A 144,179-nucleotide genomic window follows, 5' to 3' on the forward strand; every position below is an offset into this window, starting at 1 on the left:
GGAACGTGGCAGTATAAGTTGAAACAGTTTGTTTTTGTAGACACTAGAGGGCAGTAATGTGAAGGTTTTATTCTTCACAGCAGCAGCACAGAACAGACACAAGAACTGAAACCAATACTGTAGTATGAGGTGATAACTACAAGTTTAAAGTGAGGACTTGAGAGTAAAAAAACATACTCAAACATGAAGATAATTCATAAAGTATAAATGGTTTTATAATAGTGTCAAATATTATTCAACCATGACAATAAACGTCCCCTAATCTAAACAAAGAGCTTATATGAACCCAAACAGGATCTTTCCCTGAAACTAACCAAGTCTTGTTGGTGTCTAACCAAACCTGAACTATAGTAGTCTCACATCATAAAACAGATTCATTCTTCACAGACACATGATGTTTCATCAGATCATAAAACACTTCTGTGTCGTTTTAAAGGTCAGTTACAGAATACATATTCTGTCATTTCATTTGGAGGACTTGTTGGCCCCACCTCTGTCTGAATACCACCAGTTTCAGATACAGCGAGTGTTTTTACAGGCAGAAGCACAGCTGTGGTGGTTTATCAGTGTCTCATTTTGTGGCTGACCTCAACATGGAGGAAGTCAGAGCCCTGAGCCCCTTCCAGAGAGCAGCACCATAACGACTGCTTCAGATATGAGGACCACACCTGGATTTAAACTATTCTGAACCCTCCGGTTGCTTCGTCTTTACAAACTAACCCTCTGGAACAACAGGATACAGAATACATTACTAATACTGTGTGTGGAAGAGATTTTATGTGTAATAGAAATGAAAGTACCAAAATTTGATGCAACGTTTAGGGGGTTAAAATCACAGTTCAGGAGTTTTGTATTTTGAGGTTTTGTATTTTCAGTCTAAATACCCCATCAACTTGAATGTGTTTGTGTTAACATGAATGTTTTTTTTGTATTTCTGCAACATCATGACCCAAGAAACTTCTCACTGAATCAGTTCAGAGAAACAATAATCATTTAGAAAAATACATTAAAATAATTATAATAAAATAAGATAATTAGTTAAATATTTAATAAATACCTTATGTTGGCTGACTAAACCTTCATCTTCTTTTTCAACAACAGAATTTCTTAGTTTTGACAAACAGCAAGATCTAATCTTTCTAAAGTACGGCCACAGGGGCTGATGGGAGATGTGAGGAGCTGTTAGAAACCACGTGGTCCTCGTCTGATCTCACAGCTCGTCCTTGTTTGGCCTCAGCTGCATCAGAGCTCCACTTCTCCCCAGGTTCACCAGAGGAAACACCACTGAACAAAATGCTTTTCCTCCCAGCTGCTGCTCTGTGCTGTCTGTGTTCAGGTGAGTGTTTCCAGCCAATCAGGAGCCAACAAACTCCACCTTTAACAAACACTGGCTCACACTCACCTTCATGTACTGTTCTGTTTCTCTACAGCGCTGGCTGCCGTGGCAACACAGCTGATTCAGGATGATTTAACATTGACCAGGAGAGTTGGTGGAAAAGTCTCCTTCAGCTGTCAAGACACTGAGCAGTGTGACGGAACTTATGTAACCTGGTACCAGAAGAGAGAAACATTCACAGTTATTGTTGATATTGACAAGAGTAATGGTAACATAGAGAAGGAGAGATACAATCATCCTCAGAAAGGTGATTTCTCAGCTGTGTATAAGAACAGCTGGGAGTTGCAGATCCAGAGCATTAAACTCGATCATTCAGCCACCTACTACTGCTCCTGTAGAAGGCTGCTCCCCACAGTGAGAAAGTCTCCCTGCAGCCTGAACAAAAACCTCCAGATGAACAGATGTCAAACAGTGTTTGTGACAGGAAGAGATCAGTAAACCACAGCCCAGGTTCACATATTTCACCTCCATCTCAGCCAGAGTTACAAAACTCATTGAACTGAGCTAAAGACTTTTTTTTCTTATCATTACAGAGGCACAATGATAAAAGATCTGATCACATATTCAAGACAACAATTTCTGGTCTCTGTTTCATCAGCCAGCCAACTCAAGCTAACATTAGCTTTGTAGAGATCTTAGGATTTCACAAACTAAATAAATAACACATATAAACACAAAACTACTTTGCTAGCTCAATCGTGTTGTAACTAAGATATCTGCAGATTCAATGTGACATCATGACTTCGCGTAAACATACACGCCACTTTCACATGTTATCTTTACGCATTTTGAACTATCCGCCTGTATGTCTGCCGTATACAGCACATTGCAGCTTGCTGTCATGTGACGTGTCTGAGCACGCCCACCATTTTGGGATCCTACGCTATAGGTTGCCAGGGGCAATAGTTTAACAGTGACACAGACACGGAGCAGGAAAGACGGCTTGAGGAATTAGCATCACGGCGAACGGGTTGGGTTTAGGAAAAGAAGAACAGGGTTGGATTTAGGAAAAGATCAAAGCAACGGTTGACTTTAGGAAACGTGACACGCTGGACACGATCCCCGGTCTCCTGGGTGAAAGTCCTGTGTTTGACCCATCCTTCCCCCGACCAACCTCACTACGTGGATTTTCACCCTTTCATACTATTCGCTATGGCGTAAATTCACACACAATCGCAAGACAATGTAAGTCAATAGAGGCCAAACGGCGTTGATAAACACGCTAAAGAGCAAGAATGCAGCTTGATAACATGCCAATAATGGCATACGAATTTCCGTGTCATACATAAGCCACTTCATGAGATCAGTCTGGCTGATTATACATTTTTAATTGATAGATGTAGTTACCATATGTCCGCGAACTTCAAGCAACAGAATCAATTTCCTGTCACTGTTTAAATTTGTCATCCAGTCAATTGAGCTAACGTTAGCTTTGTAGAGATAGTGCGTTTTCCCAAATTGAATACCACACATATATTAATATAATATAATTAACTCTGTAATTTTAACCATTTGTTAGCACTTTAACTAACAACTCGCTAGCTACTAGCATGATCAATCTAGACTTAACCCCCACCAAAATAGTCTTTTTATCAATACAAAGAAACTTCTCACTGAATCAGTTCAAAAAAACAATAATCATTTAGAAATAATATAAATAAAATAAGATAATTAGTTACATATTTAATAAATACCCTGTGCTGGCTGACTAAACCTTCATCTTCTTTTTCAACAACAAAATTTCTTAGTTTTGACGAACAGCACAATCTAATCTTTCTAAAGTACGGCCACAGGGGCTGATGGGAGATGTGAGGAGCTGTTAGAAACCACGTGGCCCTCGTCTGATCTCACAGCTCGTCCTTGTTTGATCTCAGCTGCATCAGAGCTCCACTTCTCCCCAGGTTCACCAGAGGAAACACCACTGAACTAAATGCTTTTCCTCCCAGCTGCTGCTCTGTGCTGTCTGTGTTCAGGTGAGTGTTTCCAGCCAATCAGGAGCCAACAAACTCCACCTTTAACAAACACTGGCTCACACTCACCTTCATCTACCTGTCTGTTTCTCTACAGCGCTGACTGCCATGGCAATACAGCTGGATCAGGATGATTTAACATTGACCAGGAGAGTTGGTGGAAAAGTCTACTTCAGCTGTCGAGGCACTGAGCAGTGTGACGGAAATTATGTATACTGGTACCAGAATAGAGACACAGAAACATTCACAGTTATTGTTGATATTGACAAAAGTAATGGTAACATAGATAAGAAATACAATCATCATCAGAAAGATGATTTCTCAGCTGTGTATAAAAGCAGCTGGAATTTGCAGATCCAGACCGTTAAACCCGATCATTCAGCCACCTACTACTGCGCCTGCAGGAGGTTGATCCCCACAGTGAGAAATGTTCCCTGCAGCCTGAACAAAAACCTCCAGATGATCAGATGTCAAACAGTGTTTGTGACAGGAAGAGATCAGTAAACCACAGCCCAGGTTCACATATTTCACCTCCAGCTCAGTCAAATACAGACTGATCTCATGAAATGGCATATGTATAACATGCCAATTCTATGCCATTATTGGCGTGTTATCAAGACGCATACTCACTTTTTAGCGTGTTTATCCTCACCGTTTGGCCTCCATGGACTTACATTACCTTGCAATTGTGCGTGAATTTACGCCATAGGGAGTAGTATGAAAGGTTGAAAATCCGCATATGGAGGTTTTTCAGGGTGGAGGATAGGTAAAACACAGGACTTTCACCCAGGAGACCGGGGATTGTGTCACACGTGTCATGTTTCCTAAACTCAACCATCGCTTCCTTCTCGCGATAACACGCCAAGTAGCGATAACATGCCAGGTGGCGTGTATGTTTACGTCCACTGTATACAGCGTAGACATACATGCGGATATCTCAAAATGCGAACAGAAAACACGCCACTTGGCTTAAGAAAGTGGGTGTGTATGTCTACGCAAAGTCATGATGTCATGTTGGTCAGAGTCACAAAACTCACTGAACTGAGCTAAAGACATTTTTTTTCTTAGCATTACAGAGGCACAATGATAAAAGATCTGATCACATATAGAAGACCTACGTCAGCTATTGCAACTACTAGAGGAGACGGACACCCGATACACACTAGTACAATATGCCTGGCATATGCTGTGCTGTTGGCTGTAGTAACAGTTGTAAGCGAAATCCCAGACAACAATTTCATTCCATCCCAAAGGAGAAAGTTTGTCCAAAAACTTCAGGAAATTTAAAACGATTTCTGGTCCCTGTTTCGTCAGCCAGCCAACTCAAGCTAACATTAGCTTTGACATCTTAGGATTTCACAAACTAAATAACTAACACACATTAAACACAAAACTGCTTTGCTAGCTCAATCGTGTTGTAACTAAGATATCTGCAGATTATACTTTTTTAATTGATAGATTTAGTTACCATATGTCCGCGAACTTCAAGCAACAGAATCAATTTCCTGTCGCTGTTTAAATTTGTCATCCAGTCAATTGAGCTAACAATAGCTTTGTAGAGATTGTGGGTTTTCCCAAATTAAATACCACACATATAAACACAAAATTCGCTTTGCTAGCTCTATTTTGGTACAACTAAGATATCTGCTGAAAAATTTTTTTTTTCCATCAACCAATTTATATTTAAATGAATACACATGTATAAAAAATTGTTTTTTGATTTAACTCTGTAATGTTAACCATTTGTTAGCACTTTAACTAACAACTCGCTAGCTACTAGCATGATCAATCTAGACTTAACCACCACCAAAATAACACGGTTGATGTCCTGTTGTTAAATTTTTTTTCTCCTAGTGCAATATCTCGGTGTCGTTCACCTGTCCTGCAACAACTTATTGATAGGCATCTGTACTCTAGAAAGCCTTCAGGCTATCTCTGGTGTACTTTATGGGGATGGAACAAGGAAAAGTATGTTTGGGCAGACGCATTGCAGATTTTAAAGGACAAAATACAGTTGGAGGTAATAAATATGGATCACAACCAATAACTACTGTCTTTTCCAGATGTCCTTTCTGTCTCATTCAGATGCGCTGTTGCCATGACTGTATCTAAAAAATTAGTGGTGTATCTGTGGCCTAGCTCTATTACTATGTCGGACACTAAAATCGTGGCGTGCGTGTCGGAAGTGATGTCTTTGGTACCAATGAATACTTAAATTGGCAACAAACCTTTTCAACCCATAATGTTCATTTTAGCTTTAATATGTCTGACCTTGATTTCTGCAAAAATATTTGAGTGTTAAGCAGCTGAATGTTTACAATATTTATCATGAACAGTAGTTTTGGTTGTTCAGTGTTTGTTTCTGTAAACAGTAACTCTGGTCTCATGTATTACACTGATTTATAAAGTAGGACGATCACAACTCTTTATACTTCAGATAAAAACAAGACTACAGTGCGACATACAAATGTCATGAATCAAAGTAATGGACAATATAAAAATGCGAGCTGATGATGTTACTGGATTAAAACTTATCAAAGTCAGTAGGATTCATCCTCTGAGGAACATGAACGTCTGAACCAACGATCCACAGAGACACTCTGCTAGTGGGTCTAAAAAGGACATAAAAGAAGAGACAGTCATGTTAATATGAACATTAGAGAAACACATCATGGAGCTGGAATATGATACTGGTTAATAATTTGGACTGGTTCACCTCAGCAGACACATTCAACGGCTGACAGGTTTTTGTATCACTCAGTTTCACTGTGAGAGGCAGATGGAGAGTACAGACGGTACTGGATCTTTGGCTCTGGAACTAAACTGATTGTATCAGGTAAGAATAAACATTAATTTCCTTCAGTTGTTTTAATGAACAAGTTGAAAATGTGTTTAATGAGTTTCTGCTGCTTCAGGCTTCACATGTTAGTTTTTTCATCATTAGAAGAGAATTCTTGCAGCCATGCAGCTATTGTTACATAAAAAGGTTCATAGTTCCTGAAAACATGTTTAAATCTCACTGCACAACTCCAGTTATTCTTTATTTCTGCAGGAGATTAATCTGATTCATATAGAAAAAGTTTGATGATAGAAATGTTACAAATAAATAGTTTCAGATGTAAATCTTAATCTAATATATGTCAGTAAATGTATTTTGTAAAGAGTATAACTTTAATTATATTGTTTAGGATAATTAATACAATATTTTTAAAGGTTATTGTATTTTATATGATGGTACATTTGTCTTTTAGTGGAAGATATATTTATACATGAAGAGACAGAGATACTGAATATGATATTACAATAAATATAAATTATGCTACTAATTTATATATTTATATATATGATACATGATGAAATATAACAGCACAAACACATATATATTGATATGTATCTTAAAGCATTTTTATATAAATAGTATTTGATAATTAACATAATCTGAACATTTTATTGTAATTGTGTATTAAAGGTAAATTGTTGTGAAAAAATTATGAAATTACTGATATATTGATTTGTTTCTTAAGCAATTACAGTAAAATATAAGATGGCAAATATATTAAATGTTACATATTTATATATATATATATATATATATATATATATGTATGTATATATATATATTGTAGTAATGCAAATGACAATTGTATTTTATATAAAGTTGAACATTTAGTTTATTATACTATATATATTAACTCAAATATAAAAGAAGGTAAATTATATGATTATTATTAATATTTTTTTTATTATTATTATGTGTTAATTTCCCTTTAAGGGATTAAGATAGGCCTTTTTTATGTAGCAGTTGTTTTTTTTTACATTTCATATATCATAAAGATCATTTAGGCTTCAACGTTAACATTTTTTTGCTGTAAAAACAAATTCTACTTGTCTGAAGTCAATCTTTACTGGCTCCTATGAAAAGTTTTTTATTAGTGGTTATCAGATAACGATAATGACTGTTGAATGTTATATTTGATCTTTATTTAAAATGTATTAACACATCATTGACAGTGTCATAGATGAGTTAAGATGAGTTTGCCCCGGGCCATGTAGCAACCCTCAATATTGGACATTTCATTGTAGTTGTGTATAAACGTTAACAAATGCTGTTAAAAAATATATGACATTTTTTTTAAATTGTGTAGTTTAATATATATTAACATATATATTATATAGATTGTAATAATTAAACATTGCTAAAGTATTGAATGTGAAGGTAAATGTTATTTATTAAAATATAGAAAGTAAATGTCTATTCTATAAAGGAAAATATCACTATATTAAGTAATAATAATTTTGGTAAATTAACTTTGCACATTGACTTGAAGAGTCTCCATATAAGACGTGCTGACATGAGATGATCCGTGTGTTTGATATGAAGGTGAATACAGTATATGTAGTGAACTTTGTGCTGTATTGATGAGTAGTTTAGTGATCAGAGTCCATGTAGTTTCCAGGATCAGACAGAATGCAGTGCTGTAAGCTGCTGTTGACTGTGTGTCTGTGCTGCTTGTTGCTGCTGTCAAACTTCAGATAAGCCGGTAGTGAAGCCCGTGGTGAGCGTGTACCCAGCAACATCCAGAGCCCACCTGGAGGGGAAGAGCGCCCTGCTGTGTCTGGCCTCAGCCATGTTTCCTCCTCTGGTCCAGTTCTCCTGGAAAAGACGAAAGGAGAATGGTCCTCTGGAGGATCTGCCCCCTGCTGAGGGAGAGCAGCTGGAGATCAGAGAGTTGGGACGCACCACCGCCATCTTGCTAATCCATCAGCAAAAGCATAGCAAATATAAATACCGCTGCTACATCCAACATGAGGGGGGACCAGTGGAGGCCCAAACAGAACAAGGTAATGAAGGCTCAGTGACTGTGTTCAGCAGTGATTTAGCTTTGTGTGGAGATGCTGTCAAAGAGAGCAGAGGACTGACTTACTGCAACTCCAGTGTTTTCTCTAGGTTTTTGGAAGACTTAGGTGCACGTATTTGGCTGGGGGTTTAGGGAAAATTAATGATTTTCAATAAAACTAACTATGCAATTTCACACTATTTTGGACAATGATTATTACCATATTTGTTTCTAAAACATTGGAAAAGCTAGAGCAGATAATAAATAAATAAAATTCAAAAAGCTTAAAGACAAAACTTGCTAAACCATCTACAATCATTAGATTTAAGAACAGTCTTTGAGTCAGTTTTTAATCTTACATTCATTTGGCTTAGGTGGTGCCCAAATGCCTTGAATGCAGCACCTTATAGCCTTATAATAAACCCTGAACTCTAAACTATTTACTGCTTTTCTGTTTCAGAGGTTTCTATTCTTCCACCATCACCACCATCTCATCTACCATCAGCTTCTGTCCCGTCTCAGTACCAAGTGAAGTTGTTCTGTCTGATGTACACAGAGCTGATAGTGAAGAGTCTGGTGTACTGCTGTGGACTCTCTCTGCTGATGATCCTCAGAAACAAGGGACCGTCCACCAACTGAACACATGCTGACTGACTGTTTTCTGCTCGCCTTTTCTCGCCATCAAATCTCATCAATTCATCTCATTTATCACTTTGATCAGTATTAACAAATATCAATTATGACATGTTGCATCCTAAACATACTTATACATATATTTTTGATCTATATCATATATGTATATATACATATATTTTTTTTATTTGATACTGATTATTTCTACTTTAAATTGTGACTTGTATATTGATTAGAGAAAGTCAGTGATCATTACGCAAGCAATAATTTATTTAGAAAAATACGTTTCGGTCTTAGACCTTCATCAGGTAAATTCCTGATCTGATCTGAATTCTGATCTGCTACTTTTGATCATATCCTACGCACCTGCCCGACAAAAGAGGTGTGAAAAAAAAGCTTTCCTACATTGACTTGTATATTGGTAGAAAATGAATGTGAATCATCAGCTGGCTGCTGATATTTGATAGTGTATAGTATTTTTTTAGTTCTTGTTTTTTTTTTAATACATTATGCAAAGCTTTGTCAAATTCTTTCATTGTTACGTTCTCAATAAACTGAAGAATCTAAAGTTTCTATGTTTTATAATAACCCTCATTTTTATGAATTTGATTTAAATGATCAGAAACAGAAACGTCATTGGTCGTGTATGTTGACACCTACAAGTGATTTGGAAGATATGAATATAAGCAAACAGCTAAACAAAGATAAAACATATATACACACAGCTGTTATATATAAATCAGTAGTAATATTATCCTTTCCCACACCTTCCCAATATGTGGTATTGTGTTGAAGTATTTTCTGCTTCATTGGATATCGATAGAGAGAAACAGGAAAGGCAGGGTAGAGAGGGGATGACATGCAGCCAAAGGAAGGGAACCCAGGACGCTTGATACATGGTGCTGCACTTTACAAGGAGAGGTACCGGGACGCCCCCATTTGTTGTATCATGTTAACATGATAACATGGACGCTCTAGTTGGGCTTGAAGATGAGATGCAGATGTTTTTTTGAGGGGGCAAAACAACAAGATGACTTTGTGGTTGTTGTTTTGTCGCTCTGATCAATGATAACAGATGTACCGCATGTTTTTGTAAATACTGCGGTCAAGTTAAATACCGTAATGTATCATAATAAACAATAATGATACATTACTACACATTATTATACATAATTTCAACTGTTTTTTTTACTTTAGTAGTAAATTAATAATGATTCATGATTTAAGTCGAAAATATGAGAAAACACTGGCAAATACATACGTCCTTTTCATTTTTGCTGAAAAAGAAAGAAAAATAAATCTGTTTGCTTTATTCTTAAAAATAAGCAGAAATATAAAATTTAAACAGTGGATTTTTATTCTGTTTGTCTTTAGGCCTGCAGCACATGGTTGTTTATGTTTGTTTTTTATTCACTAAATATTTTTGAATATAAGTTATTATATATGAGACATTTTTCTCAAATTTTAAAAAGAGATTAAAGTTGTCAAAGCTGAAAACAAACTCAAGTTCCTGGAATGATTCTTTAACCAGAGTGTGATGGTTGTAACTGTCATTGTGTTGTTAACGTGAGAAAGGCTGCAGAGCAGAAACCCACACAGCCCGTCTGCTGCAGTAAAGGAAGTGGTGATTCGCTGTCAACAGTTTTTTATGATTTCTAATAACCACTGAGAACAGATTCATATCTGCTGCTGCTGGAAACACTCAGGAACTCCTCTTCCTCTCTGCAGCTGTGTGTCTTTTCTCTTGTGGTCTGGAAGCCTTTTTTTCCACTGAGCCCTCTACCCACACACAGTTTAACTGAGCCCAGAGAGCAACAATGATGACCCACCTGGAGGTCACGTCCATGGACTTTATTTATGGGGATTTTAGCCATCAAAGGTGAACTTTACAGTTTACACTTGGATTTGATGAGAGTCCTCATACCAACATGACAAACAACTCCAAAACAACACATTGAGTGTTTTCAGATCTGATGTCTCATTGGTTAATGTCTGCAATGCAAATAAGGCATATTCTTATTAAATATATGTTCATTTGCATACTGTACGTACAGTGTTGTACGAGTCAGACTTGGAATGATATCTGAACAAAGCCCGGTGTAAAAAAACTTCAGGATAAAGATAGGAATGAAAGTGTAAAGTTTGGTTTATGTAAGTTCTACTGAAGTGGAGATTTCTGGCTCAGAGTATTAGAACAAAACCTTTAAAGATAAGGATTTAAAATTGTTGACATGTTGATTACTCTACAGATAAATAAGTGTTAATATTTTAACTAATAGATATGACCATGAAACCTCCCCAGTTGATTACCTACATTAAGACAATTAGTTTTTTTATTACGATTTTTCTGAAATTTTGTGTTTAAATATGCAAAGAAGGCATTATCTAATGTTAACTTTTGCTGGATGTAGTCAAAGTCTACAGGCACAAATACAGAAAGTGTGGTAAAATAAACGTTTTCTTTCTGCTAGTCTTGAAGAAGACATGTTATGGAAGATAAAACGCCCAAAATCCAGTTGTAGCTTCAAAACAGCTCGCTCTGCTGTTTGTTCTTGAGTTCAAATAAAGGTGTTATCAGCGTAGAGCTTTACTCTTTATTATTTTAAGATACTTTAAAAGCCGGTAAAAATGTCTATGGACATTTCCTGTGCCACACCGCATGACCCCAGTGAATGTTAAGGCCTATTTATTTTTTTTAAATGTTATGATTACAAAAACCTGTGTCCCATACACCGCACGACCGTAGGTGTTACCAAGAAAGTCAACAGAACAGATGTGTCCTCGAGAAGACTCCAGCATGGAACACCCACACCTACTGATTTGTGTATAACAACTTTGTGCATATTTATTTCTTATCTTTGGTTTGCTGCTTATATTCATATCTTCCAACTCACTAATGGTCCAATGACGTTGATTCTGATTCTAATTATTTAAATGATATCCATAAAACAAGGATGTTTATAAAACACAGAAAATTGTATTTGTTTATTTACATTAATTAAGAACGTTGCACTGAAAGAATATGACAAAGCTGCCAAACTCTGCATAATGTATTACAGAGAAAAATGAGAACATAAACAATGTTATGATTATTCAAATTTTCTATCATTATACAAGTCACAATTAAAGTAGAAATAAACTAAGGTGTCAAAAAACACTGCATAGAATTTACACCTAGTATAGTCAGTCAGCATGTGTTCAGTTGGTGGACGGTCCCTTGTTTCTGAGGATCATCAGCAGAGAGAGTCCACAGCAGTACACCAGACTCTTCACTATCAGCTGTGTGTACAGCAGACAGAACAACTTCACCCTGCACTGAAACTGGAAGGACACTGACACACACACACACACGCACACACACACACACACACACACACACACACACACACACACACACACACACACACACACACACACACACACACAGAGACAGACACTGTTTCAGTATGTTCTACTATATATATATTTCATAAGAACATCTTCAGATTTTCATCAGTATAACTTGGACGTTTCCAGACGGGACAACCACCTTCACATAAAGACGGGGGTCGGCTACAATTTACATGAAAGTTCAAAGGCCCCTATTAAAAACAAACAAGTCAAATCTCTACCAAGCTTTTCAGTTATGGAGCCAGGACAGTGACTGTAAGTGTTGACATTGAAAACAGAAGCTGAAGTGTAAAAGGTTATTGAAGGAGAGTGAGCAGGTGATCTTACAGTCAGCTTCCTCCAGAGCTAGCTGGTCTGGTGGATCTCTCTCTGGAGGACAGGAGGCTGCTGGAGCTGGAACCTCTGAAACAGAAAAGCAGTGAATTTTGGAGTTGCAGTGACAAATGTCAGTCTTCTACTCTGTTCTCTTTCATAGCATCTCCACATGAAGCTGAATCACTGCTGAATACAATCAACAAGCCTTCATTAGGGTCAGCTCTGTGCGTTGCAAACAACAGTTTGCAAGGCTGTGGTAGAGATGCCAACTTTTTCAAAAAGGTGGTTGAAGGAAGGAATGTGAGAGGCTGTGTTCGCGCTGTCCAACAAGACGAAAACTTTGAAAATATATTTAGCATGGCTGCATGTAAATGGCAATATTACTGGAATATTTTCTTTCATTATTTAGCTATGTAAACAGCTTAGTCGGAATATTGTCTTTGTCGGAATAAGAGATTATACCGGAATATTAAGTGCACGTAAATGTAGTCAGTGCTGAACACAATCAGCAAGCCTTCATTACCTTGTTCTGTGTGGGCCTCCACTCCTCACCACGGGCTTCACTACCGGCTCATCTGAAGTTTGACAACAGCAACAAGCAGCACAGACACACATTCACACAGTCAACAGCAGCTTACAGCACTGCATTCAGTCTGATCCTGGAAACTACATGGACTCTGATCACTAAACTACTCATCAATACAGCACAAAGTTCACTACATATACTGTATTCACCTTCATATCAAACACACGGATCATCTCATGTCAGCACGTCTTATATGGAGACTAAAGACAATTATGGACGCACATTATGGATTAATGTACAAAGTCTATTCACTATAATTATTATTACTAACATAATATAGTGGTGACATTTTCCTTCATTGAATGGACAATTTCTTTCTATATTATAATAAATAACATTTACTTTCACAAGTAATACTTGAGCAATTTAGAGTTATTACAATCTATAACATATTTTAATATATATTGAAACTACACAATTCATAAAAAATTTAATTTTTAACAACAATGTTCACGTTTATACACAACTACAATAAAATGTTCAACTGTAAGTGTTGCCCCATGGCCCGGGGCAAGTAAATTTACATTTTTATTTTAAACGTATGCGGTCAAAAACGGTCTTTGGTGTCCCCAATGTCTCCTCCCAGGCACCGCGGCAATGGTTATGTTTAGGGTTAAGGTTAGGGTTAGCTGCCTGGAAGGCGCCGTTGGAGGCAAAAAACACCATTGAGCGTCAAAAATAGATAGAAATCACTGTCTCTCCGATAAGTTAAGTAATTGTAACGATATATGATTTTTTTAAATAATAGCCTCCACTTTCAGTATGAACTTTAAAGGAACACGCCGACTTATTGGGAATTTAGCCTATTCCCAATTACCCGTAACCCCAAGAGTTAGATAAGTCCATACATACCCTTCTCATCTCCGTGCATGCTGTAACGCTGTCTGACAGCCACAGTGGCAGCAGCCAATCACAGAAAATGCAGGTGAATGGTTCCAACAATCCTACTGCTCCGTATTGTGACAAAAGTGACAAAATAACGCCAACATTTTCCCACGGAGATGAGAAGGGTATATATGGACTTGTCTAACTCTTGGGGTTACGGTGAATAAGCTAAATTCCCAATAAGTCGGCGTGTTCCTTTAACTCATCTATGACACTGTTCATGATGTGTTTATAAATTGTATATAAAGATCAAATATAACAATTCATTTGAGAATTAGTCCATATGTTAATCATCAAATACTATTTATAGTAAAAGTGCACTAAGATACATATATACATGTTTGTGCTGTTAAATATCATCGTGTATCATATATATAAATTATTATGCATAAGGTATATTTATTGTAATCATATTCAGTATCTCTGTCTTCATGTATAAATATATCTTCCACTAAAAGACAAAAGTATAAAAATACAATAACTTTAAAAATATTTTATTAATTATCCTAAACAAAATTATTACAGTTATACTCATTACAAAATACATTTACTGACCTACATTAGATTATGTTTAACATCATATATTTTCTTATTCCTGTTTAACTGAGAGGATCAAATACTATATGTTTCTAACATTTTATCAAACTTTGTGTGTTTGATATTTAAACATGTTTTCAGGAACTATGAACCTTTTTATGTAACAATAGCTGCATGGCTGCAAGAATTCTCTTCTAATGATGAAAAAACTAACATGTGAAGCCTGAAGCAGCAGAAATTCATTAAAACACATTTCAAACTTGATCAATAAAACAACTGAAGGAAATGAATGTTTATTCTTACCTGATACAATCAGTTTAGTTCCAGAGCCAAAGATCCAGTAGATCAATTTGCCTCTCACAGTGAAACTGAGTGATACAAAAACCTGTCAGCTGTTGAATGTGTCTGCTGAGGTGAACCAGTCCAAATTATTAACCAGTATCATATTCCAGCTCCATGATGTGTTTCTCTAATGTTCATATTAACATGACTGTCTCTTCTTTTATGTCCTTTTTAGACCCACTAGCAGAGTGTCTCTGTGGATCGTTGGTTCAGACGTTCATGTTCCTCAGAGGATGAATCCTACTGACTTTGATACGTTTTTATCCAGTAACATCATCAGCTCACATTTTTATATTCTCCATTACTATAAAATTATGTCTGTGTGTTGCAATGTAGTCTTGTTTTTATCTGAAGTAGAAAGAGTTGTGATCCTCCTACTTTTTAAATAATTACTGAACTTAACGTCGGAAATTTAATCATTCATTCAAAGTGATTTCAGTGTTTGGATGAATATATATAGGGTTTGACATTAATATAATTATACTTTGTTTTAAAACCTTCAAACATCTTCAATCCATATTCTGTCACATGTTGTCATTAGACATTTCTATGTTGATTGACAGTTTATAAGACATCTTAAAATCTGTATAAATATTATTAGTAATATATTACTCAATAATAGCATTACTGCGCAACACTGTTTGTGACTCTGGCTGAGATGGAGGTGAAATATGTGAACCTGGGCTGTGGTTTACTGATCTCTTCCTGTCACAAACACTGTTTGACATCTGTTCATCTGGAGGTTTTTGTTCAGGCTGCAGGGAGACTTTCTCACTGTGGGAAGCAAACCTCCCACAGGAGCAGTAGTAGGTGGCTGAATGATTGGGTTTAACCTTCTGGATCTGCAACGCACAGCCGTTCTGTTCATTTACAGCTGAGAAATCATCTTTCTGAGGATGATTGTATCTCTCCTTATCTATGACACCATTCCTCTTGGCAATATCAAGACTATCTGTGAATGTTTCTGTGTCTCTCTTCTGGTACCAGAATACATAACTTTCGTCACACTGCTCAGTGCCTTCACAGCTGAAGGAGACGTCTCCACCAACTCTCCTGGTCAATGTTAAATCATCTTGAATCAGCTGTGTTGCCATGGCAGCCAGCGCTGTAGAGAAACAGACAGGTAGATGAAGGTGAGTGTGAGCCAGTGTTTGTTAAAGGTGGAGTTTGTTGGCTCCTGATTGGCTGGAAACACTCACCTGAACACAGACAGCACAGAGCAGCAGCTGGGAGGAAAAGCATTTAGTTCAGTGGTGTTTCCTCTGGTGAACCTGGGGAGAAGTGGAGCTCTGATGCAGCTGAGGCCAAACAAGGACGAGCTGTGAGATCAGACGAGGGCCACGTGGTTTCTAACAGCTCCTCACATCTCCCATCAGCCCTTGCTGGGGTACTTTTGAAAGATTAGATCGTGTTGTTCGTCAAACTAAGCAATTCTGTTTGTGTTAAATCTTCTGTTATGGAAAAAATAAGCTGAAGGTTTTATGATCATGGTTTTCAGGTATTTTTCTAAATGATTATAGTTTCCCAGACAACACTGGAAATACAAAACTCCTGAACTATGACCTTAACCCGTAAACGTCCCGGCACATTTCTGTAATTTAATTGATATTAGACATAAAAGCTCTTCCAAACACAGCATCACTAATGTATTTTGTATCCTGTTCAGTCTCTTCATTAAAGCTACGTGATGTTTCACTGAGTGAAATATTTGAATGGAACATTTCTACATGACTGCTGGATCATTTTAGACACATTTCACCAACATCCAGCTGAACAGATTTGGTATTTTTGTAAAATTTGGGATCTCCACTAGAATCTAAAATAAATTCCAGAGGGTTAGTTTGTAAAGACGAAGCCACCGGAGGGTTCAGAAGAGTTCAATCCAGGTGTCGTCCTCATATCTGAAGCAGTGGTTCCAGTGCTGCTCTCTGGAAGGAGCTCATGGCTCTGATATATTTGCTGTGTCTGAAACTGGTGGTATTCAGACAGAGGTGGGGGCCAACAAGTCCTCCAAATGAAATGACAGAATATATATTTTGTAACTGACCTTTAAAACGACACAGAAGTGTTTTATGATCTGAGGAAACATCATGTGTCTGTGAAGAATGAATCTGTTTTATGATGTGAGACCACTATAGTTCAGGTTTGGTTAGACACCAACAAGACTTAGTTAGTTTCAGGGAAAGATCCTGTTTGGGTTCAAGTAAGCTTTTTTTTTTAGGTTACGGGGAATTTGTCATCATGGTTGAATAATATTAGACAGTTTTGTAGAATAATTAATACATTATACATAATCTTCATGTTGTTCCAACAGTTTTTTTTACTCTGAAGCCCTCACTTTGAACCTGTAGTTATCACCTCATACTAGGGCTGCACAATATGAGGAAGATGTTAAATTCTGATTATTCTGATTGATGTTTCAAATGCGATATGATTCACGATATTGGAGGGAATTATCCATTTTTTGGATCATCATTCTCATTTTCATTAAAACACAGTCATGTTGTGTGATTTTTGCAAGAATCTGTACCAAACAAAGATGTTTTCCTTTAGTCTGTAGGGTAGGATTTGTAGGCCCAGGACGTCTCTGCATCTCTCAGTTCTTTTAAATCAAAGCTAAAGACCTATCTTTTTGATGTTGCCTTTCTTTAAATAACTGTTCATTTCTTATACTGAAGTTGCATTGTTGACAATATACATAGATTGTCATTGACATAGATTGTCATACAGACAATCTATATAAGCATATAAAGAGAAATTCCTATTTTATATATTTAACTGTTTTAACTGCTCTTTAATGTTTAATTTCTTATACTGCACTGTAACTTTTATTCTCATATTTTATCTGTTTTTAATTTTTTAATCTGTTTTCATGTAAAGCACTTTGAATTGCCCTGTTGCTGAAATGTGCTATACAAATAAAGCTGCCTTGCCTTGCAGCCCCACAATACTTCACTCAGAATGGTTAGACACATATTTTGCCTTTAACAAATATTGCCCCCCCCCCCCGCGATTTGGATATTGCTCTAGTCCATATTGTTGTTGGTGTTGTTGGTGAAATGTGTCTAAAATGATGCTGCAGTCATGTAGAAATTTTCCATTCAAATATTTCACTCAGTGAAACATCACGTAGCTTTAATGAAGAGACTGAACAGGATACAAAATACATTAGTGATGCTGGGTTTGGAAGAGCTTTTATGTCTAATATAAATGAAATTACAGAAATGTGACCGGGACGTTTACAGGTTAAGGTCATAATTCAGGAGTTTTGTATTTCCAGGGTTGTCTGGGAAACTATATTCATTTAGAAAAATACCTTAAAACCATGAACGTAAAACCTTCAGCTTCTTTTTCCATAACAGAAGATTTAACACAAACAGAATTGCTTAGTTTGACTAACAACACAATCTAATCTTTCAAAAGTACCACAGCAAGGGCTGATGGGAGATGTGAAGACCTGTTAGAAACCACGTGGTCCTCGTCTGATCTCATAGCTCGTCCTTGGCCTCAGCTGCATCAGAGCTCCACTTCTCCCCAGGTTCACCAGAGGAAACACCACTGAACAAAATGCTTTTCCTCCCTTCTGCTGCTCTGTGCTGTCTGTGTTCAGGTGAGTGTTTCCAGCCAATCAGGAGCCAACAAACTCCACCTTTAACAAACACTGGCTCACACTCACCTTCATCTACCTGTCTGTTTCTCTACAGCGCTGGCTGCTATGGCAACACAGCTGGATCAGGATGATTTAACATTGACCAGGAGAGTTGGTGGAAAAGTCTCCTTCAGCTGTCGAGGCACTGAGCAGTGTGACAGTAATTATGTATTCTGGTACCAGAAGAGAGACACAGAAACATTCACAAGGATTCTGTATATTAGGAGGGTTACTGGTGTCATAGAGAAAGAGAGATACAATCATCCTCAGAAAGATGATTTCTCAGCTGTGAATAAACAGAATGGCTGTGAGTTGCAGATCCAGAAAGTTAAACTCGATCATTCAGCCACCTACTACTGCTCCTGTTTGAAGTATGATCCCCACAGTGAGAAAGTCTCCCTGCAGCCTGAACAAAAACCTCCAGATGAACAGATGTCAAACAGTGTTTGTGACAGGAAGAGATCAGTAAACCACAGCCCAGGTTCACATATTTCACCTCCATCTCAGCCAGAGTCACAAACAGTGTTGGGCAGTAACACATTACTAAGTAATATTACTGTTATATTATTTCCCCAGTAATGAGTAGTGTAAGGTATTACAATTTCCAAAACAGTAATTATATTACATGTATTAATCCAGTTAGGAAGTAATATAGTAACATAACAAGTACAATAACTAATTAGTTTTAATAAGTAATATGTAAGGTAATACTGTTTTAAGTAGTAATAACTAACAAGTAACTGATTCCACTTCCTGAGTAAGTTGTCTAACACTGGTCACAAACACACTGAACTGAGCTGAAGTTTCTTTTCTTAACAACACAGAGAAACAATAATAAAAGATCTACAACAGAAATTAAAGCTGCAAGCAGCGATGGATGGGCCCTCGTTTCTCTGCGCGTGTCGGGGTTACCAGGGTTGGCCGCTTCTTGCGACCGTGCATTTGCGCGGCACTCAGACACTTCAAATCGTCACCAATGAAAAGGGAACTCCCTGCTGAGTTCAACAATACCTCACACAAGACTCTACGTCATACAGTTCATTAGCTGTGACAGAGTGCGTGGCCAAAGCATAGGGGGCGGGGCAAACCTTTACCAATTAAAAAGAAAGTCTCTGCTGAGTTCAATGATACCTCACATAAGACGCTACCTTAAATGGGTCACCAGTTATGAAAGGGGGCGTGATTTAAGCATAGGGGGGCAGAACAAACCATCACCAATGAATAAGGAACTCTCTGCTGAGTTCAATGATACCTCACACAAGGGTCTACCTTAAACGTTTAAAATGTTATGAAAGGGGGCGTGGCTTAAGCATAGGGGGCCGGCCAAACCTTCATCAATGAAGAAGAACGTCTCTGCTGAGTTCATTGATACCTCACATAAGACTCTACCTTAAACGGGTCAACAGTTATGAAAGGGGCGTGGCTTAAGCATAGGGGGCGGGCCAAACCATCACCAATGAAGAAGGAACTCTGTGCTGAGTTCAATGACACCTCACACAAGACTCTACCTTAAATGGGTCACCAGTTATGAAAGGGGGCGTGGCTTAAGCATAGAGGGCAGGGCAAATCATGACCACTGAAAAAGGACGTCTCTGCTGAGTTCAACGACACCTCACACAAGGGTCTACCTTAAACGGTTCAAATGTTATGAAAGGGGGCGTGGCTTAAGCATAGGGGGCGGGCAAAACCATCACCAACGAAGAAGGAACTCTCGAGCCAATTGGACAATGTACACTCAAGTTACACCCACTTCCTGTTGTGATGGCGAAATGCACAAAATGGCCGCCCCTCCACGGCCACGCCCTATGACGAAAAGTTTTTCTTTTAACAACTTTTCATCTTTAATGTCTTAAGATGGCACAGACCAAATTTGAAGTTGATCAGATGAAATCTCTAGGAGGAGTTTGTTAAAGTACGACGTGGAAATGGCCAAAATTGCACTAATTTCAAACTTTGAAATCAAAATGGCGGACTTCCTGTTGGGTTTAGGGTATGGCTCCAATGACGTTTTTTTGTACATCTTGACATGTTACATATGGTTACCAACGTTTGTGAGTCTACATTAAACGCACTGCAGGGGCTCAGTTTCTTTAACTTTGTAGGGGGCGCTAGCGGGCCATTTTTGTGCGCGTATTCCCGAAACCCTTAAAATACGTAAATTTCCACCAGATGTGATGCAACCGCCAATTTTGGTGAGTTTTTGAATATGTTAAGACCCTCAAAAAGCCAATTCATTTGCAGAAAATAATTCCTTCAATTTCAATAGGGCCTTCCCCGCTGTCGGCGTTCGGGCCCTAAATATTACAAATAATTAAATTAACTAGAAAATGCTTTTCCTGCAGAAAATGTGTGCGAATACTGAATAGCTAAATTGCTAAAGCTAAACTGGATTAATAGCTTAAATCCGTAAGAAGAAAGTAAAATAGTGAGGATAGCTGGAAAGTATGAATGGTTTTAATTAACATCATTAAAATGTTGATTAACACCACTAATGTATAAAAGATGTGGAATATTTAAAGGGTTTTAAAATTGTTGGCTTGAAAGGTTCAACGATGCCAAACGATGTAGAACATTGTGAGGTCTGAATTTATTTTCTAACTGAAATTATGAATGAGTATGTACATGAGTATGTATGTATGTGAGTACTTACAAATACTGTGAGAAACACTGATGAAAATGCAGAAATATGAAGAAATTGTTTGAAAAATCTCAAATGCATTACACTGCACTGTTGAAGAACTTGGAAGTTGAAATGTAAAATTGTCAGTTGGAAGCTGAACTACATTACGTTAATAAGCTAAGAGCTGAAATACATTGATAGAAAACTGGAAGCTAAACTAAACTTCAGTTCAAATACATTGAGTAAAAACGCTGAAAGTATAAATACTTTGTATTATTATCAGACATATCCATTGCATAGAACAAACAAGCATGACCCTAAAGAGCTGAGAGGTGAATATATTGCCTGAAAAGAAGCGGGCTATATACATGGATGAAATCACAAATGACACTATGTGTTTTTGTGTGTGTGTGTGTGTGTGTGTGTGTGTGTGTGTGTGTGTGTGTGTGTGTGTGTGATAAAAGTACCTGACAACATTATTGATCTCAGGATGTCACTTTTTGTCCAAAGACAGCGGTGTGGAGACAGGAACCCCACTCGAGAAAAAGGCCTTCAGGATGTCTGTTGATTCGGAGGAGGCTACAGAAATCATAGGCTCCTGTTATCTAAAGGTTTGTCAGTGCCATGGCTCAATATTTAACAAATTTCGACAATGTGGATGAGGTCGTTATAATTGGATGGCTGCCTGTATTAATTTGAGCCAGAGTAGGCTATCTATGGATAGTAATAATAAAGAAAAGAATAAAAATACTGTGAATGCTGTTGAATCAGCATTCACACAATAATACAAATATATGTATGTACATGTGATAAAAACATAAATAATTCCTTTTTGAAAAGCAGTTCCTGATTACAATCATTTAGACAAAATAGGCAAAATGATGAAAACAAAAAAAGCTTCAACATTTAAAGATTAAAATCCTCTGATTTGACCTGCTGCAGGAATAAAGTCTGTTCCTCCTCACAATGCTGATCTGCTCTTAATGCAAACACTTCCTGCAATAAAAGCTTTGCAGACACATTTCTAACATCACATGTTGGAAATAGGGCTGTAACGATATGCTTTATGAAACCAAAATCACGACAATCAGATCCACGAACCTGTGTCGTGGAGTGAGAAGGCAGAATCGCGACATACCCCTTCCAACTCCCAGAGTTATCCTTCCCGTCCAGATCCAATGCTACCACATCTTTAAATTATTTATCCCCCTTTTGTCGGGTAAATTTAGCTAACTGTAAAGATGGCTAAAATTGAGGCGCGGGGGGGGGGGGTCACCGCTAACGGAGGTGTAACGTTACAAATGGCCGCTGTTCTGACTCGGGTGCCTGGGTCTGTTTCCCGACGGTTCAGTAAACTGCTGTTAGCGTCCTTAGCACTGGAGTTAAGTGGTAACCGGGTTTGGATTGTTGCTGGCTGGCTGCTAGCTGGCTGGGGGCTGACTGTGGATGTGTCCCGGGGACTGTTGTCAGCTCTCATCCCGACTGAAGCCTTGCAGCGCCGGGAGAGTGAGGCAGACAGACAGGGGTGTGCTAGCTGACTAAATTACCATTAGATTAGTCGTCTATACAGTTAACCTTACTGATGAATTTGTGGGTTAGCCCAGAGGTAACCGTGGTCAAAACAATCATACTAAAAATAGCTGAGCATGTTGAACGATGTTGTAATCTTATGTTACCCACCAAGAATTAGCTAACGTTATAGACCAAGCATTAGCATCAGCTACTTGTCAACCAGCACCTTTACAGTAGGCACCAAAGCACTTTTCCTCTTCGGTCCCCCTACAGGTTGGAAGAGGTATTGTCCATTACTGTTACCATTACCATTATTCTTATGTCTCCTTCAAACGTTAATGACGTTAAGGAACAAAAGAATCTTTGGTGTTGGATCAATCGATATTGAAATCAGTCAATATCAATAAATAAGGTCTCTGTTGTATTATGTTGCAAAGTGGCATGTAATCAATGACAAAACAATGCCATTTGGCAAAAAAAAGTTGTATTATGTTTACAAACCCCCCCCCCCCCCCAAAAAACAAAAAGGACATAGAATTAGAGACAGTCATGTTAATATGAACATTAAAGAAACATATCATGGAGCTGGAATATGATACTGGTTAATAATTTGGACACATTCAACAGCTGACAGGTTTTTGTATCACTCAGTTTCACTGTGGGAGGCAGAGGGTACTACTACATCTTTGGCTCTGGAACTAAACTGATTGTATCAGGTAAGAATAAACATTAATTTCCTTCAGTTGTTGTATTGAACAAGTTGAAAATGTGTTTTAATGAGTTTCTGCTGCTTCAGGCTTCACATGTTAATTTTTTCATCATTAGAAGAGAATTCTTGCAGCCATGCAGCTATTGTTACATAAAAAAGTAAATTATATGATTATTATTATTATTATTATTATTATTATTATTATTATTATTATTATTATTATTATTATTATTATTATATGTTAATTTCCCCTTTAGGGAATAAGATAAGTATTTTTGTTATGTAGCAGTTTTTGTTTTTTACATTTCATATATATCATAAAAATCGCTTTTACATTTGACGCTTTTCCCCCCAGTACTACCAACTCATACAATGAGTTTTACACTTATTCTTGGAAGTCATGGACACTAAACCTAATTTTTGAGTTTAAAAAGCAGAAATATGCTATGAAATTGAATAAAACACCCAAAATTAATTGAAAGTAGTGCACTGCTCCTTCGTTTTCCTTAAGAAGAGTGTTACATGGAACCATCCATGTTCATTTTTGGCAATTTGGTTGAAAGAAACCCAAATTTCGGATATAGATATTTTTTGAAAATGGGTCAAATTTGACCCGAAGACAACAGGAGGGTGAACACATCATGGACAGTGTTATGAATGAGTTAAGATGAGTTTTGTTAAACTATCAAATCTAATTGCAATAATAAACCGGAGAGACAGTTGTTTCTATCTGTAATTAGTTGGAGCGCAGACATTTACAAAAAAATAAAAGACTTTTTTGTTGTTGTTGTTATATTAACTTCCCAATGTGGGGTTTTACTTGCCCCGGGCCATGGAGCAACCCTCAGTATTGGACATTTCATTGCAGTTGTGTATAAAAATATATGCCATGTTTTATAAATTGTGTATTTTAATATATATTAACATATATATTATATACATTGTAATAATTAAAAAAATCTAAAGTATTGAATGTGAAGGTAAATGTTATTTATAATATAATATAGAAAGAAATTGCCTATTCTATGAAGGAAAATGTCATCAATATATTAAATAAGTAATAATAATTTTGGTAAATTGACTTTGTACATTGACATGAAGAATTGCCAAATCCATAATTGTCTTTAGTCTCCATATAAGACGTGCTGACATGAGATGATCCGTGTGTTTGATATGAAGGTGAATACAGTATATGTAGTGAACTTTGTGCTGTATTGATGAGTAGTTTAGTGATCAGAGTCCATGTAGTTTCCAGGATCAGACTGAATGCAGTGCTGTAAGCTGCTGTTGACTGTGTGAATGTGTGTCTGTGCTGCTTGTTGCTGCTGTCAAACTTCAGATGAGCCGGTAGTGAAGCCCGTGGTGAGCGTGTACCCAGCAGCATCCAGAGCCCACCTGGAGGGGAAGAGCTCCCTGCTGTGTCTGGCCTCAGCCATGTTTCCTCCTCTGGTCCAGTTGTCCTGGAAAAGACAAAAGGAGAATGGTCCTCTGGAGGATCTGCTCCCTGCTGAGGGAGAGCAGCTGGTGATCAGAAAGTCGGCATGCACCGCCGCCATCTTGCTGATCCATCAGCAAGAGAAAAGGAAATATAAATACCGCTGCTACGTCCGGCACGAGGGGGGACCAGTGGAGGCCGAAACACAACAAGGTAATGAAGGTTTGGTGACTGGGTTCAGCACTGACTACGTTTACGTGCACTTAATATTCCGGTATAATCTCTTATTCCGAAAAAGACTAAGATGTTTACATAGCTAAATAATGAAAGAGAATATTCCAGTAATATTCCTGTTTACATGCAGCCGTGCAAAATCGGATATTTTCAAAGTTTTCGTCTGGCGATGGACTTGTTGGACCGCGCGAACACAGGCTCTCACTTTCCTTCCTTCCTCCATCTCTACCGCTGCCTTGCAAACTATTGCTTTTTGTACACCAATCATCGCAACAGTAGCATTTTTTGGCACGAGCGAAGCATGGGGGGGGCGGCAAGAGCACTTAAAGAAAAAAATACTCGTCGCCGTGAAGCAGTTTTCTATTATCTATAATTTCAACTCTAAACTATTCACTGCTTTTCTGTTTCAGAGGTTTCTACTCTTCCACCATCACCAACATCTCTTCCACCAGCAGCTTCTGTCCCGTCTCAGTACCTCAGTACAGTGGAGGCCCAAACAGTGGAGGCCCAAACAGAACAAGGTAATGAAGGCTTGGTGACTGTGTTCAGCAGTGATTTAGCTTAGAGAGAGAACAGAAGACTGACATTTCTGACTGCAACTCCAAACGTTTCACTTCTTTTCTGTTTCAGAGGTTTCTACTCTTCCACCATCAGCTTCTGTCCCGTCTCAGTACCAAGTGAAGTTGTTCTGTCTGCTGTACACACAGCTGATAGTGAAGAGTCTGGTGTACTGCTGTGGACTCTCTCTGCTGATGATCCTCAGAAACAAGGGACCGTCCACCAACTGAACACATGCTGACTGACTGTTTTCTGCTCACCTTTTCTCACCATCAAATCTCATAAATTCATCTAATTTATCACTTTGATCAGTATTGACAAATATCAATTATGACGTGTTGTAGTTGTCATCCTAAACATACGTATACATAAATATATTTCTGAAGTTACTAAGTGTGAATTGTGTGTAGTGTTATTTTAATACTATTTGATACTGATTATTTCTACTTTAAATGGTGACTTGTATATTGATAGAAAATGAATGTGAATCATCAGCTGTCTGGTAGATATTTTATAGTGTATAGTATTTTTGTGTTCTTCTTTCTCTTTAATACATTATGCAAAGCTTTGTCAAATTCTTTCATTGTTACGTTCTCAATAAACTGAAAAATCTAAAGTTTCTATGTTTTATAATAACCCTCATTTTTATGAATTTGATTTAAATGATCAGAAACAGAAACGTCATTGGCCGTGTATGTTGACACCTACAAGTGATTTGGAAGATATGAATATCAGCAAACAGCTAAACAAAGATAAAACATATATACACACAGCTGTTATATATAAATCAGTAGTCAATATTAATCCTTTCCACACACCTCCAATATTGGATGTGTTGTTGATGTATTCGCTTCCTTGATATGATAGAGAGAACAGGAAAGGCAGGGTAGAAGAGGCGATGACATGTCAGCAAAAGGACGGAAACACGCGAAGCTTGAACATGGTGCCTGCACTTTACAAGGAGAGTACCGGGACGCCCCATTTTGTATCCTGTTAACCTGATACATGGAAGCTCTCGTTGGGCTTGAAATGAGATGCAGAATGCTTTTTTGAGGGTGAAACAACAAAGGAGATGATTCTGTGTCTTTTTTGGTTTTTGTTGCCGATTTGATCAAAACTAGTCTTTCTGTAAAACTGCAGTCACGTTAAATACCGTAGGACTCCTATTATAATCTAGGTATTAGTATAATCATAATGATACATACTACACATCTTAAATGTACATCATTTAAATGTTTTGTGAATTTGGCTTTCGTAGTAAAGAATATGATTCATGTTCTTGAGTCGAAAATATGAGAAAACACTGGCCAAATACATACGTCTTTCTTTTTTGCTGAAAAGAAACATCAATTGCTTTATTGTTAAAAAAATAAGCAGAAAAGGGTTTCTGTATAGGTCAGGGGGTAGGTAGGGCCACAAGAGAGTTACTCCTCGCTTGCACGCCCGGTTAGACTCCAACTGCAGACTTTGTAAGTCATTCGTCCTCTCTCGCCCCTTTTCATCTCTTCAGCTATCTGGCAATGAAAAGCCTAAAAATGCCCCCCAAAAAATAAGCAGAAATATATTTTTTAAACATTGGATTTTTATTTTTATTTTAGTCTATAGGCCTGCAGCAAATGGATGTTTGTTTTTGTATGCACTAAATATTTAAAAACTGGTATTTAACTTTTTGAATATAAGTTATTATATATGAGACATTTTTCTCAAATTTTAAAAAGAGATGAAAGCTGAGAGAGTGAATACTGAGAGCTGAACTCAAACTCAAGTTCCTGGAATGATCCTTTAACCAGAGTGGATGGTTGTAACTGTCATTGTGTTGTTAATGTGAGAAAGGCTGCAGAGCAGAAACCCACACAGCCCGTCTGCTGCAGGAAAGGAAGTGGTGATTCGCTGTCAACAGTTTTTTATGATTTCTAATAACCACTGAGAACAGATTCATATCTGCTGCTGCTGGAAACACTCAGGAACTCCTCTTCCTCTCTGCAGCTGTGTGTCTTTTCTCTTGTGGTCTGGAAGCCTTTTTTCCACTGAGCCCTCTACCCACACACAGTTTAACTGAGCCCAGAGAGCAACAATGATGACCCACCTGGAGGTCACGTCCATGGACTTTATTTATGGGGATTTTAGCCCTCAAAGGTGAACTTTACAGTTTACACTTGGATTTGATGAAAGTCCTCATACAAACATGTCGAACAACTCCAAAACAACTCATTGAGTGTTTTCATATCTGATGTCTCATTGGTTAATGTCTGCAATGCAAATAAGGCATCTTCTTATTAAATAGTTTATTTTCATACTGTACTTACAATGTTGTACAAGTCAGACTCTGAATGATATCTGAACAAAGCCCGGTGTAAAACAAACTTCAGGATACAGATAGGAATGAAAGTGTAAAGTTTGGTTTATGTAAGTTCTACTGAAGTGGAGATTTCTGACTCAGAGTATTAGAACAAAACCTTTAAAGATAAGGATTTAAAAATGTTGACATGTTGATTACTCTACAGATAAATAAGTGTTAATATTTTAACTAATAGATATGACCATGAAACCTCCCCAGTTGATTATCGACATTAAGACAATTAGTTTTTTGTAATAATAGTTTTCTGAAATTTAGTGTTTAAATATGCAAAGAAGACATTATGTAATGTTAACTTTTGCTGGATTTAGGAGAATTCTACGGGCACAAATAAACAGTGTAGTAAAATAAACAATTTCTTTCTGCTAGTCTTGAAGAAGACATGTTACGGAAGATAAAAAGCCCCAAATCCAGTTGTAGCTTCAAAACAGCTCGCCCTGCTGTTTGTTCATGAGTTAAAATAACAGTGTCATCAGCGTAGAGCTTTACTCTATATTTTTTTAAGATAATTTAAAAGCCAGTAAAAATCTCTATGGACATTTCCTGTGCCTCACACACGCACAACCTCAGTGAATGTTAAGGCCTTTTTTTTTTTAAATGTTATGATTACAAAAACCTGTGTCCCATACACCGCACGACCGTAGGTGTTACGAAGAAACTCAACAGAACAGATGTGTCCTCGAGAAGACTCCAGCATGGAACACCCACACCTCCTGATTTGTGTATAACAGCTTTGTGCATATTTATTTGTTATCTTCGGTTTGCTGCTTCTATTCATATTTTCCAACTCACTAATGGGTCCAATAACGTTGATTGTGATTCTGATTATTTAAATGAAATCCATAAAACAAGGATGTTTATAAAACACAGAAACTTTTATTTGTTTATTTACGTTAATTATGAGTGTTACATTGAAAGAATTTGACATAGCTGCCAAACTCTGCATACTATATTAACTTTCACTGAAGTAACATTTTCAATGCAGGACTTTTACTGTAACAGAGTAGTTTTACTGTGTGGTATCAGTGAATGAAACTACTGTTGTTACTGAGTAGAACATTTCCTTCACACTGCTGCCCCCTAGTGTCTGCAACAACAAACTGATTCACACACACGGCCTTTACTGTAAGGGTGAATCTCAAGTCTCTTAGTTGATATCTCCTCGGTCCTCGCTCGAACTGGAAGTTGTTCTGGCTCTCCTTCATGAAGACCGTCTCAAAGTTCTTATTCCTGCTCAGAAGAGTGAAGATGTTGGAACAAGGATGAAGGATGGAGGATGGAGGGTGTAGGATGGATGGTGGAGGAGCGAGGTGTGAGGAGCGAGGAACGAGGATGGAGGATTGAATGGAATTTCATTACTGTTTTTTCTGCTTGGGTTGGAGATGCGATAACATTCTGAGTTTTATTTTATTTTATTAAATGTGTTTAAAATCTGTGAAAAATCAGCAGAACTCTGCGTCTGCAGATTCAGCGTGGCCCTGACGATCACATGTGACAAAGCAAAGATTACTTTCTTTATCAATTAATCTGCTGATTTGGTCTATAAACCATCAGATGAAAAGAGAAAGATGTCTCCATGACTTAAAATATTCTGTTTATTCAGTTTACTGTAAAACAAACTCAAATTTGAGACTTTGTGTTGCATTTGTGCTTGAAAATTACTAAAGCAATCAATTGATTATGAAAATAGTTGCAGATTGATTTTCTATTGATTGACTAGTCAATTAATGGACCAAATATTGCTGCTGCTGCTGTCAGGAATCAAACTTTGACTCTGACTTTGTAAAAACACACAACTGCTTCAAACTAGGTGTCATAGTTGTGTCTTTTCCTGTTTTATTTTATCAATTAATAATATAAACTTTATTTCAGACCCAGGGGGATCCATATCACAATAAAAAGAACACACAGAGTATAACATAAAACACAAAAACTTCCACAAAGTTCAATGTCTGACATACAGACATGTTGGCCAATGGTTCCACAGTCTGGAAGTAAATCTGACAGAACTGCGTACAGGGTTGGCCAAAACAGTCATCAAGTCATTTTCTGACTCCGATACCCTGCAAATAAATCTATACATCAGGTTAGGTAAAACAGCAGAGCAGGTAGGTACCCCGACACTGACCAACATATGGCTTGCACTGGAGCTTCTTGGAGCTCTCAGCAGCAGCCTCATGCTGTCATTATAAGCCACTATGAGTTTTCTAATGCTGCCTTGCTTATAACGACAACACAGGTAGGCAGTATACAAAGGTGTACAATACGCTCTGAACAGTGAGATCTTCACAGATACAGAGCACATGCTAAACTTACGACACAGCATGATCGCTTGAGCATACAGCTTCCGACGCTGCCTATAGATATCCTTATCATCAGACAGGTCATTTGCAATAATATGGCCCAAATATGTAATCTCACTGCACACCCCAAGTGCAGTGTCAGACAAACTGAAGTCAGGGAAGGTTGACTGTCTGTCTTCTCTACTCCTAATAATCATGATCTTACTCTTTTTGACATTGTATTTAATATCAAAATCAGCACCGTACTGTGTGCATATTCTCAGAAGCTGTTGGAGACCAGCACTATATGGGCTAAAAATGACCAAATCATCTGCGTACATAAGGTGATTAATTAGTGAGTCACCAACCCTACAACCTGTACCACATGCATTTAAAGTTAAAGACAAATCATTCATATACACATTAAAAAGAAAAGGAGAGAGAATTCCACCCTGGCGGACACCATTGGTCACTTGGAAGGGAATAGATGTAACATTCACCCATCTCACTCTCATTGTCTGATGCGAGTACCAATAAACCAAGATTCTTATTAAAAAACCAGGGACCCCACTTTTAGACAATTTAAAAAATAATTTCTCATGATTAACACGATCGAATGCTTTAGAAGCATCAATGAAGCACATGAACATTGTGGAATTTTGCCTATTTTATTTTTCTAAAATTTCCTTTAGTGCAAAAATACATAAATCAGTGCCATGCTTTCCTTTAAAACCAAATTGGTTATCGGTAGACAGGACGTACCTTTCAAGTCTACACAACAGAACTGTCTCCAGCACTTAGGACATAACACTGGCCAGAGCTATTGGCCTGTAATTATCTGACCTGTTCAGCTTCCCCACTTTATCTTTAATAACTGGTACTAGCACAACAGAGAGCATAGAATCAGGTAATGCTCCATGAACAAAACAACCTGTGTAGCACATAGCTACTAGAGGGCACAGTTTCTTACTGGCAAGTTTAAGATGTTCAGCTGTAATACTATCCAGACCACAGGCCTTATTATCTCTTAACTTCAATATTGCAATTTTGCAATTCTCAAGTTTTGCAATTATTCATAGTTTTTATTTCTTTCCAGAAGTCATTAACATTATTTTTTGCAGCTTCCATGCCAGTGAATCTGACCTCATAGTGTTTTCATTTCTTTTAATATAACGAAGTGCATATTTAAATCTAGCATTAGTGCATTTCTTATTCTCAAACAAGGGGCCAAGCCTGCTTTTGCCTGACTCTGCCCATTTTTTAAAAGCATTTCGGGCCTCTGCATGGAGCTCCTCTACATGATCTTTCCAACCTGACTTAGCATTGCACACTTTTGTCCTATGTTTAAACAGAGGCCTGCTCGAGATACCGAGAGACTCCACAATAGCCTCATACAGGGAACATAAATCCTTACAGTGTTGTACATTCTTACAGTTCATATCCCAACACAATAAGGCATCTTTTGGGACCTTAATATTACCCAACAGAGCATCACAATGACTGAAATATTCATTAAGATCTTTCTTAGACAATTTGGACCAATTTATTTTCCCTACATCAATGCCGTTATCCACAGGCAACAACACTGGTACATTGCCTGTGTTCAACACCATGAGAAAGGGTATATGGTCCGTAGTAGCCAGATCATAATCAATCTCCATCATATCGATGGAGTCATGGGCATGCACTGTACAAAGGCAGTGGTCCAGCCAGGAAGTAGAGTGCCAGGCCTCGCTGCTATAAGTATAGCTATCATTCGGCAATAGTACCTTACTAGCTAAAATCAATCCACTGTCTGAACAAAACTGCATGAAATGATTACCAAATAAAGAGTAGGCATCAGATACATCAGCATTCATGTCACCAACAACATAGATGCAGGTAGAAGAATTGTCCTGAATAAAAGACATGATAAATGCCAATCTACTGAGGTACTCATCCTCATTTTGTATGCACTCATATGGCGTATAGACATTTAAAATTATTATCTTCCTATCATTACAACACAGCTCAAGCCCAATAGCCCAGTCAACTCCCAATCTTATAACATCAACCAACTGGTCATATTTTTTATTCCACATCGTGGCTAATTGTTGGATTTCCACGGGACAGTTGTTTTAAGGGACCCTTAAACCCTTTTTGTGACCTTCTTTCACAACAACGCTCCACTGTGAGGACTGTTGTGATCGTGGCGATGTTACTGCTACATCCAGGAGCTCCCGTTGTTGAGCAGAGCCCACCAGCCCCTTCACCTCTCCGCGTGAGAGGTGCCCCTCTCGTGTTGCGCCAGCAGACCCAGGGTCGCAGGCCGATGTGCGGTGCGTCTCCACCGCTGTCACACGGCGATCAATGGCAGCAACAATTGCCCCCAAGTTCTCACCCACTTCTGCCTGCATTTCCAATGCCTTCCTCAGGCCAGAGACTTCTTGGCTCAGCTGCTCCACTCGGCTAAGCAGCGCCGAGGCGTCCATATTGCCAAACCCGACAGGTGGCAGTTCATCCAAGTAATGTGAAACAAACCGCGGAATATTTTCACCACACTCATGTAGAACCCTCAGACAGGCCTTGATATTATTCACATCCTTCTGTGGGCCTTTGTGTGCAATACAGCGTAGTGTGGTATCCGGGCATACATCAAACAAAAACCGTTTGGACTCCTCAATCCACTTAGATGAAAAGTTGTTTGTTGCCAACAAAACAATTTCATCATGGCTGAGTGTATTCATTTTAACCACGGTAAAGTTTAACAGTTCATCTTCCACTATCACCTTCCCATTGTCCGTTTTGTAGATTGCTGGTTTTGTACGGGGGCAAGCCGAGCCTCCACCAGCGGCACCCGCCATACACATTCCCTGTGTTCCTGTTTCCTTGTTATTGTTCATGGTTATGTTTTCCCCGTGTTCTTTCTGTGTTCTCTCTTTTGTTTTCCTACTTCCATCCTTGTGTATGTTTTCATGCTTCAGTTTCCTGTTTTACTTCATCATGTCTGTTTCTCCTGTGTCATGTCTTGTTCTACTTCCTGCCTTGTGTGTTTTACCTCCTTTGTGATTGTCTGTCCACCTGTTCATGAGCCCTCATGTCACCTGTACCTCGTTACTACCCTCGTTATCTTGTGTATTTAGTCTCTGTGCTTTCTTTATCTGATCATTGTCATTACGTGTCTTTTCCTGCATCTGTAGTTTTGTTCCTAGTGTTTTTGGATTTTGTTTTTGCCAGTTTTAGACCTGCTTGCTTCAGGACCAGTGGCGGCGCCAGAGATGTTCTTTTGCTGGTGCTTTGGGGTTGCTGGACGTTTCAGTGAGGGTGCTCTGAAATTTTGAGTTTCCCTTGAGACAAATAGCCTAACATTACACACACACTCACGCAGATGCTCACCCACCGCCGGTTTACTAAGCAAGCGAACGAGAGAGATTGATTTAAAGTTGCCGATACTACAGCACCATAGAACTCTGATTAGCCCACCAAACATATTTCAAATACCAGCCAACATGCCAGGTTCACACAATCATTACTGCAGCTCTCATACATTGGCTCAGAAGAGTAATCAGCAGGCCAAATACACCACACATAGCCAAGCACACACATAAAAACACACGCATGTATCCTCACACAGTTTTCACACTTGCACACCTGGTCAAAATAATGTAGTCATATCTGTAGTGACTTAATATATCTAAATAAGCCACTGAGGGCAAACATGGTTTCTGGGCAAAAAAAATAAACCAATGTCCAGTGCGCTGTATAACTTTAGATTCTCTGATCCATTTATTCACATTTCTGTAAAACACATGTTCACTGTAATGCTCTTCTACGAGACAGAGATAAGAGTAAAGTTCTTGCATGGACCCCTATCAGCTGACTCTCCCACTGTGGCCTGGCTGTGTGACCCCCTGGTCTAATGTCATGTACAGCAGGGTGACGTCTGGTCTAATGTCATGTACAGCAGGGTGACGTCTGGTCTAATGTCATGTACAGCAGGGTGACCCCTGGTCTAATGTCATGTACAGCAGGGTGACGTCTGGTCTAATGTCATGTACAGCAGGGTGACGTCTGGTCTAATGTCATGTACAGCAGGGTGACGTCTGGTCTAATGTCATGTACAGCAGGGTGACGTCTGGTCTAATGTCATGTACAGCAGGGTGACGTCTGGTCTAATGTCATGTACAGCAGGGTGACGTCTGGTCTAATGTCATGTACAGCAGGGTGACGTCTGGTCTAATGTCATGTACAGCAGGGTGACGTCTGGTCTAATGTCATGTACAGCAGGGTGACGTCTGGTCTAATGTCATGTACAGCAGGGTGACGTCTGGTCTAATGTCATGTACAGCAGGGTGATGTTAAGCATCTTCAGCAGCAATCACGGCCGTGGTCAGGTCGTCTTTCTCCGGCCGCTTTCCATCGTCCCGGTTGGTGACAAGTTCACCATATCTCTCAGGGTGTTTTCACACATGAAAGTCCGAACCAAGGTCCGGACCAAGGTTCATGTTTTTGTTACATTGTCTACATTTGATCCGGTAAGTTTTGGTTTCACACTGCAGTTATGCAAGCGCACTAAAGATCTATACGTGAGAAAACTACGTCCTGCCGTCATCACATACGTGAGCTGCGTCTCCAGATACTTATAATTGATTGGTTTGTAGACGGGCTTCCTCGTCCTCTCGTATCTTCTCTCTGTGTCAGAGTTTATTCAGCTGACTGCTGCTCTCCCCTACTGCCGCGGCTCTTTTTGTTTTGTTGTGATGTTGAGGAGCAAGACACGGGAACTTTCTTTCTGGAGCATTTATTCAGAGACAAACGGAAACCTACACTGTACATTTACTACCACTTAACAAATAAACTGCTGATGTATTCTCTGCTCTGATAGCCGACAGCTGTCTGCTCTGAACGCATTCACCGTCACTCTCTCATGTAGTCTACACACTAAGCACCGAGCTATTCCTTAAAGGAGCTTCCCCCGTCTTGTAACACAAGGAGAGCCTGCCAGAGCTTCTTGTATTTGGTCCGAAGGTCCGAACCATCCAAAAAATGCTTTCACACTATAAACGAACCGGACCACCTCTTTTTATCGGACCAAAATTTGGTCTTTTGATCCGGACCGTGGTCCGGGGGAGGTTTCACACCTCTAATTTTGGTTCGGATCAAACAAAAAAGTCCGAAAGTCCGGACCAAATGAGGTATGTGTGAAAACGCCCTCAGTCTCATTTACAGATTTTGATGAAGTCTCCACACCTTGACGTTTAGGGAGTAAAAAACTATCCATTGCTAGCATTAGACTCACTCCTCTAATCCTAACCAAATATTGAGCTCTTCTTCTTCTGTGTGAATACGTTACTGCGGAAGTAAGGTCAAAAGTTCAATGTGTGCTGCACCCTTTGGCCCAATACGATCACGGTGTTTTTTTGTCTAAAAATAATTGGATTGTTTTATTAATGTATTTATTTATTTTTCTAATATAAATTATACTATTTACACGTTAACAATTTTTTTATTTATTTATAAATCAACCACAGCAATTTCTTGGGGTTGCTAAGGGGGAACTATGGCAATCCTAGGGGTAGCTACAGCACCCCCTAGCCCCTCCCTGGAGCCGCCTATGTTCAGGACACTTTTTGTTGTCGCTATTTTAATTTAATAAACCTTTAAAACCTTACGCTGCCTCCTCGTCTTAACTCTGCATTTTTGGGTCCAAGCCTGCACAAATCCTGACACTAGGCCTCTTAAACACACTCAGAAATGGAGATACAAGACAAGAACATTTCTGTACTTACAGGTTATCTCTTTAAAATGTTCCCCTAACAGTACAATATTGTTTTTTAAGAGGCCAGAACTGTACCTTTCATCTAATTTAAGGATACAACATGAAAGAGAGAACACATTTGTACCATTTCAACACCAAATATGAAAAATGCACTCAAGCATTTATTTCATATTCTTGATATCAGACGTCAGTTTCCTCAACGATTTCAGTCTTTGTCAGCACTAGTTAGACATCTCGTCTCACTAGTTGAACAACACCTCTCACTATTTACTCTTTATCATCATCTAGTTAACTAGTGAGGCTCAAAATGTCCATTAGCTAACTAACTAACTTTACTATTATACTCACAGACTTTCACTGAAGGAACATTTTCAATGCAGGACTTTTACTGTAACAGTGTATTTGTACATTACTTTTACTGCAGTAAAGGATCAGAATACTTTCTGCAACACTGCATACAAGAAACAACAAAAAGAGACAAGAAAAACACAAATAAAGAAACACAAGACCTGTAGTTTGAAGCAGTGAGTCTCTGCAGCCACCAGAGGACAGCAGTGTCAAAGTAACAACAGGAGGAGACAGAGGTCATCATCATTTTATTGGTTATTAAGAACATGTCATTAAGAACAGGTTCTTATTTACAATGGAGGCCTGACAAGTGGCTAAGCCACTTAGGGAAAGGGAAAGAGGGCTAGAACATGAATACATTAGACATACATACAGTTTAAATGACATAAAATACAATTTGAAATACAACCCAGACAGCAGTAAACACGTATACAGAGAGGAACACACAGGGACATGGGTGAGTATATCAAGGAAAGAACCCCCCAAAAAATAATCTGAAAAACTAAATTACATTACACAACATAACACAGAGGTTAAGAGTTAACATAGGTAGCTCACAAAGACCAACGGATATTTATTACAACAAAATAAAATAAGAAAAGAAAAATATGGCAAATGTATTCAAAATGACATGAGGACAATCTAAAATGTGTTAACATGTCTTCTTTCAGATTAGTGGAAAGAAAACATTTATTTTACTACACTTTGTTTATTTGTGTCTGTAGATTTCTCCTAAATCTACCAAAAGATATTTCTGAAATTTCAGAAAACGTGTAATACAAATATTAATTTTCTAAATAATGTAATCAAATGGGGAAAGTTCATGGTGATATCTATTAGTTACATTTTCTCCCCTTAAGGAGCCTGCACACTGCTCCAACAAACTCCAACAAACTCCAACAGTTGGGTCAGTGTGGGCCGGCCGTCTGTGTTTGTTGGCGTTTGTTGGATGGAGTCGTTAGAGTTTATGTCCAGTCTGGTCTGGTGGAGTTGGAGAAAGTCGGACCAATGTCGCCCATTTTACAACAAACGGCAACATTCAAACAGCTGGAAATGCTGTCTTTAAAATGGGTGTTTTTTCTGGCAATTAGTGGAGTAACCATAGTGAGTAATTCCTCAAAACCTTGAGGTGCAAAACAGGCAAAATTCCCAAAAGCTGGAGTATCTTCTGAGCGAAGTTCTTGACACAAGTTAGGATAGACACCCTGTTTCTCATGTCACAATATCCAAGGTTTACACCACAGTCTCCTCCTGGCTCGTCTTGGTTGCCGTCTCTCCTGTACACGGCTAGCAGCTTTACAGGCCAGGTAGACCAGAACTACTTCAGCCACATTCAACAAGATCTCCATTTCATCCATGTTATATTACACTAAAACTCAAATAAGAAAAGGTAGGACTAGGTGACCAAAGTCAGTCTTGTCTGTTACTGTCTGGGCCGTGTGGACTGGCAGTTGGTTCATGAACATTCTAAAGACTACCAACATTCTAGTTGCCAACAGCGACCAACTTTAGAATGTTGGAGTTTGTTGGTATTTGTTGGAGCAGTGTGCAAGCTCCTTTAAGATGAAATCAACCTGTATGGTTGGTTATGTAAATTATGATTGTGTTTTCAGAAGCTTGAGTTACGGCGGTGCAGCGATAGGTTGTTTGATGTTAACATGTTAACATGGACGCTCTAGTTCTGCTGTTAGAGATGCAGATGTTTTTTTGAGGGGGTGAAACAACAAGATGACTTGTTTGTCTCTGTGGTTTGTGTTCTGTCGCTCTGATCAATGATAACAGATGTACCGCTTATTTTTGGAAAATACTGCGGTCGACTTCTTAAACGTTTATGTGTATGTATAATAATGATGTATTACTACACATTCTTATTCATAATATCCACTGTTTTATGAATCAGAGTTTTAGTTTACAATTATTTATGATTTAAGGGGAAATAACAAAACAATATTTGTACACTTTTATTCCCTTATTTTATTTTGTTTGCTTTATTCTTAAAAATAAACAGAAATATAATTCATGTGATGTTTGTGGTTTTGTATATACTGCACATGGTTGTTTTTTATCCACTAATTTTATTTTTATTTTTGATTTGAGCTGTTTCTTTCTCAGATTAATAACAGATCCAAGCTGAGAGAGTGAATACTGAGAGCTGAACTCAAACTCAAGTTCCTGGAATGATCCTTTAACCAGAGTGGATGGTTGTAACTGTCATTGTGTTGTTAATGTGAGAAAGGCTGCAGAGCAGAAACCCACACAGCCCGTCTGCTGCAGGAAAGGAAGTGGTGATTCGCTGTCAACAGTTTTTTATGATTTCTAATAACCACTGAGAACAGATTCATATCTGCTGCTGCTGGAAACACTCAGGAACTCCTCTTCCTCTCTGCAGCTGTGTGTCTTTTCTCTTGTGGTCTGGAAGCCTTTTTTCCACTGAGCCCTCTACCCACACACAGTTTAACTGAGCCCAGAGAGCAACAATGATGACCCACCTGGAGGTCACGTCCATGGACTTTATTTATGGGGATTTTAGCCATCAAAGGTGAACTTTACAGTTTACACTTGGATTTGATGAAAGTCCTCATACAAACATGACAAACAACTCTGTTATAACTATTTTATTTTTGTTAATGTTACACTGAAAAAAATTGACAAAGCTGCCACACTCTGCATAATGTATTACAGAGAAACACAAGAACAGAAAAAATACTATGAACTATGAAATATCTACCAGACAGCTGATTATTCAAATTATCATTATACAAGTCACAATTAAAAGTAGAAATAAACTAAAGTATCAAAAAACACCACAGAATTTAAACTTAGTAACTGTTAAGATATATATGTATTTATATTGTTCAGATGACAACTACATCTGAACAACATAATTGATATTTGTGAATAGTGATTAAAGTGATAAATGAGATGAATTGATGAGATTTAATGGCGAGAAAAGTTGAGCAGAAAACAGTCAGTCAGCATGTGTTCAGTTGGTGGACGGTCCCTTGTTTCTGAGGATCATCAGCAGAGAGAGTCCACAGCAGTACACCAGACTCTTCACTATCAGCTGTGTGTACAGCAGACAGAACAACTTCACTTGGTACTGAGACGGGACAGAAGCTGGAACCTCTGAAACAGAAAAGAAGTGAAACGTTTGGAGTTGCAGTCAGAAATGTCAGTCTTCTGTTCTCTCTCTAAGATAAATCACTGCTGAACACAGTCACCAAGCCTTCATTACCTTGTTCTGTTTGGGCCTTCACTGTGCCCCCCTCATGCTGGACGTAGCAGCGGTATTTATATGTGCTGCTCTTTTGCTGATTGATCAGCAAGATGGAGGCGGTGCGTCCTGACTCTCTGATCTCCAGCTGCTCTCCCTCATCAGGGAGCAGATCCTCCAGAGGACCATTCTCCTTTCGTCTTTTCCAGGAGAACTGGACCAGAGGAGGAAACATGGCTGAGGCCAGACACAGCAGGGAGCTCTTCCCCTCCAGGTGGGCTCTGGATGCTGCTGGGTACACGCTCACCACGGGCTTCACTACCGGCTCATCTGAAGTTTGACAGCAGCAACAAGCAGCACAGACACACATTCACACAGTCAACAGCAGCTTACAGCACTGCATTCAGTCTGATCCTGGAAACTACATGGACTCTGATCACTAAACTACTCATCAATACAGCACAAAGTTCACTACATATACTGTATTCACCTTCATATCAAACACACGGATCATCTCATGTCAGCACGTCTTATATGGAGACTAAAGACAATTATGGACACACATTATGGATTAATGTACAAAGTCTATTCACTATAATTATTATTACTAACATAATATAGTGATGACATTTTCCTTCATAGAATGGACAATTTCTTTCTATATATAATAAATAACATTTACTTTCACATTTAATACTTGAGCAATATTGAATTATTACAATTTATAAAACATATTTTAATATATATTGAAAATACACAAATCATAAAAAAATGTCATATCATTTTTAACAACAATGTTCACGTTTATACACAACTACAATAAAATGTTCAACAATAAGTGTTGCCCCATGGCCCGGGGCAAGTAGATATAACAACAACAAAAAAGATTTAAACAATTTATATTTTAAATGTATGTGGTCAAAAACAGATAGAAATCACTGTCTCTCTGGTAAGTTAAGTAATTGTTATTAGATTTGATAGTTTTTTTTTTAAATAACAGCCTCCACTTTCAGTATGAACTTTAACTCATCTATGACTCTGTTCATGATGTGTTTATACATTTTATATAAAGATCAAATATAACTATTTATTTGAGTCTTTGTCCTTATTTGATAACCACTAATGAAAAACTATTTGTATAGGAGCCAATAAAGATTGACTTCGAATGAGTAGAAATCATTTTTAGGTCAAAAATTCTTAACATTAAACCATGAATGATTTTTAATCAACAGATTCTCACTCCCATCTCCTAAAATACAGACGCTTGGTCAGGTTCCTTTGGCGTTGTTATTGATGATAAAAGTCTCCTTTAGTGTCAGATCTAAACGTGTTTTATCTAAACGTGCTGGGTCGGGACTATGCGGCCCATTTTTGACCAGTTAGGTTTAGGAAAAGATGGTGGGTGGGCTTACGTTTCCAGGACACGCGGGACAAGAACGGGACGGTTGGGTTTAGGAAACGTGACACGCGGGACACGATCCCCGGTCTCCTGGGTGAAAGTCCTGTGTGGTCTGACCCATCCACCCCCCCAACCAACCTCCCTATGCAGATTTTCAGTCTTTCATACTACTCTCTACCGTAGTCTCTCTTAATGCTAAGTCATATTCAAGCTCCATGTAGCTGCTGCTCTCCCTGGTGCTCTCTACAAACACGCTGAAGGAGCTTTTAGCGTCTCTTCAGACGCTGACAGCCACTGTCCAAACGTCCTTATTTTACGAGTTCGGAGTGAGAACGGGTTGTTTTTATGATATATGCAATATAATAAACGGACTATCTTGATCTCTGATTGTAAATTAACATAATAATTATAAAATGTACCTTCACACAAAGGAACAGTGTTGTAGAATTAACCTACATGTAGTAATAAATTACTTATTTATCTTTTCATAAAATACAATTATCATTTTAATTACTACAATAGGCTACATACAATATATATATTTACCACCTTATATTTTACTGTAATTGCTTAAGAAACAAATCAATATATCAGTAATTTCATAGTTTTTTTTTTTACAATTTTACCTTTTATACACAATTAAAATAAAATGTTCAGATTATATTAATCATCAAATACTATTTATATTAAAAGTACGCTGAGATACAAATAAATATATGTTTGTGTGTTTGTGCTGTTATATATAATCTTATATCATATATATAAATATATAAATTAGTAGCATAAGTTACATTTATTGTAAAATCATATTCAGTATCTCTGTGTCTTCATGTATAAATATATCTTCAACTAAAAGACAAATTTACCATCATGTGAAATACATTAACTTTTAAAAAGGATTAATTAATTATCCTAAACAATATAATTAAAGTTATACTCTTTAACAAATACATTTACTGACATATATTAGATTATGTTTAACATCATATATTATCTTATTGCTGATTAACTGAGAGGATCAAATACTGTATGTTTCTAACATTTCATCAAACTTTTTCTATAAATCAGTTTAATCTCCTGCAGAAATAAAGAATAACTGGAGTTGTGCAGTGAGATTTAAACATGTTTTCAGGAACTATGAACCTTTTTATGTAACAATAGCTGCATGGCTGCAAGAATTCTCTTCTAATGATGAAAAAACTAACATGTGAAGCCTGAAGCAGCAGAAACTCATTAAACACATTTTCAACTTGTTCATTAAAACAACTGAAGGAAATAAATGTTTATTCTTACCTGATACAATCAGTTTAGTTCCAGAGCCAAAGATCAAGTACCATCCACCTCCCACAGTGAAACTGAGTGATACAAAAACCTGTCAGCTGTTGAATGTGTCTGCTGAGGTGAACCAGTCCAAATTATTAACCAGTATCATATTCCAGCTCCATGATGTGTTTCTCTAATGTTCATATTAACATGACTGTCTCTTCTTTTATGTCCTTTTTTTTAATTTAATTTTATTTATTTTTTTTTTGGGGGGGGGGAATTTGTAAACATAATACAACTTTTCTTTTTGCCACATAGCATTGTTTTGTCATTGACATAGTAATACAACAGAGATCTTATTTATTGATATTGACTGATTTCAATATCGATCGATCCAACACCAAAGATTCTTTTGTTCCTTAAAATAATGTTTCCAAAATCGTTTCAGTGGCTCATTAAGTCTTTCGAATGAGACATAAGAATAATGGTAATGGTAACAGTAATGGACAATACCTCTTCCAACCTGTAGGGGGACCGAAGAGGAAAAGTGCTTTGGTGCCTACTGTAAAGGTGCTGGTTGACATGTAGCTAATGCTAATGCTTGGTCTATAACGTTAGCTAATTCTTGGTGGGTAACATAAGATTACAACATTGTTCAACATGCTCAGTTATTTTTAGTATGATTGTTTTGACCACGGTTACCTCTGGGCTAACCCACAAATTCATCAGTAAGGTTAACTGTATAGATAGACGACTAATCTAATGGTAATTTAGTCAGCTAGCACACCCCTGTCTGTCTGCCTCACTCTCCCGGCGCTGCAAGGCTTCAGTCGGGATGAGAGCTGACAACAGCCCCCGGGACACATCCACAGTCAGCCCCCAGCCAGCTAGCAGCCAGCCAGCAACAATCCAAACCCAGTCAGCACTTTACTCCAGTGCTAAGGACGCTAACAGCAGTTCACTGAACCGTCGGGAAACAGACCCAGGCACCCGAGTCAGAACAGCAGCCATTCGTAACGTTACACCTCCGTTAGCGTTACCAGTGACCCCCCACCCGCCTCGATTTTAGCCGTCTTTACAGTTAGCTAAATTTACCTGACAAAAGGGGGATAAGTAATTTAAAGATGTGGTAGCATTGGATCTGGACGGGAAGGATAACTCTGGGAGTTGGAAGGAGTTTGTCGCGATTCTGCCTTCTTACTCTGCGAAACAGGTTCGTGGATCATAACGCACATTGTAATTAAGAGCAGATCAGCATTGTGAGGAGGAACAGACTTTATTCCTGCAGCAGGTCAAATCAGAGGATTTTAATCTTGATGTTGAAGATGGTTTTTGTTTTCGTCAGTTTTTCCAATTTTGTCTAAGTAATATTAGTCTCTTCTCTATAACTTGCTCTCACGCCCACAATTTTAACTTGTCATAGACAGTTTATACATTAAAACGTAGGTATTCTTGTCTTCTTTCAGCTAATGGGTTCACGTAAGCTATAGGATTCATAGTTTTTGAATGAACTGCCTCAAAGTGACAAGATGGTCATAATTTTATTTATCCTCATTCTCTCTTGAGTCAAAACGCAAACAAAGAGTATTTTGAAACTGCGATTTCAGACTTTGTTTTATTTTTAAGGCCTTGTGGTGCTGACGATCAGGTCATTTCACTGATGCCACCTAAACTTTAGGCTGTCTGTCCCTTCTTTTCACAGGTCGCTCTCAGTGTCCGTTAATGGCAGCAGTCTAACAGCAGGTGATACGGTCGTTAGCTGATTACAGAGATCAAAGGGTCTCCGCACACACACACACACACACACACACACACACACACACACACACACACACACACACACACACACACGGGGCTAACCTTAAATAAAAGTTATTATAGATCAACTCTTCAGGCTTTAGACCTCATCTGATGTTTTATCCTCATTCCCACAAAGACACTTTAAGGAAACCTTGACTTCTTTTGAGTACGCTCAAGCTCATTTAAGTCCTTTCTGTGAAACTCCCATTTGAATGTCTTAAATTGCTTAATATATATCTTACATATATTTAAAGGTAACTACCTTTTTTCCACCTGGACCTCATTTCCCCATGCATTGCATCTAATAGACTGATGTGACTAAGAATCTTTGAATTTGGTCCAGTATTGAGCGGGATCGCAATGATGAGCCAGCGCGAACTGAGCTTCAATGTCACCTAATGGGGCAATTGTGCAGTCTTGCTTTTTATGCACTAAAAGTGATTTTTTTTCCTACTGACAGGCTCAGATTGTTACTATAAGAGTCTGACAACATTATCGATCTCAGGACGTTGCTTTTTGTCTGAAGACAGCGGTGTGGAGAGTGGAACGCAACTCGAGAAAAAGGCCTTCAGGATGTCAGATGTTTCGGAGTAGGCTACAGAAATCATAGACTCCTGTTATCTAAAGGTTTGTCAGTGCCATGGCTCAATATTTAAAAGATTTAGACAATGTGGATGAGGTTTTTATAATTGGATGGCCGCCTGTATTCACTTGAGCCAGAGTACAACGTTACGGACGAAGAGAGAGAGAGAGGAGAAGGGTGAAGCAGCGGCTGGAGGGCTGCGGGGCTCGGGATATTGGTAGTGCTCCCGTGGGTGCTGTGCCCCTATATGCCCAAAGAATATGTTTTCAGGAGTGGGACCTGTTGCTGCCAGATATCTGTGGTCTGGATGTGTCCGGTGATTTACCTCGGACACAACGCTGTGTTACCACGTCAGAGGATTTCCCCCTCTAATCTACAGGGCTGTGAACCATGAGCAAATACGAACCGTTGTTTTTATTGGAAATCTTTTAGTTAACACAAAACCACGGATGTATTATAGACTAATGACCGCACGAAACACTGAGCAGCTGCAGCCCCTCTCTCTCCCCTCGTCCACTCTTCATCCGTAGCCTATTCTTCATCCATACATAGCCTACTCTGGCTCAAATTAATACAGGCGGCCATCCAATTATAATGACCTCATCTACATTGTCGAAATCTTTTAAATATTGAGCCATGACACTGACAATCCTTTAGATAACAGGAGTCTATGATTTCTGTAGCCTACTCCGAATCAACAGACCTCCTGAAGGCCTTTTTCTCGAGTGGCGTTCCACTCTCCACACCGCTGTCTTCAGACAAAAAGTGACATCCTGAGATCGACAATGTTGTCAGACATTTTTGTCAGACACACACACACACACACACGTCATTTGTGATTTCATCCATGTTTATAGCCCGATTCTTTTCAGGCAATATATTCACCTCTCAGCTCTTTAGGGTCATGCTTTGTTCTATGCAATGGATATATCTGATAATAGTACAAAGTGTTTATACTTTTAGCCTTTTAGTTAATTTATTTGAACTTCCACTTTTGACAGTATTAAGATTAGCTTCCAGCTTTTCTATCAATGTAATAAGCTAAGAGCTGAACTCTTAGCTTATTAAGGTAATGCAGTTCAGCTTCCAACTGACAATTTTACATTTCAACTTCCAAGTTTTTCAGCAGTGCAGTGTAATGCATTTGAGATTTTTCAAAACAATTTTTTTCATATTTCTGCATTTTCGTCAATGTTTCTCACAGTATTTGTAAGTCTTCCATACGTATTCATAATTACAGTTAGAAAATAAATTCAGACCTCACAATGTTCTACATCTTTTGGCATCATTGAACTTTTCAAGCCAACAATTCAGTTTAGCATCAGCTTTTCAAAAACCTTTAAATATTCCACATCTTTCATACATTAGTGGTGTTATTCAACTTTTTAATGATGTTAATTAAAATCATTCATACTTTTCCATCTATCTTCTCTTCTTCACCTTCTTACGGATTTAAGCTATTAATCCACTTTAGCTTTAGCAATTTAGCTATTCAGCATTCGTACACATTTTCTGCAGGAAATGCATTTTCTAGATAATTTAATTATTTGTATAGTTTTCTGTTTCAGATCTTTTATTCTTGTTTCTCTGTGTTGTTAAGAAAAGAAAGTTCAGCTCAGTTCAGTGTGTTTGTGACCAGTGTTAGACAACTTACTCAGGAAGTGGAATCAGTTACTTGTTAGTTATTACTACTTAAAAAAGTAATATTACTTAGTATTAAAACTAATTAGTTATTGTACTTGTTATATTACTATATTACTTTCTAACAGGATTAATAACTGTAATATAATTACTGTTTTGGAAATTGTAATCCCTTACACTACTCATTACTGGGGAAAGTATCCTAATAATATTACAGTAATAGATTACTTAGTAATGTGTTACTGCCCAACACTGTTTGTGACTCTGGCTGAGATGGAGGTGAAATATGTGAACCTGGGCTGTGGTTTACTGATCTCTTCCTGTCACAAACACTGTTTGACATCTGTTCATCTGGAGGTTTTTGTTCAGGCTGCAGGGAGACTTTCTCACTGTGGGGACCAAACCAACAGGAGCAGTAGTAGGTGGCTGAATGATAGAGTTTAACTTTCTGGATCTGCAACTCACAGCCGTTCTGTTTATTCACAGCAGAGAAATCATATTTCTGAGGATGATTGTAACCTGAATAAACTTCACCATTACCCCTCCTAATATACAGAATCCTTCTGAAAGTTTCTGTGTCTCTCTTCTGGTACCAGAATACATAATCATAATTACTGTCACACTGCTCAGTGCCTCGACAGCTGAATGAGACTTTTCCACCAACTCTCCTGGTCAATGATAAATCCTCCTGAATCAGCTGTGTTGCCATGGCAGCCAGCGCTGTAGAGAAACAGACAGGTAGATGAAGGTGAGTGTGAGCCAGTGTTTGTTAAAGGTGGAGTTTGTTGGCTCCTGATTGGCTGGAAACACTCACCTGAACACAGACAGCACAGAGCAGCAGCTGGGAGGAAAAGCATTTAGTTCAGTGGTGTTTCCTCTGGTGAACCTGGGGAGAAGTGGAGCTCTGATGCAGCTGAGGCCAAACAAGGACGAGCTGTGAGATCAGACGAGGACCACGTGGTTTCTAACTCTGACTTTAACTTTTAACTTCCTCCATGTTGAGGTCAGCCACAAAATGAGAAACTGATAAACCACCACAGCTGTGCTTCTGCCTGTAAAAACACTCGCTGTATCTGAAACTGGTGGTATTCAGACAGAGGTGGGGCCAACAAGTCCTCCAAATGAAATGACAGAATATATATTCTGTAACTGACCTTTAAAACGACACAGAAGTGTTTTATGATCTGATGAAACATCATGTGTCTGTGAAGAATGAATCTGTTTGATGATGTGAGACCACTATAGTTCAGGTTTGGTTAGACACCAACAAGACTTGGTTAGTTTCAGGGAAAGATCCTGTTTGGGTTGAAATAATCTCTTTGTTTAGGTTACGGGGAATTATCGTCATGGTTGAATAATATTTGACACTTTTGTAGAAGAATTAATACATTATACATAATCTTCATGTTGTTCCAAGAGTTTGATTTTACTCTGAAGCCCTCACTGTAGTTATCACCTCATACTACAGTATATATTTCAGTTCTTGTGTCAATAGACCTTTTAGATACCAGCCAAAATTAGCCCCGCCCACAAAATTTGAGGTCGTTTGAGGAAGTTGGGTCTGGACTTGATCCGTTGTGGAGCAACTATGCTCGAACCAGAGCTGTTCGGACCAATCAGATTGTCAGGGCGGTCTTTATACGATGATGGACAGATGATCAACAGTAACGTAATCAACCACGTCACCAAAGAGCGCTTGGGTTGAATTTGTTTACAGCGTGCGTGCAGTTGAGTTCTGTTGACAACTATGCATTGCTCCACATACGTCATATGTCAACATATTCCGTTGCTCTGATTGGTTGTAGGTCTATCCAATTGAGTGCAGAGGCATTTACTTTCCTGGTTTGGTTGAAACACGCCCCATAATCACAGCCCAATGGAGCAGCATCAGACTCTTATTCTGACTAGAATCTGAGTCTGATGACGTCAGACTATCTATTCTGTGCTGCTGCTGTGAAGAATAAAACCTTCACACTGCTGCCCTCTAGTGTCTACAACAACACACTGTTACAACCTGTACTGCTAACGTCACAATACAACCTTCATTAATCATTCCAGTCTCTGGTCTTCCCCCAGATTGAGGAACAGACAAAAGGTTGAGTCTCTGAGAACTTCAGCTTTCTATCAGAGCTAGTAGAAGTACTGCTAATATTTGTGAGAGTAAAGTTTACTGTATTGTATCAGCTGCAGTAGAAATAGTATTTTAATTGAACTAATAGAACAACAACTATACCAGTAATACTTGTCATTGACTGTTGTGTGTTTTTTTATCCACGAGATGTCACTGTTTTTTCTTTGCCAGTAAAACAAGAGGTAAGAGCATCATCATGTCGTCATGGCGACCATCATCATCAGCATCACCTGGATACCCTTGCACTTCTCTGACTAACCACAGGGTGACACTCTTTCTCTTTGGTGGTTACTGTCAGCCCCGGCAGCAAACACAGAAACCCCCCGTGAGATAAAGTTGAGTTTGAAATGTGTCCCACGGCCATGTTGGAAGAGCTTCTTTATTGTTGTGACAGCGATCTAAGAGCATGAAGAGACATGTGATGTCAGACATGTTTGTCTGCTGATACAGCTGCAGTATGTCGTCATTCTTCCAACAGTTCTTCATGGTGACAATGATCAAACTGTTCAGAGTTACAGCATTTAAATAGCACAAACATCCCTTAAAATAATATTAAATGTGTCATAACTGTTCCTTAATCTTCTTAAAGGAACAGACTGACATCTGTCTGCTTTGGTTTGACTTGTTATTCTATTTAAAGGAGTTAAAGGAGAAAACATTGTCTGAAAGCATTAAATAAGCAAAGAAGCTGCTGTTTGTTGGGGGAAATGGTACTTTATAATATGTTTTATTAATTGCTTGTTTGATTTGCATTGAGAGATGGTTTTATGGAAAGTACCCCATGCCAATCTCTAGGTATGGTGAAGGGGATGTGATGATGTGGGGGTATTTTAATTTCATAGGCCAAGGGAACTGTATCAGGATGCATAGTATCCTGGATCCATGAAATAACTGGCCTTTAAAAATAAAATAAAACATAGGGGTGTGTATACTTATGCTAATTTTGTTAATTAAGGCATTAAGATTATTTTTTTTATTCCTCTTTTTAGTCAACTTTAGCATGGGTTCCTAAACTTATGAGCAGCACTGTATACCAAGAATATACTAATAATTCAGGTCAGACTAGAGAAAGACATTTTTATTACACATAATCTTCTCACTGGTTATAACAGACATCACATCACTACAATCTGGCTTCTGTCTGTTTGCTTCCTGTTTGATTTAGAATTGATTTTAAGATTGAACTGATCACTTTTAAAGCTGGTCTGGGTCTGGCTCCAAGCTATACAGCGGAGATGTTGACCCCATAAGAGCCAGTTTCCAGCCTGAGATCCTCAGGTCTCCCTTGTGGTCGCTCCAAAGTCCAGACTTGAATCTAAAGGTGACCTTTGACCTTCAGGACCCCTCCACTTTGGAACGACCTTCCTAAAGGCTGTTTTATGATTCTGCATCAACTCCACGCCGTCGCTACGCCGTCGCTCCTACGGAGTTGAGACCCTTTCGGAGTTCTGCGTCAGGGTTGCTTTGCATCGTGGTGCATTTCACCACCATAATGCTAGGGGCGGTGTCGCCTGTGTCTGTGTCGCTCACCACCGAAATGGTACTCAGAATGGCAAACCCCATAGACTGTCATGCTGAAATATTAATCTTATTTTTTGGGCCTTTTCTTGCTTAGATTTTGTAAAAAGTATCGAGAAATAGACACAGTATTATACATTGACCAAGTTACTGTAACCAGAAAATAAGTCTGAGTTTATTTGCAAACCTTATGTCAGTGAACTAGCATGTTGCTACTCCCCACAGTAGGCTGCTGGAAACACTGACTATCAACACAGAGGACCAGTTGACCAATCACAGTCCTTGCGGTCTGCGTCACCTCGATGCAAAGTTACACATTTTTGGAGGTGCACGTCGCGCTACGGCGAAGGTCTCGAAGGGATGATCGCAGCGACGCAGAGGGGTCTGCGAGGGTACGCCGTCGATTTGATGCAGAAGCATAAATCGCCTTAGGAGACAAAGCTCACAGAATCAGAATCAGTAAAGTCTTTTAAATCCCTTCTTAAAACACAAACTTCACAGACTAACTTTAATGTGATGTTCTCTCCATTTTATATATATATTTTAATATTGCCCTTTGTTTAAATAATTGATTTCATTGCTATAACCTTTTTGTTTGTATTTCTTGTCTTTGTCCAATCCTTCTTATTATTGTTATTATATACAAGACATTTTGACATGTTATTAGTGTGAATAATAAATGTCTGAATTCCATTTATCTGCTTCAGTTTCAGGGTCCTGTATTGTTCCTGTTGGCTGTCTCACCATCATGGTTTACGGGAACACTTGAACACAACAGAGCCATCCTTCATGTTACACTTGTGCTTTTCCTTCTATGACAAATGAAGTCAAAATGTCTGCAGTGAAAAAGGCCTGTTGTCAGACAGCAGCCTTATCTGTCTGCTGCAGGGGCTGATGGGAGATGTGAGGAGCTGTTAGAAACCACGTGGTCCTCGTCTGATCTCACAGCTCGTCCTTGTTTGGCCTCAGCTGCATCAGAGCTCCACTTCTCCCCAGGTTCACCAGAGGAAACACCACTGAACTAAATGCTTTTCCTCCCAGCTGCTGCTCTGTGCTGTCTGTGTTCAGGTGAGTGTTTCCAGCCAATCAGGAGCCAACAAACTCCACCTTTAACAAACACTGGCTCACACTCACCTTCATCTACCTGTCTGTTTCTCTACAGCGCTGGCTGCCATGGCAACACAGCTGATTCAGGATGATTTAACATTGACCAGGAGAGTTGGTGGAAAAGTCTCCTTCAGCTGTCGAGGCACTGAGCAGTGTGACAATAATTATATATACTGGTACCAGAAGAGAGACACAGAAACATTCACAAGGATTCTTGCTATCCATAGACGTGATGGTACTGTTAATTCAGGTTTCAATCATCCTCAGAAAGATGATTTCTCAGCTGTGAATGAACAGAACAGCTGGGAGTTGCAGATCCAGAAAGTTAAACTCGATCATTCAGCCACCTACTACTGCTCCTGTGTGAAGGATGATCCCCACAGTGAGAAAGTCTCCCTGCAGCCTGAACAAAAACCTCCAGATGAACAGATGTCAAACAGTGTTTGTGACAGGAAGAGATCAGTAAACCACAGCCCAGGTTCACATATTTCACCTCCATCTCAGCCAGAGTCACAAACAGTGTTGGGCAGTAACGCATTACTAAGTAATCTATTACTGTTATATTATTAGGATACTTTCCCCAGTAATGAGTAGTGTAAGGGATTACAATTTACAAACAGTAATTATATTACAGTTATTAATGCAGTTAGAAAGTAATATAGTAATATAACAAGTACAATAACTAATTAGTTTGATACTAAGTAATATGTAAGGTAATATTACTTTTTAAGTAGTAATAAGTAACAAGTAACTGATTCCACTTCCTGAGTAAGTTGTCTAACACTGGTCACAAACACACTGAACTGAGCTGAACTTTCTTTTCTTAACAACACAGAGAAACAATAATAAAAGATCTGAAACAGAAAACTATACAAATAATTACATTAATAATACTAATAAATGTATGTACATGTGATAAAAACATGAATAATTCCTTTTTGAAAAGCAGTTCCTGATTACAATCATTTAGACAAAATTGTCAAAATGATGAAACCAAAAACCAGCTTCAACATTTAAAGATTAAATCCTCTGATTTGACCTGCTGCAGGAATAAAGTCTGTTCCTCCTCACAATGCTGATCTGCTCTTAATGCAAACACTTCCTGTGTCTCCTTCACAATAAAAGCTTTGCAGACCCATTTCTAACATCACATGTTGGAACTGATTTCAGCAGATAATCTCACTTTAGTCTTTTCATCCAACCAGAACTTTGATCCAGAACCAGAGACCAGACATGATGTTCATGGTCCCCAGAGGATAAATCCTAATATTTATACACATTTTAAGATGTCTTATAAACTGTTAATCAACAGAGAAATGTCTAATGACAACATGTGACAGAATATAAATTGAAGATGTTTGAAGGTTTTAAAACAAAGTATAATTATATTAATGTCAGACCCTATATATATTCATCCAAACACTGAAATCACTTTGAATGAATGATTAAATTGCAACAAACCTTTTCATCCAATAACGTTAATTTCAGATTTAATATTTTTGACCTTAAGTTCAGCAATTATTTAAAAAGTAGGAGGATCACAACTCTTTCTACTTCAGATAAAAACAGACTATATTACAACACACAGACATTAAACATTATTTTTGACCCATTTTCTGGGTTAAAATAACCCAGAAATTAGTTGGTCCCTTTTTAACCCAGGAGTTGGGTCAAAATAACCTAACTTGGGTTACTATGCCAGTATGCCTTATTTCAGAAAATAAAACTTTGTTTTACATTATATTACACACTTTAAGCACTTTTACATTTTTATTACATTCAATTAAAATCTATATAACAAAAACACACACTTCCCAATGTCAATTTAACATCAATAAGACATCAAACAGATGTCAGAATTACATCACGAAATAGGTCAAAAATGAAAGTCATATTGACGTCAATTTGATGTCCAGATTTTGACCTCTGCTGATGTCATTGTGATGTCATGCTTTGTTGGCATTTGATGTCAATTCAACATTTATTTGATGTCAAGATGTCATGATGTTGATGTCATTTTGATGCTATTTTGATATCATTTAATATCAAGCATCACTCAATTTCAACCTAAATGTACAATGACTGACAACATACACATACATATATGTGCAAATTATTTAATTTATGTCAAACTTACAGACATTAGAACATACATCATGTATCATGTATTGAAGTGGTTTCAAAATGTATCAACGCACAAAATCCCAATTCCTGTAGGGCATGTCTAATGTACATATGTAAGTTGTTTGTTTTTCTCCATAGAAACCATAGAACGTGTTTGTGCATTACTGTATTTGATTAATATCACTATGCATCTTATCAAAATGCTATAAAATGCCCCCCTCCACTCCCTCGTGAATCCGTGCCTGTGTACCTTTTAGTCTGGGTTACACAAGGATGGCAACATCCCAACCCGTCATAAATGGTCCTGAAATGTCGGTGATTCCCGTGTGCCTGAAGACGTTTCCCTCCACACAAGTTAGGTTGACGCACACTGGCGTGTTCACGAGACTTCTCGGGCCTTCTCTGGTGTCTGTTGAGGAAACACAAACACAAAACACAGAGTGAGGTCTGGTGTAACAGACGTAAAATGGACTGAGTCTTTAAAATACATATCTTAGAGTTTTACTTACATTTTGCAGCCTCGCCATAAACTCCCTCTCCTCCTCCATGTCCTGGAGTTCCTCCTCCAGTCCCGAGGTCCCTGACTCCTGGTAGGGGACCGGGGTTTTGTCCTCGGAACTGGAGGAGGACTCAGGCTTGCGGGACCTCTTCCTGGTGGTGGAGGAGGAGGAGGCTTCTGGTGACTCCGGTGATGGCACGGTCTTTGACTGGGCCACGTTCAGGCTGAGGGCGTAGAAGCAGTCAGCTGTGGCCATGTTGTGGCACATACAGGTGGCCACCATCTTCCGCTGCTCGACAGAAGGTTGTTCTTGACCTTAAAACAGTAGAAGAAAAAAAGATTGCTACTGTTAGTTAAGCCAGCAGAGTTTTAATGAAATCCAGCATGAACAGATAAGTGACTGAGGAGAACTTACATGAGCAGACACAGCGGTCCTCAGGTCAGTGAAGTTGGGGGACCTTTTAAGGCCCATCTCCGCCCATGCTACCTGCAGGTGGTGCAAGAAGTTTTAGCATGGGCCCTTCCAAGCCGTGAAGAAAAACCAGCTGGTTCGGTGGCTTGCTGGCCGCCCGCAGCTGCAGCCACCTCTCCAGCCAGCGAAACTCATCAGTCTCCAAGAACATTTGGGCCCCCCCAAATGACTTGTTAGTCTTGTGTTCCCTGATCTGCAATACACAGAAAACGGACAGACTCTTTCAGAGGAAACATTAACAGAAACAACAGACTCACAAGCAGTGATGACAACAGTACACAAGTCGAGATTTTTATCACAAAACCCTCTTTGCCAGGCTTGTGCTCCTCTGCAGCCTCCTCAACCTCACAAACCCGGAGGTTACTGAGTAACCCCGGGCGATGGCCGTAAATGGAGGCTGTGAAGTAAAGTAGCCGTAAAAACGGTACCGCAGCGACGGTGTGGTTCTCCTCCAGGACGTCTGAAAGGAGAGAAGAAAAAGTATTTCAGCACACGGAGGGAAAGATAAACACACACAAACACACACAAGGACACATCACTATGCACGGCAGGCTTCTGTTGGAGATGGACTATTTTGGCTATTTTGGAAAGAGGGATGCACACTTACCCAGCAGCTCTGGGATCCTCAGTGCGGCCCCCTCCTGGCACCGCTTCAGGTCCTCTCAGGATAATATCCTGGCCATCTTGTGGCTTTTCACTGCCACTGGTGCAGGACAACGTTCCTGGTTGTGTCTGTGATGCACTTTGTGACGGGGCGCAGCACGCTCACCACATCCATCGCAGTCAGGTGAGACTGGGCAGGCAAGGTTTCCCCAAAGTATTTGAGGAACTGCTGTATGTTCCTCAGGTAGAAATTTGCCGTTGTGATGGTCTTGCCTACGGACTGGACGTGGGCTGTGTATCTGCAGAAACATAGGCTTTGAGTTAGTCGCTGTTCACATCAGGTGTGTGTCATAACCACTTCACAATAATTCATTTGGAAAGTCACACTTACTTTTGGATGCCATTAATGTTCCTTAAAAACAGCCAACTGAACAATTCAGTCCGTCCCTTTGCCAGGTAAAATATAAAAGATCTGACCCTCGACACATTGGACTGTGCATTTTCCAGCTGCTTGGCAGTGGGGCAGCTGCCCTCGTGGTACCGCTGGTAGTCCTGGAGGTAGTCTTCTGTGAACACACATTTTAAATGATCTGAGTAACATTTAACATTGAGGTAGAACACACATATATTTGTCCTACTTTTCTTTCTTACCAATTGAAGGAGGGAATTTCAGGTTCCTTATTCCAGGGCTACGTCCACTGCCCCGGAAGAGCTTTTTCAGGTTTGTTCCTGACTCTTGCTCCATTTCCTGCTGGTCCAGCAGCATGAACGGAGGCTGCTCCCCAATAAGGTCTAGCTGCTCCTGTGTGTGTTGAGGAGGACGACGATGCTGCTGAGACTGAGGGGTGTGCAGCTGAGGAGGCTGAGGGCTATTTTTCTTCCACAGCATGTCTTCTTTCAGGCTATTACAAAAAAACAGATACACATTTACATGTTTATTTTACCCTGTCTATTTGCCTAAAAGTTAGCATTAGATAAAGCCGTGTTTGCATTTAAACAGAACATTTTCAGAAAAATTATAATACAGCAAAATAATTGTCTTAATGTCAGTAAAAAGGAAGAAGTCTCATGTTGTTAAAATGCATTTCCCTTCACCTGTAATGTATGGAACTTACATAACGTTACACCAAACTTTCCCTGATTTATGTAAAAGGTTATGCCTAAAAACGGCACACAATAAAAAAAAAATTCTTGGCTGTCCAAAATTCCCTCTTTTAAAAACGTGTGTAATCTACTCTATAAATTTGTTCTGTATATTCATCATTAAAAATAAATTTACAGAGATAACTTCCAGGGAGTTGTGTATAAATCAGAGCGTACACCACAGCCCCGGGCGGGAACCAGAGATTTGTCAGCATTGCATTTTTTATTTAAAAGGAACTACATGAAGTACTTAATACATAACTTTTAGTAACGTTACACAAACAATTAAAAACACATGTAACACACATGTACACAATGTAACGTAACGTTAGGCTGAGGACGGTGACAGTTGCCAGTGAAAAAAAGCTTTTGCCGCCCATTTTTACACTTCTAAATTAAAATATCCAATAATAATAATAATGTCCGTACATTTCTAACGGTCGGTGGATTAGCTATCGTTAGTAACGTTTTATTCATGAACATCTCCTTAAACCGAGCTAAATCAATGTTAGCTACGTTTTAGCGTGCTAACATTTGTCATAGCATTAACCATGGATGTATTAAGAGAACGCATTAACCTAGCTAGCTAGCTAGCCAGCCAATGTAGCATACAATGACTCAGATACATCTTAATAAAAAAGAAAACCGATAACTTATCAGATAACGTAAATCTGAATGTGCAAACAGACATAGATAGATAACAAGGATACAGCCTTGAAATCTTCTCCGGGAACCATCACCTTATCGTGGTGGAGAGGTTTGTGTGTCCCTATGAACCTGAGGGCTGTGTTGTCTGGAGCTTTGTGCTCCTGGTAGGGTCTCCCAAGGCAAAGTGGTCTCAGGTGAGGGGCCAGACAAAGAATGGTTCAAAAACCCCATGAAAAAACGAGGTAGAGATGATGTGACCCTGCCCGGAGGAAGCCCGGGGCCCCCGTCTGGAGCCAGGCCCAGATGGAGGGCCCGTCAGCGAGCGCCTGGTGGCCGGGTTTGCCACGGAGCCCGGCCGGGCACAGCCCGAAAAAGCTACGTGGCACCTCTCTCTCCAACCCATGGGCCCACCACCTGTGGGAGGAACCGCTGGGGTCGGGTGCGGCAGTGAATGTCAGGGGCCTCGACGGACCAGACCCGGGCAGCAGACGCTGGCTCTGGGGACGTGGAACGTCACCTCTCTGTGGGGGAAGGAACCGGAACTTGTGCGGGAGGTGGAGCGCTACCAGTTGGATCTGGTGGGGCTTACCTCTACGCACAGTCTCGGTTCTGGAACCATACTCCTGGATAGGGGTTGGACTCTTTTCTTCTCCGGAGTTGCCCAGGGTGTGAGGCGCCGGGCGGGTGTGGGGATACTCACAAGTCCCCGGCTGAGCGCCGCTACGTTGGAGTTTACCCCGGTGGACGAGAGGGTCGCCTCCCTACGCCTGCGGGTTGTGGGGGGGAAAACTCTGACTGTTGTTTGTGCGTATGCACCAAACAAGAGCTCGGAGTATTCGGCCTTCTTGGAGACCTTGAATGGAGTCCTGTATGGGGCTCCAGTAGGGGACTCCATAGTTCTGCTGGGGGACTTCAACGCGCACGTGGGCAATGATGGAGACACATGGAGAGGCGTGATTGGGAGGAACGGCCTCCCTGATCTAAACCAGAGTGGTTGTTTGTTGTTGGACTTCTGTGCTAGTCATGGATTGTCTATAACGAACACCATGTTCGAACATAGGGATGCTCATAAGTGTACTTGGTACCAGAGCACCCTAGGCCAAAGGTCAATGATCGATTTTATAATCGTTTCATCTGATCTGAGGCCGTATGTTTTGGACACTCGGGTGAAGAGAGGGGCAGAGCTGTCAACTGATCACCATCTGGTGGTGAGTTGGGTCAGAGGGTGGGGGAAGACTCTGGACAGACCTGGTAAACCCAAACGGGTAGTGCGGGTGAACTGGGAACGTCTGGAGGAGGCCCCTGTCCGACAGACTTTCAACTCACACCTCCGGCGGAGCTTTTCGTGCATCCCTGTGGAGGCTGGGGGCATTGAACCCGAGTGGACAATGTTCAAAGTTTCCATTGCTGAAGCTGCGGCGGGGAGCTGTGGTCTTAGGGTCTTAGGTGCCTCAAGGGGCGGCAACCCACGAACACCGTGGTGGACACCGGTGGTCAGGGAAGCCGTCCGACTGAAGAAGGAGTCTTTCTGGGATATGTTATCCCAGGGGACTCCGGAGGCAGTTGCAAGGTACCGAAGGGCCCGAAGGGCTGCAGCCTCTGCCGTGAAAGAGGCAAAGCAGCGGATGTGGGAGAAGTTCGGAGAAGACATGGAGAAGGACTTTCGGTCGGCACCAAGGTGCTTCTGGAAAACCGTTCGCCACCTCAGGAGGAGGAAGCGGGGAACCATCCAAGCTGTGTACAGTAAGGATGGGACGCTGCTGACCTCAACTGAGGAGGTAATAGGGCGGTGGAAGGAGCACTTTGAGGAACTCCTAAATCCGACTAATACGCCCTCTATGGTAGAGGCAGAGCTGGAGGATGATGGGGGATTGTCGTCAATTTCCCTGGTGGAAGTTGCTGAGGTAGTTAAACAACTCCACAGTGGCAAAGCCCCAGGGATTGATGAGATCCGTCCAGAAATGCTTAAAGCTCTGGGTGTGGAGGGGTTGTCTTGGTTGACACGCCTCTTCAACATTGCGTGGAAGTCGGGGACGGTGCCTAAGGAGTGGCAGACCGGGGTGGTGGTTCCCCTTTTCAAAAAGGGGGACCAGAGGGTGTGTGCCAATTACAGGGGTATCACACTTCTCAGCCTCCCCGGTAAAGTCTACTCCAAGGTGCTGGAAAGGAGGGTTCGGTCGATAGTCGAACCTCAGGTTGAAGAGGAACAATGCGGATTCCGTCCTGGTCGTGGAACAATGGACCAGATCTTTACTCTCGCAAGGATCCTGGAGGGAGCCTGGGAGTATGCCCAACCGGTCTACATGTGCTTTGTGGATCTGGAGAAGGCGTATGACCGGGTCCCCCGGGAGACACTGTGGGAGGTGCTGCGGGAGTACGGGGTGAGGGGGTCCCTTCTCAGGGCCATCCAATCTCTGTACGACCAAAGCGAGAGCTGTGTCCGGGTTCTCGGCAGTAAGTCGGACTCGTTTCAGGTGAGAGTTGGCCTCCGCCAGGGCTGCGCTTTGTCACCAATCCTGTTTGTAGTATTTATGGACAGGATATCGAGGAGTAGTCGGGGTGGAGAGGGGTTGCAGTTCGGTGAGCTGGGGATCTCATCGCTGCTTTTTGCAGATGATGTGGTCCTGATGGCATCGTCGGCCTGTGACCTTCAGCACTCACTGGATCGGTTCGCAGCCGAGTGTGAAGCAGCTGGGATGAGGATCAGCACCTCTAAATCTGAGGCCATGGTTCTCAGCAGGAAACCGATGGAGTGCCTTCTCCAGGTAGGGAATGAGTCTTTACCCCAAGTGAAGGAGTTCAAGTACCTTGGAGTCTTGTTCGCGAGTGAGGGAACAATGGAGCGGGAGATTGGTCGGAGAATCGGCGCAGCGGGTGCGGTATTACACTCAATTTATCGCACCGTTGTGACGAAAAGAGAGCTGAGCCAGAAGGCAAAGCTCTCAATCTACCGGTCAGTTTTCGTTCCTACCCTCACCTATGGTCATGAAGGCTGGGTCATGACCGAAAGAACGAGATCCAGGGTACAAGCGGCCGAAATGGGTTTCCTCAGGAGGGTGGCTGGCGTCTCCCTTAGAGATAGGGTGAGAAGCTCAGTCATCCGTGAGGAGCTCGGAGTAGAGCCGCTGCTCCTTCGCGTCGAAAGGTGCCAGTTGAGGTGGTTTGGGCATCTGGTAAGGATGCCCCCTGGGCGCCTCCCTAGGGAGGTGTTCCAGGCACGTCCAGCTGGGAGGAGGCCTCGGGGAAGACCCAGGACTAGGTGGAGGGATTATATCTCCAACCTGGCCTGGGAACGCCTCGGGATCCCCCAGTCGGAGCTGGTTAATGTGGCTCGGGAAAGGGAAGTTTGGGGTCCCCTGCTGGAGCTGCTACCCCCGCGACCCGATACCGGATAAGCGGACGAAGATGGAAGATGGATGGACAGCCTTGAAATGTCTCCATTAACGACTCCTTTGAAATAACGTTAATTAAGTTAAATGTCAGTTACTCTTCATAAGCTAGCTAGCTAGCTAAGTTACGGTAGCTAAGTTACGGTAGAGAGTTTATTCTAGAAGCACTGTTTAAACAAGCACATTTTCTGCAACAAACTACCGGTAAAATGAAAATGCTCGCCTCGCCTCCCTGCCCCAGGAACCGAAGTGTAGCTAGTTTAGGAGAAAATAAGCTGCGGGTCCGATGCCAACTCACCGAGACGATGTGTGGCCGTCTGGGTTACGCCAGTTGAAGAGGTGCACTCGTTTTAATTCCTGTGTGAAGATCCAGCGGGCGGGGTGCCAGATAGAGCGCACTCCTCAATGTGTTTCTGTCTCCGCCCGCCATAGTCCTTTGCTGGTATCTATTTGCAACGCATATCGTGTTGGATTTATATTTGATAACGTTACTTGAATAAAACGAACCTAGCTAAATCAACAGGCTATTATTATAAAATCGTTACTGTTTTTAAACTAAGCTAAACTTATACACATATGATATGATCTAATGTAATGATTTTATACGTCTTTTATGTCACGTTTTTTTACTCTTTCCATACCATGTCATGACTCGTGAGTGTGTGTGTGTGTGTGTGTGTGTGTGTGTGTGTACGTGCGTGTGCGTGTGTGTGTATGTGTGCGTGTGTGTGTGTGTGTGTGTGTGTGTGTGTGTGTGTGTGAGAGACTGAGTGTGTGCGTCAATTTAACTGTAATATTCTTGTTTTCATGTTGTTGCTGATATCCATCAGTTTTGTTCATATTGTTACATTTTGTTGACATGATTGTTGCTTTTATATGAATGTTAACCTGATGCTCTATAGTCTCATCCTACTGGACAACTGGATGTAAATGTGTAACATGTTTCCCTGTTTATGTGCTTTAGCAATACTGCATGTCTATATGGTCATGCTAATAAAGCCTCTTTGAATTTGAATTTGACAGAGAGAGATAGAGAGAGAGAGATAGAGAAAGAGAGAGGGAGAGAGGTAGAGAGAGAGAGAGAGAGAGAGAGAGAGAGACAGAGAGAGAGAGACAGAGAGGTAGGAAGAGAGATAAAGGGAGAGAGAGAGAGAGAGAGAGACAGAAAGAGAGACAGAGAGAGAGAGAGAGAGACAGATAGAGGGAGAGAGAGACAGAGAGAGAGAGACAGAGAGAGGGAGAGAGAGAGAAAGACAGAGATTTTGATTTTTGAAACCAGCTTTATTTGCCGCACATTTTCATTCCATTTCAAGGCTCAATAAATTACATCAGCTGTGGTGGTGGGGGAGAGCCCCACCACCACAGCTTCACTCTCCCCCCTGTTCACTCTTGCAGATGAAATCAAACCAAAATCTTTAACAGTATTTTCTAAAACCTCAATGTCTCTTTGTGAGTTTACCAAAACAATCAAATCATCTGCATAAACAGAAAACTTAAAAGACACAGGACACTGAGGGAAACACACACCATTCAAATTATTCCGTAATTTGTGGAGCAGAGGCTCGAAGGACAATGAATATAACATACCAGAGAGAGAGCAGCCCTGCCTCACCCCCCTCTTGATGCTGAAGGGAGCACCCAGCCCGCCATTTATCTTAAGAACACTCGCAATGTCACTGTAGAGAACCTGGATCATGGCTATAAAACCAGGGTTGAACCCAAAAGCAGCCAGAGTCTGCCATAAGTACTGGTGTTCAACCCGGCCAAAAGCCTTCTCCTGGTCTATGGAAATAAGACCAGTTTCAACAGCCAATGAACTAGAGAGGTCCAAAACATCACAAATTAAAGTGACATTGTCACTTATGAGCCTGCCGGGCAAACAGTAAGTCTGGTCATGGGGGATAATGGGCACCATCACCTCCCTCAATCTAAGGGCCAGAGCTTTGGACAGGATTTTATAATCCGTGCACAGCAGAGAGACCGGTCTCCAGTTCTTCAGCTCTTGTAGGTCTCCCTTCTTAGGCAGCAGGGTGATGACGGCCCTCCTGCAGCTCAGAGGAAGTCTTCCATTCTGGAGACTGTCATTTATCACCTCGAGCAGGTCCTGTCCTAAAATGGACCAAAAAGACTTAAAAAAGTCCACAGGAAGGCCATCTATCCCCGGAGCTCTGCCGCTCTGCAAACTACCCATGGCTGTGGTCAGCTCCTGCAGAGTTACCTCTGCTGCCAGCTGGGAGTTATCCTCTATGCTTACCTGAGGGAGACCACTGAAGAAACTGCTGTACACATCTGGATTATCTGACCACTCACTCTTATAAAGGTCTCTGTAAAAACCGGCAGCAAACTTCCTAATCTCAGACGAGTCTGAGACTTCAGAGCCGCTACCCATACGTAAAGAATGAATGATCTTCCTTTGTCCATTTTTCTTCTCCAGCCCAAAGAAAAACTGAGACGGAGCGTCCATCTGTGAGATGTTCATAAACCTCGACCTGACCAGAGCTCCCTGTGCTGAAATGCCCATCAGGTTGGCTATAGCCGACTGTTTAGACTTGAGGGAGACTAAATGCCCTCGATCTCCTGTAGAAGCTGCTAAAGATTGCAATTGTTCTACCTGTCTCTCCAGATCCTTCATTGATCGAGACAACTCTCCAGTGACATTGCGAGTGAACTGCTGGCAAAGTTGTTTAATCTGAACCTTGCCAAAGTCCCACCACTGCTGAATGCAGGTGAAAGCAGGCCTGCTCTCTCTGTGGGAAGACCAAAACAACTTAAAAGCAGATTTAAAAGCCTGGTCATTCAACAGAGCTGTGTTAAAATGCCAATAGGAGCTCTTTAAACAAACATTTTTTATAAAAACAGAGCAGGAGACAAGACAGTGATCAGTAAAACCCACAGGCTGAATAACACACCTCTTAAAGATATTAAAGTGGTGTTTAAAACAATAGAGGCGGTCCAGTCTGGCCAGGGATTAAACATTGTCTCTGGAGTGACTCCAGGTGATCGTTACTCTTATGGCTGGACTGACCAGCGGGAGAACGGGAGTGAAAGTGTCCTGGACAGGGCATGAAATTGGCACCCGCCCACCCGCCAAATGCGGGTAACTTTTGTGATTGGCGGGTGAAACTGTCAATCTACCTGCCACATTGGCGGGTAGCCAATGAGAATTGAGTGATTCAGACTCGTAACTATCGGTAAGCAGGGTACGCGGTTGCTTACGGGCCTGGTCCAATCAGGGGCCCGCATCACTAGAAGACATTGATTGACAGCCGGGGCCCCCTATCGCATTTTCATTACTCACACAATCCCAGCATCCCACGTGCAGCCACTGACCAAGCGGAAGTGAGAACGGGTCAAATTCATTTCCTAGTTTCTGATATGAAGACGAGACGTGTGTGTGACTCGAACATCTCACATTTACCAACAAAACTTACAGCGAAAGACCATGCAAAACATTTCAGACCGTCCTGCCAACATGTAGACATTTTAACATCAATGTACGCTGGAACATTTCTTCACTCTAAAGTCAGCGCTGCTGTTTCAAATTGTCGGCTGCAGCGGGCGGGACTGCTCCGTTTCCCCCGCGACTGACGCGCACACACAATCACACACACAGACACACGCACGCACAGACACACACACAAACGCACACGGTGGATGCAGGAAAAAACGCAGATGAGACGTAAAGGATGACCTAAATTGAGGACAGCTACGTTATTGTAAGTGCAATGATAAGTTAAAGTCCAATAAGTACTTTATCAAACCGTATGAATGTGTGTCCCAGGCCAGGACAGGAAATTAAATAACAATATAAAGATTAACAAGCCACTGACAATGACAGATATGTTCATATTTGATTCATCCAATAAATTATTTTGTGTCTTAAATCCACCAGCCTTTTTCATATTTTACCAACATTTGCAGCATCCTGAGCCTTTTTGGTAAAGTTCCTAGAAAATCTCAGCCCAGAGTAATGAATTAATAGTAATAAGTATTATTCTCCCCAAAACAAGTTTCCTTTTTATTTATTTTTTTATTTTTAAGAACTATACAAAAAACATTCATGTGTTATGGTGCGCATTCACCAGTGTTTGGTTGTTGTTGTGGTGTGCGTAGGCTACTCCTGATTTTGTCAGTCATCTCATCTCTTATATCAGTGGCATAACGAGCCAACACCGGGCTCCTATGCAGGATTATCAAGGCGGGCCCCCATCAATAGGACAGGACAGGATCATAGAGTCACAGCAATTCCTGTTTTTCACCTTTATGATGCAAAAAAAAAGTGGCTGGTAAAAAGGCTGGTGGTCAAAAAAGTTAACTTCATGCCCTGGTCCTGGATCACTACACCGTTCTCCACCACCTCGCTTACTTTAGCGGTACTGTCCAGGAAGATAACGATCGCTCCGTTCATACGGGAAGCAGACTTAATGCTGCTGAGCCCAACCACCTCTCCCACCGCTAAACCTGCCTCCTCCACAGAACATTGTACAACCGGGCTGAGTTTGATCGCATGACGCCGAGTCAGCTTCTCAAACTCAGCCGCAGCGGCTTCCGCCGCTGGCATTGTGCCAAACAAAAGACACGCCGCCAGTTACACCACCACCAACCCACCAAAACTCTAAACACACCACTATTATAATAAATAAAACACATCCACAAGAACAGAGCAGAAAAAAGAGTCCAGATAAAGCTACAAACGCTGCAACAAGTCCAGCACAATCCCACTCAATCCACCGTTCACTCGAGAAGAGAGAGAGAGAAGGGAGAAGACAGAGAGAGGACTAGAGAGAGAGAGAGAGAGAGAGAGACACGGATAAGCAGAGGAGAGAGAGAGAGCTACATAGCGCGAGAGAGAGGAGAAGAAACAGAGAGAGACAGGAGAGAGAGAGACAAGCAGATAGAGACAAGAGGATAGAGAGAGAGAGAGATGAGAGACAGAGAGAGGAGAGAGATAGACAGAGAAGAGATAGCGACAAGAGAGAGAACGGAGAGTTAGAGATAGAGAGAGAGAGAGAGAGAGACAGTAGAGAGAGGAGAGAGATAGACAGAGATAGAGACATAGAGACAGAGATAGATAGATAAGAGAGAGAGAGCGAGCGACCCAGATAGAGACAGACAGAGCGAGAACATACCAAGAGAATACAGAGAGAGAGAGAGAGAGAGATAGAGAGATAAGAAGAGATCTCAGAGATAGAGAGAGAAGAGAGAGAGAGAGAGAGGAGACAGAGAGAAGAGAGAGAGCAGGAGACAGAGAAGGACTAGACAGAGACACCATATAGTCTAGACATAGATAGAGAGAGAGATAGATATAAGGCGATAGTCTATTCTAGATAGATAGAGAGAAGAGACAGACAGATAGAGACGCGACACACAGATATAGAGAAGCAAAAACACAAGATTAGACAAAATCAACAGTTCAAGTAAGAGAGAGAAGAGATAGAAGAGGAGAGAATAGATAGAGAGAGAGAGAGAGAGATAGAGATAGGCGAGCATAGAGAGAGAATAGATAGAGATAGAGACAGAGAGACAGAGATAGTAGACAGATGAACAGTAGGAGAAGACGACATAGAGAGATAGAGAGAGAGAGACGCGAGAGACCAGAGAGACAGAGATAGCCAGACATAGAGAACAACAGAGAGAGACCAGAGAGAGAGAGAGAGCGAATAGACAGATAGAGAGAGCGACAGAGAGAGATAGAGGTAGATAGAGAGAAGAGATAGAGCGAGAGAGAGAGGAGAGGAGATATAGAGAAGAGAGACCGGATAATAGGTAGCGAAGAGAGACAGAGAGCAGACGAGACAGAGAGAGAGAGACTCGATCCGACATAGACGAGAGCGAGAGACGAGATATTAGAGAGTAGAGGATATAGAGAGAGGAATATAGAATAGAGATATAGATAGATATCGACAGAGAGATACATAGACACACATATGATAGTTAGAGAGATGAGAGAGAGAGAGATGACTCGAGAGAATAGAGAGAGAGAGAGTATGAGATCAGATAGTATAGACATACAGAGATAGAAGACGAAAACAGCTGTGATATATAAGATAGATCTAGAGTATATAGACAGAGATGAAGATATATATAGATATACACAAGATAATATAGAGATAGATACATAGAGAAGATACACACATATAGAGATATAGAGCGTGATACCAGAGAAGAGATAGTACATAGATATATAGACAGAAGAGGATAGATACATATAGAGACCGATAGAGCTAAAAAGAGAGAGATAGATAGAGAGAGAGAGATAAAGAGAGAGTATAGAAAGTATATACACGATATATAGAAAAGCGAAGTATAGATAGATAGACATAGAGAGAGAGAATAGAGATGAGAGATAGAGATACAGATAAGAGAGAGAGAAGGAAGATAGAGAACATAGAGATCTAAAAACACGATAGAGAGAGATACAGATAGAGCGATACAGATATATACGAGAGAATAGGCATAGTAGAGACAGGCACCGAGATAGAGGAGATAGGCGAGAGGAGAGAACCAACCATATAACCCATAAACTGGGTTGAAGAAATGACCCAGGAGTTTTTAGTGTGTGAGGTGTTCCTGATGTCTGAGTGAGGGTGGCCCCTCCCCTGGATATAAGAGAGGCTGGGAGACAGAAATCTGTCTCTGACACTGGAGCAGCTGATCACCGTTGGTTTCTCTTCTCTTCTTTTGGGTTTCTTTGCTTTGAGGATGGAGGTCTGGTAGTCTAGTTTTCTCAGCTTTGTTTCTGTTAGTTAGTTACTACTTTTTAGTTTTAGTTTAATAGTTAATTTGTGAATACATCTTAATTTACTTTAACTAATCCTCAGGTTTGGTGTTATTCGATATGTTGACGGTCACATTTAAGTTGTGTTTGTTTGCTGTGGCCGTAACATATTTGGGGGCTCGTCAAACGGTCAGGTGTGTAGATCTCTAGAGTGTGGTTGTGATTTGGTGAATACCTTGGTTGTGGCGTTGTGTGATGAGGCCTTCCTGAAGGGTGTGTTGTCAGTAACTACACTGCAACACACAGACATTATACATTTATAGTAATGGAGAATATAAAAATGTGAGCTGATGATGTTACTGGATAAAAACGTATCAAAGTCAGTAGGATTCATCCTCTGAGGAACATGAACGTCTGAACCAACGATCCACAGAGACACTCTGCTAGTGGGTCTAAAAAGGACATAAAAGAAGAGACAGTCATGTTAATATGAACATTAGAGAAACACATCATGGAGCTGGAATATGATACTGGTTAATAATTTGGACTGGTTCACCTCAGCAGACACATTCAACAGCTGACAGGTTTTTGTATCACTCAGTTTCACTGTGGGAGGTGGATGGTACTTGATCTTTGGCTCTGGAACTAAACTGATTGTATCAGGTAAGAATAAACATTAATTTCCTTCAGTTGTTTTAATGAACAAGTTGAAAATGTGTTTAATGAGTTTCTGCTGCTTCAGGCTTCACATGTTAGTTTTTTCATCATTAGAAGAGAATTCTTGCAGCCATGCAGCTATTGTTACATAAAAAGGTTCATAGTTCCTGAAAACATGTTTAAATCTCACTGCACAACTCCAGTTATTCTTTATTTCTGCAGGAGATTAATCTGATTTATAGAAAAAGTTTGATGAAATGTTAGAAACATACAGTATTTGATCCTCTCAGTTAATCAGCAATAAGATAATATATGATGTTAAACATAATCTAATATATGTCAGTAAATGTAGTTTTTTAAAGCGTATGAATTTAATTATATTGTTTAAGATAATTAATACAATATTTTTAAAGGCAGTTGTATTTTATATGATGGTACATTTGTCTTTTAGTGGAAGATATATTTATACATGAAGACACAGAGATACTGAATATATTACAATAAATATAACTTATGCATAATAATTTATATATTTATATATATGATACAAGATTATATATAATAACACACACGTATGTATTCATATGTATCTCAGCGTACTTTAAATATAAATAGTATTTGATGATTAACATAATCTGAACATTTTATTGTAATTGTGTATAAAAGGTAAAATTGTTGTGAAAAAACTCTGAAATTACTGATTTGATTTGATTTTAAGCAATTAGAGTAAAATATAAGGTGGTAAATCTATATATTGTATGTAGCCTATTGTAGTAATTAAAATGATAATTGTATTTTATGAAAAGGTAAATATGTAATTCATTTTAATATGTAAGTTAACTCTACCACACTTTTCCTTGGTGTGAAGGAACATTTTATAATTATTATATGTTTATTTACAATCATGGATCATTCATCATCATTTATTATATTGCAATTTTTATTTAAATTTGATATATCATAAAAACAACCCGTTCTCACTCCGAACTCGTAAAATAAGGACGTTTGGACAGTGGCTGTCAGCGTCTGAAGAGACGCTAAAAGCTCCTTCAGCGTGTTTGTAGAGAGCACCAGGGAGAGCAGCAGCTACATGGAGCTTGAATATGACTTAGCATTAAGAGAGACTACGGTAGAGAGTAGTATGAAAGACTGAAAATCTGCATAGGGAGGTTGGTTGGGGGGGTGGATGGGTCAGACCACACAGGACTTTCACCCAGGAGACCGGGGATCGTGTCCCGCGTGTCACGTTTCCTAAACCCAACCGTCCCGTTCTTGTCCCGCGTGTCCTGGAAACGTAAGCCCACCCACCATCTTTTCCTAAACCTAACTGGTCAAAAATGGGCCGCATAGTCCCGACCCAGCACGTTTAGATAAAACACGTTTAGATCTGACACTAAAGGAGACTTTTATCATCAATAACAACGCCAAAGGAACCTGACCAAGCGTCTGGATTTTAGGAGATGGGAGTGAGAATCTGTTGAATAAAAATCATTCACGGTTTAATGTTAAGAATTTTTTTGATGTAAAAATGATTTCTACTCGTTCAAAGTCAATCTTTATTGGCTCCTATACAAATAGTTTTTCATTAGTGGTTATCAAATAAGGACAAAGACTCAAATAAATAGTTATATTTGATCTTTATATAAAATGTATAAACACATCATGAACAGAGTCATAGATGAGTTAAAGTTCATACTGAAAGTGGAGGCTGTTATTTAAAATAAAAACTATCAAATCTAATAACAATTACTTAACTTACCAGAGAGACAGTGATTTCTATCTGTTTTTGACCACATACATTTAAAATATAAATTATTGAAATCTTTTTTGTTGTTGTTATATTTACTTGCCCCGGGCCATGGGGCAACACTTATTGTTGAACATTTTATTGTAGTTGTGTATAAATGTGAAGATTGTTGTTAAAAATGACATTTTTTATGAATTGTGAAGTTTCAATATATATTAAAATATGTTATATAAATTGTAATAATTCAAAAATGCTCAAGTATTAAATGTGAAAGTAAATGTTATTTATTATAATATAGAAATACGAAAATGTCATCACTATATTATGTTAGTAATAATAATTATAGTGAATAGACTTTGTACATTAATCCATAATGTGTGTCCATAATTGTCTTTAGTCTCCATATAAGACGTGCTGACATGAGATGATCCGTGTGTTTGATATGAAGGTGAATACAGTATATGTAGTGAACTTTGTGCTGTATTGATGAGTAGTTTAGTGATCAGAGTCCATGTAGTTTCCAGGATCAGACTGAATGCAGTGCTGTAAGCTGCTGTTGACTGTGTGAATGTGTGTCTGTGCTGCTTGTTGCTGCTGTCAAACTTCAGATGAGCCGGTAGTGAAGCCCGTGGTGAGCGTGTACCCAGCAGCATCCAGAGCCCACCTGGAGGGGAAGAGCTCCCTGCTGTGTCTGGCCTCAGCCATGTTTCCTCCTCTGGTCCAGTTGTCCTGGAAAAGACAAAAGGAGAATGGTCCTCTGGAGGATCTGCTCCCTGCTGAGGGAGAGCAGCTGGTGATCAGAAAGTCGGCATGCACCGCCGCCATCTTGCTGATCCATCAGCAAGAGAAAAGGAAATATAAATACCGCTGCTACGTCCGGCACGAGGGGGGACCAGTGGAGGCCGAAACACAACAAGGTAATGAAGGCTTGGTGACTGTGTTCAGCACTGACTACGTTTATGTGCACTTAATATTCTGATATAATCTCTTATTCCGAAAAAGACTAAGATGTTTACATAGCTAAATAATGAAAGAGAATATTCCAGTAATATTCCTGTTTACATGCAGCTGTGCAAAATCGGATATTTTCAAAGTTTTCGTCTGGCGGTGGACTTGTTGGACCGCGCGAACACAGGCTCTCACTTTCCTTCCTTCCTCCATCTCTACCGCTGCCTTGCAAACTATTGCTTTTTGTACACCAATCATCGCAACAGTAGCATTTTTTGGCACGAGCGAAGCATGGGGGGGGCGGCAAGAGCACTTAAAAAAAAATGACTCGTCGCCGTGAAGCAGTTTTCTATTATCTATAATTTCAACTCCAAACTATTTACTGCTTTTCTGTTTCAGAGGTTTCTACTCTTCCACCATCACCAACATCTCTTCCACCAGCAGCTTCTGTCCCGTCTCAGTACCTCAGTACAGTGGAGGCCCAAACAGTGGAGGCCCAAACAGAACAAGGTAATGAAGGCTTGGTGACTGTGTTCAGCAGTGATTTAGCTTAGAGAGAGAACAGAAGACTGACATTTCTGAGTGCAACTCCAAACGTTTGACTTCTTTTCTGTTTCAGAGGTTTCTACTCTTCCACAATCAGCTTCTGTCCCGTCTCAGTACCAAGTGAAGTTGTTCTGTCTGCTGTACACACAGCTGATAGTGAAGAGTCTGGTGTACTGCTGTGGACTCTCTCTGCTGATGATCCTCAGAAACAAGGGACCGTCCACCAACTGAACACATGCTGACTGACTGTTTTCTGCTCGACTTTTCTCACCATCAAATCTCATAAATTCATCTAATTTATCACTTTGATCAGTATTGACAAATATCAATTATGACGTGTTGTAGTTGTCATCCTAAACATACGTATACATAAATATATTTCTGAAGTTACTAAGTGTGAATTGTGTGTAGTGTTATTTTAATACTATTTGATACTGATTATTTCTACTTTAAATGGTGACTTGTATATTGATAGAAAATGAATGTGAATCATCAGCTGTCTGGTAGATATTTTATAGTGTAAAGTATTTTTTTGTTCTTCTTTCTTTTTAATACATTATGCAAAGCTTTGTCAAATTCTTTCATTGTTACGTTCTCAATAAACTGAAAAATCTAAAGTTTCTATGTTTTATAATAACCCTCATTTTTATGAATTTGATTTAAATGATCAGAAACAGAAACGTCATTGGTCGTGTATGTTGACACCTACAAGTGATTTGGAAGATATGAATATGAGCAAACAGCTAAACAAAGATCAAACATATATACACACAGCTGTTATATATAAATCAGTAGTAATATTATCCTTTCCCACACCTTCCCAATATGTGGTATTGTGTTGTTGAAGTATTTTCTGCTTCATTGGATATCGATAGAGAGAAACAGGAAAGGCAGGGTAGAGAGGGGATGACATGCAGCCAAAGGAAGGGAACCCAGGACGCTTGATACATGGTGCTGCACTTTACAAGGAGAGGTACCGGGACGCCCCCATTTGTTGTATCATGTTAACATGATAACATGGACGCTCTAGTTGGGCTTGAAGATGAGATGCAGATGTTTTTTTGAGGGGGTGAAACAACAAGATGACTTCTTTGTCTTTGTGGTTTTTGATTTGTCGCTCTGATCAATAACAGCTTATTTCTGTAAATACTGCAGTCAAGTTAAATACCGTAGAATCATATGTATAATATATGTATTATTATAATCAATAATGATACATTACTACACATTCTTATACTGTACATCATTTTAAATGTTTTGTGAATTTGGCTTTAGTAGTAAACTAATAATGATTCATGATTTAAGTCGAAAATATGAGAAAACACTGGCAAATACATACGTCCTTTTCATTTTTGCTGAAAAAGAAACATCAATTTGCTTTATTCTTAAAAATAAGCAGAAAAGGGCTCCTGTATAGGTCAGTTGGTAGAGCGGGCCCCCATATAGAGGTTTACTCCTCGCTGCAGCGACCCGGGTTAGACTCCAACCTGCAGACCTTTGCTGCATGTCATTCCCCCTCTCTCGCCCCTTTCATTTCTTCAGCTATCCTTCAATAAAAGCCTAAAAATGCCCCCAAAAAATAAGCAGAAATATATATTTTTTAAACATTGGATTTTTATTTTGTTTGTCTATAGGCCTGCAGCACATGGTTGTTTATGTTTGTTTTTTATTCACTAAATATTTAAAAATTGGTATTTAAGTTTTTGAATATAAATTATTATATATGAGACATTTTTCTAAACTTTTAAAAACAGATGAAAGCTGAGAGAGTGAATACTGAGAGCTGAACTCAAACTCAAGTTCCTGGAATGATCCTTTAACCAGAGTGGATGGTTGTAACTGTCATTGTGTTGTTAATGTGAGAAAGGCTGCAGAGCAGAAACCCACACAGCCCGTCTGCTGCAGGAAAGGAAGTGGTGATTCGCTGTCAACAGTTTTTTATGATTTCTAATAACCACTGAGAACAGATTCATATCTGCTGCTGCTGGAAACACTCAGGAACTCCTCTTCCTCTCTGCAGCTGTGTGTCTTTTCTCTTGTGGTCTGGAAGCCTTTTTTCCACTGAGCCCTCTACCCACACACAGTTTAACTGAGCCCAGAGAGCAACAATGATGACCCACCTGGAGGTCACGTCCATGGACTTTATTTATGGGGATTTTAGCCATCAAAGGTGAACTTTACAGTTTACACTTGGATTTGATGAAAGTCCTCATACAAACATGTCGAACAACTCTGTTGTCGACATGGTTGTATGAGGTTGTATGAGGACAACTGATGTCTCATTGGTTGTCTGCAATGCAAATAATAACCTGTGTCCCATACACCGCACGACCGTAGGTGTTATGAAGAAACTCAACAGAACAGATGTGTCCTCGAGAAGACTCCAGCATGGAACACCCACACCTCCTGATTTGTGTATAACAACTTTGTGCATATTTATTTGTTATCTTCGGTTTGCTGCTTCTATTCATATCTTCCAACTCACTAATAGGTCCAATAACGTTGATTGTGATTCTGATTATTTAAATGAAATCAATAAAACAAGGATGTTTATAAAACACAGAAACTTTTATTTGTTTATTTACATTAATTAAGACACTACACTGAAAGAATTTGACATAGCTGCCAAACTCTGCATAGTATATTAACCTTCACTGAAGGAACATTTTCAATGCAGGACTTTTACTGTAACAGAGTATTTGTACTGTGTGATATCAGTGAATGAAACTACTGTTGTTACTGAGTAGAACATTTCCTTCACACTGCTGCCCCCTAGTGTCTGCAACAACAAACTGATTCACACACACAGCCTTTACTGTAAGGGTGAATCTCAAGTCTCTTAGTTGATATCTACTCGCTCCTCGCTGGAACTGGAAGTTGTTCTAGCTCTCCTTCATGAAGGCCGTCTCAAAGTTGTTATTCCTGCCCAGAGGAGCGAAGATGGTGGAACGAGGTTGTAGGATGGAGGGCGGAGGAGCGAGGTGCAGGAGCGAAGATAAAGGAAGGTGGAGCGAGGAGCAAAGAGCGAGGATGGAGGATGGAGGATGGAAGGGAATTTTTTTACTGTTTTTTCTGCTTGGGTTGGAGATGCGATGACATTCTTAGTTTTATTTTATTTTCTTAAATGTGTTTAAAATCTGTGAAAAATTGGCGGAACTCTGCGTCTGCAGATTCAGCGTTGCCCTGACGATCACATGTGACAAAGCAAAGATTACTTTCTTTATCAATTAATCTTCATGACCATAGGTGAGGGTAGGAACGAAAACTGACCGGTAGATCAAGGGATTTGCCTTCTGGCTCAGCTCTCTTTTTGTCACAACGGTGCAATAAATTGAATGTAATACCGCACCTGCTGCGCCGATTCTCCGACCAATCTCCCGCTCCATTGTCCCCTCACTCGCGAACAAGACCCCAAGGTACTTGAACTCCTTCACTTGGGGTAAGGACTCATTCCCTACCTGGAGAAGGCACTCCATCGGTTTCCTGCTGAGAACCATGGCCTCAGATTTAGAGGTGCTGATCCTCATCCCAGCCGCTTCACACTCGGCTGTGAACCGATCCAGTGAGTGCTGAAGGTCACAGGCCGATGATGCCATCAGGACCACATCATCTGCAAAAAGCAGCGATGAGATCCCCAGCCCACTGAACTGCAACCCCTCTCCACCCCGACTACGCCTTGATATCCTGTCCATAAATACTACAAACAGGATTGGTGACAAAGCGCAGCCCTGGCGGAGGCCAACCCTCACCTGAAAGTGAGGTCATGACCGAAAGAACAAGATCCAGGGTACAAGCGGCCGAAATGGGTTTCCTCAGGAGGGTGGCTGCTCCCTTAGAGATAGGGTGAGAAGCTCAGTCAACCGTGAGGAGCTCGGAGTAGAGCCGCTGCTCCTTCGCGTCGAAAGATACCAGTTGAGGTGGTTCGGGCATCTGGTAATGATGCCCCCTGGGCGCCTCCCTAGGGAGGTGTTCCAGGCACGTCCAGCTGGGAGGAGGCCTCGGGGAAGACCCAGGACTAGGTGGAGGGATTATATCTCCAACCTGGCCTGGGAACGCCTCGGGATCCCCCAGTCGGAGCTGGTTAATGTGGCTCGGGAAAAGGAAGTTTGGGGTCCCCTGCTGGAGCTGCTACCCCCGCGACCCGATACTGGAAAAGGGGACGAAGATGGATGGATGGATGGATCAATTCATCTGCTGATTTGGTCTATAAACCATCAGATAAAAAGAGAAAGATGGCTCAATGACTTAAAATATTCAGTTTATTGTAAAACAAACTCAAATTTGAGACTCTGTTTTGCATTTCAATCAGGAGAGACTTCGTTGCAGATATGCAAATATTTATTGTACGCAAACATGATATGACATGTACAGTCTTTGGAGATTAGACTCCATCATTATTAAATGATAATAATCAGGGGGTTAGAAGGCCAAAAGCTGATCCCCCAATGGAGTCTAGACACTGATGGCAGTGTGAGGAACCTGAATGTCGAACCGATGAGCCGATGCCGTCTGGTCGGAGGAGGAACCAGGAGCCGTGAGGGATGAAGGCCGGAGGAGCAAGGGGAGGAGGAGGCTTGTTCTTAGCCTGAAATGACAACTGAACAGCGGAGAGAGAGACAGGTTTAAAACAGCGGTGTTGTGCTGTGATTAGCTTGAGAATTTCAGGGCCTCTTCTGATCAGTTTAGAAGAGAGAGAACATGATTAGTTAGAAGTCTTCCTGTCAGAATTTTCGCTGAGCTCCATTTCAATCAGGAGAGACTTCGTTGCAGATATGCAAATATTTATTGTACGCAAGCATGATATGACATGTACAGTCTTTGGAGATTAGACTCCATCATTATTAAATGATAATAATTAGGGGGTTAGAAGGCCAAAAGCTGATCCCCCAAAACGTGACGAGGACTGTTGAAAGGAACATACTTACCTATTTTGGCCGCAATAAAACTGAATGATTCAGCTTTGAAGTGTATAGTGCTTTGTAGAGAATCAGTGTATGATTCGCTTGTAGTGTGAACAGCTTCAATTAATAAGGCTTGTAGTGTATCAGACTTGTATGATATGCAGTCCCCAAAATAAAAGAGAAATAAATTGCGTAAATAAGAATAAGCCGGTACGAAAGCTAGCCAGCAGATGAAAAGAAAATCCATGTAGCACATATACACATGTATTCACATACGCACCCCGTTTTTTTTTTTTTTATAACCGTGGTCATCGCACGGGTTACACACATACCGTGGTCATAGCACGGGTTACAGCATATACCGTGACTCAGCGCACGGTTTGGCTACACTCGCTCTCGGCCCGACGGCTGGGTTAACTATTCTTACCGTGACTCAGCGCACGGTTTTGGCTACACTCGCTCTCGGCCCGACGGCCGGGTTAACTATTCTTACCGTGACTCAGCGCACGGTTTTGGCTACACTCGCTCTCGGCCCGACGGCCGGGTTAACTATTCTTACCGTGACTCAGCGCACGGTTTGGCTACGCTCGCTCTCGGCCCGACGGCCGGGTTACAAGTTATTATCCTCGGCACAGCGTCCGGGTTAGCCTGATCTTATCCTCGGCACAGCGTCCAGGTTAGCCTGATCTTATCCACGGCACAGCGTCCGGGTACACCTATATATACACTTTTTTTTTTTTTTATAAATCACTGCACAGTGATAGGGTTGCTGATGAAAATACATGTAGATATAAGCCAGCGTGTAATTGCACAGATAGACTCAAATGTGAGAGTATTCAGAGATCAACACACCACCACCAGTTATATGCATGCTTACCGGGATTATGCCTGAGAGATCTCTGGGTTGCCAGGATGTCGCTGACATAGGATGAATGTAAGAGGAGTAAGCAGAGGAAGACCATCTGCCGAGTTGTTGCAGAGACGTACATGAAATGCCTTGATTTGCTGCCGTAGTAGCGCCCCTATATGAATGAATGACCCGAATAAACTGAGGTAAAATTACGAATAACTAAATGATGGTCAAACCGAAATATAGCCGGAAAACCTCTAGTATGAGCCTAGGCAATGAGTAGTTAATCTTAGATTAAAAGCAATGAAAAGAGCAGGGTCTGTGCAACTTAGAAGGTAGTGTCGTAAGGAGTACAACTTGATTGAGGTCAAATGTCATGTGTTAGCTGCGCACAAGGTCAGTGATAACGTCACTTATGCACTGCATAAATGAAGAGTTACAATAAAAAGGTATTTTACAACTTGCTGCTAAAATTCGATCAATGCATGAGATGATAACGACCGCCTTTTGCCCAGTAAGATGGACTATCACCACCATACTTAGGATAGGTATTCCCCCAAAACTAACTCAGCAAAGAAAACGAGTGCCACGCAAGTATAATTAATATAGTGCCTTAGTAATACCCAGATACCAACTGACGCTAGCATGGTTAAGACAGAGAAGCCATCCGCGCGAAGACAATTATGCAAAGCAAGTGAATACCAACCACAAACAAAATTTGTGTCGACATGCCCAAAAGTAATCTTTAATGAGTGACAAAAAGTGTCTGGGAAGATACAACATACTCACCTCAGCGGGCATTGCAGAATCTATGTAAAAGTAAAAAACATCAGACATAGGATACCACAAGAAGGATCCATGAATAAGAGGTTGTGATGACCATAATGCTGATAGAAGGGCACGCGACCTATATGCACCATGCTGAGATTGGCGCGCCCATTAGTAAGACACGCACTTTAATGATGCAAGACCAACCGCCGAGGTCAGCCATGACCGAAGTAAATATGCGTAGTGATTAGGAACCTGGGCTGCCACTGGTTCCAACACATCTACCGGGATCAGACAGAATCTGATTTGAAGGACTTGCACCAATATATTACCAACATAGGAACTTAGTGAAAATGACAACACATCTTAGTAATAGATTTAATAAAACGTAAAACTCAATGAGGCCCCTACAGATAAAAGATAAAATAAAAGGAAATAAAAGGAAATAGCTGATGCGAGCAATGCAGCTTGATAAATATATCTTCATGAATACATATGAATATTGTGCTGAGAATACTACATTGAAAGACCATGTGCAAATACCATGAATGTGCGCCACCCACCGTGAGTGAGCATAATGCACAAAACCATAGTAAGCAGGCAACAACGACTATGAGTAAATTAATTTACCAATGCAGAATAATACCTATGCATTCTGCAGACGTCACCATGACTACTGACAAATATCACGACAGCGTCGAAGACAGCCTTTAACAACGTGTCATTCCTTATCGAGAAAAGAAACTTACCCCTGTCCGAGAATTAGAACAGTACTATAGCCCAGAAACGTCATGAAGATGGACAAAAACACTACGTACCTCCTATGCCCATTTGATGCTACAAGCCTCACCCGATGTAGCAATCCAGAGACATGTTTGATGTCAATTGACACGAGAAACTTACATCTGAAGCGTTGAAGACTTAATAATACATTTTACCTGCAGAAACACGACAATGTACAGAATAAATGCTCCATGCCTTGAATCTCACTGTTTGCTCCAACAGACGTTTATTGTAAACAGGCTACCGTTTAGTTGTTAAGATAAATACTATGTTAACTAGCATTTAGACAACAACATTAACCCCTTCCTACATTATCTCCCAGTATAAGACCCAAACACCGTCTCACGAGACTGAAATGACTGAGATTACTCATGCACAGCCACCAGAAGAGAGCAACCTCGAACAGGCCGCTCATACCACGACCATGTAGCCAAACTCAGATTGCAGCTGCGCCCAGCTCAAAGATACCTCGCTGTCACCTTCCAGAGCTAAATATATCCATGTCCAGAGCAACGTCTGTTGTAAAGCCGAACCACCGTAAATGCGCATGTAAATACGCACGTGAATTTAAAACGTCAACTGAAATGAGCATGCCAAAAAGGATGTCGGAGAAGATAAAAACAGCCTACCTAATGAGCCCACAGAGAAAAGACGTGCCTGCCTAAGAGCACAATTAACCTTGATGCGTGAATAGAGAAAACGATGTCCCCTGCTGACTCTATCATATATTTTACGGGAATTAACCCCAAAGAAGCAGGAATCTACAGCTGAGACCAGAGTTTAGACGGCGCCCGGACTCCGGGCCACCGCACCCTGAGCCGCATACTGTGTGAGGCAAACATGAATGAACAAAATATGCCCGATGAGATACTTAACTTCGAACGGTTGGATGATCCAGCTGAGTTGAACATGCCGGTTCTTCTGCGTGATGACACCGACCGAAGTACGTTCAACGCCGGCAGCGAGAGTCGGCGGCCGAGGAAAGCTGTGCAGGTCAGGCGAGCCGTGCGGCGAGTCAGGTACTACGAATGAGGCAAAATCCCCAGGACTGCATTCAAGTGAAAGTAACTTCTGGAGTGAATTACGCTGCCAGGCGGCTACCATTTGCACCCGCGGTGCATGCACCAGAGCTGCGAAAACTGCTTGCAGGACGGGGGCGAAAGAGAAACATCTTCTAGTATAGACATCAGCTGCTACCACGAGACACGGCCATGATAAGGTGAGCTTGTTCTTAGCCTGAAATGACAACTGAACAGCGGAGAGAGAGACAGGTTTAAAACAGTGGTGTTGTGCTGTGATTAGCTTGAGAATTTCAGGGCCTCTTCTGATTGGTTAGCTAAAGTGGGCGTCTCTAACATCTGTTCAGTTTAGAAGAGAGAGAACATGATTAGTTAGAAGTCTTCCTGTCAGAATTTTTCGCTGAGCTCCATTTGTGCTTGAAAATTACTAAAGCAATCAATTGGTTATGAAAATAGTTGCAGATTGATTTTCTATTGATTGACTAGTCAATTAATGGACCAAATATTGCTGCTGCTGCTGTCAGGAATCAAACTTTGACTCTGACTTTGTAAAAACACACAACTGCTTCAGACTAGGTGTCATAGTTGTGTTTTTCCTGTTTTATTTTGTTAATTCATTCCCTGTGTTCCTGTTTCCTTGTTATTTGTTCATGGTTATGTTTTCCCCGTGTTCTTTCTGTGTTCTCTCTTTTGTTTTCCTACTTCCATCCTTGTGTATGTTTTCATGCTTCAGTTTCCTGTTTTACTTCATCATGTCTGTTTCTCCTGTGTCATGTCTTGTTCTACTTCCTGCCTTGTGTGTTTTACCATTACGTGTCATTACGTGTGTCTTTTCCTGCGACTGTAGTTTTGTTCCTAGTCTTTTGGGATTTTCTTTTTGCCAGTTTTAGACCTGCTTGCTTAAGGACACCTTTTGCTGTAGCCGTTTTAATTTAATAAACCTTTGAAATCTTACGCTGACTCCTCGTCTTAACTCTCTGCACTTTTGGGTCCAAGCCTGCACAAATCCTGACACTAGGCCTCTAAGGCCCTGTTTACACGATAACGCTCGCGGGTAAAAACGACAAAATATTTTATCAGATGTGCTTTTCGTTTAGACGGCGCCGGCGTTTTTGGGGCTTAAAAACACAAAAAAGTGAAACCACCCTCCAGAGAAAATCTTAAAAACGCTCCACCGTCACATTCCCGTCTAAAGGGTAAAAACGCAGAAGTCTGAAGACAGCGGTATGGAGAGTGAAACGTGAGACGAGAAAAAGGCGTTCAGGTAGTCTGTTGTTAAGGCTGCAGAAATTATAGGCTCCTGTTATCTTTTTCAATGTAATGACTCAATATTTAAATGATTTCGACAATTTGGATAAGGTTGTTATAGTTCGATGACCATATGTAGGCTAGTAATTTGAGCCAGAGTAGGCTACAACGATACGGAGGAAGAGAAAGAGAGAGAGAGGCAGCGGGCAGAGGAGGGTGAAGCAGCAGCTGAAGGGCTGCGGGGGTCGGGATATTGGTAGTGCTCCCGTGGGTGCTGTGCTGTGGCTTATCATGAACGACTGTGTCGATCATCATCAAACAAACATGCAACTCCACCTCCTCGTCTGTCCAGACAAAATTGTCAGTTTTTGTTGTTCACTTCGCCATGTTTTGGCGCTACTAGTGAGAGAAGTAGAAGGAAGGTTCTATGCAGGCGCGTGGACTTGGTGGTGTTGGTGTGCTTCACACTACCACCTAGCCGCCTGATGTGCATACTACATTGATTTTCACAAACTTTTGTGTCACCATACGCACAGAAATGTGAGAAATAAAAAGTGAGAACGCAACGCCACTTTTGCATTTTCTCTTCAGATCGTTTCCGTCTAAACATAACCTTAAACACACTCAAAATTGGAGATACAAGACAAGAACATTTCTGTACTTACAGGTTATCTCTTTAAAATGTTCCCCTAACAGTACAATATTGTTTTTTAAGAGGCCAGAACTGTACCATTTGACTATTTTAAGGGTACAACGTGAACGAAGGAACACATTTGTACCATTAAAAATATGAAAAATGCACTCAAGCATTTATTTCATATTCTTGATATCAGACGTCAGTTTCCTCAACGATTTCAGTCTTTGTCAGCACTAGTTAGACATCTCGTCTCACTAGTTGAACAACACCTCTCACTATTTACTCTTTATCATCATCTAGTTAACTAGTGAGGCTCAAAATGTCCATTAGCTAACTAGCTAACTTTACTATTAAGCTGCTTACACACCAACCAGACGGCCAACCGTCGGCAGAAAAGCCAGTTGGACTGATCAGTCTCCCCGAGTTTGTCAAAAAAGTTCCTCAGAACACACCGAAGAGACGAGACGTAATACGTCTCCATAACAGCAGGCGGGGCATATCTGTATTGTTGCCCAAAAAATGTAAACCGGTAGCTGATTGGACGAACGCGTCACGTGGGTCTGGTTTCTCCAGAAATTCAAAGCCAGACTGTCATGGCGGCTCGTTCAGAATACGATCTCATATTGGACTAAAATAGTTCACCGAAACGTGTTTCTGAAAACATTTTAAGAGAGAAATAGGCCGTGCAGTTGCTGAATCTGTCTTCATTTCAGATCGACAAAGGTCAGTTTAAAAGATTTTCATCAGATTTTGAGAGACTCTAGTCACGCTCATCCCGCTCCCTGTTTCCGGGTTAGCTCTCCACCAATAAGATGGATCATTTGAGTCCGACTGCTGGCAGTGCCCTCCTCGCCGATTATACATGTCAAATCGGCTAAAATGAAGGCCGACGACTCCTCGGCCGGACAACAGCACGGAACACACCGAACACACTCGAGTCACCGACCTCGCCAGACTGTCCAATGGCGGATTATCGGCTCTATGTGTCCGGGCCTTTATACTTACAGACTTTCACTGAAGGAACATTTTCAATGCAGGATTTTTACTGTAACAGTGTATTTTTACATTACTTATACTGCAGTAAAGGATCAGAATACTTTCTGCAACCCTGCATACAAGAAACAACAAAAAGAGACAAGAAAAACACAAAGAAACACAAGACCTGTAGTTTGAAGCAGTGAGTCTCTGCAGCCACCAGAGGACAGCAGTGTCAAAGTAACAACAGGAGGAGACAGAGGTCATCATCATTTTATTGGTTATTAAGAACATGTCATTAAGAACAGGTTCTTATTTACAATGGAGGCCTGACAAGTGGCTAAGCCACTTAGGGAAAGGGAAAGAGGGCTAGAACATGAATACATTAGACATACATACAGTTTAAATGACATAAAATACAATTTTAATACAACCCAGACAGCAGTAAACACGTATACAGAGAGGAACACACAGGGACATGGGTGAGTATATCAAGGAAAGAACCCCCCAAAAAATAATCTGAAAAACTAAATTACATTACACAACATAACACAGAGGTTAAGAGTTAACATAGGTAGCTCACAAAGACGAACGAATATTTATTACAACAAAATAAAATAAGAAAAGAAAAATGTGGCAAATGTACTCAAAATGACATGAGGACAATCTAAAATGTGTTAACATGTCTTCTTTCAGATTAGTGGAAAGAAAACATTTATTTTACTACACTTTGTTTATTTGTGTCTGTAGATTTCTCCTAAATCTACCAAAAGATATTTCTGAAATTTCAGAAAACGTGTAATACAAATATTAATTTTCTAAATAATGTAATGAAATGGGGAGAGTTCATGGTGATATCTATTAGTTACATTTTCTCCCCTTAAGGAGCCTGCACACTGCTCCAACAAACTCCAACAAACTCCAACAGTTGGGTCAGTGTGGGCCGGCCGTCTGTGTTTGTTGGCGTTTGTTGGATGGAGTCGTTAGAGTTTATGTCCAGTCTGGTCTGGTGGAGTTGGAGAAAGTCGGACCAATGTCGCCCATTTTACAACAAACGGCAACATTCAAACAGCTGGAAATGCTGTCTCTAAAATGGGTGTTTTTTCTGGCAATTAGTGAGTAATTCCTCAAAACCTTGAGGTGCAAAACAGGCAAAATTCCCAAAAGCTGGAGTATCTTCTGAGCGAAGTTCTTGACACAAGTTAGGATAGACACCCTGTTTTGCATGTCACAATATCCAAGGTTTACACCACAGTCTCCTCCTGGCTCGTCTTGGTTGCCGTCTCTCCTGTACACGGCTAGCAGCTTTACAGGCCAGGTAGACCAGAACTACTTCAGCCACATTCAACAAGATCTCCATTTCATCCATGTTATATTACACTAAAACTCAAATAAGAAAAGGTAGGACTAGGTGACCAAAGTCAGTCTTGTCTGTTACTGTCTGGGCCGTGTGGACTGGCAGTTGGTTCATGAACATTCTAAAGACTACCAACATTCTAGTTGCCAACAGCGACCAACTTTAGAATGTTGGAGTTTGTTGGTATTTGTTGGAGCAGTGTGCAAGCTCCTTTAAGATGAAATCAACCTGTATGGTTGGTTATGTAAATTATGATTGTGTTTTCAGAAGCTTGAGTTACGGCGGTGCAGCGATAGGTTGTTTGATGTTAACATGTTAACATGGACGCTCTAGTTCTGCTGTTAGAGATGCAGATGTTTTTTTGAGGGGGTGAAACAACAAGATGACTTGTTTGTCTCTGTGGTTTGTGTTCTGTCGCTCTGATCAATGATAACAGATGTACCGCTTATTTTTGGAAAATACTGCGGTCGACTTCTTAAACGTTTATGTGTATGTATAATAATGATGTATTACTACACATTCTTATTCATAATATCCACTGTTTTAGGAATCAGAGTTTTAGTTAACAATTATTTATGATTTAAGGGGAAAATAACAAAAAAACATTTGTACACTTTTATTCCCATTTTAATTTTAGCTTTTTTGTGCTTTATTCTTAAAAATAAACAGAAATATAATTTATGTGATGTTTGTGGTTTTGTATATACTGCACATGGTTGTTTTTTATTCACTAATTTTATTTTTATTTTTGATTTGAGCTGTTTCTTTCTCAGATTAATAACAGATCCAAGCTGAGAGAGTGAATACTGAGAGCTGAACTCAAACTCAAGTTCCTGGAATGATCCTTTAACCAGAGTGGATGGTTGTAACTGTCATTGTGTTGTTAATGTGAGAAAGGCTGCAGAGCAGAAACCCACACAGCCCGTCTGCTGCAGGAAAGGAAGTGGTGATTCGCTGTCAACAGTTTTTTATGATTTCTAATAACCACTGAGAACAGATTCATATCTGCTGCTGCTGGAAACACTCAGGAACTCCTCTTCCTCTCTGCAGCTGTGTGTCTTTTCTCTTGTGGTCTGGAAGCCTTTTTTCCACTGAGCCCTCTACCCACACACAGTTTAACTGAGCCCAGAGAGCAACAATGATGACCCACCTGGAGGTCACGTCCATGGACTTTATTTATGGGGATTTTAGCCATCAAAGGTGAACTTTACAGTTTACACTTGGATTTGATGAAAGTCCTCATACAAACATGACAAACAACTCTGTTATAACTATTTTATTTTTGTGAATGTTACACTGAAAAAAATTGACAAAGTTGCCACACTCTGCATAATGTATTACAGGGAAACACAAGAACAGAAAAAATACTATGAACTATGAAATATCTACCAGACAGCTGATTATTCAAATTATCATCATACAAGTCACAATTAAAAGTAGAAATAAACTAAAGTATCTAAAAACACCACAGAATTTAAAGTTAATAACTGCTAAGATATATATGTATTTATATGGTTAGGATGACAACTACAACACGTCATAATTGATATTTGTGAATAGTGATTAAAGTGATAAATGAGATGAATTGATGAGATTTGATGGCGAGAAAAGTTGAGCAGAAAACAGTCAGTCAGCATGTGTTCAGTTGGTGGACGGTCCCTTGTTTCTGAGGATCATCAGCAGAGAGAGTCCACAGCAGTACACCAGACTCTTCACTATCAGCTGTGTGTACAGCAGACAGAACAACTTCACTTGGTACTGAGACGGGACAGAAGCTGGAACCTCTGAAACAGAAAAGAAGTGAAACGTTTGGAGTTGCAGTCAGAAATGTCAGTCTTCTGTTCTCTCTCTAAGATAAATCACTGCTGAACACAGTCACCAAGCCTTCATTACCTTGTTCTGTGTGGGCCTTCACTGTCCCCCCCTCATGCTGGACGTAGCAGCGGTATTTATATGTGCTGCTCTTTTGCTGATTGATCAGCAAGATGGAGGCGGTGCGTCCTGACTCTCTGATCTCCAGCTGCTCTCCCTCATCAGAGGGCAGATCCTCCAGAGGACCATTCTCCTTTCGTCTTTTCCAGGAGAACTGGACCAGAGGAGGAAACATGGCTGAGGCCAGACACAGCAGGGAGCTCTTCCCCTCCAGGTGGGCTGCTGGGTACACACTCACCACGGGCTTCACTACCGGCTCATCTGAAGTTTGACAGCAGCAACAAGCAGCACAGACACACATTCACACAGTCAACAGCAGCTTACAGCACTGCATTCAGTCTGATCCTGGAAACTACATGGACTCTGATCACTAAACTACTCATCAATACAGCACAAAGTTCACTACATATACTGTATTCACCTTCATATCAAACACACGGATCATCTCATGTCAGCACGTCTTATATGGAGACTAAAGACAATTATGGACACACATTATGGATTAATGTACAAAGTCTATTCACTATAATTATTATTACTAACATAATATAGTGATGACATTTTCCTTCATAGAATGGACAATTTCTTTCTATATTATAATAAATAACATTTACTTTCACATTTAATACTTGAGCAATTTTCAATTATTACAATTTATAAAACATATTTTAATATATATTGAAAATACACAAATCATAAAAAAATGTCATATCATTTTTAACAACAATGTTCACGTTTATACACAACTACAATAAAATGTTCAACAATAAGTGTTGCCCCATGGCCCGGGGCAAGTAAATATAACAACAACAAAAAAGATTTCAATAATTTATATTTTAAATGTATGTGGTCAAAAACAGATAGAAATCACTGTCTCTCTGGTAAGTTAAGTAATTGTTATTAGATTTGATAGTTTTTATTTTAAATAACAGCCTCCACTTTCAGTATGAACTTTAACTCATCTATGACTCTGTTCATGATGTGTTTATACATTTTATATAAAGATCAAATATAACTATTTATTTGAGTCTTTGTCCTTATTTGATAACCACTAATGAAAAACTATTTGTATAGGAGCCAATAAAGATTGACTTTGAACGAGTAGAAATCATTTTTACGTCAAAAAATTCTCAACATTAAACCGTGAATGATTTTTATTCAACAGATTCTCACTCCCATCTCCTAAAATCCAGACGCTTGGTCAGGTTCCTTTGGCGTTGTTATTGATGATAAAAGTCTCCTTTAGTGTCAGATCTAAACGTGTTTTATCTAAACGTGCTGGGTCGGGACTATGCGGCCCATTTTTGACCAGTTAGGTTTAGGAAAAGATGGTGGGTGGGCTTACGTTTCCAGGACACGCGGGACAAGAACGGGACGGTTGGGTTTAGGAAACGTGACACGCGGGACACGATCCCCGGTCTCCTGGGTGAAAGTCCTGTGTGGTCTGACCCATCCACCCCCCCAACCAACCTCCCTATGCAGATTTTCAGTCTTTCATACTACTCTCTACCGTAGTCTCTCTTAATGCTAAGTCATATTCAAGCTCCATGTAGCTGCTGCTCTCCCTGGTGCTCTCTACAAACACGCTGAAGGAGCTTTTAGCGTCTCTTCAGACGCTGACAGCCACTGTCCAAACGTCCTTATTTTACGAGTTCGGAGTGAGAACGGGTTGTTTTTATGATATATCAAATTTAAATTAAAACTGCAATATAATAAACGGACTATCTTGATCTCTGATTGTAAATTAATGTGTAATAATTATAAAATGTACCTTCACACAAAGGAAAAGTGTTGTAGAGTTATTTTACATATTAAAATAAATTACATATTTATCTTACAATTATCATTTTAATTACTACAATAGGCTACATATAACATATATATTTACCACCTTATATTTTACTGTAATTGCTTAAGAAACAAATCAATATATCAGTAATTTCAAAGTTTTTTCACAACAATTTTACCTTTTATATACAATTACAATGAAATGTTTAGGTTATGTTAATCATCAAATACTATTTATATCAAAAATGCGCTAAGATGCATATATACATATGTGTTTGTGCTGTTTTATATCATTGTGTATCATATTTATAGATATATAAATTATGCCTAAGTTATATTTATTGTAATATCATATTCAGTATCTCTGTGTCTTCATGTATAAATATATCTTCCACTAAAAGACAAATGTAAAATCATATAAAATACAATAACTTTTAATAATGATTTATTATACTAAACAATATAATCAAAGTTATACTCTTTACAAAATACATTTACTGACATATATTAGATTATATTTAACATCATGTATTATCTTATTGCTGATTAACTGAGAAGATCAGAAACTATTTATTTGTAACATTTCTATCATCAAACTTTTTGATATAGAATATCAATTGATAATCTTTTTTCTATAAATCAGTTTAATCTCCTGCAGAAATAAAGAATAACTGGAGTTGTGCAGTGAGATTTAAACATGTTTTCAGGAACTATGAACCTTTTTATGTAACAATAGCTGCATGGCTGCAAGAATTCTCTTCTAATGATGAAAAAACTAACATGTGAAGCCTGAAGCAGCAGAAACTCATTAAACACATTTTCAACTTGTTCATTAAAACAACTGAAGGAAATTAATGTTTATTCTTACCTGATACAATCAGTTTAGTTCCAGAGCCAAAGATCAAGTACCATCCGACTCCCACAGTGAAACTGAGTGATACAAAAACCTGTCAGCTGTTGAATGTGTCTGCTGAGGTGAACCAGTCCAAATTATTAACCAGTATCATATTCCAGCTCCATGATGTGTTTCTCTAATGTTCATATTAACATGACTGTCTCTTCTTTTATGTCCTTGGGGTTGTGGAGATTTGTAAACATAACACAACTTCTTTTTTTGCCACATAGCATTGTTTTGTCATTGATTACATGCCACTTTGCAACACAGTAATACAACAGAGACCTTATTTATTGATATTGACTGATTTCAATATCGATCGATCCAACACCAAAGATTCTTTTGTTCCTTAAAATAATGTTTCCAAAATCGTTTCAGTGGTTCATTAACTTTTTCGAAGGAGACATAAGAATAATGGTAATGGTAACAGTAATGGACAATACCTCTTCCAACCTGTAGGGGGACCGAAGAGGAAAAGTGCTTTGGTGCCTACTGTAAAGGTGGCTTGGTTGACAAGTAGCTAATGCTAATGCTTGGTCTATAACGTTAGCTAATTCTTGGTGGGTAACATAAGATTACAACATTGTTCAACATGCTCAGTTATTTTTAGTATGATTGTTTTGACCACGGTTACCTCTGGGCTAACCCACAAATTCATCAGTAAGGTTAACTGTATAGATAGACGACTAATCTAATGGTAATTTAGCCAGCTAGCACACCCCTGTCTGTCTGCCTCACTCTCCCGGCGCTGCAAGGCTTCAGTCGGGATGAGAGCTGACAACAGCCCCCGGGACACATCCACAGTCAGCCCCCAGCCAGCTAGCAGCCAGCCAGCAACAATCCGCCTCGATTTTAGCCGTCTTTACAGTTAGCTAAATTTACCTGACAAAAGGGGGATAAATAATTTAAAGATGTGGTAGCATTGGATCTGGACGGGAAGGATAACTCTGGGAGATTGAAGGAGTTTGTCGCGATTCTGCCTTCTTACTCCGCGAAACAGTTTCGTGGATCATAACGTATATCGTTACAGCCCTAGTTCCAACATGTGATGTTAGAAATGATTTTAATCTTTAAATGTTGAAGCTTGTTTTTGGTTTCATCATTTTGCCAATTTTGTCTAAGTGATTGTAATCAGGAACTGCTTTTCAAATAGGAATTATTCATATTTTTATCACATGTACATACATTTATTTGTATTATTAATTTAATATAATATATATAATATTTTTTTCTAGCTGAAAGTATGCTGAAGTAGTTGAAGACAAAAAAGTACGGAAGAAGAAAAATAATAATAATAATAAAAAAAAGAATAAGCCCACAATTTTTACTTGTCATAGACAATTTATACATTAAACGTAGGTATTCATGTCGTCTTTCAGCTAATGTGTTCAGCTATAGGATGTATAGTTTTTGAATTATCTGCCTCAGAGTGACAAGATGGTCAGTAAATCTCTCATTGACCATCCATCCATCCATCTTCTTCCGCTTATCCGGTAACGGGTCGCGGGGGTAGCAGCTCCAGCAGGGGACCCCAAACTTCCCTTTCCCGAGCCACATTAACCAGCTCCGACTGGGGGATCCCGAGGCGTTCCCAGGCCAGGTTGGAGATATAATCCCTCCACCTAGTCCTGGGTCTTCCCCGAGGCCTCCTCCCAGCTGGACGTGCCTGGAACACCTCCCTAGGGAGGCGCCCAGGGGGCATCCTTACCAGATGCCCGAACCACCTCAACTGGCTCCTTTCGACGCGAAGGAGCAGCGGCTCTACTCCGAGCTCCTCACGGATGACTGAGCTTCTCACCCTATCTCTAAGGGAGACGCCAGCCACCCTCCTGAGGAAACCCATTTCGGCCGCTTGTACCCTGGATCTCGTTCTTTCGGTCATGACCCAGCCTTCATGACCATAGGTGAGGGTAGGAACGAAAACTGACCGGTAGATTGAGAGCTTTGCCTTCTGGCTCATTGACCATAATGTTATTTATCCTCATTCTCTCTTGAGCCAAAACGCAAACAAAGAGTATTTTCAATCTGCGATTTCAGATTTTGTTTTATTTTTATCTACACAAATTATATACCAATATGTTCGCACAGGCCTTGTGGTGCTCACGATGAGGACATTTCACTGATGCCACCTAAACTTTAGGCTGTCTGTCCCTTCTTTTCACAGGTCGCTCTCAGTGTCCGTTAATGGCAGCAGTCTAACAGCAGGTGATACGGTCGTTAGCTGATTACAGAGATCAAAGGGTCTCCGCTGTGTTTACAAACATGGCCACTGATTAGTAAGGATGACTCAGCATTTATACCAGACAGTCAAATTGCAATTACAGACAGTAATGTGAACATTAACAGAACATCACACACACACACACACACACACACACACACACACACACACACACACACACAAACACACACACACACACACACACACACACACACACACACACACACACACACACACACAAACACACACACACACACACACACACACACACACACACACACACACACACACACACAGGGCTAACCCTAAATAAAAGTTGTTATAGATCAACTCTTCAGCCTTTAGACCTCATCTGATGTTTTATCCTCATTCCAAAAAAGACACTTTAAGGAAACCTTGACTTCTTTTGAGTACGCTCAACCTCACTCAGTCCTTTCTGTGAAACTCCCATTTGAACGTTTTAAATTGCTTATATCTTACATATGTTTAAAGGTAACTACCTTTTTTTCCACCTGGACCTCATTTCCCCATGCATTTGCGTCTAATAGACTGATGTGACCAAAAATATTTGAATTTGGTCCAGTATTGAGCGGGATTGCAATTACGAGGAACGCAACTCGAGAAAAAGGCCTTCAGGATGTCAGTTGTTTCGGAGTAGGCTACAGAAATCATAGGCTCCTGTTATCTAAAGGTTTGTCAGTGTCATGGTTCAATATTTAAAAGATTTAGACAATGTGGATGAGGTTTTTATAATTGGATGGCCACCTGTATTCACATGAGCCAGAGTACAACGTTACGGATGAAGAGAGAGAGAGAGGAGAAGGGTGAAGCAGCGGCTGGAGGGCTGCGGGGCTCGGGATATTGGTAGTGCTCCCGTGGGTGCTGTGCCCCTATATTCCCAAAGAATATGTTTTCAGGAGTGGGACCTGTTGCTGCCAGATATCTGTGGTCTGGATGTGTCCGGTGATTTACCTCGGACACAACGCTGTGTTACCACGTCAGAGGATTTCCCCCTCTAATCTACAGGGCTGTGAACCATGAGCAAACCGTTGTTTTTATTGAAAATCTTTTAGTTAACACAAAACCACGGATGTATTATAGACTAATGACCGCACGAAACACTGAGCAGCTGCAGCCCCTCTCTCTCCCCTCGTCCACTCTTCATCCGTAGCCTATTCTTCATCCATACATAGCCTACTCTGGCTCAAATTAATACAGGGGGCCATCCAATTATAACAATTTCATCCACATTGTCAAAATCTTTTAGATATTGAACCATGACACTGACAATCCTTTAGATAACAGGAGCCTATGATTTCTGTAGCCTACTCCGAATCAACAGACCTCCTGAAGGCCTTTTTCTCGAGTGGCGTTCCTGTCTCCACACCGCTGTCTTCAGACAAAAAGTAACGTCCCGATATCGATGATGTTGTCAGACACTTTTGTCAGACACACACACACACACACACACACACACACAGTGTCATTAGTGATGTCATCAATGTATATAGCCCGCTTCTTTTCAGGCAATATATTCATCTCTCAGCTCTTTAGGGTCATGCTTGTTTGTTCTATGCAACATGGATATGTCTGATAATAATACAAAGTATATATACTTACAGCCTTTTTAGTCAATTTATTTGAACGTCCACTGTTGACAGTATTAAAAGATTAGCTGTATTTCAACTCTTAGCTTATTAAGGTAATGCAGTTCAGCTTCCAACTGACAACTTATGTTTCAACTTCCAAGTTTTTCAGGAGTGCAGTGAAATGCATTTGAGATTTTTCAAACAATTTCTTTCATATTTCTGCATTTTCGTCAATGTTTCTCACAGTATTTGTAAGTCTTCCATACTTATTCATGATTTCAGTTAGAAAATAAATTCAGACCTCAAAATGTTCTACATCGTTTGGCATCGTTGAACTTTTAAAGCCAACAATTCAGTTTAGCATCAGCTTTTCAAAAAACCTTTAAATATTCCACATCTTTTATACATTATTTGTTTTTCCACTTTTTTTTTCATGCTAATTAAAATCATTCATACTTTTCCATCTATCCTCACTACTTCACCTTCTTCTTATGGATTTAAGCTATTAATCCAGTTTAGCTTTAGAAATTTAGCTATTCAGCATTCTAGAATTCAGAAATGCATTTTCTAGTTAATTTAATTATTTGTATAGTTTTCTGTTTCAGATCTTTTATTATTGTTTCTCTGTGATGTTAAGAAAAGAAAGTTCAGCTCAGTTCAGTGTGTTTGTGACCAGTGTTAGCGTATCGCTCAGACCTAGTATACTACTGCTCTTCATCACTACTCCATGCTGCACATACTCACCCTCTCATTATGTTACTGAATTTGTGCACTTACATACAATGGTACTGTTACCACACTGCACATAGCTGTACATACTGTCCATATATATATGTTTCTGAATAATATATATATATATATATATATATATATATATATATATATATGAGTATGAGTATGATGATGTCAGACTATCTATTTGTAATGTCTGTAATGTCTAACTGTAATGTCTAACTGTAATGTCTGTAATGTCTAACTGTAATGTCTGTAATGTCTAACTGCAATGTCTGTAATGTCTAACTGTAATGTCTAACTGTAATGTCTGTAATGTCTAACTGTAATGTCTGTAATGTCTAACTGTAATGTCTGTAATGTCTAACTGTAATGTCTGTAATGTCTGTAATGTCTAACTGTAATGTCTAACTGTAATGTCTGTAATGTCCTGTAATGTCTAACTGTAATGCCTGTAATGTCTAACTGTAATGGCTGTAATGTCTAACTGTAATGTCTGTAATGTCTAACTGTAATGTCTGTAATGTCTAACTGTAATGTCTAACTGTAATGCCTGTAATGTCTAACTGTAATGTCTGTAATGTCTAACTGCAATGTCTGTAATGTCTAACTGCAATGTCTGTAATGTCTAACTGTAATGTCTGTAATGTCTAACTGTAATGTCTGTAATGTCTAACTGTAATGTCTGTAATGTCTAACTGTAATGTCTGTAATGTCTAACTGTAATGTCTGTAATGTCTAACTGTAATGTCTGTAATGTCTAACTGTAATGTCTGTAATGTCTAACTGCAATGTCTGTAATGTCTAACTGTAATGTCTGTAATGTCTAACTGTAATGTCTGTAATGTCTAACTGTAATGTCTGTAATGTCTAACTGTAATGTCTGTAATGTCTAACTGTAATGCCTGTAATGTCTAACTGTAATGTCTGTAATGTCTAACTGTAATGTCTGTAATGTCTAACTGTAATGGCTGTAATGTCTAACTGTAATGGCTGTAATGTCTAACTGTAATGTCTAACTGTAATGTCTGTAATGTCTAACTGTAATGTCTGTAATGTCTAACTGTAATGTCTGTAATGTCTAACTGTAATGTCTGTAATGTCTAACTGCAATGTCTGTAATGTCTAACTGTAATGTCTGTAATGTCTAACTGTAATGTCTAACTGTAATGTCTGTAATGTCTAACTGCAATGTCTGTAATGTCTAACTGTAATGTCTGTAATGTCTAACTGTAATGTCTGTAATGTCTAACTGTAATGTCTGTAATGTCTAACTGTAATGTCTAACTGTAATGTCTGTAATGTCTAACTGTAATGTCTGTAATGTCTAACTGTAATGTCTGTAATGTCTAACTGTAATGTCTGTAATGTCTAACTGTAATGTCTGTAATGTCTAACTGTAATGTCTGTAATGTCTAACTGTAATGTCTGTAATGTCTAACTGTAATGTCTGTAATGTCTAACTGTAATGTCTGTAATGTCTAACTGTAATGTCTGTAATGTCTAACTGTAATGTCTGTAATGTCTAACTGTAATGTCTGTAATGTCTAACTGTAATGTCTGTAATGTCTAACTGCAATGTCTGTAATGTCTAACTGTAATGTCTGTAATGTCTAACTGTAATGCCTGTAATGTCTAACTGTAATGTCTGTAATGTCTAACTGCAATGTCTGTAATGTCTAACTGTAATGTCTGTAATGTCTAACTGTAATGTCTGTAATGTCTAACTGTAATGTCTAACTGTAATGCCTGTAATGTCTAACTGTAATGTCTGTAATGTCTAACTGTAATGTCTGTAATGTCTAACTGTAATGTCTGTAATGTCTAACTGCAATGTCTGTAATGTCTGTAATGTCTAACTGTAATGGCTGTAATGTCTAACTGTAACGGCTGTAATGTCTAACTGTCATGTCTAACTGTACTGTCTGTAATGTCTAACTGGAATGTCTGTAATGTATAACTGTAATGTCTGTAATGTCTGTAATGTCTAACAGTAATGTCTGTAATGTCTAACTGTAATGTCTAACTGTAATGTCTGTAATGTCTAACTGCAATGTCTGTAATGTCTAACTGTAATGTCTGTAGTGTCTAACTGTAATGTCTAACTGTAATGTCTGTAATGTCTAACTGCAATTTCTTTAATGTCTAACTGTAATGTCTGTAATGTCTAACTGCAATGTCTGTAATGTCTAACTGTAATGTCTATAATGTCTAACTGTAATTGCTGTAATGTCTAACTGTAATGGCTGTAATGTCTAACTGCAATGTCTGTAAAGTCTAACTGTAATGGCTGTAATGTCTAACTGTAATGTCTGTAATGTCTAACTGTAATGTCTAACTGTAATGCCTGTAATGTCTAACTGTAATGTCTGTAATGTCTAACTGTAATGTCTGTAATGTCTAACTGTAATGCCTGTAATGTCTAACTGTAATGTCTGTAATGTCTAACTGTAATGTCTAACTGTAATGTCTGTAATGTCTAACTGTAATGTCTGTAATGTCTAACTGTAATGTCTGTAATGTCTAACTGCAATGTCTGTAATGTCTAACTGTAATGGCTGTAATGTCTAACTGTAATGCCTGTAATGTCTAACTGTAATGTCTGTAATGTCTAACTGTAATGTCTATGTGTAATGTCTAACTGTAATGTCTGTAATGTCTAACTGCAATGTCTGTAATGTCTAACTGTAATGTCTGTAATGTCTAACTGTAATGTTTAACTGTAATGTCTGTTATGTCTAACTGTAATGTCTAACTGTAATGCCTGTAATGTCTAACTGTAATGCCTGTAATGTCTAACTGTAATGTCTGTAATGTCTAACTGTAATGTCTAACTGTAATGCCTGTAATGTCTAACTGTAATGTCTGTAATGTCTAACTGTAATGTCTGTAATGTCTAACTGTAATGTCTATGTGTAATGTCTAACTGTAATGTCTGTAATGTCTAACAGCAATGTCTGTAATGTCTATGTGTAATGTCTAACTGTAATGTCTGTAATGTCTAACAGCAATGTCTGTAATGTCTAACTGTAATGCCTGTAATGTCTAACTGTAATGCCTGTAATGTCTAACTGTAATGTCTGTAATGTCTAACTGTAATGTCTAACTGTAATGCCTGTAATGTCTAACTGTAATGTCTAACTGTAATGCCTGTAATGTCTAACTGTATTGCCTGTAATGTCTAAATGTAATGTCTGTAATGTCTGTAATGTCTAACTGTAATGTCTAACTGTAATGCCTGTAATGTCTAACTGTAATGTCTAACTGTAACGTATGTGTAATGTCTAACTGTAATGTCTAACTGTAATGCCTGTAATGTCTAACTGTAATGCCTATAATGTCTAACTGTATTGCCTGTAATGTCTAAATGTAATGTCTGTAATGTCTGTAATGTCTAACTGTAATGCCTGTAATGTCTAACTGTAATGTCTGTAATGTCTAACTGTAATGTCTAACTGTAATGTCTAACTGTAATGTCTGTAATGTCTAACTTCAATGTCTGTTATGTCTAACTGCAATGTCTAATGTCTAACTGTACTGTCTGTAATGTCTAACTGCAATGTCTAACTGCAATGTCTAATGTCTAACTGTACTGTCTATAATGTCTAACTGTAATGTCTGTAATGTCTAACAGCAATGTCTGTAATGTCTAACTGTAATGGCTGTAATGTCTAACTGTAATGTCTGCAATGTCTAACTGTAATGTCTATGTGTAATGTCTAACTGTAATGTCTGTCATGTCTAACTGCAATGTCTGTAATGTCTAACTGTAATGTCTGTAATGTCTAACTGCAATGTCTGTAATGTCTAACTGTAATGGCTGTAATGTATAACTGTAATGTCTGTAATGTCTAACTGTAATGGCTGTAATGTCTAACTGCAAGGCCTGTAATGTCTAACTGTAATGTCTGTAATGTCTATGTGTAATGTCTAACTGTAATGTCAGTAATGTCTAACTGTAATGTCTGTGTAATGTCTAACTGTAATGTCTGTAATGTCTGTAATGTCTGTAATGTCTAACTGTAATGTCTAACTGTAATGCCTGTAATGTCTACACTGTAAATCCGAATTCGCTAACTCAACCTAAAAATTTTTTGAAACGGCTTGCACTCAAAACTTTTAATTTAGTACAGTATGGTAACATTAAAGTTTTGAGTACACTAAACATAAAATAAATGTGTCACATGAGTGTTATCTGAAAGGAAATTTATGTCAGTTTAACATAATTTTTTAGTCATGCAACAAAAATAATTAGTGTTTCCTTAACATATAATTCTACGTTATATTAACATAGAATGATCAGGTTGCTTAATGTGTATTTATATGTTTATTAAACACAAAAAGTGATGTGTCATAACTTGTTAATTTTATGTACAAACAACAATTAAGTATTGTAATTTTAAAGTCAAATGAACATAATTAGTTTCATTATTCAGCTATATCCCAATTTGCTCACTCTACTCAAATATTTTTTGGAAACGGCTTGCACACAAAACCTTTAATTTAGTACAGTATGGTAACATTAAGGTTTTGAGTACACTAAACATAAAATAAATGTGTCACATGAGTGTTATCTGAAAGGAAATTTATGTCAGTTTAACATAACTTTTTTTAGTCATGCAACAAAAATAATTAGTGTTTTCTTAACATATAATTCTACGTTATATTAACATATAATTATCAGGTTGCATAATGTGTATTTTTATGTTTATTAAACTCAAAAAGTTATGGCAGAAAAAGGCTATAGCAGAGATAGCATGAGTGCTTGGCTGTGGCCACCCAAGGGCCCCATGCTAAGTAGGGGCCATTCTAAAGCCGCTGATCTTGCATCACTTTACACGAAAGGACCACTAGTGAAGTGACATACTGCAGCTTAATGGCTGAAGGAAGCCTATTACTGCTTGAAGTCTAACTCTGCAATACTCCAGCTCTTATCAAATGTAACAGTCACTTAACTCATGGTTACAAATGTAAATCAGCACAACAATGACAACAGGCAACAAAAATTCTAAGCAGACACGTTTAATAAATGGAATTCATAAAGTTACATTTGTATTTTGAACAAACTGCAAACTTTTCAGCAAATTTTAACAGAACTCTATTTACCGCCTTGCATCATGGGAATTGACCAGCCAATGAACCAATTGCATCTGACTGCAGTACGCAGTACGTTGGGCTAAATGTGGGCGGAGCTAAACATTTGACTTTTGAAAAGTACTTTCCATTTCATTTTGAGAAGAGTGAAATGCCAAATTCACAATGTTTTTAGTGTGTAAATTGAACACTTTTTAGACATTTTGTTCAACGAGAAAGTAACTGCTTGTCAAATGAACATTAAACAACTGAGTAGATATTTTTACACCAATTTGTAAGTTCAAACAACTAATAAAATGTAAACCTAATGCACGAATTCTATGCTGTCCAATGAGCTTAACAATATATGCCATTTTAACACTAAATATTAATGTTGTATCAAATTAAACATTATAACACAAATTTTATGTGTCCCTTCTATTCAAACATTTTAAGTTAGACAAACAAAGAAATGGAAGTTGTTCTCAACCTTTAAATTAAACGTTGCTTTGACTAGTTAAAAATTAATTATATGTACTAAAAAATAATACGTTGGCAAAAACACAAAACATTGTGGCAGTTTCATGTTAAAACAGCACACAATGTTTGTGTTCAGCATAACTCTGGAACTTGTGTTGTAATTATGTGTTTTTGTTGTGTTAAGTGAACACAATATTTTCATTTTGTTGAACATGAAAGTCACCGCTTGTCATATGAACATAAAAACATTGAGTACATATTTTGACAACCTTTTTTTAGGTTTAGTTAACTATAAAAATATATGCTAAGTGCACAGTATATGTGTTGTTAATTGGCCTTGAACTAATTATGTGATGTTGACGTTATACATTTAAGTAGAATGAACTCAAAAGTCAAAAATTGTTGACTTAACATAAAAAAATTATGTCAAACTCACATGGGATGATGTTTTGTGTCAAATGAGCATACATTTTTTTATGTTGTTTTGACAATCCTGAACATTTGTGTGGACATAACATTAAAATTTTGTGTCATCGATGGATTGGGGTTTACAGTGTAACGGTAATGCCTGTAATGTCTAACTNTGTCTAACTGTAATGTCTGTAATGTCTAACTGTAATGTCTGTAATGTCTAACTGTAATGCCTGTAATGTCTAACTGTAATGCCTGTAATGTCTAACTGCAATGTCTGTAATGTCTAACTGTAATGTCTGTAATGTCTAACTGTAATGGCTGTAATGTCTAACTGTAATGTCTGTAATGTCTAACTGTAATGTCTGTAATGTCTAACTGCAATGTCTGTAATGTCTAACTGTAATGGCTGTAATGCCTGTAATGTCTAACTGTAATGTCTGTAATGTCTAACTGTAATGCCTGTAATGTCTAACTGCAATGTCTGTAATGTCTAACTGTAATGTCTGTAATGTCTAACTGCAATGTCTGTAATGTCTAACTGTAATGGCTGTAATGTCTAACTGTAATGTCTGTAATGTCTAACTGCAATGTCTGTAATGTCTAACTGTAATGTCTGTAATGTCTAACTGCAATGTCTGTAATGTCTAACTGTAATGTCTAACTGTAATGTCTGTAATGTCTAACTGCAATGTCTGTAATGTCTAACTGTAATGGCTGTAATGTCTAACTGTAATGTCTGTAATGTCTAACTGTAATGGCTGTAATGTCTAACTGTAATGTCTGTAATGTCTAACTGTAATGTCTGTAATGTCTAACTGCAATGTCTGTAATGTCTAACTGTAATGGCTGTAATGTCTAACTGTAATGCTGTAATGTCTAACTGTAATGGCTGTAATGTCTAACTGTAATGACTGTAATGTCTAACTGTAATGTCTGTAATGTCTAACTGTAATGTCTGTAATGGCTGTAATGTCTAACTGCAATGTCTGTAATGTCTAACTGTAATGTCTGTAATGTCTAACTGTAATGTCTGTAATGTCTAACTGTAATGTCTGTAATGTCTAACTGTAATGTCTGTAATGTCTAACTGTAATGTCTGTAATGTCTAACTGTAATGGCTGTAATGTCTAACTGTAATGTCTGTAATGTCTAACTGCAATGTCTGTAATGTCTAACTGTAATGGCTGTAATGTCTAACTGTAATGTCTGTAATGTCTAACTGTAATGTCTGTAATGTCTAACTGCAATGTCTGTAATGTCTAACTGTAATGGCTGTAATGTCTAACTGTAATGGCTGTAATGTCTAACTGTAATGTCTGTAATGTCTAACTGTAATGTCTGTAATGTCTAACTGTAATGTCTGTAATGGCTGTAATGTCTAACTGTAATGTCTGTAATGTCTAACTGCAATGTCTGTAATGTCTAACTGTAATGTCTGTAATGTCTAACTGCAATGTCTGTAATGTCTAACTGTAATGGCTGTAATGTCTAACTGTAATGCCTGTAATGTCTAACTGTAATGTCTGTAATGTCTAACTGTAATGTCTGTAATGTCTAACTGTAATGTCTGTAATGTCTAACTGTAATGTCTGTAATGTCTAACTGTAATGTCTGTAATGTCTAACTGCAATGTCTGTAATGTCTAACTGTAATGTCTGTAATGTCTAACTGTAATGTCTGTAATGTCTAACTGTAATGTCTGTAATGTCTAACTGTAATGGCTGTAATGTCTAACTGCAATGTCTGTAATGTCTAACTGTAATGTCTGTAATGTCTAACTGCAATGTCTGTAATGTCTAACTGTAATGGCTGTAATGTCTAACTGTAATGTCTGTAATGTCTAACTGCAATGTCTGTAATGTCTAACTGTAATGTCTGTAATGTCTAACTGCAATGTCTGTAATGTCTAACTGTAATGCCTGTAATGTCTAACTGTAATGTCTGTAATGTCTAACTGTAATGTCTGTAATGTCTAACTGTAATGTCTGTAATGTCTAACTGTAATGTCTGTAATGTCTAACTGTAATGGCTGTAATGTCTAACTGTAATGTCTGTAATGTCTAACTGTAATGTCTGTAATGTCTAACTGTAATGTCTAACTGTAATGTCTGTAATGTCTAACTGCAATGTCTGTAATGTCTAACTGTAATGTCTGTAATGTCTAACTGTAATGGCTGTAATGTCTAACTGTAATGTCTGTAATGTCTAACTGTAATGTCTGTAATGTCTAACTGTAATGTCTGTAATGTCTAACTGTAATGTCTGTAATGTCTAACTGTAATGTCTGTAATGTCTAACTGTAATGTCTGTAATGTCTAACTGCAATGTCTGTAATGTCTAACTGCAATGTCTGTAATGTCTAACTGTAATGTCTGTAATGTCTAACTGTAATGGCTGTAATGTCTAACTGTAATGTCTGTAATGTCTAACTGTAATGTCTGTAATGTCTAACTGCAATGTCTGTAATGTCTAACTGTAATGCCTGTAATGTCTAACTGCAATGGCTGTAATGTCTAACTGTAATGTCTGTAATGTCTAACTGTAATGTCTGTAATGTCTAACTGTAATGTCTGTAATGTCTAACTGTAATGTCTGTAATGTCTAACTGTAATGTCTGTAATGTCTAACTGTAATGCCTGTAATGTCTAACTGTAATGGCTGTAATGTCTAACTGTAATGTCTGTAATGTCTAACTGTAATGTCTAACTGTAATGCCTGTAATGTCTAACTGCAATGTCTGTAATGTCTAACTGTAATGTCTAACTGTAATGTCTGTAATGTCTAACTGCAATGTCTGTAATGTCTAACTGTAATGTCTGTAATGTCTAACTGTAATGTCTGTAATGTCTAACTGTAATGTCTAACTGTAATGTCTGTAATGTCTAACTGCAATGTCTGTAATGTCTAACTGTAATGCCTGTAATGTCTAACTGCAATGGCTGTAATGTGTAACTGTAATGTCTGTAATGTCTAACTGTAATGTCTGTAATGTCTAACTGTAATGGCTGTAATGTCTAACTGTAATGTCTGTAATGTCTAACTGTAATGTCTGTAATGTCTAACTGTAATGTCTGTAATGTCTAACTGCAATGTCTGTAATGTCTAACTGTAATGTCTGTAATGTCTAACTGCAATGTCTGTAATGTCTAACTGTAATGTCTGTAATGTCTAACTGCAATGGCTGTAATGTCTAACTGTAATGTCTGTAATGTCTAACTGTAATGTCAAACTGTAATGTCTGTAATGTCTAACTGCAATGTCTGTAATGTCTAACTGTAATGTCTGTAATGTCTAACTGTAATGTCTGTAATGTCTAACTGTAATGTCTGTAATGTCTAACTGTAATGTCTGTAATGTCTAACTGTAATGTCTGTAATGTCTAACTGTAATGCTGTAATGTCTAACTGTAATGTCTGTAATGTCTAACTGTAATGTCTGTAATGTCTAACTGTAATGTCTGTAATGTCTAACTGTAATGTCTGTAATGTCTAACTGCAATGTCTGTAATGTCTAACTGTAATGGCTGTAATGTCTAACTGTAATGTCTGTAATGTCTAACTGTAATGTCTGTAATGTCTAACTGTAATGTCTGTAATGTCTAACTGCAATGTCTGTAATGTCTAACTGTAATGTCTGTAATGTCTAACTGTAATGGCTGTAATGTCTAACTGTAATGTCTGTAATGTCTAACTGTAATGTCTAACTGTAATGTCTGTAATGTCTAACTGTAATGTCTGTAATGTCTAACTGTAATGTCTGTAATGTCTAACTGTAATGTCTGTAATGTCTAACTGCAATGTCTGTAATGTCTAACTGTAATGGCTGTAATGTCTAACTGTAATGTCTGTAATGTCTAACTGTAATGTCTGTAATGTCTAACTGTAATGACTGTAATGTCTAACTGTAATGTCTGTAATGTCTAACTGTAATGTCTGTAATGTCTAACTGTAATGTCTGTAATGTCTAACTGCAATGTCTGTAATGTCTAACTGTAATGGCTGTAATGTCTAACTGCAATGCTGTCTAACTGTAATGTCTGTAATGTCTAACTGTAATGTCTGTAATGTCTAACTGTAATGTCTGTAATGTCTAACTGTAATGTCTGTAATGTCTAACTGTAATGTCTGTAATGTCTAACTGTAATGTCTAACTGTAATGTCTGTAATGTCTAACTGTAATGTCTAACTGTAATGTCTGTAATGTCTAACTGCAATGGCTGTAATGTCTAACTGTAATGTCTGTAATGTCTAACTGCAATGTCTGTAATGTCTAACTGTAATGTCTGTAATGTCTAACTGTAATGTCTGTAATGTCTAACTGTAATGTCTGTAATGTCTAACTGTAATGTCTGTAATGTCTAACTGTAATGCTGTAATGTCTAACTGTAATGTCTGTAATGTCTAACTGTAATGTCTGTAATGTCTAACTGTAATGTCTGTAATGTCTAACTGTAATGTCTGTAATGTCTAACTGTAATGGCTGTAATGTCTAACTGTAATGTCTGTAATGTCTAACTGTAATGTCTGTAATGTCTAACTGTAATGTCTGTAATGTCTAACTGTAATGGCTGTAATGTCTAACTGTAATGTCTGTAATGTCTAACTGTAATGTCTGTAATGTCTAACTGCAATGTCTGTAATGTCTAACTGTAATGGCTGTAATGTCTAACTGCAATGTCTGTAATGTCTAACTGTAATGGCTGTAATGTCTAACTGTAATGTCTGTAATGTCTAACTGTAATGTCTGTAATGTCTAACTGTAATGTCTGTAATGTCTAACTGCAATGTCTGTAATGTCTAACTGTAATGTCTGTAATGTCTAACTGTAATGTCTGTAATGTCTAACTGTAATGTCTGTAATGTCTAACTGTAATGCCTGTAATGTCTAACTGTAATGTCTGTAATGTCTAACTGTAATGTCTGTAATGTCTAACTGTAATGTCTGTAATGTCTAACTGTAATGGCTGTAATGTCTATCTGTAATGTCTGTAATGTCTAACTGTAATGTCTGTTATGTCTAACTGTAATGTCTAACTGTAATGTCTGTAATGTCTAACTGTAATGTCTGTAATGTCTAACTGTAATGCCTGTAATGTCTAACTGTAATGTCTGTAATGTCTAACTGTAATGCTGTAATGTCTAACTGTAATGTCTGTAATGTCTAACTGTAATGTCTGTAATGTCTAACTGCAATGTCTGTAATGTCTAACTGTAATGTCTGTAATGTCTAACTGTAATGTCTAACTGTAATGCCTGTAATGTCTAACTGCAATGTCTGTAATGTCTAACTGTAATGCCTGTAATGTCTAACTGTAATGCCTGTAATGTCTAACTGCAATGTCTGTAATGTCTAACTGTAATGCTGTAATGTCTAACTGCAATGTCTGTAATGTCTAACTGTAATGCTGTAATGTCTAACTGTAATGTCTGTAATGTCTAACTGTAATGTCTGTAATGTCTAACTGTAATGTCTGTAATGTCTAACTGTAATGTCTGTAATGTCTAACTGCAATGTCTGTAATGTCTAACTGTAATGCTGTAATGTCTAACTGTAATGTCTGTAATGTCTAACTGTAATGTCTGTAATGTCTAACTGTAATGTCTGTAATGTCTAACTGTAATGGCTGTAATGTCTAACTGTAATGTCTAACTGTAATGTCTGTAATGTCTAACTGCAATGTCTGTAATGTCTAACTGTAATGTCTAACTGCAATGTCTGTAATGTCTAACTGCAATGTCTGTAATGTCTAACTGCAATGCTGTAATGTCTAACTGTAATGCCTGTAATGTCTAACTGCAATGTCTGTAATGTCCAACTGTAATGGCTGTAATGTCTAACTGTAATGCCTGTAATGTCTAACTGTAATGTCTGTAATGTCTAACTGTAATGTCTGTAATGTCTAACTGTAATGTCTGTAATGTCTAACTGCAATGTCTGTAATGTCTAACTGTAATGCTGTAATGTCTAACTGTAATGCTGTAATGTCTAACTGTAATGTCTGTAATGTCTAACTGCAATGTCTGTAATGTCTAACTGTAATGGCTGTAATGTCTAACTGTAATGTCTGTAATGTCTAACTGTAATGTCTGTAATGTCTAACTGTAATGGCTGTAATGTCTAACTGTAATGTCTGTAATGTCTAACTGTAATGTCTGTAATGTCTAACTGTAATGTCTGTAATGTCTAACTGTAATGGCTGTAATGTCTAACTGTAATGTCTGTAATGTCTAACTGTAATGTCTGTAATGTCTAACTGTAATGTCTAACTGTAATGTCTGTAATGTCTAACTGCAATGTCTGTAATGTCTAACTGTAATGTCTGTAATGTCTAACTGCAATGCTGTAATGTCTAACTGTAATGTCTGTAATGTCTAACTGTAATGTCTGTAATGTCTAACTGTAATGTCTGTAATGTCTAACTGTAATGCTGTAATGTCTAACTGTAATGTCTGTAATGTCTAACTGTAATGGCTGTAATGTCTAACTGTAATGTCTGTAATGTCTAACTGTAATGTCTGTAATGTCTAACTGTAATGTCTGTAATGTCTAACTGCAATGTCTGTAATGTCTAACTGTAATGGCTGTAATGTCTAACTGTAATGTCTGTAATGTCTAACTGCAATGTCTGTAATGTCTAACTGTAATGGCTGTAATGTCTAACTGTAATGTCTGTAATGTCTAACTGTAATGTCTGTAATGTCTAACTGTAATGTCTGTAATGTCTAACTGTAATGTCTGTAATGTCTAACTGTAATGCTGTAATGTCTAACTGCAATGTCTGTAATGTCTAACTGTAATGCCTGTAATGTCTAACTGTAATGTCTGTAATGTCTAACTGCAATGTCTGTAATGTCTAACTGTAATGTCTGTAATGTCTAACTGCAATGTCTGTAATGTCTAACTGTAATGTCTGTAATGTCTAACTGTAATGCCTGTAATGTCTAACTGTAATGTCTGTAATGTCTAACTGTAATGTCTGTAATGTCTAACTGTAATGTCTGTAATGTCTAACTGCAATGTCTGTAATGTCTAACTGTAATGCCTGTAATGTCTAACTGTAATGTCTGTAATGTCTAACTGCAATGTCTGTAATGTCTAACTGTAATGTCTGTAATGTCTAACTGTAATGTCTGTAATGTCTAACTGTAATGTCTGTAATGTCTAACTGCAATGTCTGTAATGTCTAACTGTAATGGCTGTAATGTCTAACTGTAATGTCTGTAATGTCTAACTGTAATGTCTGTAATGTCTAACTGTAATGTCTGTAATGTCTAACTGTAATGTCTGTAATGTCTAACTGCAATGTCTGTAATGTCTAACTGTAATGTCTAACTGTAATGTCTGTAATGTCTAACTGCAATGTCTGTAATGTCTAACTGTAATGTCTGTAATGTCTAACTGTAATGTCTGTAATGTCTAACTGTAATGTCTGTAATGTCTAACTGTAATGTCTGTAATGTCTAACTGTAATGTCTGTAATGTCTAACTGTAATGTCTGTAATGTCTAACTGTAATGTCTGTAATGTCTAACTGTAATGCCTGTAATGTCTAACTGTAATGTCTGTAATGTCTAACTGCAATGTCTGTAATGTCTAACTGTAATGTCTGTAATGTCTAACTGTAATGTCTGTAATGTCTAACTGTAATGTCTGTAATGTCTAACTGTAATGTCTGTAATGTCTAACTGTAATGGCTGTAATGTCTAACTGTAATGCTTGTAATGTCTAACTGTAATGTCTGTAATGTCTAACTGTAATGTCTGTAATGTCTAACTGCAATGTCTGTAATGTCTAACTGTAATGCTGTAATGTCTAACTGTAATGGCTGTAATGTCTAACTGCAATGTCTGTAATGTCTAACTGTAATGTCTGTAATGTCTAACTGTAATGTCTGTAATGTCTAACTGTAATGTCTGTAATGTCTAACTGTAATGTCTGTAATGTCTAACTGTAATTGCTGTAATGTCTAACTGTAATGGCTGTAATGTCTAACTGCAATGTCTGTAATGTCTAACTGTAATGTCTGTAATGTCTAACTGCAATGTCTGTAATGTCTAACTGTAATGTCTGTAATGTCTAACTGTAATGTCTGTAATGTCTAACTGTAATGTCTGTAATGTCTAACTGTAATGCCTGTAATGTCTAACTGTAATGTCTGTAATGTCTAACTGTAATGTCTGTAATGTCTAACTGTAATGTCTGTAATGTCTAACTGTAATGTCTGTAATGTCTAACTGTAATGTCTGTAATGTCTAACTGTAATGTCTGTAATGTCTAACTGTAATGGCTGTAATGTCTAACTGTAATGGCTGTAATGTCTAACTGTAATGTCTGTAATGTCTAACTGTAATGTCTGTAATGTCTAACTGCAATGTCTGTAATGTCTAACTGTAATGCCTGTAATGTCTAACTGTAATGCTGTAATGTCTAACTGTAATGTCTGTAATGTCTAACTGTAATGTCTGTAATGTCTAACTGTAATGTCTGTAATGTCTAACTGTAATGTCTGTAATGTCTAACTGTAATGGCTGTAATGTCTAACTGTAATGTCTGTAATGTCTAACTGTAATGTCTGTAATGTCTAACTGTAATGTCTGTAATGTCTAACTGCAATGTCTGTAATGTCCAACTGTAATGGCTGTAATGTCTAACTGTAATGTCTGTAATGTCTAACTGCAATGTCTGTAATGTCTAACTGTAATGCCTGTAATGTCTATCTGTAATGGCTGTAATGTCTAACTGTAATGGCTGTAATGTCTAACTGCAATGTCTGTAATGTCTAACTGTAATGTCTAACTGTAATGTCTGTAATGTCTAACTGCAATGTCTGTAATGTCTAACTGTAATGTCTGTAATGTCCAACTGTAATGCCTGTAATGTCTAACTGTAATGGCTGTAATGTCTAACTGTAATGTCTAACTGTAATGCCTGTAATGTCTAACTGCAATGTCTGTAATGTCTAACTGTAATGCCTGTAATGTCTAACTGTAATGACTGTAATGTCTATATGTAATGTCTGTAATGTCTAACTGTAATGCCTGTAATGTCTAACTGTAATGTCTGTAATGTCTAACTGCAATGTCTGTAATGTCTAACTGTAATGGCTGTAATGTCTAACTGTAATGTCTGTAATGTCTAACTGTAATGTCTGTAATGTCTAACTGTAATGTCTGTAATGTCTAACTGTAATGTCTGTAATGTCTAACTGTAATGTCTGTAATGTCTAACTGCAATGGCTGTAATGTCTAACTGTAATGTCTAACTGTAATGTCTGTAATGTCTAACTGTAATGGCTGTAATGTCTAACTGTAATGTCTGTAATGTCTAACTGTAATGTCTGTAATGTCTAACTGTAATGTCTGTAATGTCTAACTGCAATGTCTGTAATGTCTAACTGTAATGGCTGTAATGTCTAACTGTAATGGCTGTAATGTCTAACTGTAATGTCTGTAATGTCTAACTGTAATGGCTGTAATGTCTAACTGTAATGGCTGTAATGTCTAACTGTAATGTCTGTAATGTCTAACTGCAATGTCTGTAATGTCTAACTGTAATGTCTAACTGTAATGTCTGTAATGTCTAACTGCAATGTCTGTAATGTCTAACTGTAATGGCTGTAATGTCTAACTGCAATGTCTGTAATGTCTAACTGTAATGGCTGTAATGTCTAACTGTAATGTCTGTAATGTCTAACTGCAATGTCTGTAATGTCTAACTGCAATGTCTGTAATGTCTAACTGTAATGGCTGTAATGTCTAACTGTAATGTCTGTAATGTCTAACTGTAATGGCTGTAATGTCTAACTGTAATGTCTGTAATGTCTAACTGTAATGTCTGTAATGTCTAACTGTAATGTCTGTAATGTCTAACTGTAATGCCTGTAATGTCTAACTGTAATGTCTGTAATGTCTAACTGTAATGTCTGTAATGTCTAACTGTAATGTCTGTAATGTCTAACTGCAATGTCTGTAATGTCTAACTGTAATGGCTGTAATGTCTAACTGTAATGGCTGTAATGTCTAACTGTAATGTCTGTAATGTCTAACTGTAATGTCTGTAATGTCTAACTGTAATGCTGTAATGTCTAACTGTAATGCTGTAATGTCTAACTGTATTGTCTGTAATGTCTAACTGTAATGCCTGTAATGTCTAACTGCAATGTCTGTAATGTCTAACTGTAATGTCTGTAATGTCTAACTGTAATGCCTGTAATGTCTAACTGTAATGTCTGTATGTCTAACTGTAATGTCTAACTGTAATGTCTGTAATGTCTAACTGCAATGTCTGTAATGTCTAACTGTAATGGCTGTAATGTCTAACTGCAATGTCTGTAATGTCTAACTGTAATGGCTGTAATGTCTAACTGTAATGTCTGTAATGTCTAACTGCAATGTCTGTAATGTCTAACTGTAATGTCTGTAATGTCTAACTGTAATGTCTGTAATGTCTAACTGTAATGTCTGTAATGTCTAACTGTAATGTCTGTAATGTCTAACTGTAATGTCTGTAATGTCTAACTGTAATGTCTGTAATGTCTAACTGTAATGTCTGTAATGTCTAACTGCAATGTCTGTAATGTCTAACTGTAATGTCTGTAATGTCTAACTGCAATGTCTGTAATGTCTAACTGTAATTGCTGTAATGTCTAACTGTAATGGCTGTAATGTCTAACTGTAATGCCTGTAATGTCTAACTGCAATGTCTGTAATGTCTAACTGTAATGGCTGTAATGTCTAACTGTAATGGCTGTAATGTCTAACTGTAATGTCTGTAATGTCTAACTGCAATGTCTGTAATGTCTAACTGTAATGTCTAACTGTAATGTCTGTAATGTCTAACTGCAATGTCTGTAATGTCTAACTGTAATGTCTAACTGCAATGTCTGTAATGTCTAACTGTAATGACTGTAATGTCTAACTGTAATGTCTGTAATGTCTAACTGCAATGTCTGTAATGTCTAACTGTAATGGCTGTAATGTCTAACTGCAATGTCTGTAATGTCTAACTGTAATGGCTGTAATGTCTAACTGTAATGTCTGTAATGTCTAACTGTAATGGCTGTAATGTCTATCTGTAATGTCTGTAATGTCTAACTGAATGTCTGTAATGTCTAACTGTAATGCTGTAATGTCTAACTGCAATGTCTGTAATGTCTAACTGAATGTCTGTAATGTCTAACTGTAATGGCTGTAATGTCTAACTGTAATGTCTGTAATGTCTAACTGTAATGTCTGTAATGTCTAACTGTAATGGCTGTAATGTCTAACTGTAATGTCTGTAATGTCTAACTGCAATGTCTGTAATGTCTAACTGCAATGTCTGTAATGTCTAACTGTAATGGCTGTAATGTCTAACTGTAATGTCTGTAATGTCTAACTGTAATGCCTGTAATGTCTAACTGTAATGTCTGTAATGTCTAACTGCAATGTCTGTAATGTCTAACTGTAATGCTGTAATGTCTAACTGTAATGGCTGTAATGTCTAACTGTAATGTCTGTAATGTCTAACTGTAATGTCTGTAATGTCTAACTGTAATGTCTGTAATGTCTAACTGTAATGTCTGTAATGTCTAACTGTAATGGCTGTAATGTCTAACTGTAATGCCTGTAATGTCTAACTGTAATGTCTGTAATGTCTAACTGTAATGTCTATGTTTAATGTCTAACTGTAATGTCTGTAATGTCTAACTGTAATGTCTGTAATGTCTAACTGCAATGTCTGTAATGTAATGTAATGTCTAACTGTAATGTCTAACTGTAATGTCTGTAATGTCTAACTGTAATGTCTGTAATGTCTAACTGTAATGTCTGTAATGTCTAACTGCAATGTCTGTAATGTCTAACTGTAATGTCTAACTGTAATGCCTGTAATGTCTAACTGCAATGTCTGTTATGTCTAACTGTAATGTCTATAATGTCTAACTGCAATGTCTGTTATGTCTAACTGTAATGTCTAACTGTAATGTCTAACTGCAATGTCTGTAATGTCTAACTGTAATGTCTAACTGTAATGTCTGTAATGTCTAACTGTAATGGCTGTAATGTCTAACTGTAATGTCTGTAATGTCTAACTGTAATGTCTGTAATGTCTAACTGTAATGTCTGTAATGCCTGTAATGTCTAACTGTAATGTCTGTAATGTCTAACTGCAATGTCTGTAATGTCTAACTGTAATGGCTGTAATGTCTAACTGTAATGCCTGTAATGTCTAACTGTAATGTCTGTAATGTCTAACTGTAATGTCTGTAATGTCTAACTGCAATGTCTGTAATGTCTAACTGTAATGGCTGTAATGTCTAACTGTAATGTCTGTAATGTCTAACTGTAATGTCTAACTGTAATGCCTGTAATGTCTAACTGTAATGTCTGTAATGTCTAACTGCAATGTCTGTAATGTCTAACTGTAATGGCTGTAATGTCTAACTGTAATGTCTGTAATGTCTAACTGTAATGCCTGTAATGTCTAACTGTAATGTCTGTAATGTCTAACTGTAATGCTGTAATGTCTAACTGTAATGTCTGTAATGTCTAACTGTAATGTCTGTAATGTCTAACTGCAATGTCTGTAATGTCTAACTGTAATGGCTGTAATGTCTAACTGTAATGTCTGTAATGTCTAACTGCAATGTCTGTAATGTCTAACTGTAATGTCTGTAATGTCTAACTGTAATGTCTGTAATGTCTAACTGTAATGTCTGTAATGTCTAACTGTAATGTCTAACTGTAATGCCTGTAATGTCTAACTGCAATGGCTGTAATGTCTAACTGTAATGTCTGTAATGTCTAACTGTAATGGCTGTAATGTCTAACTGTAATGTCTGTAATGTCTAACTGCAATGTCTGTAATGTCTAACTGTAATGCCTGTAATGTCTAACTGCAATGTCTGTAATGTCTAACTGTAATGGCTGTAATGTCTAACTGTAATGGCTGTAATGTCTAACTGTAATGTCTGTAATGTCTAACTGTAATGTCTGTAATGTCTAACTGTAATGTCTGTAATGTCTAACTGCAATGTCTGTAATGTCTAACTGTATTGGCTGTAATGTCTAACTGTAATGCCTGTAATGTCTAACTGTAATGGCTGTAATGTCTAACTGTAATGCCTGTAATGTCTAACTGTAATGTCTGTAATGTCTAACTGTAATGTCTGTAATGTCTAACTGCAATGTCTGTAATGTCTAACTGTAATGGCTGTAATGTCTAACTGTAATGTCTGTAATGTCTAACTGCAATGTCTGTAATGTCTAACTGTAATGCCTGTAATGTCTAACTGTAATGTCTGTAATGTCTAACTGCAATGTCTGTAATGTCTAACTGTAATGTCTGTAATGTCTAACTGTAATGGCTGTAATGTCTAACTGTAATGTCTGTAATGTCTAACTGCAATGTCTGTAATGTCTAACTGTAATGTCTGTAATGTCTAACTGTAATGTCTGTAATGTCTAACTGTAATGGCTGTAATGTCTAACTGTAATGTCTGTAATGTCTAACTGCAATGTCTGTAATGTCTAACTGTAATGTCTGTAATGTCTAACTGTAATGGCTGTAATGTCTAACTGTAATGCCTGTAATGTCTAACTGCAATGTCTGTAATGTCTAACTGTAATGTCTGTAATGTCTAACTGCAATGTCTGTAATGTCTAACTGTAATGTCTGTAATGTCTAACTGCAATGGCTGTAATGTCTAACTGTAATGGCTGTAATGTCTAACTGCAATGTCTGTAATGTCTAACTGCAATGTCTGTAATGTCTAACTGTAATGGCTGTAATGTCTAACTGTAATGGCTGTAATGTCTAACTGTAATGGCTGTAATGTCTAACTGTAATGGCTGTAATGTCTAACTGTAATGTCTGTAATGTCTAACTGTAATGTCTGTAATGTCTAACTGTAATGTCTGTAATGTCTAACTGTAATGTCTGTAATGTCTAACTGTAATGTCTGTAATGTCTAACTGTAATGGCTGTAATGTCTAACTGTAATGTCTGTAATGTCTAACTGCAATGTCTGTAATGTCTAACTGTAATGGCTGTAATGTCTAACTGTAATGCCTGTAATGTCTAACTGCAATGTCTGTAATGTCTAACTGTAATGGCTGTAATGTCTAACTGTAATGGCTGTAATGTCTAACTGTAATGCCTGTAATGTCTAACTGCAATGTCTGTTATGTCTAACTGTAATGTCTAACTGTAATGTCTGTAATGTCTAACTGCAATGTCTGTTATGTCTAACTGTAATGTCTGTAATGTCTAACTGCAATGCCTGTAATGTCTAACTGTAATGTCTGTAATGTCTAACTGTAATGGCTGTAATGTCTAACTGCAATGTCTGTAATGTCTAACTGTAATGGCTGTAATGTCTAACTGCAATGTCTGTAATGTCTAACTGTAATGGCTGTAATGTCTAACTGTAATGTCTGTGATGTCTAACTGCAATGTCTGTAATGCCTGTAATGTCTAACTGTAATGTCTGTAATGTCTAACTGTAATGTCTGTAATGTCTAACTGTAATGTCTGTAATGTCTAACTGCAATGTCTGTAATGTCTAACTGCAATGTCTGTAATGTCTAACTGTAATGGCTGTAATGTCTAACTGTAATGTCTGTAATGTCTAACTGCAATGTCTGTAATGCCTGTAATGTCTAACTGTAATGTCTGTAATGTCTAACTGCAATGTCTGTAATGTCTAACTGCAATGTCTGTAATGTCTAACTGTAATGTCTAACTGTAATGCCTGTAATGTCTAACTGCAATGTCTGTAATGTCTAACTGTAATGTCTGTAATGTCTAACTGTAATGGCTGTAATGTCTAACTGTAATGTCTGTAATGTCTAACTGCAATGTCTGTAATGTCTAACTGTAATGTCTGTAATGTCTAACTGCAATGTCTGTAATGTCTAACTGTAATGCCTGTAATGTCTAACTGTAATGGCTGTAATGTCTAACTGTAATGGCTGTAATGTCTAACTGTAATGTCTGTAATGCCTGTAATGTCTAACTGTAATGTCTGTAATGTCTAACTGCAATGTCTGTAATGTCTAACTGTAATGGCTGTAATGCCTGTAATGTCTAACTGTAATGTCTGTAATGTCTAACTGTAATGGCTGTAATGTCTAACTGTAATGCCTGTAATGTCTAACTGTAATGTCTGTAATGTCTAACTGTAATGGCTGTAATGTCTAACTGCAATGTCTGTAATGTCTAACTGTAATGGCTGTAATGCCTGTAATGTCTAACTGTAATGTCTGTGATGTCTAACTGCAATGTCTGTAATGTCTAACTGTAATGTCTGTAATGTCTAACTGTAATGTCTGTAATGTCTAACTGTAATGTCTGTAATGTCTAACTGTAATGTCTAACTGTAATGCCTGTAATGTCTAACTGCAATGTCTGTAATGTCTAACTGTAATGCCTGTAATGTCTAACTGCAATGTCTGTAATGTCTAACTGTAATGGCTGTATGCCTTTAATGTCTAACTGTAATGTCTGTGATGTCTAACTGCAATGTCTGTAATGCCTGTAATGTCTAACTGTAATGTCTGTAATGTCTAACTGTAATGTCTGTAATGTCTAACTGTAATGTCTGTAATGTCTAACTGTAATGTCTAACTGTAATGCCTGTAATGTCTAACTGCAATGGCTGTAATGTCTAACTGTAATGTCTGTAATGTCTAACTGCAATGTCTGTAATGTCTAACTGCAATGTCTGTAATGTCTAACTGTAATGGCTGTAATGTCTAACTGTAATGCCTGTAATGTCTAACTGCAATGTCTGTAATGTCTAACTGTAATGGCTGTAATGTCTAACTGTAATGTCTGTAATGTCTAACTGTAATGCTGTAATGTCTAACTGAATGTCTGTAATGTCTAACTGTAATGTCTGTAATGTCTAACTGCAATGTCTGTAATGTCTAACTGTAATGTCTGTAATGTCTAACTGTAATGCCTGTAATGTCTAACTGTAATGGCTGTAATGTCTAACTGTAATGTCTGTAATGTCTAACTGCAATGTCTGTAATGTCTAACTGCAATGTCTGTAATGTCTAACTGTAATGGATGCAATGTCTAACTGTAATGCCTGTAATGTCTAACTGTAATGGCTGTAATGTCTAACTGTAATGTCTGTAATGTCTAACTGTAATGTCTGTAATGTCTAACTGTAATGTCTGTAATGTCTAACTGCAATGTCTGTAATGTCTAACTGTAATGGCTGTAATGTCTAACTGTAATGCCTGTAATGTCTAACTGCAATGTCTGTAATGTCTAACTGTAATGGCTGTAATGTCTAACTGTAATGGCTGTAATGTCTAACTGTAATGCCTGTAATGTCTAACTGCAATGTCTGTAATGTCTAACTGTAATGTCTAACTGTAATGCCTGTAATGTCTAACTGCAATGTCTGTAATGTCTAACTGTAATGTCTGTAATGTCTAACTGTAATGTCTAACTGTAATGTCTGTAATGTCTAACTGTAATGGCTGTAATGTCTAACTGCAATGTCTGTAATGTCTAACTGTAATGGCTGTAATGTCTAACTGCAATGTCTGTAATGTCTAACTGTAATGGCTGTAATGTCTAACTGTAATGTCTGTAATGTCTAACTGCAATGTCTGTAATGTCTGTAATGTCTAACTGTAATGTCTGTAATGTCTAACTGCAATGTCTGTAATGTCTAACTGTAATGGCTGTAATGCCTGTAATGTCTAACTGTAATGGCTGTAATGTCTAACTGTAATGTCTGTAATGTCTAACTGTAATGTCTGTAATGTCTAACTGCAATGTCTGTAATGTCTAACTGTAATGGCTGTAATGCCTGTAATGTCTAACTGTAATGTCTGTAATGTCTAACTGTAATGGCTGTAATGTCTAACTGTAATGCCTGTAATGTCTAACTGTAATGTCTGTAATGTCTAACTGTAATGTCTGTAATGTCTAACTGCAATGTCTGTAATGTCTAACTGTAATGGCTGTAATGTCTAACTGTAATGTCTGTAATGTCTAACTGTAATGTCTGTAATGCCTGTAATGTCTAACTGTAATGTCTGTAATGTCTAACTGCAATGTCTGTAATGTCTAACTGTAATGTCTAACTGTAATGCCTGTAATGTCTAACTGCAATGGCTGTAATGTCTAACTGTAATGTCTGTAATGTCTAACTGCAATGTCTGTAATGTCTAACTGTAATGTCTGTAATGTCTAACTGCAATGTCTGTAATGTCTAACTGTAATGGCTGTAATGTCTAACTGTAATGTCTGTAATGTCTAACTGCAATGTCTGTAATGTCTAACTGTAATGGCTGTAATGTCTAACTGTAATGTCTGTAATGTCTAACTGTAATGTCTGTAATGTCTAACTGTAATGTCTAACTGTAATGTCTGTAATGTCTAACTGCAATGTCTGTAATGTCTAACTGTAATGTCTAACTGTAATGCCTGTAATGTCTAACTGCAATGGCTGTAATGTCTAACTGTAATGTCTAGCTGTAATGTCTAACTGTAATGTCTGTAATGTCTAACTGTAATGTCTGTAATGTCTAACTGTAATGTCTAACTGTAATGTCTGTAATGTCTAACTGCAATGTCTGTAATGTCTAACTGTAATGTCTGTAATGTCTAACTGCAATGTCTGTAATGTCTAACTGTAATGGCTGTAATGTCTAACTGTAATGTCTGTAATGTCTAACTGTAATGGCTGTAATGTCTAACTGTAATGTCTGTAATGTCTAACTGTAATGTCTAACTGTAATGCCTGTAATGTCTAACTGCAATGTCTGTAATGTCTAACTGTAATGTCTAACTGTAATGCCTGTAATGTCTAACTGCAATGTCTGTAATGTCTAACTGTAATGTCTGTAATGTCTAACTGTAATGTCTAACTGTAATGTCTGTAATGTCTAACTGTAATGTCTGTAATGTCTAACTGTAATGTCTGTAATGTCTAACTGCAATGTCTGTAATGTCTAACTGTAATGGCTGTAATGTCTAACTGTAATGCCTGTAATGTCTAACTGTAATGTCTGTAATGTCTAACTGTAATGTCTGTAATGTCTAACTGCAATGTCTGTAATGTCTAACTGTAATGGCTGTAATGCCTGTAATGTCTAACTGTAATGTCTGTGATGTCTAACTGCAATGTCTGTAATGTCTGTAATGTCTAACTGTAATGTCTGTAATGTCTAACTGCAATGTCTGTAATGTCTAACTGTAATGTCTGTAATGTCTAACTGTAATGCCTGTAATGTCTAACTGTAATGTCTGTAATGTCTAACTGTAATGTCTGTAATGTCTAACTGTAATGTCTGTAATGTCTAACTGCAATGTCTGTAATGTCTAACTGTAATGTCTGTAATGTCTAACTGTAATGTCTGTAATGTCTAACTGTAATGTCTAACTGTAATGCCTGTAATGTCTAACTGTAATGTCTGTAATGTCTAACTGTAATGTCTAACTGTAATGTCTGTAATGTCTAACTGCAATGTCTGTAATGTCTAACTGTAATGTCTGTAATGTCTAACTGCAATGTCTGTAATGTCTAACTGTAATGTCTGTAATGTCTAACTGTAATGTCTAACTGCAATGTCTGTAATGTCTAACTTCAGAAAAGGCTAACTTTCTAGAGACCATATTTCATATAAATATTTTTACATTACACACTTTGTTACTTCACGCTATTAAACAAGCTCCAATTAAAGATGAGAACTTTTGCCCTTTAAGCTCTATGCTCATAGCTAAGCTTTGAATTCCATGAGTAAAAACAGCCATTTATCTGATCAAACCTACACATTACACATACATTAGAGTACATTACATACCTTCAATATCCAATTGGTATGTGAGACTGTTGGTCCTTGCCTCAGGGTCTATGGTGTCAGGTGTATGACAAAATGTATGTATTCCTTCTCCAGTTTACGCAAACAAATTATCTGGTTGTTTATCTTTCTTAATCAATTCATTTTTCCAAGAAATACTTAGAATGTCACATGTTCCACAGATATTACTTCAGAAAAAAAACATTTCTTAATTATCCATTGTCAGACTCATTTTGAGGTCTGACTGTGGTCAATTGGGTCAATTGACCCTTCGCTAAGCCACGCCTGAAAACCGCCACAGGCCAGTCGTGGCTTAGCAACTGTAACTAGGCGCAGGAGGTCTGTCAAGCTTTCGAGTGAGGGAAACACGCCGAAGCGCTGTGTGTATGCATTGTGCAAATCCGATACCTGGTATCCTAAAAGTTTGGACGGGGTGGTGGAATTTGTTCCCTTCCCGAAACCTAAAACCCAAGGGGAGAAATGCCGGACGTGGATCAAGCAGTGTGGGAGGCCCCATTCACAACAACTAAATGTCGACAAGATTAACAAAAACACCTAGCTAGCTACGTTTGCTCCAAGGCAAGAACACACTAATGTTAGCTAGCTAGCTAACTCAGCACAGCATTGCTTGGAAATAATGATGGTTCTTTGTTCATAATGCATATATTTGAACGTAAAATAAAGGACAATTCCGGCTCATTATACTACTGTTGAAGTGTGGTGATATTTGAGCCTTTTTAGTGGTATAAATAGCGATTTGTTTTTACTTTCCCTGTGCACCGAATACTAGCGTTGTAAGCTAATCAGCGGTCCGTGCTAGCTTCAAGCTACAAACACATTCGATTAGCATGAAAACATGTCCCAGAGAGCGATCGAGTGGGTACACATCTGTTATAAATATTCGTTTTGCGCCTTGTCCTTAAGATGATTAAAGGCAAGACGGAGGCTCACTGACATACTTTTAAAATATATTTCAGCATTTTGTTAATCGCTAAAAAAATAAGCAGGAGAATGTTATCATTGCAAAGTGTTCAGGCTAATGTATTGTGTTTATTCCACAAGACTTATGGATAAGCTGTTTGATTTATAATTTTTAGATTATTTTCAAATTTCACTTACCCTGCTGTGCATAAACATAGCTGTTCCTCAATTTGTGTGTTTCCCATCTGAATGGTCAGCGTATGAGGTGGCTCACATTATGGCATGACCTATAGGCTTTAGCTTCAATTTTGATGAAATTATTCTCTAATCGGTTGCATATTATGTCGTGGATATATCCCTCGAATGCATACTGCAGTCCCTTTTGTCTTGCTCTCTCAGATATTTCACCTGTTCGCCAAAAATGACTAATTATCTCCTTGGGAATGTCTGACACTGGTGCATACATACTGTAATAGATGTGCCAGGCACGAAAGCTTGTCAGGCGTAGCAACAGTAACTAAAGAGGGCGGGGCTTAGCGAAGGTTCAATTAGTTGGTGCCAAGATGACAGCAGCCTTCCAAATACACACTCAAATCCAAGTTATCTCAGCCTCGGCCGGAAAAATTAAAGGTTAGGAAGTAAATCAAGGTTTCTTTTGGTAGCATGGCTGCAGGCTGTGACACCTGAACACTTTTTAAGAGCCGTAGTTTGGAAGCTGCCTTTGGACTGACTCCCTGGGTGAGCAATACATGCTGCTTTCTGTCATGTATTCCACACTCTTTGGCAGACAAATAGTTGGCGCAGCTCAAAAGTCAGTAAGAACTCGGCTAGTTCACATTGATTTGGCCCCTGTTGTTCCCTACACCTGTCCCCTTTGTAGTTGAAATAAGCTGGTCTACACTGGCTGCATTCAGTGTATCTAACAGTGCATCATACTTGCTACTGTATTGTATTGTCGGAAATTTAACCCAAGTTTCCTATTAAACATGCATTTTTTCTATTGTGGGGAGAATTATGTAGAACATTACAGTGACAACCAAATGTACTAGTAGCGCAGAAAACCGTGACTGTGCAGCACCTAAGTGTAAATGTGCTTAAAGAAAATGTTTGACATCTTGGGTAACATTTTTATTTGCTTTCTTGCCACGTGTTAGATGCTGAGATTGATACCACTCTAATACCTGCACACTAAATATGAGGCTACTGCCAGCACTTTTTATTGCTCTGTCCATGGATAATCAAATCCACCTACAATTACCTCCAAAACTCACTAATTAACATGATCTTGTTTGTTTAAGTTGTACAAAACTAGGGTGAAAAGATGAAATGCAGTGGTTTTACGGGAGTTATGTGCCAGAATATTTCCTAAGCTAACCAGCTGCTGGCCTTATATTTAACGATAAGTATAAGAGTGGCATCAATCTTCTCATCTAACTCTCGGCAAGAGAGAAAATAAGCAAATCTCCCAAAATATGTCCTTCATAGCCAAGATGACCAATAACATTTTGACCTTGTTATATCGTTTTCCATATTACAGCCAGGGTTGGGTAGCAACGGATTACATGTTATCTGGATTACGTAATCAGATTACAAAAATCAAGTAACTATAATCAGCCCAGATTACAATAAAAAATGTGTAATCAGATTGCAGTTACATCGTTGAGGATTACCTGATTACATTTTATCATGCAAACAATGCAACTTTTTTATGATAGCCTCACTGTTGTAATTTGACAAGCATGTCATTCGTTTGTCCATTAGATGTCACTATTATCCAATTGCCTGTGTAGTTTCTTGACAAGAAAAAGGTTCAAATCAAAACTCACGATGGAGGAGCCGTCGACGTCAAAAGACAGACCTGTTTCAGTTGGGAAAAATTTACTAGTTGGCAATATCGCCACAACTTCAATTTAAAGACAGTGGAAAATAATAATGTGTATGTTGGGTGCAAGTCGTGAAAACCAAAAGTGCAAGTATTGTCAACGGCGCTAACATCTACTTCAAATCTGAAGAAACACTTGGAGGTAAGTTGAACATTAACTTTAATATTACAGGAACATGCTCGGCATCGTTCAAACATTGCTAGCTATAATAACGTTTTTTAGTTAGTTTACACAGGAATGCTTTAATGAGAGCAAAACGATTTCTTAGATGTAATTAAATAATAAAAATAAAAATAAAATGAGAATTCATTGATCAATTCTGTGGCAGTGTCTTTTACTTAAAGTGCTCATATTATGCTTATTTTCAGGTTCAGTTTGTGAACAGTGTTTTCTGTTGGAGATGGTAAGTACCTTTGGGGTGGACTTTGGGCTTTTTCACTTTGTAAACCTATAACATGCACAAAAAAATATATATATATATAACACAATAAAGGAAAGCCAAAAAGCACAATATGAGCACTTTAAGGTGCATATTAATTGAAGTGATCTAAGAGTAATCCTAAAGTAATCAGATTACGTTACATGTTTTGGGTAATCCAACTGATTACGTTACTGATTACAAAAATTGCCATGTAATTTGTAGTCCGTAATGGATTACACTTCAAAGTAATCTGACCCAACCCTGATTACAGCATACACCAAGTTCACAATAAGTAAAAAAAAAAAAAAAACACTTCCAGTTTTTTACTGCATCCACATCATTTTCACTTCTTGGAATAGCACATTCTAGTGCTTTCAGTGCCTGAAATGGGCCAGTACTCACCAGTACTCAGTACTGGCACTTATGACTTTTGTCCACATGAGTACCCTTTCTTCTAATTGTTATTAACAGTATAAATAATAGGCTTTTATTTATACCAAAATAGGCTATATATCATGACGTATTGGGAAAAACCAAGGATTATCTATGTTCTATCTTAAAGGAACACGCCGACTTATTGGGACTTTAGCTTATTCACCGTAACCCCCAGAGTTAGATAAGTCCATACACACCCTTCTCGTGTCCGTGCGTGTTGTAACTCTGTCTGATGGTTCCACCGGTAGCATAGCCTTGTTTTTTGTACACGCTGTGACTCTACAAATCACAACATGTAAATAGGAACATGTTGGCGTTATTTTGTCACTTATTCGGAGCAGTAGGCTAGTTGGAACCAGTTACCTGCAGGTTCTGTGCTAGGCTAAGCTACCGGTGGAACCGTCAGACAGCCTTACAACACGCACGGACACGAGAAGGGTGTGTATGGACTTATCTAACTCTGGGGGTTAGGGTGAATAAGCTAAAGTCCCAATAAGTCGGCGTGTTCCTTTAATACTAGCACAGACTGATATGAGTTTGTAGCAAGGTGCTGCTGGAAAGGAGCTAGTGTGACTAGAGAAACTATCTTCGGTAAATAAAGGCTAATAGAGGTCAGATCCCCAAATCCCATTTCAGAATCCTCTCATCTACTCGTAAAGAAAGCTCAAATATTGGACATGATTACACTGTAGCCCACTAATCAAGCCATTCTGCTTCATCTCTAATCTTATAAAGCATTGTTGGCTCCTGATTATTATTGAGCCAGACTCATTGTGTCCAGCCACCGAGCAATTGAAAGTCATGCTTAGTATGGTCCATAGGGGAGCTGTAAAACACAACTAAATGATGAGGAGGAGGATTGCCAGCAAATGAGCCTTGATCATTTGAAAGGGAAAAGATGAACGCCACTGCCACACTACACTGTTTCTCTCTCACACCAGCTAAAATATGCAAGATAATACATTATTTCCTGCTTGTACATACACCCAGTCATGTCCTGACACATGAAACCGCACACATGGATTCAGAATCACAGAAACACGCATGTTCCCACTCCTGCTGCTTGACTGTTTTCTGTCCACTCAAGGTTTTTATAGCGCTAATGGCCGCACAAGTGCATCACAGCATCTGTCGCTGTGGTGTCCTGGCGTTAGGCACGTCGTCAATCACAACCAAAGTCGATTGCTAAGTGCTTAAGGGCTCTGGGGGAGATTGTTATGTGCACAAACACTTACACACATACTCTAGATACCTTGGCTGTGTCTATCCACTGAAAACAAACACGCACATTTTTAGCAGATTCATACATTCAAACTGGCACGGCCTGATGCTCCAACATGCAAAGACACACTCAAACACACACACACAAAGACTCCGCTTCTGCCCTTTCTTGCTGTTGTGTATTTCATTACAAGAAATCATAAAGGAGAAGTTGCAAGTGAACAAGTGAAACAAGTCATAGGGGAGAGTTCAACTTTACAGTTGCCACTATGACCATGAGAACATGTTGTGGGATTGCAACATGCACAGGCATTTTTGAAAGTTCCCCTAAAGAAGCTCAAATCCAACACATTGTGTGTATTTCATGGTACACGTCTAGCACTCAGCTTCAAATTGTGAGCCAACACACACAATTTTCATTAATGCTGAAACTTGTTTACACACACTTGACAAAATAAATATATCGCCTTGAACTTTGTCTGCTAATCCACAAACAAAAAAAACACACAAAAATATTAAATAGAAACATGCATACAGGTGCAAAATATCTTATTTACATGCACAAGTGCGTGTGCATCTGTGCTCTTTCTCTCTGTGTCTCTCACACACACACACACACACACACACACACACACACTCACGCAGTTCAATATAACCTGGGGTGTTGCAAGGAAAATGGTCCTAACGTGCAATTCATCACTTCTGTTTCCTGTTTCTTCTCCCCTCAAGCAATACCGACCTTTCCCTATGATTCATATGACTACACACAATCAAACACACACATATAAGCATACAGACGCACACATCCTGCATTTTTATATGCATGTCTTATGTTATGCAATTTGGGGCTTTATGCTTTTGTAAAACTGAGATGTATCCCTCTTTGCAGATATTTTGAGTTGATGGAAACGTCCAACAGCCTCCAGCAGGGACTAGACCCACAAGGATATAGTAGAAATATATAATGGGCTTTAAGGAGCAGAAGTGGGATGACAAATACGTTGGGTTATTGGCAAATGTATTCCAATTCCTTTCCTTGTAATGATGGCCATCTATCACAGCCTTTATTCTATAATTTTTATGCAGATTTGTATTATTATGCTAATGTTAGAGTTACTTATCCCACTGCTGTTCTGCTGACTGGGACTTGCTGGAGCCAGCAGTCAGTGGAAGTTCTCATTAGCGTTCCATGGTTTGCTAATGTAATTGTGCTGCTCCCTCAACAGTGTTTAACAGCACTATTCTAACTTTGAGAAGAAAAGTGCTATCAGGGTAGAGCAAAAGTTGTACACGGTATGAGACTGAAGTCTGATCACTAATGAATTGCACACCATTGCGTGTCTCCAAACACCTTACGTGATGGAGAGCTGTTTATCTACACACAAAACCAAATGGGAAATCACAGTCACGCCAAAATGTTATAGTTGCCTCTTGGTTTTTAACGCATTCTTGTTTCTGTTCAGGCTCTTAAGATTTTTTTTACCAGCTGACTGAGTCCAACAGCTTGTTTCTATCAAAACACATCAATTAAACAGGAGCAATGACGCTATCAGCTAGCAAGTTCGACATGAACTAGTTCAGTCAGCAACCCAGATACACAATGGGGGGAGGCGGAATTGAAACTACGAGAAAGGGAAGTAGAGAGAGAGAGAGAGAGAGAGAGCACGGGGCAGAAATGAGAGAAGGGGGAGAAGATAAAATAGAAAAGGCATTGATGGAGAAAAAGTGATGGAGGCAGAGAAATGGAAGAGACACAATGAATGAATAAAAAGGAGAAATGCTGACAGTCTGTGAGTAGGTGAAATGAGAAAGATGGGAGGAGAGGATTAAGGCAATGAGAAAGACGGATCTACTAATGCAGATACCATGTATTCTCATCTGTGCAGAAAATGTGTCTTGTTTTCTATCATGTTGCGCCTATCCATCCAATTTCCTGCCTCTCATCACTGTCAAAGTAAAACAAATAAAATCTGTAAGGAGGATGGATTACCTACTCTTCTTGTGAAGGATAGAAGAGGAAAACAGAGACTTGGCGCAAAGCTAAGAGTTTCACCTTAGTATAACTTTGTTATACTTTTATATGTGTGTCATTGCATCGACAACAATTTAACTGCCTGTTTTAAATTTTGACACTAAAACAAATCATTTTGTCTTTTACAATTCAATTTGCACCTGATTATGTAATATAATAAGGATAGTGATAAAAGATGTCAGTATTACAGTAAGAGCGTTGATAATGGCTTTACTGTATCAATCAATCAATCAATCTTTATTTGTATAGCACTTTTCATACAAGTCATGTAACACAAAGACAATGTCACCGCCAGCACACACACACACACACACACACACACACACACACACACACACACACTAAGTGCATCACCAAGTGCAATAAGAGCATGAGGTGAGGACACGCTATCATGAACCAGCATAAAACTCCATACAAAATGGCACCATACTGTATGACGGCTCTGATAATTAAGTGAAGCATGGAAATATGTTTGGCTGCAGGCAGAGCTTAACAGTGGTACACATATACTGATTAGCCAGCAAAAGCTAAATTAACTGCAGACAATTAAAGCAGCATTGTGATAATGACTATATTGTGATTATAGTGATTATATAGACTTAATGATCTATTATTAAGTTGCATCAAACTGTGAACAATTAAAAAAATTAAACGTGCACATCTAAATTTCTGGATGCATTGAAATGAAGGCGAAGGGTCTGAGGAACAGGACATCACACCCATACCATGAGCTTTTTTCCACAGCCTGAGCCAGTCAAAGACTACAGTACAACTATCAATGAACTATCATTAGACAGAATAATGACAGGCATGTACCAGTGTGCACCTCAAAGTTCACATATGGAGTACATGTGTTTCAGACCAACATTTAAAGAGTTATCTACATCAGCTCTCGGAGCACACACATACCACTCCAACCACATGAAAACAGCCCAACCCTAATTGATGATATTAAAGGGTTGAAAGAAGGGCGGGACGAGAGTTTGTGTGTGGCTTGTAAGTTGACAAGATAGAGATGTTTGAAGTTTATTTTATATTTTATTTTTTATATATTTTATATTTTTTGCCAATACTTTCTTTGTGCTCAAGTATGTTCATATTGTCTTAGTACATTATTTTTAAATATTTATTTTAACTTACTGAGTGTCACACGTTTTTAATTCGTCCTGACAGCTGTTCCATAGATGTACTCCTTTAACTGAAATACAATAGCATTTTGCATTGGTCCTCACTAAGTATTTTTTGAATATACAAGTTCCCCTTGAGTCATGTTGGCATCCTCTTATTGTAAACAACTTTTGGATACTTTCTGGTAATTAATGTTTTTTTGTTTTGTACATGATTTGTAATGTTTTTAGTTCAACTAATTCTTTGAATTTTAGAGCCTTTACTTCAGTGAAAAAAAGAGTTGGTTGGTTCCCTGTAGGTGGTTTTCTTTACAGTTCGTATGGCTGTTCAACACGCTCAAAAAGTTATTAGTAGTATGATTGTTTTGACCACGGATAAAAGCAGCAGGATTCGGCCGGGTTCGGTAGGATTCAGCCGGGTTCAGTAGGGTTCAGCCGGGTATAGTGTACCATAATAGTGCTTTTTCTACCACAAGGCATCATTTTGTGATTAATTACATGCCACTTTGCAACACGGTAATACAGCAGAAATCTCATTTATTGATACATATCAGTATCGATCCAGCTTAACGTTACTACAATGTGCTGGTTGAGAAGTAGGTTAGGTTTACAGTTCGTATGGCTGTTCATCACGCTCAAAAAGTTATTAGCAGTATGATTGTTTTGACCACGGATAAAAGCAGCAGGGTTCGGCCCGGGTTCGGGATCGTGTTCGGTCGGATTCGGTCGGGTTCGGGATAGGGTTCGGCCGGGTTCGGTATCGGTTTCGGTCGTGTTCGGCCAGGTTCGGCCGGGGTCGGGTTTGGGATCAGTCGGGTTCTGTTGGGTTCGGCCAGGGTCGGGTTCAGGATCGGGTTCGGTAGTGTTCAGCCGGGTTCGGTAGGATTCAGCCGGGTATAGCGTCCAGCCATTAGCCAAATAATGCAGGCCTACTCTAAACACAGACAGTTCAGCGCTCAAGAGTCTGTGGCACGGACATGCAGCTTGCCACTGAAAAAGTGTGCGTGCAATGTGATGTTTATACAGACTGATGATGACGCACTGAAGATGAGTCTCCCCATGAGCAGGTTAAAGGACATGGCACGAGACGCAGAGGAAGTGTGGATGTCAGGATTACCAGAGAAATATGCACAGAGACCTGAAACACCTGAGTTTGAAGGCATGTGTTTGGCTGAGTTTGCTTCAGAGTACAGGACTCTGTATGGACAGCAGGGTTTCCCGCAGCACTTTGCAGCTCGGGCAGCCCGCCTAAGCTGGGGAACCCCACCGCCTTAACTAGGTCGTCACACGGCCGAAATGAGAGAAAGAAAAAGAGACGTGGTCCGTCGCTGTCTGGAGGATAACTAGCCAGTTGATATCGCAGGTGTGTCCGTGAGAACAATCGCCAATTCACCGTCGCGTGTGCATCGGCGTTTGTCAACAAATGTGTGGCAGCTGGGGCATGCCCGGGCAGAGACGGGGTGAGTGGACTTACCGGAGTGTTGACATACGGTGAGCAGAGAACATTTATATATGTTTCTCTGTCCTGTTCTTCACATCAGTGAGGCTTTCTTCTCTTGTTTCAACGAAGTGAATACATGACGAAGTGACTGGAACTATCATCACCTCTCGCGCGTGGATTCTCAACGTCCCGGCTGTTGCCCGGTCTTTGAGACACAGTTGTTGTCCGTTTGTTTTTAATCACTACACGCGGTTCACAACACACGGTTAGTTAGCGTAGTTACACACAGTGAAATGACGTGTCCTGTTTTTATTTCACGCATACTTTCATTTATTTCATTCACACGCATGTGAAGCTATGGGCTGAGCTCTGTTATCTCAGCGCAGTTTGTTTTGGAGAAGAGTTGTCGGGCAAGGTGGAAGAGTGCGTGTCACGGAGGATAATGGGAGCAATGCCAGTAAAAGTGTTATAGCACTTTTTTTGAAAATAGTTTAATGAGCTTAAAATTGTCCATTGCAGCTGTTATTTTGAAAAGCTGGTTATTTATTAATTATTTATTATTATTTAAATGTAATATTTAGTGTAGTGTGTAGTACAGAGTCTGTGTACTGCACTACAGAGATGTATTAATTATATATTAAAATTTGATGAAATATGATGTCAAAGACATTGTTAAGATCATGAAGAAACGCTATGAAGGACATGGCAAACAAATGGAGAAGGCAATGGAAAAGATTCAAGTACAAGGACCAATAATTAATGCATGGAGCTCTTTTGCACCGACAGCGGCGAAGGCCCTATTGAAACTGAAGAAATTCTTCTTTCTTCCGGCAAATGAATCACCTTGTTGAGGGGCTTAACATATTCAACAGCTCACCAAAATTGGCGGTCGCATCAAGTCTGGTAAAAATGTACGTATTTTAAGGGTTTTGGGAATAGACGCACAAAAATGGCTCGCTAGCGCCCCCTACAAAGTTAAAAAAAATTCAGCCCCTGCAGTAAGTTTAATGTAGACTAACGAAACTTGGTACACATATGTATCATGTCAAGATGTACAAAAATGCTCATTGGAGCCATACCCTAAACCCAACAGGAAGTCCGCCATTTTGAAGTGAAAGTTTGAAATTAGTGCGATTTTGGCAAAACTTTTCATCCAACAGTGTGGGCGTGGTGTGGCGGCTATTTTGAGAAATTATCGATGAACGAAGAAGTTGTTGTAACTTCAGTGTACATTGTTCAATTTGGCCGAAATTTCTCACAATTGACAAGGGTCCAGGCCTGAGGACATATACAGGCCAAAATTGACTTTTGGTCATAGCACCCCCCGCTGGCAACAGGAAATCAGCCTTATATGAAAAACATCCAATTTACATGAAACTTATAATGTGTGGTCTATTGAGCCGCCCCCTATAGGGGTATGCCCACTTACACAGGCCACGCCCCCTTTGATAACATTTGATCCGTTTAAGGTAGAGTCTTGTGTGAGGTGTCATTGAACTCAGCAGAGAGTTCCTTCTTCATTGGTGATGGTTTGACCTGCCCCCTATGCTTAAGCCACGCCCCATTTCATAACATTTGAACCGTTTAAGGTAGACCCTTGTGTGAGGTATCATTGAACTCAGCAGAGAGTTCCTTCTTCATTGCTGATGGTTTGGTCCACCCCTTATGCTTACACCATGCCCCCTTTCATAACTGGTGACCCATTTAAGGTAGAGTCTCGTGTGAGATATAATTGAACTCAGCAGAGTTTCTTTTTAATTGGTGATGGTTTGACCCGTCCGCTATACTTTGGCCAAGCCCCCTTTCACAGCTAATGAACTGTATGACGTAGAGTCTTGTGTGAGGTATCATTGAACTCAGCAGGGAGTTCCCTTTTTGCTGGTGATGATTTGCAGTGTCTGAGTGCTGCGCAAATGCACGGTCGCAAGGAGGGGCGTCCAGTAACCTAGACGCGCGCAGAGGCGCGAGGGCCCGTCCAACGCTGCTTGCAGCTTTAATATTGCAATTGTTTTTGAAATCTTGTTCTTAATATAAGTTACACGGGGCTTCCAGTTTAATTTATTGTCTATAATCACAATCTTTCTATTTCAACTGCATTAATTATTAGTTTACTTAATAGATTTGATAAACGATAAAAAATATAATACATTTTGTTTTACTTATATTTAGTGTTAATTTGTTCGAATCAAACCATGTTTTTAGCAATACCAATTAATTTCCCACTGTATCCAAACGTTGTCTCAAATTCTCACCAGGACAAAATGAATTTGTATCATCCACAAATAAAATCAGTTTTAGTTAATTTAGTCATTAATGTTTAACAGAAAAAGTAATGGACCCAACACTGATCCTTGGGGAACCCCAGATGTAATCTGCAGAAATTGTGATTTGCAATGATCTATTTGATGACTTTTCTCCAAATAACTACTTAACCAAGAGTGAGCTACCCCTCTAATTCCATATATTTTCAGTTCCTCTAATAGGATGTCATGGTCAACAGTATCAAATGCTTTTTAAGATCTACAAATACCCAGACTGTGTATTCTTTATTTTCTATTGCAATAGATATTTCCTCTACAAATTATATTAATGCATGTGAGGTTGTTCTATTAGTTCTAAACCCATATTGATTATTGCTTAGTATCTTGTGTTTTGTAACAAAGTCATTTAATCTTCATATAATATATATATATATATATATATATATATAAAATTTGAGAGTGCATTTCTATCTCCAGTTTTATATATAGGTATAACTTTTGAGATTTTCATTTTTTTAGGAAATACACATTTTTGAAGGGAAAAGTTGCATATATGTACCAGGGGTTTCCCAACACACTCAATATCTTTTACCAAAGACATATCCATGTCATTCCAGTCAGTTGACTTCTTACTTTTAAATGATTTAACAATATAATTTTTTTTTCTTCATTTGTTCCTCTTATAAACATAGATTGCTTATTTACGTTACTACATTTTCTTTCCGTACTACTTTTACTACCAGTCCTTACAAGCCCCCTGGCTAAATTGGGACCAACATTGACATTAAATGTGTTAGCAACTTGTTCCTTATCACTTATAGTTACATTCTTTGTCACACAGAAGAGGAATGTGTGTGTGTGTGTGTGTGTGTGTGTGTGTGTGTGTGTGTGTGTGTGTGTGTGTGTGTGTATCCACTAAAGTCAAGGCAGGGGTTAATTACAGTTTTTAACCTGTTTGTTTTTTAACCTTTAGCAAAGCGAGGACTGGGAAGGTAGAAGAGTTATTTTGTCTAGTTCCAGCTTTATAATGTTTCCTTAGTCTATTTCTGTAACTTACTCACTTACTCACTTTGTTGTGGAGAGATAGAAGATTAATACCACGATGACGACTGTACGCTAAACATGAAGCTACAGCCAGAAGACAGCTATCTTAGCTTAGCTTATCTTTCCTTAAAGGTTGAGATGGGAAAACAGCTAGCCTGGCTCTGTCCAAAGGTAACAAAATCATCTTACCAGCACCTCTAAAGCTCACTTATTAACAAGTTATATCTCATTTGTATAATACATACAAACATCTAAGTGTAAAAATGCCAAATTGTGGTTTTACATGTGGTTATTTGCAAAACAATTTCTTTGCCAAGAGCATTGGCTTCCCTGTAATTGCTCATTTTTACACTAAACAGACGTGATATAATGTTTTCATTACAGAGCGTTAGAGGTGGACCTACCTTTGGACAGAGCCAGGCAAGCTGTTTCCACGTTAACAGTCTTTATGCTAAGCTAAGTTAGCTGCTGCTAACGGTCACTTCGTATTTAGCATACAGACATGAGAGTGATTTTGGCAAGAAAGTGCATCCTCAAAAAATGTCAAACTATTCCTTTAACGATTAGGAATATTCAATGGAAAAGAGCTTCTTGAAACTGGATTTGCACTGGGGGAAAGGACAGTTTTCTCAACCCAATGACAGATTTTTCACTTGTCATAAGAAGAGAAAGATTTCAACACCAGTCCTATTTCAAATGTCTTGTTGAGCTGAGCATTTTTGTATTTTTGATCTACTGGAGAGAAAGTCAGCAACCCATTTTTAGTCCCAAAACTTTAGTTTAAGGAGAGCTGGGTTGAAAGACCGGCAGGCTGCACAAGGGTGGGGTGGATCGAATTAGAAAGCTGCCATATGTCGGCCTTGTGATCACAGAGTGTCTTGGTTATACAGCGAGGGAGCGGTCCGAGGATAATGAGCATGTACTGAGAGCAATGACGAAAGCGCACAAGTTAAATGAGTGGGCTGCTGGAGGAGCGGATTCACTCTGATGTAGGTTAAGTTTGCTCTTTCCATGTTCCTGTCTCTTACACCTCTGATTTCTGTCTCTCAAACTCTTCTTTATTATATAGCAGTCTTCCAAAAGAATTACATCTACTCTCACCTTTTCTGCTCTTCTATTACCTTAACTCTCCCTGTGCACTCTCAGACACCTCTCTCATCTTTTGGTCGGCCTTAACTTTTGATCTGTTGCTTTTCCAGTTACTTTGTCTGCATCTCTTCCTCTCTTTTTTGTCTGGTACACGCTGTCTGTACTTGTCATTTTTTCACACCATCTTTCTTTTCTTTTCTCTAAGCTCTCCTTCAAATAATTCAAAACCTGCTCTTCATCTTCCTCAGGTCCCACATGGACTGAACTAGGGTCTGCAGAGAGGGGGAAATCTTTGAAACGACAGTGAGTGAAGCTGCTGCGGTGGCAGCAGACAGACAGGCAGTGTCCTGGCATTAAATTGGAAGGAACGTTTTGGGAGCCACTTGGAAACGCTGCTACATTTGCTCTCAAACAGCCCCCCCACACACACACACACACACAAACCACAAACTGAGTGGTGGTTTAGAGACAGTGTGGGAGTGCATACGCCTCCGTTTCCCAAAATAACTGCCAGATGAGGGGCAGGGAGGCAGGGCGAGGTTGGTACAGGAAGATATAAAAAGATGCTAATTGTATGGCTCCTTCAGACTTAAACACAAACGCACACACTCTCAGTCTGTGTGTCTGTGTATGTATGTGAAAATGATCCTGCTTTTTCGAAAAACTGTATGAGATCACACACACACACACACACACACACACACACACACGTGGATGGTAGTTTATGGCTCTTAAATGCTACAGACATAGTGAATACATGGCTTTACTCACACACACAGATTCAAATTCTATGGTTCTCAAATGACACGCAGATCCAACTAAAACGAGAACTCCCATGTATTATTTCTATAATCCCTCCAAAAATAGAGTTCTAAAGAGGCGAGTCTCAACAGTCATTTTCTAGAGCTGCTCCATCCTTACACCAAAAGCTGACTGTGCGGACTTGGCCTGTTTGTCTGAGCTTAGAAACTCACATTAGTTCTATTTGGATACACTGAATTAGAGGAAGTTGCATCACATCGCCTCGAATCCCGTCACAGTTTCCAATAAAATAGTTTGCTCCTCCTACTCAAGTGTCACTTACTGACTTTGCAAAGTAGACTCATGTTGTTTCTAATCTCACAAGAGGCTCTTATTGCAAGAGAAGGGAGACAGAAGAATGAGGAGTAGAGGAGGAGAGGAGGAATAGAGGCAGCTTCAGATATAAATGGTAGATAATTACATGGTTGACTCTCCTGCGTTGATGTGAGAAAAGTGCAAGAGAGCAAAGTAGAGAGACAAATAGCATAGAGGACACACAGTGCCCCACACACCCTATACAGTATAGGCTACAATAATGATTTTGTACAAACAATAAGGGACAAATGACATGTTTTCCACATAAGCAGCAATCTGTCAAGAGCATTACTTCTGCAAGGCCAGCTTTTAAGGAAATGAGAAACATTTTCTTTCCCATTGACGAAGATTTTGCAATTTGCATGGGCAACCCCGACACAATGAAACATTTTCCACATGATGCAAAATATGTTATTAGACCAATCAGGAACGATTTAACATGAAACTAAACATATGGGATTTTTCCTCTTTTTTTTCCTCAAGAAACCAGACAACCTGTGACAGGAGATGAAGCAGTGCGACCAAAAGAGGAACACAGCTTGGCAAACGACACAAAAGATCAGTTTGCAGTCCTGCCTCTCCACCTGCTGCTCATACAAGGTATGACAACAAACTGATCAGTTTCTAACCCTTCCAATGTCCCAGTTAGAAGGAAAAGAAAAGAACACAAGAAGATTTACCACAGTGTTGATGCCCTTCCTCCTTCTTGCTAGCAGTTTGGTAGATGCTAACACGTCTTACCCCAAATATAAATACATTTAAATGACTTTACAGGATGATTATTTTGTCATGTTCAGTAAGAGACAGTATTATCTATTATATATGTGTGTTTACACTTGCATGCGTACTGGCTCACGCCCCACCCTTTCCTTATCATCCTCAACATCTGTAAAAAGCTAATCTCACATAACTGTTGTGTAACGCGGGTTCTACCCTCCCCCTTTTGATTCACCTTTAACCTCAATTTTTATGCTATCTGCAAATCCTTTTCAGAGAGAAAGGGAGTCTGTGGGAAGAATGACACTCATTTAATATCAGCAGGCAACCAACATGACCCAAGCCCAAACAGGTATTTCCACGAATGTGTCCGTCTGTCAGTATGTATGTATGTATGTATGTATGTAGGCCTATATGTAGGCCTATATGTAGGCTATGTCAATTCATCTATTTTTTTGTCAACTTCTCTTTCCGAGGTCAAGAATGAATAATGAAACTCAACTTTTAAGTTGACACAAACAAGAAGTCTTTAGCTCCATCTGCTGAGTACAATTACAACTTAGAGTACAAGTACAATTTAGAGATACTTGTACTTTACTTAAATATTTCTATTAATGCTACTTTTTACTTCTACTCCATTACATTTATGATGTAAATATTATACTTTTTACACCACTACATTTATTGGACAGCTGAAACTTGCAGATTAAGATTCTTATATGTTAAACAACCCAACAGTATATAGCAGACTAATTAGGCAACATTAGCTTTATCCTAGCCAGCAACATTAAAATGCTGCTTACACATGAATACATCAGTAAAAATATTCCAATAATACAATATGTAATAATGTACCTCTTAAAGGGGCTACTCTGCTGCATAATAAGGATTTTTACTTGTAATGGAGCATTACAACTGTGGTATTACTACTTTTACTTAAGTACAGGATCTGAATCCCACCACTAATAGATATGGAAACAGATGGATATACAAATATCTTGACTTCTGTCCATATTAAAAGCTTCTGCGCCTCTACACTGAATATTAAGGTAAGCCGGTGAGACAAACAAAAGCCCCAGCCCAGTCCTGCTCGCAACAGTGACGTCAGCGCGCAGCGGCGGTGCAGTGACGCTCGGCGATTGGGTAAGCGAAGAGCTAAACTGTATTATACAGTAAAAAAGACAAGACGCCGATAACAAAAACAGCTGCGGCCGCATGAGGCCAACTAGGGATACACTAGCACTTTTCGGGTTCACGCTATAAAGATTTCGGGTAAGGAAACCTATTTATACTGCTTTTCTTTTACATACTTCGTTAGCTAATTTAGCCCCGCAGCAGCTTCCGCCCTCTAGGAAGTTTCTTTTGTCCTCTTCAGTCAACAACAACAAAACAAGCGAGTCAGTGTGTTGGCCGGAGAATAAGGTGTGTTGGCTGGATTTAATAACAGTATGATAACAAGGCGTTTATTATATTAAATATGGGTCCGTGTTGCCAAAACAAGTCGGTTATCTCGCAGATTGTTACACCGTGAATACCTTTGGACTGGCTAATATCACGGACAGCATAGCGTCAGCCTGCTGCTGGGTGTGTTATGTTAGATAGGGGCAGCATCAGCGATACAATGGATGATGCCATTTTATGATTCTTGAATAATTAGCTAATGTGCTATATGACAGTAAAATGATAGCACGATTGTCATATATAGACACTTGCTCGTTATCATATTACAGATACTGTATGTTGAACAAATGTTGTTTTGGTCATTTATTTCATTTGTATGGGCAACATGTCTGTTTCCAATTCTCTCAAACAGGTCAAGTGCAGGGTAACACTAATATTAACCAGCCATTGAAACTAACTGACAATGATTTGTGCACAGCATGCATCTACTTATGGCCATTTCCTTGTCTGCAATATACAGTATTTTGTGCTTTTCCTTATCCCCGTTTACAATTTTTCTTGAATCTTACTTCTCCAGATGTCACGATGGCTGCACACTTCACAATTTCCGACAGCGAGTCAGAGACATCGGAGGAGGTAGAGGAAGGAAAAAATAAGCAACCATCAACTGTGCAAGAGCAGCCGCTTTCTCAACGCCACTTCCCCACACTACCAGAGCTCAGAATTGCAGGTAGGACATCTCAAACATTTTGGGATATTATAGAAGTTGAGCTTTAAAAACTGGAAAAATACCTGAGCAGAAAATTCGGCACGGAGACCACAGAAGATGGCTCAGCATGCTTATGCTTTATCTAAACCTGCCAAAGTATGTTTGAGCATTCCTTACATCAACCTGCTCCAGATTGGACTCAAAGTTTATCTTGCTTTATTACGGCATTTTCTTCCTGTTACTGGGAGCATACATGTTAATCCAAACATGCCCCATCTATCAGCAGCACCGTTTTTATAAGAGATGGGCACACACAGAAATCTGTCAGACAGCTGCTACAACTGCTGCAATGCAGATCCTATTCTTGTACAAAAAAGGGAGAAAAAAAAACATTTGATGTCAGTGCATCAAACTACTCAGTTATCGCTCTTTCCAAGATTACTGTCTGTTCATCCCCCTATTTTGTCCTGCCATTTCTTGGCCTTGTCTCTTAGGCCTCATTTTTCCAGAAATCAATTTTTTCTTTTTCTCACATAGGTTTTACCATGATGAACTTTACGGCATTAAAATGAGATTGCATTGTTAGTTGAAATGTAAGCTAACCTACTTTGCATTTTGAATATCTCTAACTCTATTCAATGCAGTAAAGAGAGAAGTTGGTTTCTTTTTATCCCCCTATTTTATTGTTTTTTTTAAACACGTTCCATTGATAACTAGTGATTAATATTCCACATTCCTTATTGCTCCCTTACCCTGTACATTGATCTAATCCTGCACCTGCGAGGCATTACAAACCCCTCTCACCTTTGTCTCCCTTAGCGACCGGTCGAATCAGGCTGAACTCTGAGTCCCACGCTTCCACTGTCTCCAGAGACGAGGAGCTCCAGGCTAAGGGGGAAGACGAGGCTGGTACGCCCACTGACGGAGCTCCATTCAGGGGACGGTCCAAGTCAGCTCCCCCTGCTTTGTGGGCAGCCAAGAAATATGGCCGGCAGCTCCGAAGGATGAGCGACGAGTTTGACAGCCTGCTAGACAAAGGGGTGAGAATGAGGGTTAGAGGATGGAAGAATGGTTTCAAAGAGGTTTTCCTGGTATAACTGATTAGTTTCTTTTTAACTTAACACTGTGTCTGTATTTTGTGCAGGAAATGAGGAGGGTGAGGAGTGCTGGGACGACCAAACAGATGCACCACTCTAAAAGCTGGTGGAGCTACCTCTTCAGTCACCAGGAGACAGAGGGAGAGACCAACCACCATGACAACCACACACACCGCACTGAATAGGGACTGAGAGAGGAAATAAAGAGTGACACAAGGTTTGAGGAATCACTGGGAATGAGAAGAAGGCAATGGGGAAGCCAAGAGAACAGCTGTGTTGAGAACATGACCTGATCTGAGAAGGGACGGAAGAAAGGTTGGTTTAAACAAAAAGAGAACGATCCAAACACAAAGGCATGGCTAAGTGGATGGCTAGGTGTTCCATCCTAGTCATGTCATTTTTATACGCCATTGGTAACAACATTTCAATTATTTTTTGGTATTTGTGTTGGTTGTGATGTTAACAATATTGCTGGGCAGCCCACTGTGAAATGGTAAAAGTCAGTCAGGCTTGAGAATGGACTGTTGGCTATCTGAACCCCATAGAATGGATGAGATGATAGGCCAAGAGAGGAGAGATGATCTCTTAAAAACACAAAGAAGGATAAGCATATAAGTTGAGCAATGACCACTCAGTTAAAAGATGCTTCAGTTGTCTCTCCCATCAACACTATGCAATATACTGTAGAGGGAGAGATAAATGCACTGAAATCCAAACACCGGACTATTTGAGGCCACCTTGAATGCTGTTAGAATTTCCTTCCTCGTCTTCTTGAAGAAATCCCCGATGTCGATGTACTAATGCTTGTTTTGCTCCAAATGTTTGTGCTTAAACAAAAGCTAATGGAGACCACTGTAATTGTGTGCCAAAATAATCTGCAAGCAACAGAGGCAAGAGTATAAAAGGGAAGGATTTGTTTAAAAGTATTCTCGGGCCTTTATCTAACTTCCACTTCTACTACTACTACTGCTGCTGCAAGCCAGTACCACTTAAACAGCTGTACTTGACTATCATCAACTGCTTTATATCTCAAATGTATCAAAAGAAGAACAATCTTGTACAAGGACAATCTCTGATGATGTAGAAATACTATCTTTTGTAAGACTTCAGGGTTAGATTATATCTGAAGAGAATGACAATAAACATACATATAAAAGCACAAACCAATATGAATCTATCTTTTTAAAGACTTTGATGAGCAAAAAAAAAAAAAAACAACCTTTGGGTCCTTTATGTGTAAATATTTTGTTAATATTTTATCAAATTGCAGGGGTGGGGTAATACGCTATGTGGTTTAGCCAGAATTTTATTTTACAAGTTCCTATTTTACAACGTTACCATGCTATTTAATACGTTTTGCCAACCTAGCAATAGGTAGTGTACAATCCATGGTTGTTGTGATACATGTTATGTGCATATTTAAAGATGTGGGTGGGAATGAATTAACTGCCGTACAAGGAGCCAACACAATAGCTTGGGCCCATTTATTTAGTACCCAGTGCGTATAGAAGATGGATTTAGAGAGTTTAGTCACAGTTAAACACAAGTCGAAGGGATATTTGACATTGTTTAGGAAAATCTGTTTCCAGCCCTGTTAGGTTGATTAAACAGTGAGTTTAAATGTGGGTTGTTCACTTTGGGATGTGAATAAAATGGGATCTTAATCGGTCAAGCCTCAAGTCTAGGAGTGATGATCTGATGCTAGATTTGCTTTTTGTGTATTATATTCAGGCTTTTAAGGACTACTTGGCACACACAATATGACATTTATGGGAGATTTTCTTATCAATGATTATAAAACTAAGGTAAGCACTTCTGCACAGATTGGTAAATATGATTAGGCTATTTGTAACTTGTTTATCAATATGTGATTATTGAAAATGGTAATAATAGGTTTGTTCTACTTGTGTCTTACTCTCTTCCTCTACACTTGTAGGGTTGAGATATGAAGTGCGGGGGGGGGGGGGGGGGTAAGGCATGGAGCTAAGGGGCTGCATTTCTATTGTCTTTACACTCAAACATTTCTCCACCTTTTTCATGGCTTATCATAAACTTGGTTTAGGAGCATTTTTTTAGTCAGAATTATAGACAATCTGAATAACATCAACTTTTTTGAAGATTCATCCAAGTCTACCATATGTTTGGTAACATGCAACCCCTAACTGTGTAAGACCAATTCACTGAAACATGTGGGTGACCCTTTAAATTGAATAAGTATCTGGTATGAAGCTACAGTTAAGACTATGCTGTTACATTTAAGATACTTACTCAAAAAAAAGTGACTCCACTGTTTTAGATCAGATTTCTCAATCACACTAACAGGGGAAACCAGGAGTGTGTAATTGTGCCGTCAAAACAAATTTAGTGTTTTACATTATAATAAGTCACTCCTAGTAGACCTGTACCTGTACTTGACACAATTAGTACAGTTGAATCAGCTGGCAGAGAATATGTACACGGTGTTTAGAGCTTGGGGCCAAATATGAATATGGAATTTTATGAGTACAATAATGTCATGAACTGCCTTGAACATGCTGTAACCTGTGATGTGACACCACATAACCAGTCTTGTCTGTTTACCCAATTACCGCCTTAAACTTTACAATCACCTATTACGCTTAAGAAAAAGCACAATGGTGGTGCGTTTGCTTGTCACAACTGTGAGAAAAATATAATGGCTAACGCTGGAAAAGCCATTTCCGAAAAAGAAAGTCATGTTATGGTTTTGACTTGAAACATTTGTGGCAGTGAACACACCCCAGAGGAAAAAACCTGTCTGGGCAACTGGTGTTTTACAACCATCCGTGATATTACTTGAATCTGGAGATGTGTGTGGAGAAAATGTAATTCTAATATGTCCTTTTTCTGTTGGATTCCTTTTGATTTTTTAAAATGGCTTTTGTAAATTTTTCTCTACAGCTGTGAAACTTCTGGTATATGCTGTGCTGAATAAATACTTTTAAGAGTGGTTTTGAAGAGAGTCTCTTGTGTAATTCTTCAAATTTCTCTAGTATACAAAGGACAATTTGGAAATTTCATATTATGTTCAGTGCAAATGTATGGTAATTCATAGACAATTTAAATGGGAAAACTAAAATACAAAAGCCATAATATTGCATTGTAAAGGTATTAGTAAAGAACAGCATGAGGCAACAAAGTACACTCACCTAAAGGATTATTAGGAACATCATACTAATACCGTGTTTGACTCTATCCTATCAATATGGGCCACCATTTCTAGAGAATGGTTCCAGCACCTTGTTGAATCAATGACACAAATAATTAAGGCAGTTCTGAAGGCAAAAGGGATCCAAGATATTTTCGCCCCCTAGGACTGCCGAATACTGGCTGTTTTTCCTTTTTCAGACCATTCTTTGTAAACCCTAGAAATGGTTGTGCGTGAAAATCCCAGTAACTGAGCAGATTGTGAAATACTCAGACCAGCCCGTCTGGCACCAACAACCATGCCACGCTCAAAGTTGCTTAGATCACCTTTCTTTCCCATTCTGACATTCAGTTTGGAGTTCAGGAGATTGAGTCTTGACCAGGAACACACCCCTAAATGCATTGAAGCAGCTGCCATGTGATTGGTTGATTAGATAATTTCATTAACGTGAAATTTAACAGGTGTTCCTAATAATCCTTTAGGTGAGTGTATATAGAACAGCACAACATTTACCTATAGGTACAGCATGAAAAGGCTGTGTTTCATGGCATATCTGTCACAATAAACAAGAAAACTTATGGGCAAATATTACTTGAACTCTCAGATACCTCAGTACATACATTTACCTAAATCAATACATTCGCCCGGTGAATTTGTAAGGTAACTTTCTAGTGGTGGTTTCCCACCACTGCATCACTGCCAGTCAGAGCAAAATAACAGCAGCATTAAAGAGGCATCATGGAAGACAATGTGTGTTCCACTAGTGGTCTATTAAGCCACTTCTGATGGATCCCGGCAATACTTGTGCCCACAGTCCAAAGCTGACAGTCTGTCCATGTCTGTGTCACTCAGTGTGAAGTCAAAAAGTCTGGAATTGTCCTTTATTCTGTCTGGATTTGAAGATTTGGGGAGCACTGGGACGCCCTGCTGCACAGCCCAGCGCAACAGGACCTGGAGGGGAACAAAAGACCTGCATGTTTTCCAAGTGTTTGTGCTTAAAACATTATTTATTATTGAACACGGGGAAGGTAGTAGTCACAGACTGGCCAAAAAGACCTTGAATCAAGATGCTTTGTATGTGTGTTTACCTGTGCAGGTGTGCGTTCACAGTTCTTTGCCACCTCCATCACCACAGGATCAGTGACCAGCTCTCCTTTCCCTAAGGAGGAGTACGCTTGGAAACACACTCCATACTCCTCACACACACTCCTCAGCTCCGTCTGGCACAGCCTTGGGTGAAACTCTACCTGAATAAACAAATAAAAACACTGTCTGCATTGGCTCTTTCTAAAACTGAGTGCATTTGTGTTCCATCATGTATATTATATGTTATCCATCCTCCTTCACTCTCCTGCTTTCTACCTGTAGCACCGCAGGAGGGACTTTGCAGCTTTGTATCAGTTCTCTCATGTGTGCTGGTGTGTAGTTGGACACTCCTATGGCCTTCAGCTTCCCCTGGACATGCAGCTCCTCCAGTGTGACCCAACTCTGAGCTCGGTTGCCTGGAATCAAATATTAATTAGGACATCATCGTGATTCATCAGTGGTACTCAAGTACAACTACATTGTGGAGGAGGAAGGTGAGAAGACAGCTTGAAAACATTTGATACACCTGGCCAGAGCAGAGAGTTACTTCAAATGCTTTACATTTATTTTTTACTAGGGGTATGAATCTTCACTGGTCTCACGATTCAATTCATCACGATTACCCTGTCAACTATTCGAATAGATATCACGATGCGTCACCTTCTCAATATTATTATATACTGCTACACATGGCTTTCATCGACAAATTCAAGCAGTCGGATATGTATGAACTCCCCTTTTTTATTGTATCTGCTCTTAAAAAAAAAGACACTTCATGAATGTAGTGGAGTCTGAACACAGCAGAGAGCAGACAAAAGGCAAAAATAAAAGAAATCAGCAAGCGGAAAATCAACAAGTTACATCAGTAGGTAATAATCGGTTATGGTCCGTCACCGCATTAATTTCAACGCCCCCATGTTTCCAGTGAAAGTTTAGTACATGAAGGAAAACACTGACTTAATCTCTTTACCTGGGTTGCGTTGGTCAGCCACTACCAGACCCTGTGTGCCAGGCCAGTGGATCAGGTACAGGTCAATGTAACCCAAGTCCAGCTGAGACAGGCTGCGGAGGGCTCCTTCCATGGCTCTCTCCCCCTGATCCTCGGGGCCCAGCTTACTGCAGGGATAAGGGAGGAAGGGATGATTAGAATTGTACTGTGGGCCTTTGAGATTCAAATGTCACTGAGCTTCAGTGCCTCCATTTGGTCTCTTATAAGATACTTAAGTGATAAGGACAGCAAAGCCAGTATAGGCATGCATTTTTATATTTTACTTTGCATCCATATGTGTATTTTCCCACTGTATTCAATATGTAGGTTTATAAAATTGCTGGAACAAAAGATTCTGCCCTTATGTAGTATAATAAATCCCATCATACATCAGGTCACTTATTTACTGACGTGCTGTGCTCTTTTGGGAGGCATATTAGCCTATATCCATCACCTGGTTATGAATACATCCTCTCTGGTTAAGCCATGTTTCGGCAGGAGCTGCTTCAGGGCTCGGCCCAGGTCAGCTTCATTCCGGTAGACGGCTGCACTGTCAAAGGCCCGATAACCAGCAACCAGCGCTGCGTCCACAGCCCGGTAGACATCTTCAGAAGCCACCAACTTGTAGGTCCCCAAACCCAGGAGGGGCATCTGAACCCCCGTATTTAGGAGGACACCAGAGGTAGTGGAGGAGGAGGAAGACATCTGATCTGAGAGGCACTTCTTTTTTTGTACCCCGTTTGGACTTGTTGGTCTACTCAACACTGTAAAAAAGGGATAGAGAGTTGAGTGAGAAATAAATGAGAGATTTTCTTGAGTGGTAAATATAAATATGGTTTTATCATGACTGGTATATTGCACTAGGTTGAGACACTGCTTTCTACAGGTTTTCTATCAGAGATGTGGACTTGAGACTTGGTGGCCGCGACTTGGGTCGACTTGAGTTACCGTTTTGATGACTTGCAAATGACAAAAAAAATAAATGACTTGAGACTCTACTTGGACTTGACTTGACGCATGATGACTCAGATGACTTGTGTGCATTCATAAGTTTAAATGTTGGCTGTACAATATAAAATAATATAATTCAATGTTGTCCCGTTTCTGTCCATCAAGTATGCTATGCTGTGGCAGCAGCGCAAACTGTGAATCATGACTGGACGACAAAGCTCCCCGGTATGTGATTGTCATGATTGGCTGACTGACTGTCAGTCAAACTCCTTGCTATGGCAACACATTACATCGAAGACTCCTAATGAAGCCTCATTAGTGCATCTGTGTCACAAGTAATCACTTTTGTTGACCCAGTTGAATATTACAATGTTTGATGTTGTAGTCTGGCTGTCAGTATTTCCCTGTTTTCAAGGTGATGGGGAGGAAATATGGAATAAATAAGTAATACTTTGTTTTTGCTTTGATTACATTCATTTCACTGAATATCAATAATTATAATACAGATTAAAGTCATACTCTTTGTACTAGTTATACAAACTAGCCAATCATATTATTAGATGGGCTACTAAAACCTTGTATTTTATCTCTATAAAAATAGTGCTTTATCTTGGGTGTAAAAAAAAGTGACTTGATCTAAGACTTGACCAAAATAACTCGAGACTTGCTTGAGACTTGAACCAAGACCAAATGACTTGAGACTTAGTTGGTCACAACACTGTTTTCTATTGCCCCTGAGTACAATGTGACAGTGTGTTTGACGCATAGACATTATATTTTGACCGCGAGTAAAACCGTTGTATTACACACACTTTGATAACGCTGGGACGTAACAAAGCTTGTTACAATTTGTAGAAGTGGGACGTTACAACGTCAATGTAGCTGTAAGTGCACACCAAGTCTTAAAGACGGTATTTACTCCAGTATGCGTCCCATATGGACGTCACAATATATGAGACCAAACTTTGACACAATTAAGCAGTGTTATACATGGGAAGATATCTATGATATCGCAATACTCGTTAAGACCAAGACGGAGAAACATCTAATTATACATCCATGGTAGAAACGTCACAGTTCCTACATTACTCTGGGTAGTAACGCCATTAAACGCCACCGTTACAGATAATTAATGTTTCCATCTCACCTTTTGGGCCCTTTCAGCTGAATACTTATGCAGTAGATGTGCCTAAATAGGTGATATGTTTCAATAAAAGGAAATGTCACCTTACTCTACAACTTTTACCTTTGTAGCTTTGTACAGAGGAATGTTTACAACTACTCCTTCCTGCTACACGTGGTAAGCTGACAGTAGTCATGTGACATTTTGAGAGGTTTTCGCCGCCGCTGATTGGAAGATCAAGCTTATCAAAGTAGAGCTAGCTTATCAAGCAACCAGGCGGGAGAGAGAGAAAGTCAAGAATTTGACAGCTTTTTTTAATTTATAAATGCTAACTGCCTTTACTGATATAAGGCAGTAAGCATTATAGCCTACTGAAATGTGTCGTTTCTAGCCAGCTAAACCAAATTCAAACATTGTCTGTGATGTTGACATGCATTCTGTATTTTGGTTGCCCTCTGAAACAACAGTCCCATCAATTAATAAATGAATGTTTATTTTCTGTTTTGTTGCACAACCCATTTGACATAAGCCATGCCTCTGCAGGCCTTCTCCTTCCCTTTCCCTGAAAGTCAATTCTTCAAGGCTGGTAGTTTTATCTACAAGTTCAGACAAGATGTATTTTCTCTACAGTTGTGAAACTTCTGGTATATGCTGTCTTGAATAAATCATTTTTAAAATTGTGTTTAAAGTGAGTCTCTTGTGTAACTGTGTAAAATTATTCGGTAAACAGGACACTTCAAAAATGATTTATTTTTAATAAATATGTTACTATAGTTATTAAAATAATTATTATAACATTTTTTCATTGCAATTTTCTGTCACAATTGATAGAAAATTTAAATGAGAAAGCTTAAGCACAAATGCCATATTATTACTTTGTAAGAGTATTATTAAAGAACAGTGAGAGGCAACAAAGAATATGGAACTAGTCTTAAAATGTTGGCCCATTAAATACATTTTTGGTCAGTAGGAACACACCT

At 38.9% G+C, this 144,179-nt stretch overlaps 5 protein-coding genes, 1 long non-coding RNA gene and 1 gene segment (V, D, J or C); 2 read left to right on the forward strand and 5 right to left on the reverse strand.

Annotated features, from left to right (window-relative positions):
* Positions 1-6,138: 6,138 nt before the first annotated feature.
* Positions 6,139-71,125, forward strand: LOC116045243 (the record flags this gene model as incomplete). The annotated part of the gene is made up of 5 exons (XM_036005249.1): positions 6,139-6,202; positions 7,900-8,208; positions 25,462-25,572; positions 70,357-70,467; positions 70,577-71,125. Coding segments are annotated over 5 exons (753 nt in total), but the record flags the coding sequence as incomplete, so codon positions are not given.
* LOC118495878 lies at positions 12,105-15,297 on the reverse strand. Its single transcript, XR_004898318.1, has 4 exons — positions 14,854-15,297; positions 13,066-13,117; positions 12,555-12,629; positions 12,105-12,169 (listed from the first exon to the last, which is right to left on the reverse strand). It is a non-coding gene; the product is annotated as an uncharacterized LOC118495878 (long non-coding RNA).
* Positions 38,954-40,220, reverse strand: LOC118495877. The segment is given in 2 exon segments: positions 38,954-39,479; positions 39,589-40,220. Coding segments are annotated over 2 exon segments (492 nt in total).
* Positions 54,617-55,675, reverse strand: LOC116036173. The gene is made up of 3 exons (XM_031279661.2): positions 55,359-55,675; positions 55,099-55,273; positions 54,617-55,006 (listed from the first exon to the last, which is right to left on the reverse strand). Exons 1-3 carry the CDS (start codon positions 55,594-55,596, stop codon positions 54,799-54,801), a joined length of 621 nt encoding a protein of 206 aa, XP_031135521.1. The 5' UTR covers positions 55,597-55,675; the 3' UTR covers positions 54,617-54,798.
* A 62,632-nt stretch (positions 71,126-133,757) lies between the features above and the next one.
* badb (BCL2 associated agonist of cell death b) lies at positions 133,758-136,596 on the forward strand. 3 transcript variants are annotated; one of them, XM_031288362.2, is made up of 4 exons: positions 133,758-133,950; positions 134,657-134,809; positions 135,608-135,828; positions 135,933-136,596. In XM_031288362.2, exons 2-4 carry the CDS (start codon positions 134,665-134,667, stop codon positions 136,068-136,070), a joined length of 504 nt encoding a protein of 167 aa, XP_031144222.1. In that variant the 5' UTR covers positions 133,758-133,950; positions 134,657-134,664; the 3' UTR covers positions 136,071-136,596. The 3 variants fall into 3 exon arrangements, with proteins under 3 accessions (XP_031144222.1, XP_031144223.1, XP_035861638.1); XM_031288363.2 differs by having other exon boundaries at positions 133,803-133,821; XM_036005745.1 differs by lacking the exon at positions 133,758-133,950 and adding an exon at positions 134,081-134,100.
* Positions 136,597-139,539: 2,943 nt separating this feature from the next.
* Positions 139,540-143,448, reverse strand: LOC116042250 (glyoxal reductase-like). 3 transcript variants are annotated; one of them, XM_031288356.2, is made up of 6 exons: positions 143,224-143,448; positions 141,580-141,889; positions 141,108-141,253; positions 140,414-140,553; positions 140,140-140,298; positions 139,540-140,002 (listed from the first exon to the last, which is right to left on the reverse strand). In XM_031288356.2, exons 2-6 carry the CDS (start codon positions 141,828-141,830, stop codon positions 139,823-139,825), a joined length of 876 nt encoding a protein of 291 aa, XP_031144216.1. In that variant the 5' UTR covers positions 141,831-141,889; positions 143,224-143,448; the 3' UTR covers positions 139,540-139,822. The 3 variants fall into 3 exon arrangements, with proteins under 3 accessions (XP_031144216.1, XP_031144215.1, XP_031144214.1); XM_031288355.2 differs by having other exon boundaries at positions 143,309-143,414; XM_031288354.2 differs by having other exon boundaries at positions 143,323-143,410.
* A 696-nt stretch (positions 143,449-144,144) lies between these two features.
* Positions 144,145-144,179, reverse strand: part of LOC116042251 (glyoxal reductase-like) — a 2,594-nt gene continuing 2,559 nt past the window's right edge. The window contains exon 6 of the mRNA XM_031288357.2: positions 144,145-144,179. This exon is cut by the window's right edge and continues 452 nt beyond it. The gene's annotated coding sequence lies outside the window, so the exon portion shown is untranslated.

The sequence above is a fragment of the Sander lucioperca genome, chromosome 9, assembly GCF_008315115.2.
Source record: "Sander lucioperca isolate FBNREF2018 chromosome 9, SLUC_FBN_1.2, whole genome shotgun sequence".
Lineage (NCBI taxonomy): Eukaryota > Metazoa > Chordata > Actinopteri > Perciformes > Percidae > Sander > Sander lucioperca.

Bases quoted from the DNA above. Each gene is read 5' to 3' on its own strand.
- LOC116036173 (XM_031279661.2), bottom strand. From the start codon at position 55,596: ATGCTGTGGAAGAAAAATAGCCCTCAGCCTCCTCAGCTGCACACCCCT. The intron at 55,274-55,358 runs GTAAGAAAGAAA...GTGTGTTCACAG, and splicing joins GAAATTCCCTCCTTCAATTG to AAGACTACCTCCAGGACTAC. The intron at 55,007-55,098 runs GTAAGTGTGACT...ATGTTTCTGCAG, and splicing joins AACATTAATGGCATCCAAAA to ATACACAGCCCACGTCCAGT.
- badb (XM_031288362.2), top strand. From the start codon at position 134,665: ATGGCTGCACACTTCACAATTTCCGACAGCGAGTCAGAGACATCGGAG. The intron at 134,810-135,607 runs GTAGGACATCTC...TGTCTCCCTTAG, and splicing joins ACCAGAGCTCAGAATTGCAG to CGACCGGTCGAATCAGGCTG. The intron at 135,829-135,932 runs GTGAGAATGAGG...TATTTTGTGCAG, and splicing joins ACAGCCTGCTAGACAAAGGG to GAAATGAGGAGGGTGAGGAG.
- LOC116042250 (XM_031288354.2), bottom strand. From the start codon at position 143,395: ATGACTACTGTCAGCTTACCACGTGTAGCAGGAAGGAGTAGTTGTAAA. The intron at 141,890-143,322 runs GTAAAAGTTGTA...CCTTTTTTACAG, and splicing joins CTCTGTACAAAGCTACAAAG to TGTTGAGTAGACCAACAAGT. The intron at 140,299-140,413 runs GTAGAAAGCAGG...TTGTTTATTCAG, and splicing joins TCCCTCCTGCGGTGCTACAG to GTAGAGTTTCACCCAAGGCT.